The sequence below is a fragment of the Dasypus novemcinctus genome, chromosome 2, assembly GCF_030445035.2.
Source record: "Dasypus novemcinctus isolate mDasNov1 chromosome 2, mDasNov1.1.hap2, whole genome shotgun sequence".
NCBI classification, from domain to species: Eukaryota; Metazoa; Chordata; class Mammalia; order Cingulata; family Dasypodidae; genus Dasypus; species Dasypus novemcinctus.
This window is the reverse complement of record NC_080674.1, coordinates 159,171,901-159,316,079: the sequence shown is the minus strand read 5'-3', so window position 1 is coordinate 159,316,079 and position 144,179 is coordinate 159,171,901. Positions and strand designations below refer to the sequence as shown.

The 144,179-nt window shown below is 45.3% G+C and overlaps 1 protein-coding gene, 1 long non-coding RNA gene and 1 other non-coding gene across 5 annotated transcripts; 2 read left to right on the top strand and 1 right to left on the bottom strand.

The window, feature by feature from the left end:
• Window positions 1–80,228: 80,228 nt before the first annotated feature.
• On the bottom strand, window positions 80,229–138,240 carry ARHGEF37 (Rho guanine nucleotide exchange factor 37). Of its 3 annotated transcripts, XM_058280890.2 has the most exons (13): window positions 138,107–138,240; window positions 126,294–126,490; window positions 125,172–125,295; window positions 114,773–114,920; window positions 104,802–105,001; window positions 103,143–103,273; window positions 102,347–102,451; window positions 100,464–100,574; window positions 99,468–99,797; window positions 92,350–92,478; window positions 88,290–88,485; window positions 86,648–86,820; window positions 80,229–83,195 (listed from the first exon to the last, which is right to left on the bottom strand). In XM_058280890.2, exons 2-13 carry the CDS (start codon window positions 126,477–126,479, stop codon window positions 82,986–82,988), a joined length of 2,043 nt encoding a protein of 680 aa, XP_058136873.1. In that variant the 5' UTR covers window positions 126,480–126,490; window positions 138,107–138,240; the 3' UTR covers window positions 80,229–82,985. The 3 variants fall into 3 exon arrangements, with proteins under 3 accessions (XP_058136873.1, XP_071066772.1, XP_058136879.1); XM_071210671.1 differs by lacking the exon at window positions 138,107–138,240 and having other exon boundaries at window positions 126,294–126,580; XM_058280896.2 differs by lacking the exons at window positions 80,229–83,195; window positions 86,648–86,820; window positions 88,290–88,485 and adding an exon at window positions 91,606–91,907.
• On the top strand, window positions 82,486–89,086 carry LOC105744812 (uncharacterized). Its single transcript, XR_009181699.2, has 4 exons — window positions 82,486–82,619; window positions 83,931–84,050; window positions 85,448–85,643; window positions 87,736–89,086. It is a non-coding gene; the product is annotated as an uncharacterized lncRNA (long non-coding RNA).
• LOC131275791 (U6 spliceosomal RNA) lies at window positions 115,982–116,085 on the top strand. The gene has a single exon (XR_009183247.1). It is a non-coding gene; the product is annotated as a U6 spliceosomal RNA (small nuclear RNA).
• Window positions 138,241–144,179: the final 5,939 nt, after the last annotated feature.

Genomic DNA, 144,179 nt, shown 5'->3' with positions numbered 1-144,179 from the left:
TGGCCTGCATAGAGTGATGGCCCGAGGGAAATGGTGTCCCATGCAGGAGGGCTAGCCCACACAGGAGTGCTGGCCTGTGAGGCAAGCTGGCTTGAGCAGAGAGCTGGAGCAGTAAGATGATGCAACAAAAAGAGATGCAGAAGAGACAATAAGAGATAGCAGACCAGGGAGCTGAGGTGGCGCAAGAGATAGAGCACATCTTTCCTACTCCAGAAGGTCCCAGGATCGGTTCCTGGTGCCGCCCAAAGAGAAGCAGACACAGAAGAATGCACAGTGAATGGACACAGGGAGCAGACAATGGGTAGGGGGAGGGGAATAAATAATAAACAAAATTTTTTTAAAAAAAGACATAACAAATATGTATGCACCTAACAACAGAGTTCCAAAATATGTGGAGCAAATATTGACAGATTCGAAGGGAGCAATAGATGATTCTATATTAAGGGTAGGAGATTTCAACACATGACTTTCAATAATGAATAGAACATCTAGACAGAAGATCAATAAGAAAATAGAAGAATTGAACAATACTCTAAATCATCTAGGTCAAACAGACATATATAAAACACTTCACCCAATAGCAACAAAATACACATTCTTCTCTAGTGCACATGAATCATTCTCCAGGATAAACTATATCTCAGGTCACAAAACAAGGCTCAATAAATTGGAAAACCTTGAAATCATACGTATCTTCTCTGAACACAATGGAATGAAGCTAGAAATCAGTAACAGAAAGAGAAATGAAAATTCACAAATAAGTGGAAATTAAACAATGTGCTCTTAAACAACTAATGGGCCAAAGAAAAAATCACAAGAGAAATTAGAAAATATCTTGAGGCGAATGAAAATGAAAAGACAACATACCAAAACTCTTGGGATGAGCAAAGGCAATGTTGAGGTGAAAATTTATAGCTCTAAATGCTTAATTAAAAATAAAAAGTTCTCAAATCAGAAACTTCTATTAGTCAAGGTTCTCTAGAGTAACAGAATTGACAGGAGATATCTGTAAACACTATGAGATTTTTATAAAAAACTGTCTCATGTGATGGTAAGGATAAGAAGGTCCAAATTCCATATGGCAGCTGTGAACTCTGATGACAGTTTTCAATGAATTCCTCAGGATTATCTGGCTGGCTGAAGTAGAGATGGAAAGTCTCCTGCTTCCTGAAATCATCACTTTTCCTTTTTTAAAAAAATAAAATTCTATTGAAGTATATCATTCATACATAAACATACATAAACAATAAGTGTACAGTAAACTTTGTGAACTTACAAAACAAACATGCACATCATCATACAGGGCTCCCATACATCACCCCACCACCAACATCTTACATTGCTATGAAACTATCTCTCTCCTTTATAGCCTTCCACTGATTGGTGAGACTTTTCTCATTGTTGAAAGCAATCTCCTCATTTGATTGTAGATGTATTCAGCCATACCTGCAATTAACTTACTGATCATTTAAATCGAGAAAATATCCTCACGGTAAAAATTAGGCAAATGCTGGCTTGACCAAACACCTGGGCACCATGAACTGGCCAAGCTGGCACATGAACTTAACCATCACAGCCCACCCCTTGTCAACTTAGCAGCCATACACATCTCCTTAACCACACTTAATCTCTAAATAAAAACAATAACTGTCATATTTTCACCTAACAATTCTCAAATGTCCTTCATACAACCAGAAATGCACTAACTCTCCCCAGAATAGGGTGCAAATCCTTGGGTAATATTTACTCTTAAACTTGATATCCTATAACTTAAGTACTATAATATGGAGTTAATACAACTTATATCATTTGATCAATGGATAAAGTAGAGGAAAAACATATTTTCTTAATGTACATATATTAATACAAACATTCTCATAACAAAACAAGGAAGAAATATTCATAGACATTACAGTCCTCTGTTCTGTAACTGGTCATGTGGTCATAGCTCATATTTATAACTACCTTCTTCCACTACCCATTCCATGTTCCCTTTACCCTCAGTAAGCTTCTCAGCTGTCATGGTTCTTTGCTTGGTGGAATGACCCAAACCTTCATTCCTGAAGTTTCTGAGCCATTGGTAGCCCTGCCTGGATTGGGTTGTTGCTGTATTCCATTAATTTTAATCAAAGGGAATGGTAGTCCTAAGTGACACGATAGAAGATCTCTTCTTTACCTCCACTGTGTGCTATTTCGCCTTGATAGTCAGGATCTATCATGCAGACAAGTGCAATAATTCCCTTCTTTGTCTATTGATTCAGAGGCATGAGGAGCCCAAAGTGGTCAAGTGGCCCTTTTAAGTTCCAGTTCAAAGGAATCACTGTTGCCCCTCCTGGTGGAAGCACTCCTCTGTTTGGAAGCAAGACAAGTTGACCATCAGAGCTTAAGGTTGCAAGGGCAGGAAGCAAAAATTTTCTAGTGGATCACTAGGGATAATTGTGAGTGGTGCCACTCCCTCCCCTTGATTCCTGTACCCATGAATCCTGGGAGAAATAATATCATCAGCAAGAAAGGTATTACCAAGTAGTTGGTGCTGTAATTGAAACTTCAAAAGAGCATCCTACTGTTCTATCAATGCAGCTGCTCCAGGATGATGGGGAACATGGTAAGATTAGTGAATTCCATGTCATGTGCCCATTCCTGTACTTCACTTGCTGTGAAGTAGGTTCCTTGATCATGCAATGCTGCATGGAATAATCATGACAGTGGATAAGGCATTTTGCCAGGTAGTTTTGGCAGAAGCATTGTGTGCAGAAAAGGAAAACCCATATCCTGAATATGCATCTATTCAACTTAGAACAAAACACTGCACCTTCCATGATAGAATTGGTTCTATCTAATCAACCAGCCACCAAGGTAGCAGGCTGAACACCTCAGGGAATGTTGCCATATCAAGGAATGAGTGTTGGTCTCTGCTGTTGGCAGACTGGGTACTCAACAGTGGCTGAAGCCAGTTGATATTGGTGAGGGGAAGTCCTTGTTGCCAAGCCCATACATAACCTCTATTCCTACCACCATGGCCACTTTGTTCATGAGCCCTTTGGGCAATGTCAGGAATGGCTGGGGAAAGAGGCCAACTGGTATCCACAGAACAGGTCATCTTATCTACTTGAATATTAAAATGTTCCTCTGCTGATGTCAGCATCTTGTGAGCATTCACATGGAACACAAATATCTTCATGTTTTTTCACCAGTTTTCCAATCATGTTCCTTCTAATTCCTTGTCCTTCCAACCAACTCATTGGCAACAGCCCATGAATCAGTATACAAATGCACCTTTGGCCATTTCTCCTTCCATGCAAATAACAAATAGGTGAACTCCTCAAAGTTCAGCCCATTGGGAGGATTTCCCCTCACCACTCTGCTTCAGGGATGCCCCAGAAATTTGCTGCAGTGCTGCAGCTGTCCACTTTCAGGTGGTACCTGCATTTTGTGAAGAACCAACTGTAAATCAGGCCCAAGTTTTCTCTTCCTCAGTCAAATGATTGTAAGAAACTCCCCAAGAGACCACAGCTGTGCGCTGGGAAAGAGAATTAATGTGACAAGTTTGGGGGCCAAGGGCACTTGGGCTACTTCCTCATGTAACTTACCTGTGCCTTCGGGACCTGCTCACATATACCACTTTCACTTTATGATGGAGTACTCCTGTGCACGCCCAGCTTTATTGCTTGGCAGGTCAGACAACACCCAGTTTATGATAGGCAACTCAGGTCTCATGGTAACTTGGTGGCCCATGGTTAAGCATTTGGTCTCTACTAAGGCCCAGTATCAGGCCAAAAGCTGTTTCCCAAAAGGAGAGTAGTTACCTACAGAAGTTGGCAGGGCTTTGCTCCAAAATCCTAAGGGTCTCTTCTGTGAATCTCCTATAGGGACCTGCCAAAGGCTCCAGACGGCATCTCTATTTGCCACTGACACTTCCAGCACCATTGGATCTGCTGGGTCATATGGCCCAAGTAGGACAGCAGTTTGCACATCAGCCTGGACTTGTTGCAGAGCCTCCTCTTATTCTGGTCCCCACTCAAAACTGGCAGTTTTTCATGTCACTGGATAAATGAATGAAAGTAACACACCAAATGAGGACTATATTGTCTCCAACGTCCAAAGAGGCCAACTAGGCTTGTAGTTGGTTGTAGGAGAAGGCAGCTGCAACAGCGTATCCTTCACCTTGGAAGGGATATCTCAGTGTGCCCTACCCCACCAGTCACTTAGGAATTTCACTGAGGTGGAAGGTCCCTGTATTTTTTTTTTAGGAGGTACCAGAGATTGAACCCAGGACCTTGTACATGGGAAGCAGGCACTCAACTACTGAGCCACATATGCTCCCCAATGAGAATTGGTATTTTCATTTGTTTGTTTTTAGGAAGTACTGGGGACTGAGTATGTGCTCAACCACTTTAGCTACATCCACTCCCCAGTCCCTGAATTTTTGCTGGATTTATCTCCCACCCTCTGACTTGAAAATTCTTTACTGGTAAGCCCAGGGTAGTTATATTTCTTGTTCACTGGCTCCAATCAATATGATAGCATCAATATAATGAACCAGTGTGTCATCGTGTGGGAGGGAGAGACAGTCAAGCTTCCTGTGGACCACATTACAGCACAGGGCTAGTGAGTTGATATACTCCTGGGGTAGGACACTAATGTTGTATTGCCAGATTTGCCATCTGAAAGAAAACTGTTTCTGGTGTTCTCTACGAACAGAAATTGAGAAAAAACATTTGCTAGATCAATAGCTGCATACCAGGTACTAGGGTATATATATTTTTGCTCAAGGATCCCACATCAGGAACAGCAACTGCACTTAGAGTCACCACCTCGTTAAGTTTACAATAATCCACTGTCATCCTCCAAGATCCATCTGTTTTCTGCACAAGCCTAATGGGAGAGTTGAATGGGGATGTGGTGGGAATCACCACCTCTGCATCCTTCGAGCCCTTAATGGTGGCCTTAGTCCCTGCTATTCCTCGAGGAAGCTAGTGTTGCTTTAGATTTACTATTCTGGTAGTTGGAGCATTTCTAGTTTCTTCCATTTGGCCTTCACTCCACAAGTCAGGGAACCAATATGGGGTTCCACCAGTTACTGAGTATGTCTATCCTAATTACGTATTCTGGAATTGAGGAAATAACCAAAGAATTGGTCCAGGGACCCACCGGACCTACTATGAGACAGACTTGAGCTAAAACTCTATTAATCGCCTGACCTCCATAAACCTCTATTCTGATACTGAGATTTTGTTTCTGCAGGAATAAATGTCACTTCTAAGCCAGTGTCTAATAATCCCCTGAATATCTGATCATTTCCCTTTCCCCAGTGCACTGTTACCCTGGTAAAAAGCCATATGTCTCTTTGGGAAAGGCTAGGTGGAAGTATAAATATAAGTATAAATATACTTAATAAATATAAGTATAAATATAAGTATAAATATTTAGCAGTGTAGCAAGGCCCTTCCCCAAGGGGACCCAGGTTTCCTTTCATTCAAGGAGCTCTGTGTCTGTAAACTGTCTCAAATCTGAGAATTGATTAAGGGGCTATGACTCTGTTTTTGTAATTCAAGTTAGATTTTTGTTCACTTGACCTAGAACTCTTATGCTTATACAGATCAAGTAAGAATTTAGTAGACTGCCCATCTATTTTACTTCAAAGTATACTGCGATCTATTTAATTCTTACTAGGCAATGCCATGGGTCCTTGTGAACCAGACTATTTTGCTGCTTGGAGTCTGCTGATGATTATGGTAGCCACGCCCACCTGTCTTCAGCAATTAAGTGCTGCCACATGGCTTCTACCAACCGGGGATCCCATCATTTCCGTTTTAAGGATCCAAGGTCAGTAACAGTAGTTCCCACAGTATTATCTCACCTAGAGAGAAGAGTGACCACAGAGTCTTCTAAGATAATGGAGTTAGTCTCACAAATTTATTACTGACAGTCCGGGTGAAAGGTGTGTTCTCTAGACATTCCTGGGGTAGGTGGGCAGGTTTTACAAGATAAATCCACTTTCACATTCCAATCTCTCTAAGCCTTTTGGGTCCCTTCATCAACATTACACCAGGAAAATCCTGACATTTAGACCTCAGGCACATGGATCATTCTCCAGGATAGACTATATCTTAAATCACAAAACTTGTATTAAAAGTCTCAAAATATTAAAAAAGTTTGAAATCATACCATGTATCTTTTCTGACCACAATGGAATGAAACTAGAAATCAATAACAAAGAGTCAAAATTAAACAACATACTCTCAAACAACCAATGGGTCAAAGAAGAAATCATAAGGGAAATTAGGAAATATCTTGAAGTAAATGAGAATCAAAACACAGAATATAAAAAGAAATCCTGGGAAGTGGATGTGGCTCAAGCCACTGAGCTCCCACCTGCCACATGGGAGGTCCTGGGTTCAGTTCCCTGTGCCTCCTACAGAAGATAAGCAAGACAGCAAGCTGGGGCGGTGAGCTGATTCATCAAGATGAGGCAACAAGGAGACACAAAGAGGAAACATAATGAGAGATACAACAAAGCAGGGAGTGGAGGTGGCTCAAGTCATTGAGTGCCTCTCTCCCACATGGGAGATACCACGTTAGGTTCCCAGTTCCTCCTAAAGAGAAAACGAGCAGACACAGCATACATTGAATGGACACAGAGAGCAGAAAGCAAGTGAAAACAATGGGGGTGGGGGGATAAATAAAATCTTAAAAAAAAGAAAGAAACCTACAACTCAAAAATAAAAAGGATACCAAAACTTGTGGGATGCAGGAAAGGCAGTACTGAGATGGAAATTTATAACTCTAAATGCTTTCATTAAAAAGAAGAACTCATATCAGAGGACTTATGACAAACCTAGAGGATTTAGAAAAAGAACAGACTATATCCAAAGCAAACAGAAAGAAGGAAATAACGAGGATAGAAGAACTCAAATCAGAAAACTTACATCAAATCTAGAGGATTTGGAAGAAGAACGGATTAAAATCCAAAGCAAGCAGAAGGAAGGAAATAACAAGGATTAGAGTGGACTGACAAAGGAAAAAAAAGAGCGCGAACACAAATAATTAAATCAGAAATGAATGGGGAGACATTACTACCAACCCCACTGAAATAAAAAGAACTATAGGAGGATACCATGAACAACTATATGCCCAGAAATTGAATAAATAGGATGAAATGAAATTCCTAGAAACACACAAATTCTCTACACAGACTGAAGAAGAAATAGAGGATCTAAACAAATCAATAACTAGTAAAGAGATTGAATCAATCATCAAAAACCTCCCCAAAAAGAAGAGCCCAGAACCAGATAGCTTCACAGGTGAATTTTGCCAAGCATTCCAAGAATTAACACTATCCTGCTCAAATGTCTCCAAAATATTGAAAAGGAGGGAACATTCCCTAACTCATTCTATGAGGCCAACATCACCCTCACACCAAAGCCAGATAAAGATAAAAAACAACAACAAGAATAACAACAAAACTACAGACCCATATCCATTAAAATATAGAAACAAAAATCCTCAGCAAAATATTAGCAGACCAAATCCAACAATATATCAAAAGAATTATACATTATGATCAAGAGAGATTTATCCTAGGTATGCAGGGGTGGTTTGTCATAAATACATATATATATGTAATACACCACATTAACAGAATAAAGGGGGAAAAGTATATGATCATCTCAAATGATGCAAAAAGTCATTTGACAAAATCTAGCTCCACTTCTTAATAAAAATACTTGGAAACTAGAAATAGGATGAAACTTTCCCAATATGATAAAGGGCATCTATGAAAACCCACAACTAACACCATACCCAATGGTGAAAGTCTGGCTGCTTTCCCTCTATAATCAGGAACAGAGCAAGAAAGCCTGCTGTCACCATTGTTATTCAACATTGTGCTAGAAGTTCTAGCTAGAGCAATTAGGCAAGAAAATCCTGAAAAATCCACAACAAAGCTACTGGAACTAATAAATGAATTCAGGAAAGTGGTGGGGTAAAAGATCTGTGTGCAAAAATGATTTGTATTTCTATATACTTGTAATGAGCAATCTGAAGAAGAAGTAAAGAAAAGAAATCCATTTATAATAGCAACTAAAAGAATGAAATATCTAGAAATAAATCTAACCTAGGAACAAAACTTGTTCAAAGAAAACTACAAGAGATTGCTAAAAGAAATTGAAGAAAACCTAAATAAATGGAAAGACATTCTATGTTCATGGATTGGAAGCCTGAGTTTTGTTAAGATGTCAATTTATCCAAAGCAATTCACAGATTCAGTACAGTCCCAGTCATAATTCCAACAACCTTCTTTACAGAAATGAAAAAGCCAATCTTCAAATTTATGTGGAAGGGAAAGGGACACTGAATAGTCAAAGCCATTTTGGAAAAGAACAAAGTTGGAGGACTTCCACTGCCCAACCTTAAAAGTTATTACAAAGCCACAGTAATCAAAACAGCATGGTACTAGCACAAGGACAGACTTATCTTAATTTAATGGAATTGAATGAGAATTCAGAAATCATCCCTCATGTTTATGGCCAAACTGATTTTTTTTTTTTTTTTTTTTTTTTTTTTTTTGCGGTACCGGGGGCTGGAGATTGAACCCAAGACCTCATATATATGTATACGGCACTCAACCATTGAGCCACATCAGCCCCCCTGAGTTGGCTTTTTTGTTTGTCTTGCTTGTTGTTTGTTTTGTGTTTGTTTGTTTGTTTGTTGTTTAGGAGGCACTGGGAGCCAAACCTGGGACCTCCCATGTGGGAAGCAGGTGCTCAACTACTTAAGCCACATCTACTCCCTGATTTTTAACAAGCGTACTGAATCCACTCAACTGGGAAAAAATAGTCTCTTCAACAAATGGTGCAGGAAAACTGGATGTCCATATGCAAAAAATAAACATGGACCCCTACCTCACACCATATATAAAATCAACTCCACATGGATTAAAGACCTAAATATAAGAACCAGAGCTCCTAGAAGAAAATATAGAGAAGCATCTTCAGGACCTACAGTTAGACAATGTTTTCTTAGAACTTACACCCAAAATATAAGCCACACAAAAAAAAAAATTAGAGAAATGGGGTGTCATCAAAATTAAAATCTTTTGTGCAGCAGAGGACTTTTCCATGAAAGTAAAAAGACAACAAATTCAATGGGAGAAAATATTTGGAATATATGCTGGCCCATGCAGGAGTGCTGGCCCATTCAGGAGTGCTGGCCCATGCGGAGTGCTGGCCCACATGGAGTGCTGGTGCAGAAAGATGATGCAACAAAAAGAAGACACAGAGGAGAGACAATAAGAGACACAACAAACCAGGGAGCTGAGGTGGTGCAAGAGATTGAGTGTCTCTCTCCCACTCCGGAAGGTCCCAGGATGGTTTCCTGGTGCCGCCTAAAGAGGAAACAAGCAGACACAGAAGAACACACAGCAAAGGGACACAGAAAGCAGACAAGGGGGGAATAAATAAATCTTAAAAAACAAACAAACACAGGACTGTACAACACAAACATTGAACCCTATTGTAAATGATGAACTATAGCTAATAGTAAAATTACAAAAATGTTCTTTCATGAATTGCAACAAATGAACCATGCCAAAGCAAGGTATTAATAATAAGGTGATAAATGGGAGCTCTATTTCATGCATGCTTTTCCTGTAAACTTACAACTTCCCTAATTTAAAAAATGTATTTAAAAAAATCCCTGGCCTGGGCATAACATGAGGAGTGGGGTCTTTCCACAGGGAAATTAAGTGCCTTTCCCAGACGGAGAGATAAGGAGTGCTAGGAAGGTAGAGACAACAGCTGTCCACTCCAAAGTGATGCAGAGGTGTTTCAGATGTGAGCCCATCCTGAGCCTATCCTCCAAGCAATTCAGACTAGAGGCAGCAAAAGAGCCTGTGGTCTGGCTCCTTCCTTTTACAGTTAAGATACCACTGAGACCTAGTGAGAGACAGGGCCTCATTTACAGGCACCTAGTAAGCAGTGGTACCAGGCCCAGGCCAAGACTCCCTGACTCTAGGCCTGGCTATTTTACTTCAGCCTTTTCAGTGTGGTGATTAGGGGGTGGGGAAGACAGGTGAGTTGAGACCCTAGACTCAAGAAGTTAAATAACAGTACACATAAGAAAGGCAAATTTATAGTTGCAAATGCCTATACTAAAAAAATAAAGATCTCAAAGCAATAACTTAAACTTCCATCTTAAAACACTGGAAAAAGTAGAGCAAAATAAACCTCAAGCAAGCAGAAGAAAGGAAATAATAACGATTTGGACAGAAATTAATGAAATAGAAAAACAATAGAAAAGTTAGCAAAACCAAAAGTTGATTCTTTGAAGAGATCAACAAAATTAACAAGCCTTTAGTCAGATTGATCAAGGAAAAGAGAGAGAAGACCCAAATTATTAAACTCAGGAATGAAAGAAGGGACATTACTACCAATCTTACAGAAATAAAAAGGATTTAAAGGGAAAGCTATGAGCAACAGCATGCCAATGAATTTGATCATTGAAATGAAATGGAAAAATTCCTAGAAAGATACAAACTATTGAAATGGACTCAAGAAGAAATAGAATATCTCAGTAGACTATAACAAGAGACTGAATTGGTAATTAAAACACTACCCACAGAGAAAATCCTATGCCCAGATAACTTCACTGGTGAATTCTACTAAATATTTAAAGAAGAATGAATGCTAATCCTTCACAAACTCTTCCAAAAACAGAAGACAGTACTCTGGTAGCAAAACCAGGCAGACATCACAAGAAGAAAAAAAAATTACAGACCAGTATCTCTTATGAATGTAGATGCAATAGCAGTACACATGAGGACTTAAGCACAGAATTAAATATCATAATAGAAAGAGATGTATAAAGCTCTGTCTCTAGCTCCCCGAAGATTCCTATCATCAAAAGCAATAAAAATTAATGGAGATACATCAAATTAAATTTAAGCATAGAGGTATAGTGGGACTATTTTGGGAAAATATGACAAATGGCTCATATCTTTCCTCCTCAGAGAAGCTTTTCTGACTACCTGATATCAACTACATTTCTGAAATTATCATGCTTGTTACTTGTAAGATGTGTGCTTGCAAAGGTCGGTTATCATGCCTGGTTCCCAAAGTATCCCCAGAGCCGAGGGCAGGTAGGGTGAACACATAATTTATTGTCTTAACTGGGGTGCTTTTGCCTTGGACAAATGCTAAACTGGCCAGGACTCCAGACAGCAGGTGTAAACTGGGACAGCAAACAAAGCCACATGGTCACACTTCAGAAAGAGGGCTAAACTCTGGCAACTCTACGCCATGTCTTTTTTCCTCCATCCCAAGTTCTGTAAAAAGTCAAGGTCAGTAAATTACTTTCACCACGTGCTCCTACCTCACAGGGAACACGATCCTGCTTGGCTCAGGAGCAGCTGAACATCATGACTCTTTGCTGACTTGATTTTTGCCCAGAAGTCCTGAGGACGTTCTCCATAGCAGGAGCCAAGATTTCCTCCATCGAAGTTAGTGCAACAACGGAATGAACAAAATTGAAGCTGGATCTCTTTTGTGGAGAAAAAAGGGGGAGAGAGAGAAAAAAAAGAAAAGACGAGCATTATATCTAAGAAGAAGCCCATGAGATCACTTTGCTATGAAGATGCTGACTTCTCTCTGCAGAGAGCCCAAGAACGAGCCCACACTTTGACATGGTCACCCTGGTTTTGAAGTGTACAAGTCAACAGCATTGATTACATTTACCTGTTGTGCTACCATCACCACCATCTATTACCAAATTTTTTTCATCATCCAAAACAAACTTTTTACCCATTAAGCACTAACTCTCCACTTTTCCAACCCCTGGTAGCCTCCAATTGACTTTCTGTCTCTATGAATTTGCCTTTTATATCTATTTTATATAAGTGGAATTATAAAATATTTTTCCTTTTGGGTCTGACCTATTTCATTTATCATAAAATGTGTTCAAGTTTAATCCATGTTGTGGCATGTATCAAAATTTCATTTCTTTTTATGGCTGAATAATATTCCATTGTATGTATATACCATATTTCGTTTACCCATTCATCTATTTATTGATGAACACTTGGATTGTTTCTACCTTTTGGCTATTAGGAATAATGCTACTAAGAACACTGACATCCAAGTGTCTGTTGAGTCCCTGACTTTAATTCTTTTATGGCACATACCCAGGAGTGGGATTGCTGGGTTGTGTGGTAATCCTACATTTAACTTTTTGAGGAACCATCAAACTCTTTCCACAGCAGCTGCACCATTTTACACTCCCACCAGGATTACATAGGAATCCGTGTGTCTCCAGATCCACACTAACACTTGTCATTTTCCATTTCTTTAATATTGCCATCCTAGTGGGTTTGAAATGATATCTCATTGTGGTTTTGATTTGCATTTTCCTCATAGCTAATAATGTTTAGCATCTTTTCAGGTTTTTTATTGGCCATTTGTATATCTTCTTTGGAGAAATGTCTATTTAACTCTTTTGCCTATTTTTTAATTGGGATATTTATCTTTTTATTGAGTTGTAGGAGTTCTTTTTATATTTTGGATATTAAATGCTTTTCAGCTATATGATTTACAACTATTTTCTCCCTTTGCACTTATTTTTTTCACAATGGATCTTTTTTTTTCTTTATTTTTTTAATGTTACATTCAAAAAATATGAGCTCCCCATAGACACTCCACCCTCCTCACCCCACTCCTCCCCCCGTAACAACAACCTCCTCCATCATCATGGGACATTCACTGTGCTTGGTGAATACATCTCTGAGAACTTCTTCATCACATGGTCAATGGTCCACATTATAGTTCACTCTTTCCCCCAGTCCACCCAGTGGGCCATGGGAGGTCATACAATGTCTGGAAACTGTCCCTGCAGCACCACCCAGGACAACTCCAAGTCCTGAAAATGCCTGCACATCTCATCTCTTCCTCCCACTCCCTACCCCCAGCAGCCACCATGGCCACTTTCTCCACACCAATGCCACATTTTCCTTGATTACTAATCACAATAGTTTATGAATAGAATATCAGTAAGTCCACTCTAATCCATACTCTATTCCTCCATCCTGTGGACCCTGGAATGGTTGTGTCCACTCCACATCTATATCAAAAGGGGGCTTAGATTCCATATGGATGCTGGATGCAATCCTCCTGCTTTCAGTTATAGGCACTCTTGGCTCCCTGGTGTGGTGGTTGACCTTCTTCACCTCCATGTTAGCCAAGTGGGGTAAGTCCAATAAACCAGAGTGTAGGAGCTGAAGTCTGTTGAGGCTCAGGGCCTGGCTATCACATGGTCAGTCCAGAGATTCAGGTCCCCTGGGTATACATTAAACCCCAGCACCAACTACAGTTCTGGTAAAAGTAACAGGAGAGGCTTGTGAACAAAGATCACATCTGAGTCCAGCTCAGAAAAACAAACTCCGAAGTAGGGCCAACTGACATGGCACTGAACTCCATCTGCCATAACCAAGAACTTGTGGGTCTCTGTATCCCTCAGAAGAACCAATACCTGGGGTTGTATCTACTTTATCTGTCTCTGGGACTCTGCTCAGATGTGCATAAGGGCAACCCCTCTGATAACCTCCCGGCTCTTTTTGGAGACTTGTAGCCATATAAACTCATTTGTCCTTTCCATTTCCCCCTTTTATTCAGGTCAAAAAGCATTTTTAACTCCTGATATTATATGTAGATTGAGATATTCTGCTGGTCCGAGTTGACTCTTTTATTCAAGGTCATTTTCTAGTTACATCATCAGCTTGTACTTGCTAGTAATCCCTCAGTGCCAGGGAGGCTCATCCCCAAGAGTCATATCCCATGCTGGGGGGAAGGCAATGCATTTACATGCTGAGTTTGACTTCGGGACTGGCCACATTTGAGCAACACAGAGGCTCTCAGGAGGTAACTCTTAGGCACCCTGCAGCTCTAGGCCTTGTTCTTATTTCAGGTGCACAGGCTTACAAGCATAATCATTAGTATCAAGGGCTCATTGTTGGACCTTCATTCTTTTTTGGTCTTTGCCATTGCACTTGGGGTTTGCACTTTTTTGATAAAGTTTGTTGATATACAAATGTTTTTAATATTGATGAAGTCCAATTTTATTGTTTTCTTTCATTGCTTGGGCTTTTAATGTCATATCTAAGAATCCTTTGCCATGTATGAGGTCCTGATGATTTTCCTCTATGTTTTCTTCTAAGAGTTTCATGGTTTTGTTTCTTTTATCTATGGTATTGATCCATTTTTTTGTAATTTTTATATATGGTGTGAGGAAAGGGTCCAGTTTCATTCTTTTGCATGCGGATATTCAGTTCTCCCAGCCCTGTTTATTGAAGAGACCATTTTTTCCCCCACTTAGTGGCCTTGGCACCCTTTGTCAAAGATCAGCTGGTCATAGATGTGAGGGTTTATTTCTGGGCTCTCAGCTCTATTCCATTGTTCTTCTTTTTCAATATTGTTTTGGCTATTCAGAGCCCCTTGAAATTCCATATGATTTGATAAAATTGACTTTTCCATTTCTGTAAAATAGACTGCTGAAACTGTGGTCAGGATTCCTTTGAAACTGTAACTCATTTTGGGTAGTATTGCCATATTAACAAATGTAAGTCTTTCAATTCATGAACAAGGATGTCTTAACATTTTTTAAAAGTTTTTCTTAATTTTTTTAAAAGATTTTTTTCATTTCTCTCCCCTTCCCCCCCTACCCAGTTGTCTGCTCTCTGTGTCCATTCGCTGTGTGCTCTTCTGTGACCGCTTCTATCCTTATCAGCACAGGAATCTGTGTTTCTTTTTGTTGTGTCATCTTGTTGTGTCAGCTCTCCATGTGTGCGGCGCCATTCTTGGGCAGGCTGCACTTTCTTTCACACTGGGCAGCTCTCCTTTCAGGGCACACTTCTTGCACGTGGGGGTCCCCTATGCAGAGGGCACCCCTGCATGGCCTGGCACTCCTTGCATGCATCAGCACTGTGCATGGGTCAGCTCCACATGGGTCAAGGAGTCCCGGGATTTGAACCACAGACCTCCCATGTGGTAGGCAGATGCCCTATCCATTGGGCCAAGTCCGCTTCCCTTTCCTTAATTTTTTTCAACAATGTTTTGTAGTCTTCAATTTACACGTCTTTAACATTCTTGGTTAAATGTATTCCTAGATACTTTATTCTTTTAGACACTGTAGTAGTTTGATATGGTTATGAATTCCAAAAATATATATTGGATTATGTTTGTAATCTGGTCTGTGCCTGGGCATGATTAAGTTATGATTAGGGCTTTCATTGGGCCAAGTCTTTAGGGTTGAGTCCTTTAGTAGGTGGAGACTCACAGATAATAGGCATGGCAAAGGACAGAGTTGAGGGTTTCTGATTTTGGAGTTTTGATATTGGAATTTGATGCTGAAGTTTTAAGCTGGAGCCCCAAGAAGTCAGCATGCAGAGGAAAGAGAAGCTAGCCCTGGGAAGAGAGGAACTGAGCCAGGAGAAGAACACAGAGGAATAGAGATGGCTCCTTAGACACAGCAGAAACCCCAGGGAGAGACAGAGCCATTCACCTGACAGTCTACAGCTGACCTTGTAGAGAGAGGCAAAGTCTAGAAAACCTCATAATCTACAGCTGACCTTGTGAAGAAAACATTTTTGCTGAGCCCAAAGGAACCTAGGAAGCCTGAACCCTAGCAGACATCAGCAGCCACCTTGCTCCAACATGTGGAAATAGACTTTGGTGAGGGAAGGAACTTATGCTTTATGGCCTGGTATCTGTAAGCTCCTATCCCAAATAAATACCGTTTATAAAAACTAACCAATTTCTGGTATTTTGCATCAGCACCCCTTTGGCTGACTAATACAGACACTATTGTAAACAGAATTGTTTTCTTGACTTCCTTTTTGTATTGTTTCTTGGTGTATGGAAACACACTGATTTTTGCATGTTGATTTTGTACCCTGCAATGTTGCTAAATTTATTAGCTAAATCACTAAGTTTATTAGCTCAGGGTTGAAAGAAAATCAGCTCAGAAGTTGTTGTAATATTCCTATAGGCATCCCAGGCTGAGGCGGGAGGATAGGCAGGAAAGGATGGGAGAGAGAGAGATGTTTAAGAAGCAAAACCCACCTCGCTTCTAGTCTGGCTCTACAGTTGGCCTGTGCGAACTGAAATTCAGTTCTTGATGTCATGCAGTGATGAGACAGCTGATCTTGAAGGCCTTTTCAGTTCCAGTACTGTACATTTATTCATGGGTATGATTCTTGGGCTGTCCCCTCATTGTGTCCCTCTCACCCAGAGGATTGTTTTCTGTGGATGTGAGTTATAGATTATAACTGATCCAATCTGCAAGAGGCCACACAGCCCATCCTACTGACATGAGTCTCTGCCCAGAGCATCCCAAGAGCCATGTTACTGACTTGAAGTACAAAAGAAAACCTGGTGAGCGTCTTTTGAAATGGGAGAAGTAATATACTTGTGGCCCCCGATACAGTTCTGGACAATGGTTGTTCTCTGAATTCTGGCAGAAGGGAATGAGTGGAAAAAGGAACTGCTTGGTCTTACAGGTCTTCCAGATGCTCTGGGTCTGAGGCTCTCAAAACACTACTGGTGAGATATTTCCTTCCACTCAAGTAGAAAGGCCACTGGATTGGCAGTGAATCAATGGTCTTGGCTTAACCTTGACCAAGTCACTTGATCTCTAGTTCAGTTTCTTTCTTTTTTTTTTTTGGAAAGAGACATTTTTGAGATTTATTTGAGCATATATGTACAGGTTTCTTTCATTAACTACATTGACTACTTCCCTATTTGTATGAAAACACCATGTCGTTTTGATCACCATTGTTTTATAATATACCTTGACATCATGTAGTGCTAGTCTCTAAATTTGTTCTTTTTAAAGTCTGGTAGGTAATCTAGATCAGTTGCATTGACATATAAACGTTAAAATCAGGTTATAAATTTATGCAATTTTTTAGGGAGTGGATATAGCTCAAGTGGTTGAGCACCTGCTTCCCATGTACAAGGTCCCAGGTTCAATGCCTGGTACCTCCTAAAAACAAAACAAAACAAATTTATGTAATTTTTTTTTCTGTTTTTCCTTTTCATTTATTTTTTTTTTACACTTTTTAAATTAAAGTTAATAGATCACAAAGAACTTTACATTAAAAATCATAAAAAAACATAAAAAACATAAGAGGTTCCCATATACCCCACTCCCCACCCCCCCACCCCATCATTTTTGTAAATGGTATTTAGTTCAGTTTCTTTACCACCCAATCAAACACAGTAAGAAGGACAATTCAAGCTCATTCAACATTTCACCCTATTTTCAATTTCACAAGCAATGCATGTTCATTAAAGAAGAGCACAAAGTATGAATAATCAAAAAGGGAAAAAAATTCCTTCATCCCACCACCCAGTCATGAACAGATGTTTTTCTATTTTAACTACAATAGGATTGCATTGGCGATCCCCTTCTGTAACCAATTATTTTCTTTAACAATGTATTGTGAGCATCTTTCCACGTCATTAAATTTTCTTCTACGTTATGTTACCCAGATGTGATTGCTTACCTATGGGTAAGCAGGCCAGGCTCTACATTTCATCTTATCCTCCAAAAATACACATGCAGTTGAAAAGGCATGGCCAGGCACAGTCTACCTTACTGAAGACTTTGTGGGCCATGGAGGAGAGAGTTTCATTGTTCAGCACCCAGGAAACAGTCTCAAATGTCCCCCTTAATAGCTCTGTGCTCTCTGAAATCTAACTTTCCTACTCTCCCACCTAGTCTCTTAAAAGCCACCACTGGCTTTTCTAGTCTACTTGTTTATCCCAAGCAGAAAAACAACAGCTAGGTAGGTAGCCAAAGAAGCCATTTGGTCAAGGATGCCTCTTAGAAATCAATCTTCCTTTATTTTTAAAATGAATCATAGAGAAATATTTAATCATCACAATTTTCATGTCTCTTACTACATTTATTCATTCTTTCTTCCAATAAATACTGAACATCTAATATATGCCAGGCAGTGCTTTGGGTGCTAAGGGGATTCATCAATCAACCAGAGGAAAAGATCTCCATTCTCAAGGGACCTATGGCATCTCACTGTAAGATGTTCCATAATTTGTTTAAATAGTCTCCTCTTTTTGGATATCTATGTTGTTTCCGGTCCTCCAGTTCTCCATTGTAAACAACTCTGAGGTGAACATCTTTGTTGCTTAGGCTTGTATTTCACAATTTTCAAAGCTCTTTCCCTTGACAGATCTTGCTTTTCTCATGATGATGTTACAAGATTTTAGTAGAAAGGATGGTAAGGACCAAGAAAAACCAAGCAATTTCCCCATTGTCACAGAGTTGGTTATTTGATGGCAGATGAAAGAAACCTTTTCAGGAGGAAAACATGAGTCCATAGAGTCTGGAGCCAGATTACCTTTGAGTTCCTTCCCCATGAACACTAGTATTGGGGAAATAGATGTGGCTCAACTGATAGAGCGTCCGCCTACCATGTAGGAGGTCCAGGGTTCAATATCTACGGCCTCCTGACCTGTGTGGTGAGCTCACCCACACGCAGTGCTGCCACGCGCAAGGAGTGCCATGCCATGCAAGGGTGCCTCCCGCGTAGGGGTGGCCCCCGCACAAGGAGTGAACGCTGCAAGGAGAGTCACCTCGCACGAATAAAGTGCAGCCTGCCCAGGAGTGGCACTGCACACTCGAAGAGCTGATGCAGCAAGATGACACAACAAAAAGAAACACAGATTCCTGGTACCACCTGACAAGAAAGCAAGCGGACACAGAAGAACACACAGCGAATGGACACAGAGAGCAGACAATGGAGGGGAAGAAGAAGGGGAGAGAAATAAATAAAAATAAATCTTAAAACAAAACAAAACACTAGTATTGGCTTTACAGACCATGCACCATAAAATCTCATAACATCATCATAAGAAAAGTATGATCCATTAAGGGAAAGATGTTTGAAAATTGTGAAAATTTAGAAAGTACTTTGAGATCAGTGAAAATGAAGACACAATGCGCCAAAATGTATGGGATGCAGCAAAAGCAATTCGAAGGAAATTTATAGCTATAAACACACATACAGTAAAAAATAGAAGAAAGAGTAGGAAAAACAACAACAACAAACAAGACACAGAATGGGAGAAAATACTTGGAAACCATATATCAAAAAGGTATTAAAATGCAAAAAATATATAAAGAACTCCCATGACTTATTATCAAAAAGACAAAAGGCCCAATTAAAAAAATAGACCAAAGACTTGAATAGATATTTCTCCAAAGAAGATATACAAAATGACAAAAGGCCAATAAACACATGATAAAATGTTAAACTATCCCAAGCCATCCGGGAAATGCAAATCAAAAAACCACAAAGAGATACCATTTCACACTCACTAGAATGATGACTATTTAAAAAACAGAAAATAACAAGTGTTAGAGAGGAGGTAGAGAAATAGGAAACTTGTTCATTGTTGGTGGGAATATGAAATAGAAAAGCCCTGTGGAAAACAGTTTAACAATTTCTCAGGAAATTAAGTATAGAATTACCACGATATGGCAATTCCACTTCTAGGTTTATACCGCAAAGAATTGAAAGCAAAAACTCAACCAGATATTTGAGCACTGATGTTCATACTGGCATTATTCACAATTACCAAAAAGTGGAAGTAACCCAAGTGCCTATCAACAAATGAATGGATAAACAAATGTGGTATATACATGCAATGGAATATTATTTGGTCTTAAAAAGGAATAAAGTTCTAATACATACTCCAACATGGGTGAACCTTGAAGACACATGTGAGTGCAATGAGCCAGACACAAAAGGATAATTGCTGTAAGATCTCACTTATATGAAAGAAGCAGAAGATGCAAATTCAGAAAGTCAGAAATTAGAATACAGGTTACCAGGGGCTGGGTCGGGTTGGGGAATGGGAAGTTAAAGTTTAATTGGTATAGAGTTTCTAATTAGGGTGATGGAAATTCTTGGCAATGGATGATGATGATGGAGGAACAACACTGTGAATGTAATTAACACCACAAGATTGTATATTTGAAGGTGGATAAATGCAAAATTTTAAGTTGTATGTAAGTTACCGGGGGGAGGGGGAGGAGGGGCGGACCCACAGAGCTGTACAATGCAAACCGTGAACCCTAATGTAAAATATAGGCTATAGTTAATAGTATAATTATAATAACAATGTTATATCAATTGTAACAAAGGTATAACACTAATGCAAAACGTTAATAATAGGAAAAATGAGTGTGTGGGGGAGGTATTTGGGAACTCTGCTTTCCGCATGATTTTTCTGTAAACCTATAACTGCTCTATTTTTTTTTTAATGCTCAACTGAAAAGGGAAAAAAGACCCCCAACTCAATAACCTAAACTTGTTTCAGACACTGAAAAAAGAAGAGTAAAGTAAAACTAAAGTAAGGAGAAGGGAAATTATGATTAATAAAACAGAGAATAGAAAAACCAATCGAAAAAAATCAACAAAACCAAAAGTTGGTTCTTTGAAAAGATCATTAAAATTAACAAACCTTTAACTAGATTGACCAAGAAAAATGAGTGAAGACTCAAATTTCTAAAATAAAGAATGAGTAGAGCAGGTGGAGCTCAGTGGTTGAGCACATGCTTCGCATGTAGGAGGTCCCGAGTTCAATCTTCTGGTACCTCCTAAAAAACAAGAAAGGAAGGAAGGAAGAGAAGGAGGGAGGGAGGGAGGGAGGAAGGAAGGAAGAAGGGATATTACTACTGATCTTACAGAAATAAAAAGGACTAAAAGGGAATAGATGAACAACCATATACCATCAGATTTGATAACTTAGAAAAATGACTAGAAAGAAGTCACAACTATCAAAATTGACTCAAGAAGAAATAGATACAGGGGAATTATATATGTACATTTATATTTTATTAAACACCTGTCTGCACTCTCAGTATTGCACTAATGTGGAATTTGGAAAACTATATTGCTGATACTGTGTACCCATACATCATTCCTGATTAGATTGTTTTAAAGACAATCTCAAAAAAAAAAAAAAAAATAAAGACAATCTCAAGGAGCTAAGATTTTAAAATAATTTGATTGGTTGAAAATATACCATAGGCTTGAAGGAATTCCTGTCATGTATAAAGTTGCTCAGAGTTGTCTTTATTCTCTTCTTTTTTTATTTATTTATTTATCCTCCCCCCCCCCCCCCCCCCCCGTTGTTTTGTCCTCGCTGTCTGCTTTCTGTGTCCATTCTCTGTGCATTCTTCTGTGTCTGCTTGTCTTCTCTTTAGGAGACACCGGAAACTGATCCTGGGATCTTCCAGAGTGAGAGAGAGGCACTCAATCTCTCGTGCCACCTCAGCTCCCTGGTCTACTGCGTCTCTTATTGTCTCTCCTCTGTTCTCTTTTGTTGTGTCATCTTGCTGCACCAACACTCTGCATGGGTCAGCTCTGTACTCGGGCCAGCACTCTGCACATGCCATCTTGCCTTCACCAGGAGTCCCCAGGAATCAAGCCCTGGACCTCCTATATGGTAGATGGGAGCCCAGATGCTTGATCCACATCCGCATCCCTTTATTCTCTTCTTGGTCAAGGTTAACAATTGCTAAATGATTGAAAATTCACTTAAATACATTTACAAAGCCATTTTACATGTATTAAATAAGGGCTACAACAATTTATTTTACATATACTAGCACTTTTTTTCTCAGTGTTAGGTACTTAGTGTTAGAGGGTCAAAATAATCTTACTGCTTAGCGTCTCTTAAACCATACCTGCAAGTATAGCAGGATTATTACTTTTACAGTACTTTAATACCTATATAAACTATGCAGAAAATTTTAATGAAGTGTAATATATTTTATAAGCTAGTAAGATTGAATGGGTAAAAGTTTCTATTATAGCATGCATTAGTATACTTGCAAATGTGGAAACATTTTGGTAATCTTTCTAGCTAAAGATGTGACTATTTAATGTACCTTCTCTGCTTCTACTCTGTAGTCTGATGGGAATTCAGTAATGACATTTTGTCATGTCAAACTGTGAACATAAATTTGTACTGTACAGTCCTCATAAACTATATACAATATATGTATTACATACTTGTTAATAAAACCACTGTACTATGAAGAAGAAGAAGAAGAAGGAATAGAACTTCTGAATAGACCTAAAACAAGAAAAGGGATTGAATTAGTAATCCAAAACTACCCCACACAGAAAAATGCAGGCCCAGATCCTTCACTGGTGAATTCTATCAAATATTTAAAGAAGAATTTATACCAACTTTTCACAAACTCTTCCAAAAAATAGAAGAGAAGGGAACAATTCCCAAACCATTCTATAAGGCCAGCATTACTCTGATATCAAAACCAGACAAAGGCATGACAAGAAAACCAGAGATGAATATCTTTCATGAATATAGATGCAAATAATCCTCAGTGAAATAGTAGCAAATGGAATCCAGCAACACATAATAATAATTACATACCATCACCAAATGGGATTTATCCCAAGAATGTAAAATTGATTTAATATCTGAAAGTCAACTAATATAATACACCATATCAATAGAATAAAGGACAAAAACTCCACAATCATCTCAATAGATACAGAAAAAGCAGTTGACAAAATGCAATACCACTTCATGATAAAAAATACTCAACAAACTAGGCATAGAGGGCTATGTTCTCACTCTGACAAAGGCATCTGCACAAAACCCACAACTAAATCATACTTAGTGGTGGTAGATCGAATGCTTTCCCCCAAGATCAGGAACAAGACAAGGATGTCTGCATATTGGAAAGTATGACATGAAACTATCTCAATTTAATTCACTTTTTCTATCAGTATGTGTCTGGCACAGTGAGCAGGAATCAATTCATTTATTTAGCCACACTTAACAAATTGCCTTAAGAGACCTAAAGTCCTGTGCTGTGCTCTGGCCACACCGAGATGAGCCAGACGTGGAGCCTTCCCTAAAGGGGCTTCCAGCCTCTTTGAGGAGATGAGGCTGACAAACGCGTGTGAAATGAGGTGGCAAGTGCCCAGTGCCACGTGAAGCACAGTGAGGAGAGTCTTAGGGAGCTCGAGCAAAGGGGGACAGGGGTCACTTCTAGCTGACGTTGGGTCACGGAGCCTCCTGGAGATGGAGCTTTGAAGGTGCTCTTTACCAAGTGAGCAGAACAGCAAGAGTGAGCCTTCCCGGTCAGGAAGGCCCACGGCACCTTCAGACACCAGGAGCTGCTGCAAGTGGCTACCGAGCGTGGTGAGTGAGGGGAGAACTGGGAGACGGGTCTGGACAGGCGGACTGAGGTTTAAAGTCCCACCCTCAAAAGCTGGGGCTTCAGTTTGAAATGTAGAAGCCTCTGAAGGAGGTGTTGGGTTTTTTCAAATTTTTATTATGGTGACCTATATACAACTCAAAGTGTCCCACTTGAACCACTTTCAAGTGTCTAATTCAGTGGTATTAATTACATTCACAATGTTGTGCTGGGCGCCACCAACCATTACCAAAACTTTTTCATCACCAAACAGAAACTCTGTGCTCATTGAGTAAGCCTGACCCCTGATTACCAGTAATCCACTTTTGTCTCTAAGAATTTGCTTGTTCTAGATATTTCACCTAAGTGAGATCCCTGAAGGTTTTTGAATATATTCTCCTGATCTGAGCAGTTATCATTTAGATATGTTGCTCCACCAGAACTGTGTTTCCTTCATAAACTTTCTAGATGATAACAATCCTCTGGAGACTCTGGACAGCTGGCTAAAATGCAGATCCCCAGGCCCAGGTACAGGATATTTTGCTTCAGTCCTGGGACGTGTCTGTGGTGGGTGGGGAAGGGTTGGGAGAAAGAGGACAAATGTGGCTTCCATCAGTGGCCCACAAGGCAGGTCCTCCCCTTCCTGTGTGTCAAATCCCACATACTTATGGTATGTTAGAGGTGGGAGTGGTAGATCAACGAAGTACAGGGATGCTTAGCATGGTGTGACATATGGGGAGATCAATAGCGAAATGTCCCCTATCCCTGGCGACCCCTGCCCCAAAGAGCCCAGCCCAACACTCACGGGACTGGTGAGAGGCAGCCTGGCCAACTGGCATGAACTTTGGCCTAGTGTTATCACTTTTCCTGAGAAACTCAAAGGTAGCCAAGCAATTCAATGGTCTTTTATGGCCAGGAGGACAAAAGTCAGCTCCAGCCATTAGCCATCAATTGACATACCTTGGGCGAGATCCTTGCCCTGGTTTTACAGATAGTGAAACTGAGGTCTCAGGTTTATTCCAACAGGTTCTCCCATGATACCAAGATGTCTTATCAGACTCCCAGACAGGCTGGTTCAAAGTAGGAAGCCTTCTAAACCCACACTCGCTAAAGTTGTGTGTGCCAGGGGAGGGGAGGTCAGATTTACATTTAAAACAATGCTGCTTCCTCTCCCGGCATCCATAAATTTTAAAAGGTCTAGACCCTTTGGCCCAGCAATTCCAATTCCATGAATCTCTCCTAAGGAATTAATCTTCAATATGGACAAGGCTCTCGACACAGAGGCGTTCAACATAACATTACTCATGCTAGCTGAAAAGCAAAATCAGCCAAGTCTATGTTAGCAATAGACGAATTGACAACATTTATTGCATCAGCCTGTTGGCAAAGCATTTTACCTGCATTATTTCAGTGAATCCTTGCAGGAACCCTGGAAGGTAGATACTGTGAGTATACCCACTTTGCATATAAGGAAACTGGGGCACAGAGACGATAAATTACAAGCCTGGGGTTATATACCTAATAGCACAGCAGAGCCAGGACTTAGAGCAACATGAAAAAAAAATGCTTTAGTGATACGGTTTTTTAAAAAAAGGAATCAAAATTCATATACAGAATGATGACAACTCAGCAAAGCAACAACAACAATAAAAACTACTCAGAGATTAATTTTTAAAGACCTCAAATAAGTACCATAAAATATCACAGAAGTCCCCTTTAGGTACTGGGCATGTGGGTGTTTGGTAAATTTGAGGGAGAAGGGATTCATTTGAACTTTTTTCTACACTTTCCACAATTATATATATAAAATATTTATACATATATATATAAAAGATTTATTTTATTTATTTATGCCCTCCCTCACCCCATTGTTTGCAGTCACTGTCTGCTCTCTGTGTCCATTTGCTATGTGTTCTCTGGGTCTGCTCATCTTCTCTTCAGGAGGCACTGAGAACTGAACCCGGTATCTCCCATGTGGGAGAGAGGCGCTCAATTGCTTGAGCCACCTCAGCTCCCTGCTTTCTTGTGTCTCTCATTGTCTTTCTTCTTTATGTCTCTTTTGTTGCAGTATCTTATTGTATCAGCTCACTGCACCAGCTCACCTTCTCCAGGAGGCACTAGGAATCGAACCTGGGACCTCCCATGTGGTAGGCAGAAGCCCAATCACTTAAGCCACATCCGCTTTCCAACAATGTTATATATATGTATTTTTTAAAGATTTATTTATTCCCTTCCCCCCCCCTCCCCTTGCTGCCTGCACTCACTGTCCACTCTCTGTGTTCATTCGCTATGCATCTTCTATATCTGCTTGTCTTCTCTTCTCAGAACTGATCCCAGGAACTTCTGATGTGGGAGAGAGGCACTCAATCACTTGAGCCACCTTAGCTCCCTGGTTTGTTGTGTCTGTCATTGTCTTTCTCTCTGTGTTTCTTTTTTGTTGCATCATCTTGTGGTGCTACCTCTCTGCACAGGTCAGCTTGCTGTTCAGGCCAGCTGCTTTCACAGGAGGTCCTGGGAACCAAACCCAGAGCCCTTCATATGGTAGATGGGAGCCCAATCACTTGAGCCATGCCTGCTTCCTCAATTATGTATTTTTATAATTCAGGAGAGAAAATGAACTTTTTTTTGTTCTCAAATATTAGGTTGGTGCAAAAGTAACTGTGGTTTTGCATTGTTGAAATTTGCCACTTGATATTGGAATACATTCTTAAATAAATGTGCTTATGTTATACAGCACTTTAATGTGTATTTCTTGCTTTATGGTTTTTTTGCTAACGACTTACTACTTGCTGTTTATTTTGTATTTATTTTAGACTACGGAAATGATGTGAGACAAAAAGCAAATTCAAGCGATTTTTTTATTTGAGTTCAAAATGGGTCGAAAAATGGCAGAGACAACTCACAACATTAATAATGCATTTGGCCAGGAACTGCTAACGAACGTACAGTGCAATGGTGGTACAAGAAGTTTTGCAAAGGACACAAGAGCCTTGAAGATGAGGGGCTAGTGGCCAGCCATCGGAATTTGACAATGACAAATTTAGAGCAAATATTGAAGCTGATCCTCTTAAAACCACACAAGAAGCTGCCAAAGAACTCAACATCAACCATCTATGGGCATTTGGCATTTGAAGCAAATTGGAAAGGTGAAAAAGCTCAATACATGGGTTCCTCATGAGCTGACTGAAAATTTTAAAAATCGTCCTTTTGAAGTGTTGTCTTCTCTTATTCTACGCAACAACAATCGGATTTCTCCGATTGCAATGAAATCGTTTCTCGATCAGATTGTGACGTGCAAAGAAAAGTGAATTTTATACAACTGGTGATGACCAACTCAGTGGTTGGACCAAGAAGAAGCTCTAAAGCACTTCTCAAAGCCAAACTTGCACCAAAAAAAGGTCGTGGTCACTGTATGGTGGTCTGCTGCCAGTCTGATCCACTGCAGTTTTCTGAATTCCGGTGAAACCACTATATCTGAGAAGCATGCTCAGCGAATTGATGAGATGAGCCGAAAACTGCAATGCTGGCACTGTTCAACAGAAAGGGCCTGATTCTTCCCCACTACAACACCTGACTGCATGTCGTACAACCAACACTTCAAAAGTTGAACAAATTGGGCTAGGAAATTTTGCCTCATCTGTCATATTCGCCTGACCTCTCACCAACTGGCTACCACTTCTTCAAGCACCTCAACAACTTTTTGCATGGAAAACACTTCACAACCAGCAGGATACAGAAAATGCTTCCCAAGAGTTGTCAAATCCTGAAGCACGGATTTTTATGCTACAGGAATAAACAAACTTTTTCTCTTTGGCAAAAATGTGTTGATTGTAGTGGTTCCAATTTTGATTAATAAAGACATGTTTGAGCCTAGTTATAATTATTTAAAATTCACAGTCTGAAACCACAATTCCTTTAGCACCAACTTAATAGAAGTCTAGACCTGATAATGCAAAAGGATGGCTCTCAAATGCATGAATTTTGGGCAATGGAGGAGTTATCTGGTGCAGTAAAGATGATGCTAGAATGGTCCCCAGCTGACCTGGGACATTTCTGACTGGATCTTTGCTCACCTCATAAGTGTGCAGGAAACAAGGAAGCAGAGAAGCAAAGATGAGGAAAGGCTCCGGAAAACAAGCCCCAGGAGAAAAGTTTCAAAACCCTTGGTTCTGGATCATGGAGACAGCCCAGAGACCTTGTCCAAGAATATGTCTGAGACAAGGAGACTGGAAGAGTCTTTGTCTTTTTCTTGTCTATGCAGAATGGGGATTGGCAATCAAAAAAGGCAAGGTTGCTCCATGGCGGCCACACTGGGGGTAGGGCAAGGAAGGTGGGCCAGTGGCTGACCCACTCCTCGGTCTCCATCCAGCCCCTCCCCACCCACTTCCTTCTGAAAACTAGACAATGTTTTGCTCAACCTAATATAAATTATGAATAGAAAATTATTTTGAAAATCTTATTTTTATTTGCCTAAAAAAGCTCTGAGCTTTTGAACAAACATAGCTTCAAAACAGGCCCTATACCCTATCCAAGGAGGAAGGTAGAAGGATCCTGTGCCTTTGTTCTTCCCTAGTTCTCCACCAGGAAGTGCTGAGGGTGAAGGAGAATTAAGATGGACACTGGGGCGAATGGCATGGCATGTTGGGCAGCTAACTGTGGGAAGATGGAGACCAGACATTTCAGGGACTATTAGATACTGGCTCAGAAGTGACATTAATTCCAGGAAATGCAAAACATCACTGTGGTCCACCAGTCAGAGAAGAGGCTTATGGAGGTCAGGTGATTGACGGAGTTTTAGCTCAGGTCCACTTCACAGTAGGTTCAGTGTGTCTCTGGACCCATTCTGTGGTTATTTCCCGAGTCCCAGAATGCATAATTGGCATAGACATACTCAGTAACTGGCAGAATCCCCACATTGGATCCCTGACTTGTGGCATGAGTAGAAAAGGGCAGGTGGAAGTCATTAGAACTGCCCCTAACTAACAAAATAGTAAATCCCAGTTCCTGGAGGGATTGCAGAGATTAGTGCCACCATCAGGGATCTGAAGGAAGCAGGGGTGGTGATTTCTACCACATCCCCATTCATCTCTCCTGTTTGGCCTGAGCAGAAAACAGATCTTGGAGGATGACAGTAGATTATTGTAAACTTAACCAAGTGGTCACTCCAAGTGCTGCTGTTGTTCCAGATGCAGTATTCCTGCTTGAGTAAAAAATATATCCCCTAGTACCTGGTTGCAGCTGTTGATCTGGCAAATGTTTTTTCTCAATTTCCGTTAGTAAAGACCACCAAAAACAATTTTCTTTCAGCTGGCAAGGCCGGAAATATACCATTACTGACCTGCCTCAGGAGTATGTCAACTCTCCAGCCCTATGTCATCATATTGTCCTCAAGGACCTTGATTGTCTCTCCCTCCCACAAAACATCACCCTGGTTCATTATATTGATGATATCATATTGATTGGACCCAGCGAACAAGAAGTGGAAGCTATTATAGACTTATTAGTAAGGATATTATGTGTCAGAGGGTGGGAGGTAAATCCAACAAAAGTACAGGGGACTTCCACCTCAACGAAGTTTTCAGGTATCCAGTGGTGTGAGGCAATTTCAAGATATTCCTTTTAAAGTAAAAGATAAACTGTTGCATCTTTGCTCTCCTACAACCAAAAGAAGGGGCGCAGTGCCTAGCTGGTATCTTTGGATTTTGGAGACAACATAGTCCTCATTTGGGTGTGTCTTAGTTTGCCAAAGGGATATCAATGCAAAGTACCAGAAATGGGTTGTCTTTTATAATGGGGATTTTATTTCGGGTAAAAGATTACAGTTCCAAGGCCATGAAATGTCCAAATCAAAGCACACCAGGCACAGGGCATGTCTCTTTACAGGCCTCACCTTTCCATCTCAGCTGCTCTGCTTTCTTTCCAAGTTCACCTGTGAGCTCTCAAACATACGGCTCATGTCTTCAGCCATGAGCTGCTCTGTGGACCCAGCCTCTTGGGGGTTTCATGCTTTAGCTTTAGCTACTAGGGATCCTCGAGTCCTGTCTCACATGGCAGGATCAAAAATGGCAATTTCCTTTCTCTGTATTTCTCTCTCTGTATCTCTGTTTATATAAAGCTCCAGTAAGAGGGCAGAGACTAAACTTGAGTCATTACCTCATTGATGTAGTCCAATCAAAAGGACCCCACACCCACAGGAATGGATTAGTTCAGGAACATAATTTTTTGGGGGATTCACCAAATTCAAACTGTCTAGGGTATATTACTCTGGCCCATTTATCCAATGACCTGAAAACCTCCTAGTTCTGGGTGGGGACTAGAACAAGAAGAGGCTCCGCAACAGGTCCAGGCTGCTGTGCAAGTTGCTTTGCTACTTGGGCCATATGATCCAGTAGATGCAACAGTGCTGGAAGTGTCAGTGGCAAATAGAGATGCCGTCTGGAGCCTCTAGCAGGTCCCTATAAGAGAATCACAGCACAGACCCTTAGGATTTTGGAGCAAAGCCCTGCCATCCTCTGTGGATAACTACTCTCATTTTGTGAAACAGCTTTTGGCCTGCTACTGGGCCTTAGTAGAGACCAAACGCTTAACCATGGGTGACCACGTTACCGTGAGACCTGAGTTGCCCATCATAAACTCGGTGTTGTCTGACCCACCAAGCAATAAAGCTGGGCATGCACAGCAGTACTCCATCATAAAGTGAAAGTGGTATATGTGAGACAGGTTTCAAGTGGGTCCTGAAGGCACAAGTTACATGAGGAAGTGGCTCAAATGCCTTTGGCCCCCAAAACTGCCACGTTACCTTCTCTTACCCAGCCCACAGCTATGGCCTTTTGGGGAGTTCCTTATGATGAGTTGGCTGAGATAGAAAAAGTTAGGCCTGGTTTACAGATGGTTCTGCATGATATACAGGTACCACCTGAAAGTGGACAGCTGCAGCACAATACAACCCCTTTCTGAGGCATCCCTGAAGGACAGTGGTGAGGGGAAATCCTCCCAGTGGGCAGAATTTTGAGCAATCCACTTGTTTGTCCATTTTGTTTGGAAGGAGAAATGGCCAGGGGGGCATTTGTATACTGATTCATGGGCTGTCACCAATGGTTTGGCTGGATGTTCAGGGCCTTGGAAGGAACACTGGTGACAAAGAGGTCTTGAGAACAGGTGTGTGGCTAGACATTTCTGAGTGGGCAAAAAACATGAGGATATATGTGTCCCATGTGAAAGTTCACCAGATTCTGACATCAGCAGAGGAGGTTTTTTTTTTAAGTATCAGGAATTGAACCCAGGACCTCATACATTGGAAGCAGGTGCTCAACCACTTGAGCTACATCTGCTCCCCAGAGGAATATTTTAATAATCAGGTAGATAAGATGACCCGATCTGTGGCTAATGCCCAGCCTCTTTCCCCAGCCACTCCTATCACTGTCCAATGGGCTCATGAACAAAGTGGCCATGGTAGGGATGGAGGTTATGCTTGGGCTCAGCAACATGGACTTTCACTCACCAAGGTCAACCTGACTACAGCCATTGTCGAGTGCCCAATCTGCCAGCAGCAGAGACCAACACTCAGTCCCTGATGTGGCACCATTCCCTGGGGTGATCAGCCTGCTACCTGGTAACAGGTTGATTACATTGGACACTTCCACCATGGAAGGAGCAGTGATTTGTTCTAACTGGCATAGACACCTACTCTGGATATGGGTTTGCCTTCCCTGCACACGATATTTCTGCCAAAGCTACCATCCTAGGACTTACAGATTACCTTCTCTACAGTCCTTGTCTTCCATGCAGCACTGTTTCTGACCAAGTAACCCACTTTACAGCAAATGAAGTAAGGGAATGGGTACATACTCATAGAATTCACTGGTCTTATCATGTTCCCCATCATCCTGAAGCAATTGGATTGATAGACCAGTAGAATGGCTTTTTGAAGTCTCAATTACAGCACTAACTAGGTGACAATAACTTGCAGGCTGGTGCAATGTTCCCCAGGAAGCTGTACATACTCTAAATCAGCACCTAGTTTATAGTGCTTTCTCCCATGGCCAGGATCATGGGTCCTGGAATCAAAGGGTAGAAATGGGAGTGGTACCACTCACTATTATCCCTAATGATGCACTAGAAAGTGTTTTGCTTCCTGTTCTTCCAACCTTCAGCTCTGCTTATCTTCATGTCTTGGTTCCAAATGGGGGAGAGTTTCCACCAGGAGACACAATAGTAATTCCATTAACTGAAAGTTAAGACAGGCACTGGGCCACTTTGGGCTCCTCATGCCTCTGAATCAACAGGCAAAGAAGGGAATTACTGCACTCATTGGGGTGATTGATCCTGACTACCAAAGGGAAATAAGAATGCATCTACACTGTGGAGGTAAAGAAGAGTTTGCCTGAAATACAGGGAATAACTTAGGGTGTCACCTCAGACTACCATGCCTGTGATTAAATTCAATGGAAAACTGCAACAACATAGTCCCGGCAAGAATGGCCCAGAAACTTCAGGAATGAAGGTTTGGGTCATCCCACCAAGCAAAGAACCACAGACAGCTGAGGTGCTTGCTGAGGGTAAAGGGAATATGTAAAGGGTAGTAGAGGAAGGTAGTTATAAATATGAGCTATACTTATGTGACTGATTATAGAAATAAGACTAATGTCTATGAATATTTCTTCCTTGTTTTGTAATGAGTATGTTTGTGTATGCAAATATCTTTGTTTTTATCCATATCTCTTTTTTGTCTCTATTTATTTTTTTAATGTTATGATCAAAAAATATGAGGTCCCCATATACCCCCCACCCCCCTCACCCCACTCCTCCCATAACAACAACCTCCTCCATCATCATGGGACATTCACTGCACTTGGTGAATACATCTCTGAGCACTGCTGCATCACATGGTCAATGGTCCACATTATAATTTACACTCTTCCCCAGTCCACCCGTGGGCCATGGGAGGACATACGATGTCCAGTAACTGTCCCTGCAGCACCACCCAGGACAGCTCCAAGTCCTGAAAATGCCCCCACATCACGTCTCTTCTTCCCACTCCCTACCCTCAGCAGCTACCATTGCCACTTTCTCCAAATCAATGCTACATTTTCTTCGATTACTAATCACAATAGAATGAATAGAATATCATGAATAGAATATCAGTAAGTCCACTCTAATCTATATTTTATTCCTCCATTCTGTGGACCCTGAAATGGTTGTGTCCACTCCACATCTATATCAAGAGGGGGCATAGATTCCACATGGATGATGGATACAATTCTCCTGCTTTCTGTTGTAGGTACTCCTGGCTCCCTGGTGTGGTGGTTGACCTTCTTCACCTCCATGTTAGCTGAGTCATCCATATCTTAACCCCTCATAATGTGACATAAATTGTATTAACTCCTGTCACAGTATTTACGCTATAGGATATCAAGTTTAATAGTAAATATTACCCAAGGATTTGCATCCTATTCTGGAAAGAGTTAGTCTTTTTATGGTTGTACACAGGACAGTTGAGTGTAGTTAGGTGAAAATATTGCTGTTATTGTTTTTATTTAGAGATTAAGTATGGTTTAAGGAGCTGTGTCTGGCTGCCAAGTTGACAAGGGGTAGACTGTGATGGTTAAGTTTATGTGCCAACTTGGCCAGTTTACAGTGCCCAGGTGTTTCATCAAGCTAGCACTGGCCTGAATGTTACAGCAATAATATTTTTTGTGGACTTAAATCATCAGTAAGTTGATTGCATTATGGCTGATATGATCTACAATCAAATGAGGAGATTGCCTTCAACAGTGAGAGAAGTCTCATCCAATCAGTGGAAGGCTGTAAAAGGAGAAGTGATGATTTCAGCAATAAGAAGAGAGAATTTCCTTCTCTACTTCAGCGAGCCAACTTATCCTGAGGAATTCATTGAAAATTTTCACTGGGGTTCAGTTTACAGACTGCTCTATGGAATTTGGACTTGTCCATCCCCACAGTCACATGAGACAATTTTTTTATTTATTTCTCTCCCCTTCCCCCCCCCCCCCGCCCCGCCCAGTTGTCTGCTCTCTGTGTCCATATGCTGTGTATTCTTCTGTGTCTGCTTCTATTCTTGTCTGTGGCCCGGGAATCTGTGTCTCTTTTTGTTGCGTCATCTTGCTACATCAGCTCTCCATGTGTGTGGCACCACTCCTGGGCAAGCTGGACTTGCTTTCGCAGTGGGCAGCTCTCCTTACAGGTACACTCCATGCACATGGGGCTCCCCTCATGGGGGACATGCCTGTGTGGCACAGCACTCCTTGCCTGCATCAGCACTGCACATGGGCCAGCTCCACACGGGTCAAGGAGGTCCTAGGTTTGAACCACGGACCTCCTATGTAGTAGGCAAACACTTTATCCGTTGAGCCAAGTCTGCTTCCCTGAGACAATTTTTATATAAAAATCTCATAATATTTACAGATATCACCTGTCAGTTCTGTTACTCTAGAGAACTCTAAGTAATACAGGTCTCTAGTTTGAGATCTTTTTCTTTTTAATATAAGCATTTAGAGCTATAAATTTCCACTTCAGCACTGCCTTTGCTCATCACATGAGTTTTTGGGATGTTGTCTTTTCATTTTCATTAGCTTCAAGATAGTTCCCAATTTCCTTTGTGATTTCTTCCTTGGCCCATTGGTTGTTTAAGAGTACATTGTTTAATTTCCACTTATTTGTGAATTTTCATTTCTCCCTCTGCTACTCCTTTCTAGTTTTATTCCATTGTGTTCAGAGAAGATATATGGTATGATTTCAAGATTTTTCAGTTTATTGAGACTTTTTTATGACCCAAGATATGAGTTATCCCAGATCATGATCTACGTACACTAGAGAAGAATGTATATTCTGCTGCTGTTGGGTGAAGTGTTCTATATATGTCTGTTTGGTATAGCTGATATAGAGTATCTTTCAATTCTTCAATTTTCTTATCTTCTTTCTAGATGTTCTATACATTATTGAAAATGGTGTATTGAAATCTACTACCATTAATGTAAAACCATCTATTGCTCCCTTCAAATCTGTAAATTTTTGATCCATATTTATGGACTCTACTATGAGGTGCATATATGTTTATAATTAGATCTTCTTGTTGAATTGATCTCTTTATCAGTACTAATGACTCTCTTTTTCCCTCTTAACAGTTTTTTACTTTAAGTCTTTTTTATCTAATATTAATACAGTTACACAGCTCTCCTTTGGTTACTACTTGCATGGTATATTGTTTTTCATACTTTCACTTTTAGCCTTCTTATATCTTTGAACTGGAGGTGGATCTCTTGTGTACAGTATATAATTGGGTCATGTTTTTTTCTATCCATTCTGCTTTTTGATTGGTGAGTTTAATCCATTTACATTTAAAGTAACCCCTGATAATATAATACTTTTTTTAAGCCACTTTGCTATTTAGTCTTTGTAAGTCTTATACCTTTTGTGACCCTTAATTCTTCTATTAATGCCTACTTCCATATTTATTTGCTTTTTGTATTGTACCATTTTAAGTCCTTTCTCATTTCTTTCTGAATATATTTTGCAAATTTATTCTTAGTGGTTACTTTGGCATTAAAATTTAATGTCTGGGGGAGAAAATGTGTCTCAAGCAGTTGAACACCTGCCTCCCACATAGGAGGTCCCAGGTTTAGTTCCTGGTGCCACTAAAGAAAACAAATGGGGGTGTGGGGTGTGGGGAATGTGCGACCCTCTTATATTTTTTAATGTAACATTTTTTGTGATCTATGTACCTTATAAAAAAGAGAATTTAATAAAAAAGAAAAGAAAAAAGAAAGAAAATAGACAATGAGCGAAAACAACAAGCAGATAATGAGCAAAAAATTCTAAAAAAACATTGATTTGTCCACTTAAAATGTGTGAGTTATAAGGTTTGTGAACTATATGTCAATAAAATCATTTTTTAAAAAAAGAATTAGTACTAAAATAGTACTATAAATAATCTCATTAATATTTGTTTTTATTTTAATGTCTGAAGTGGTTTGGAGTTGTATGTACCCCAGAAAAACATATTCTTAAACTTAACCTATTCCTATGGGTGTGAGCCCATTATAAGTAGGACTTTTGATGAGGTTATTCAGTCAAGGTGTGGCCCACCTCAATCGGGATGGATCTTAATCATATTGTTGGAGTCTTTTATCAGTGGAATGAAATTCAGATAGATAGAGAGAGCCATAGGAAGTGAGAAACTAAAATTCAGTGGAACCCAGAAGAAAAATTGAGTGGCCAGGACATGCCATAATGTGCATTGCCATGTGACAGAGGAACCCAGGACAGGGATTTCTAGCAGGCAGGTTTAGAATGCCATAGTTCTGGGGAAGAAAGCATCACCTTAATGATACCTCGACTTGGACTTTTTCCTGTCCTCAAAACCATGAACCATTAAATTCCCATTATTTAAGCCTTCCCTTTGCATGGTATTTGCTTGAGTAGCAAAGAAAACTAAACCAACATCCTTAATATATAACAATTGTACTTGATTTGTCACCAACATATCTTCAATAGTATACATCTACACTCTTCCTCTACCTTCCACCCCCCCACCGCCTTTTTGTACTCATTATAAATCATATCTTTGCACATATGTCCAAAACCACTAATTTCCATTACTTTTTATGCATTTGCATTTTAGCACCTGTAAGAAGTAAGAAAAGGAGTTTCATAACACACAACGCAATACAATGGTATTGGCATTCCTAATTACCCATATTATTACCTTACCAAACATCTTTATTTCTTTATTTCTGTCTGTCTGGTGTCCTTCCCTTTCACTCTGAAGAGCTCCCTTTAGCTTTGATTTTAAGGCAGTTCTAGTGGTAAGAAACTCCCTCAACTTTTGTTTGTCTGTGAATATCTTAGTCTTTCCCTCATTTTTGAAAGAAAGTCTTACTGGATAAAATATTCTTGGCTGGCCATGGTTTTCTTTCAGCACTTTAAATATTTCATACCACTGCCTTCTTGCATCCATGGTTTCTGATGAGAAGTTGGCACTTGGTCTTATTGGGATTCCCTTGTACATAATTCATTGCTTTTCTATTGAAGCTTTCAGAAGTCTCTCCTTGTCCTTGGCATTCAACAATTTGATTACTATATTGTATGATCTCACTGATTTGAAACAATTAGAATAAGCAAACTCACAGAGTCGGAATCTCAAATATAGGTTACCAGAGGACAGGATGGCGATAGGGAATGGGAAGCTAAGGCTTAAAATGTATGGGGTTCCTATTTGAAATGTTGGAAATGTTTTAGTAATGGATGGTGGATAAATCCCCAGAAGGGGAATTATTAGGTAAAAGAAAAGGCATACTTTTAAGGCATTTGATGCATGTTGCCAAATTGTCCTCCCAAATACCAGACCAACACCCACTCTGAAGGGCAGTGGATGAGGTGCCTGCTCCCCAGTGTCACCTCCAGAGGGAAAGTCCAGGGGCCCTGACATGCCCTTTCACTGGACAGGAACCTTGAATGACACAGCAAAGTCCCAGGGAACAGAGACTTCCTCTATTTAGGCTTGGAAGGGCTCTCAGCAAACCTCGGTTGTGGTTTTTATTGTAAAGGCAAATTGTCTTCTTTGAGTGTATGTTTCTCCCTCTGTGTAAGGTGCATGTGGCTAGGAGCTATCTGACTTGCTCTCTGTATGTGCCCACTGCCTTGTAAAGTACCTAGAACAGGGAAGTTCTCAGAAAATGTTAGCCCTCATTAGGGTGGGGGACAAAACAGATTTCCACAAACTAAAACTCCACGAGGTAGGAACAGCATCTGTCATTCTTCTCATGTCTCCAGAGCTAGAACATCACCGGCACCTAGGAACTGTTCAGTAAGTATTTGTTGAATGAATAAATTAAAGTGCCCTCTCTAGAGTATCAGTGATGGTAGCAGATCTGAAGACTCCGAATTCAGTGCTCTATCTGCCTGTTGCCCCCTCTTACTCCTATTTATTCTAATGTTTGCACTGGATTTCTGTCTTTATGGTCCCTTAGTTTCTGTGCTTCAACAAAACAGTCACATTTGTCTGCCAAACAGACTAGCATAGATCACCTGTCAGCAGCTCTGAAGTCTCATCTCACACCCTCCAATGAGTTTCCAGTGGCAAGCAGCAGGAAGTGATTTTCCCCATGCGTGCCCAGCACTGGCCCATCTGTGCCCACTTTGCTGGGCTGCTGTTCTCTGGGCTGAAGTCAGCATGAAAGCTATTTTTGACCAAGTGGCTACCTAATCTTACATAACCCTTAGTGATTTAGGCCAAGGTCATTCAGCTTAGTGCATGAAAGACACTTCAGAGAACAGCAATCCCCTCGCCAGAGCTCTCTGGCAACCCTGATCTCTGGCCTGCACGCTAGAGCCCGGCTCGGAATCTTCTGAGCACAGCTCTCTCCTGCAGCAGACTTTCTGAGAATTCTCCAAATACCTTGTTCCAGGAGGTACCAGGCTCTCACGTGAAATGAAGAGCCCAGGAAGCAGGGCTTTGGACCCCACACATACTCACACTCAGACACACACAACCAGGTCTGCTTCCTCCCTCGATGTGGATGTGCACAAACTAAAGAGGCTCGCGAGGGCCCATGGCCTGCCTATGTGAGAAGTGATAAACACACATTTTAATCTTGATTCTGTTTTCTTGAAAATGGAATGGTATTCAAGGCCCTCAGGAATGGAATCCCAGGTGCCTTCCTAGCTCATCTACAAGCCAAGAGACTGACATGTACCAGATGCTCACTAAAAGCTTTGTGAATGAAATTCCTTGCCTGTTCCTTCACACCCCCCCCATCCCTGTGACACTCGAGGTCCTGCTGGTGAAGCCTCTGCACTTTGCGTGCTGCTCCTCCCCCTGCAATCCCCATCCCTGCGCTGCCTACCTTCATCACCCAGTTCGCAGGCCAGGGCCTCAGGACCCCTCTCCAGATCCCACTAAAGGATTGTGTCGCCTTTGGCCTGTGTTCTCCTGGCACGGAGCTCACACTTCTGCTCTGAGCGTCTTTGAGCATCACTGCTTAGGCGCTCATCTGTCTCTTCTTCCAGACTGGGAGCGCCTTGAGGGCAGGGTCGGTCCTGGCCACCACTGCATCACCAGCACATATGGCTACCCAAGCACTTACTGGGTCCCCTGGAAATGCCTGTTTTTGGATGGATGGATGACTGGGGTCATGAAGGTGGTCCACAGTTCAGAGAAGCACTTGTACTTCAAATCCCACATGGGCTGACAGAAGAAAGGAGACATGAACGACAACCTCTTGAGTGGACGTTCCTCACATTCATGCTGTCTATATAGCTTATCTTCTTAAAAAAAGAAGGGAAAAAAAACAATTTCACTAAGAATTTTTGTTCATGCAGAAAAAACAATAGCACAGCTGCAAGAAAACCACTTTCAACATTTTGGTTTATCTTTCCAAACTTTGATTGTCCCACGCCCCATCTATGCTCTCCCCCCGCTCAAGCACACACACACACACACACACATTTTTACAAAAATAGGCCTTGCCGTGCTTGCTGTTTTGTTACCCAGTTCACTTTCCAATGGTAGAGGATGGCTGAGAATACAGGCCCGGTTCCCTATCCTAGGAACTGTGCTTCCCCTTCTCCGTTCAATTCAGGGGGCTCCCTATGTTAGGTCAAAGAGACCCTCTCCCCTGGGCGTAGCTGATTGTTCCAGAGGCAGACTTTACCCAAGCTAGGCCAATCATGGTGCAGGGCTTCCCTGCCCGCAGGTGATGGGCTCAGACAGCAAATAGGTCCAAATATCCACTGCTTGGGATTTCTGGATTTGGGCAAGAGACAACTTCAGGTAGACTCTTTGCTGTGTGCCAAGCCTGTTTCCTATTTCTGGTCTACAGTGTTAGGGTGAGCCTGGCATGCCAGGAGAGGACAACAGAGCAGAGGGCGAGGGTGCCTCGAACTGTTTCAGCCCCATGTTCCAGTCATTCTTAGAGTCTGGCCTCACTGTTGTCCCTCCCCAAATTTGATTGTCAACTCTCCTTTGAATTTCATGGCCCAATGAATCCTGCTTTGTGCTTCTTACATTTTGACATGGATTTCTGTCTCTTGCCGCTGAACAACTCATAACACATAATTCCATGTCAATAATACTCATGCACATCATTTTTAATGGTGACAGGTATCATCTGAATTTCTACGTTTAACCAATCCCCTGCTGTTGGATACCTATATCATTTCCATTTTTTTCCACTGTTAATAAGCACTGATATAGTAAGCATCCTCAGAAATTCATCTTTGCTTTCATGCATTATTTTATCAGAATTCCTAGAGGTAAAATTGCTCAGGCAAAGTAGATACACATTTTAAGGCTGCCGTGACACAGCTTTTGACTGTCACGATCCCTGAAATACCTACAGTCACAGGAAGCCTCTATGAGGTTACAGTATTTCAGAGTTGGCCTCAGTGAGTCTGACCCTCGCTGGTCCTTTGGAAGGGTCCAGGTTTCGGCACTAACTTGGCTATACACAATGCGCAGGGATTCTGTTGGAAAAGGAGGTGTGGGGTCAGTCGTGGTCATGAAGATGTTCAGGGGATCTCGTAAACACAAAGACAAGTCTGTGTGCACAGTGGACACTGGTCCCTCTGGGCCTGAGGGTGTGGACAGAGGAATGCCCAGCTTCAGGGCCATCGAGAACAAAGGAAGGTCATGGCTGTGCAGGACAGGTCTGGCACCTGATGCCCGGGAAGAGGGCACAGTCCTCAGTCTGAGAGGTCAAGGGACCAATCAGTCAGCCCTCCTGAGCTGACTCCTGCGCGCAGTGTGAGCATGCAGTGGAGGACAAGGCAGACACCACCCCTGCCACCCAGAGCTCCCCGCCAAAGGCAGCCCCTGAACGAGTCCTACCGCAGAGAAGAGGACAGCGGCGCCAGGGGCCGTGCTGGGTGCCTCAGGTGGACAGGTCAGGGACTCATCCTGTTCAGGAAGTGGGGAAGCCTTTCTGGAAAATACGGTTTAAGCTGAAACTTGTTGGATGTGTAGTCATAAGCTCAAAGGAGAGTGAACAAGTATCCCAGACAGAGGAAACAGCTAGCAAAAAGGCGTGGAAATAAGAGAGAATGGGAACATTCAACAGACAGAAAGAAAGTCCTGGAAAGCAGATGTGGCTCCACTGATAGAGTGTCCACCTACCATATAAGAGGTCCAGGGTTCAAACCCAGGGCCTCCTGGCCCATGTTGTGAGCTGGCCCATGTGCAGTGCTGATGTACGCAAAGAGTGCCCTGCCACGCTGGGGTGTCCCCCGTGCAGGGGAGCCCCATGCACAAGGAGTGCGCCCCATGAGAGCTGCCCATGTGAAGAAAGCACAGCCTGCTCAGGAGTGGCCACACACACACGGAAAGCTGACGCAGCAATAGGATGCCACAAAAGAGGGACACAGATTCCTATAATGCCTGACAAGAATGCAGTGTACACAGAAGATCACAGAGTGAATGGACACAAGAAAACAGACAACGGGGGAGGGGGAGGAGGAAAGAGAAATAAATAAAAATAAATCTTTAAAAAAAAAAAGTCCTGCATAGCTTGAACATAAAGAGCCCAGTAAAAAGAGTAAAAAGACTCTGCAGAGATGATAACGCTTTCTCATGGCTCAGCCTAGCGGCCCACATTGAGGACTCTCTCCTGAAAGCAATGGGGAGCCTTGGAGGGTTGTATCAGGGGAGTGGTATGATCCAGGCTCTTCAGAAGACAGGCGGGGTCAGTGATTGCACCAGGAGATAACAGGGCCATCTCTCCAGCACTGTGACCTGTCCCAAGGCTGTCTGAATGCTTCTCCGCCTATGACATTAAGTCTCAGCCTCTCAGGAAAGCCCCCTTACAGGGTTGGTCCAGCCCCCAGGGTCTCACCATGGCTGATGCCTTCTGTAGGTTAGCCCAGGCTCCTATCCCAGGGCCTGCCCTCTTTCAATAGTTAAGTAGAGTGTGTTCAAGTAAAGCGCACACATGAATGTACCTCTGATTTTTACAAAAAGAAGATACCCTACTCCACCCCACCCCCACCTTGCCTCCTATACAGACAAGTCTCTTTGTCATGAAATTAAATGGAACAAGATAATGGAACTGAAATTGCTTTGTAAAAGGAAAAAGGGCTAGAACACAGCTTTCTAGCTTTTTTCCTCCTCCTAAGCAGCAGAAGTCCCTTTTCAAATAAAATCTCCACCGAGACCTGTATTTCCATCTGCTCCCATGTTGTTGACATTTGGAAACATCTCAAATTTAACATGTCTAAAACTGAGAGCTTAGGTCTGCCATCCTCTTCAAATCTGTCCTCCTCACCATCTCGGTCTTTGTGCTGACCCTTCCTCCCACCAGGTGCTCATTCTGGAAACCCCCACCCACCCCCGCCACACCTGCCACTACTCACTCCACCATACCAGCCTCGTGGGCTCTTCTCGGTACAGGTCTCAAATGTCTCCATTGCCGCCACCATCCCTCCTCACACCACCATTACTCAGCCAGATCTGCTGGAGCCCCTACCTCACCTCCCCCAGACCAGGACTGCCCCCTTTCCAGTTCAACTCGCACATCCTGGCCAGAGTGGAATATACACGCCTGTGTAATCCCACAGGTCTATCACACGGCCCCCTCCTAATCCCCCGCCTCTCCACCACGGACACCACTTCTAACTCCAGAGATTGGTGTTGCCTGTTTCTGAACTTTATAGATGTGGATTAATGCAATGTGTACTCCTTTATGCCTGGCTCAATTCACTTATCGTTGTTTGTGGTATTCATCCCTATTGTATACAGTTTTCATTTGCTCATTTTCGTTGCTGTATAGAGTTCCATTGTGTGAACAATACTACAATTTATTTATCAAGTCAACTGCTGAGAGGCATTTGGGGTATTTATGGTTTGGAGCTATTACAAAGAGTGCAGCTGTCAATATTTTTGTCTTTTGGTTCACCTAAGAATGAATTTCTGTTGGGTATATCGACCTGAGCAGCATTGCTTCATCATAAGGTATGCATATGTTCACAGGGTGATAATTTAAAGCACAATCAGATGGCAGAATTCCCTTGCTTAAACCCTCCATGGCTTCCCAATGCATTTAGAATAAAGTCCAGAGTTTTAACTTCCGCCTACAAAGGCCTGGCATGTGCTAGAATTACTGACCTCTCCCTCCGCATCTTGAACTCTGTCCTCACACAGTCTGCCTTCATGCCATATGATCTTCTTCCCATTCTCGGAGCCTGCCAAGATCTTTCTCTCCCAAGAAGCCCACCCATTTGCTATGCCACAGCTTCCAATGGGCCAGCGCTTGCTCACCCTCTGTCTCAGGTCAAATAGCCTTTACTCAGAAAGTCTCTCCTGATCCCCCAAATCTGAAAGAGCAATCCCTGCTATTGTCTCACTGCACAGTGCAGAACTGCGTGGAACCACAGTTTCAAATTGTTTGTGAAATTGTTAACGACTACCTCCCCTAGTGGCTGTATGCAGCTAGAAGGCTGGGACTGTCGTGTCCGCGATACCCCAGCATCTAGCCCTGGTCAGGAGACTAGTAGGTGCTCAATAAATATCAATGTGGTACAGAGAATGTATGGGAGAAGCACCCAGGGCTTTAAGTCACATCCTGACTCCATCGCACGTGACCCTTGTGCTGGTAGGAGAGTTAGCTAAACTCTCTGGGCCTCAGCTCCCCACCCTCTCCGGCAGGTAGGCAGGTGTAAGGACTGAGTGAGAACACGTGGTGTTGCTGAGTAAGTGGTAGCTCTCCAGGTATTAACTCAGTGAAGCCTCACCACAATCCCAGGAGGCAGGCACCGTTCCAAATCCCCCTCTTATAGATGAAGAAAGTAAGAAATTAAGACCTAGGGAGCGAGAATTCTGGCTCCAGCTCCTAGACCGTCCTCTGCTATGGTATTAGGGAGAGCAGGTAGAGGATCAGGGAAAGCAGAGGGAGGGGCGTGGTGACTTCCTCATCACCAAGGGCCCCACCACCCACCCCGAACGCCCTGCACCCACTCATCCCCACGAAAGCCTAAGGTTGGGAACACACTATGAAAACCACTGGGTTATGCAAACATCCGTGACTATTAATAGCTATAAAGGGGAAAAATAGATCTGATTACATGAAAGTTGTAAACTTCTATATAACAAAAGGTACCACAAATGAGGTCAAAGATAAATGAGGGTGTGGGAGAAAACATTTAGACTTCATGTACTTACTATCCCTGGTGTCAGTGTGTTCCTGCCAGGTACCAAAAAACATGAACAACCCAGTGAAAACAGGGGCAAAGGAGGCAGACAGTTTACAGAAGAGGAAATGAAAATGGGCAACAAACATATGTATAATTAGGGAAATCAAAATCAAAGAATGAGCTCCTTTATGTTTCCTAATATGGGCAAAAATGAAAAATATTGGTAACTTTCCTGACTGATAAAGGCCAGAGAAAAACAACACTGTCATACGTGATGGTGGGCTGTAAAAAAATTTCAGCCTTGGGGAGCAGGTGTAGCTCAGTGGTCTCAGCACCTGCTTTCCATGTATGAGGTCCCAAGGACAATCCCTGGTACCTCCTAAAAAAAAAATTCAACCTTTTAGGAAAAATTTCCCAAACTTTTCTAAAATATCATGATAAAAAATTGACAATTTTCAGAAACAAAAAAAAGAATATATAATTATATATACATGTATATATAGACATATATACACAAAAATATTCATTGCCACGGTGTTTGTAGCAGCTCAAAACCAAGGAACACCCGGATGTCTATCAATGTAGTTCATATTATGTAGCTATTAAAACAAATGAGGTAAATCTATGTGTGCCAACTTATGTTATCTCCAAGACATATGAAGTGAAAAAAAGATGTTCAAGAATAATGTCTATGACTTGATCTCATTTTACAGAAAAGCAAAAAAATAACATAATAACCAAACCAAAATCGTCCTGAACACATATAAGTTATCTGTTTAAGCAAAGAAAAAAAGTAGGGAAACCAAATTTCTAACTACCTTGTATCAAAGGGATTGGATTGGAGGGTAGGAGGAGAAGTTGTTACTTTTACATCAGGTACATCTTTGGTACAAGTTTGAATTGTTGTAATGAGCATTACTGTATTTTTAAAATATTAATTAATTAACTCTGCTCATTAGTAATGATTTAATAAATATTGCCCATCCTTCCTACTTTTGTAAAACCTTCTCTTACCTTGCTACAGTTCCTTCAAAGAAGCTACAAGTTGGAGAGAAGGTGTTAATTGTCTTCACAACTTCCTCCGATTAATAACCTCTTGGCCTGCTCAGCTGCCCAGTCTTCCTAGGGGAAGAAACTTTATGCCATTGTTATTTCAAAAAGAAATGTAGGGAACAGATGTGCCTCAAGCGGTTGAGCATTCAGGCTTCCCACACGAGGTCCCAGGTTCCATCACTACCCCAGTACCTTAAAAATAAATAAATAAATAAGTAAATAATAAAATAAAATAAAATAATATATATATATATATTCTGAGTATTCAATACATGCCCATGGCAGAAAATCTAAAGTGAACAGAAGCACCTATAGTGAAAAGTGAAAAGGGAGGTCGTTCTCTCCCCAGTAACCCAGGCACCTGCTTCTGCCCTTCTGCCCCTGGGAAGCAAGCAGTACACCAGTGTCTTGTGCATCCTTCCAGAGATATTCTATGCATATATTGGAATATATCATATATTTTTTAAACAGAAATGCTGTACATAATGTGTATACACACCAACAAATATGTTCATATGGAAGATGCCTTTTGATTCCTTCCAGACAGGACCTGCTCAGATCCAGGTCTGCAGCAACTTCCAGCTTGAGAAGCCAACTTTCCCCAACTCGGGCAGCTTCAGCCAGCCAGCCAGCCCGTGCCAGGCACTGAGCCGGGAGCTGGAGAGACAGGTGAAATGATAAGGTCCTTGCTCTCACTGAACTACCATCTGGGAGGGAAAGAAACAAATTTTGCTGAAGTAAGCAAATCAATAGAAGAAAACAAACTAATTTCACATAATGGAAAGTGCCATGGAGAGACTCTTTCTCAGATGAAAGAGTTGGGAGGGGTAAGTAGTTGAGAAGGGGAGGGGAAGGAAAAGGTCTATTTTAGATAGGGTAGCCAGAGAAGATCTCCCTGAGGAGGTGACATTTAAGCTAAGAACTGAATGACAAGAGGAGCAAATGTTCCCAGCTATTAGCTCAGGAATGAGGGTTGCTTTCCATGGGCAGCATTTCAACCTGGTCTAGTAGTGAAGGGGTGTGTTCTGAAGACCTGGAGACACAAGTTTGAATCCTGGCTCTACCACTGAAAGCTGGGTGAGCCTTGGGAAAGTTTTCAAAGCTCCCTGTACCTCAGTTTCCTTATCTGTAATATGAGGTTACAGATTAAACAGTAGCAACCTCATAGGATTGTAGGAATATTAAATGGGTTAAGCCTAGGCTGGCACAAAGAAAGTGATCAGTAAATGATAATGTTAGGCAAAGAGTTCCTTAGATATGACACCAAAAACATGATGTATAAAAGAAAATAATTAATGAAAATTTTCTTCATCAAAATTAGAAATGCTTGCTTTGTGAAAGACACTGTTAAGTGAGTGAAAAGACAAGTTACAGTCTGGGAGAAAATATTTGCAAATCGCATATCTGTCAAAAGACTTTTATCTAAAATATAAAAAGAACTCCCCAAACTCAACAGTAAGAAAACAAACAACCTAATTGTAAAAACGGGTAAAAGACTTAAGGAGACACTTTACCAAATGGGCGGAAATAAAGCACATGAATAGATGTTCAACAGCATCAGCCATGAGGGAAACACAAAACAAAACCATGATGAGATGCCATGCTCCTGGTGGGAATGCAGAGCGGTCCCTCTGGAAAACTGGCGGTTTCTTACAAACTGAACATATACTTAGACTATGACTCAGCAAACCCATTCCTAGGTAACCCTAGAGAAATGAAAACGGATGTTCACACAGAACAGCGTCCACAGATGTTTAAAGCAGCTCTGTTCATAATCGCCAAAAACCGGAAGCAACCCAGATGGCCTTCACTGGGCAAATGGATGAACCGGTGCAGCCACACTCCTGGAATACTACTCAGCAATAAATGGTGAAAGTTACTGATGCACGCAACAACCAGATGAACGGAAGAAACCAGTCTTGAAAAATAACTCTAAGTCTCTACTTAGGTGATCTTCTTCAAAGGCAAAGTCATAGTGAGAGAGCAGATAGTGGTGGCCAGGGGTTAGGGTTGGGTGAAAGTGTGACTACAAAGGGGCAGCTTGAGGGAGTTTTGGGGCTAATGGAACTGTTCTGTACCCTGATAGTAGCGGTGGTTCCACAAATCTACACGTGTGTTAAAATTCATAGCTCTCCCCACAAAGTTAATTTTATTACATTAATTTTAAAAATAAGAAAAATAAAATGCAACTGATGGTGTTGTCATTGTAACTCACCCGCTCAACCTCCGCCCTTCCAGCCTCCGTTTTCTGCATTTTCTACAATAGGAAGCTTCTTAAAGAGGAGGCACTTCCACCCGCTCAACGTTTAAAGGAAGACATCCCTGAAACTTGGTTTTGTTACTCTGCATCTAGTAATGTGTGTGATACATTTTTGTTGGAAAAGAAAATGAAAGGCGAGGAGAGGAAAGGGGCGGGGGGGAGGAAAGGAAGGGAGGAGAGAAGAGGAGGGAGGGAGGGAGGAAGGAAGGAAGGAAAGAAAGAATCACAGAAATGTGTGATATAAGAAGCAAAAGCCCTCAGGAATCCCATCCTCTAGAGCTAACCCCTGGGAGAGGTTTCCACTAGAAACATTTCAAAGCAATAGTCTATGGTTGTTTCCTCCCCAGGGGGATTTACTTTGATTGATTGTTTAGGGGAACCAGGAGGGCCCTGGAGAGAATGGCCTTGGAAGGTGATCTAGTCATAGGTCCTGGGTCCCTTCCTGTCCCTCTCTGCCACCCCCACCCCTGCCACCCACCGGCAGCCCTGTCCAAGGCAGTCTCTCCCCCACGTCCTCCCTCGCCCTGAGCCCAGCTACCACTTCCCCCTCAGCCAGGCCCCGTGGCAATGGCTGCTAGGGTCATTCAGCCAACATTCCACCAGTCGTTCATTCATTTTCTCCTTTTTTCCTCATTTTAAAATATTAATACTTGCTGAGCACCTAGTATGTGCCAGTCCCTGCACGAAGTCACAGGAAGACCTTGGTGAAGAAGATACCATTCCTGCCCTCCGGGATCTTACATTCCAGGCAGAGAGACAGACACCCACAACCACACTAAGGGTGTAAACGGAAGTGCCTGTGAGGTGGCCAGGCAAGCTCCCCTGGGGAGGAGGCCTGAAGGACCAGTGGAGTCGGCCAGGTTCAGAGCAGAGGGAAGGGTATCTAAGCAGAGGGAAGCACAGGTGCGAAGGCTCCTAGAGGGCAGGGTGGCTGAGTGTACTGTGGGGACACCAGGAGCAGACACAGCAGCCAATGCCAAATGGCAGCTCTCCAAGGGGAGCCTTCGGGGGAATTTTGCCTCTGACCTGTAGCCTCCTTATCTCCTTGGTAGGAGTCCTTCTTCTGAAACAGAAGACTCCCTGGGGGGCTCAGGGCATGGGATCTGAAGCCAGACTGATATAAAACCCACGCGAACTGGGCTCGATCACTCACGACTTAATCTATGCCTCATTTTTCCCATCTGTAAAATGGGTTTAAAACTATAAAAGGGCCTTTTAGGGTTGTTGCAAGGATTAAACAGGACAATCCAGGTAGTCGCATAAAGGCATGCTCTCCACGTGCCCAGTGAGTGGTGCTGTGCTGGTTACATTATTAGAAACCCCAGGGCCTCTGACCCTGGAGATTCAGTCTCTGCATGGTCAAATATGGAACTAACGCAGAGCTAGGTAGGGTCTCCCAGTCCCTGGATTCCTGTAGACAAGAGGCAAGGCAACGACTCAGTGGAAATGATACTCCTTGAATCAATCGAGCATGTTTTAGGAGTGGATTCGTGTTTGTCAGGGACACAGGCAGGAGAGTGCAGGACAGCTAAGTCCCAAGAAGTTTCCTTAGATGACAGACATCAACCCCCGGTCCTCCCACCCCCACCCCCACCGCCTCTCCCTCCAAAGGCTGGAGTCCCGTCCAGAGGATTCCAACCATGCTGTCAGTAACGAGAGCCCACTAAGGCCTCTCAGGGCTGAAGAGTCACGGGTTCTGCTTTCCCCAGAAGCACCTTTGCTCCAGTGGGAGAATGCCTTTGGACTGATAAAGGCTTGCCGTGTCCAGTTATGGATAGGAATATTGCAAGGGGGTGAAGCTATTTTTTGCTGCATGCTCTATCTCCCCAGCAGGCACAGTGACTCTGCTCGGCATCCAAATAGCCCCAGCCATAGAAGGTCATGGAGCTGAGGCTCGAAGGCCTGGCTTTCCAAGAGGCGGGCTGGGGGTGGGGGATTATTTGCATCACCAGTTGGGATCCTAGAACCTTGAGCTGTCATCCCATCTATCCCCATTCCCAGTCACAACCCACTGTCTACAGGACTCCTGTTGAACCAATTCTCCCGGGGCCTAGAGTCTGGTGGCAACCATTTATTTTTAGCCTATGATTCCCCTAGAATGCGAGTGGGCCCTGGTGGGGGAGAGAAAGGGAAGAGGGAGGGGGAAGAGGGACTTCAGGGCCCAGGGAGGACAGAGCCCAGCCCCGGCCCTTAGCTCAGCCTTGTGGCCAGCTTCCTGCAGGGACAGGGCCAAGGCCTCTCCCTTCATGGCCCACCCCTGCTCAGGACCAGGCTGGGCTCATGTCTCCTGTTCCCTTTTCTTCTTCCCTGAAGGCCCTAGGAACCCGCAGGCTGCCGTTCCTCTTTCTAGCCACCCCCGGGCTCTCGGTCCTTTGGGGTCCTTGGACTCAACCACAGTGGGGGAGGAACAGACTCCTTGACGCCCCTTTCCTCCTGCCTCTGAAGGGGTGTCCCCAGGCCCATCGCCTTGTGCCTGCCACACAGTAGGAGCTTTAATGAATGAGGACAGGCTGAAGGATGGGTTCACTGCTTCTGCCTATAGGCAAAAGGCCAGGAATAATGGGAGAACCAATAAGGGAAATTATAAAGGTTTAGAAACTCTTAAAAAACCCTAAGTCATTGTTTCTGGTCACTAGTTCCTGCCTGTTTTCTGAGAAGTTCTCTGGAGCACACCCCCCGCCCCCAGCCTCCTCTTTGCCTGTGTGAACCCAAGGGAAAACAAATCTACCCCCTTGCCCTCTTCAATTCTATCTTCAGCCTTCCTCTGCCTTTCCCTCCAGGATGCTCAGGCTCTACAACACAACCTGCGTGAGAGTCTGGCAAAAAGGACATGGTCAGGCCAAGCTGGCTCAAACGCCTGACTCTTACCCATGGCAAGACATCCTGCCCTCTTCAGACACTTGCAAAGCTCTCTTTCAGGGTTGTTGCGAGGACTAGCAAGGGTGCGTGTAAAATGACTGGCACAGAGTAGGTTCTTAATCAGTGGTAGTGGTGGTTTTAGTGTCCTTAAATAAATGGTACAGAAAACTAGGCCTTCTTTTTAACATCTTCTTTCGTGCTGTTTACCAATACCTGACCATTCTTCACATTTGTAGAGCACTTGAATATTTTAGAAAGCACTTTTACATCTGATCCCCACACAATGCTTTGAGAAGGGCCAAGTCATTATTACCTGATTATTTCCATTTTACAAATAAAGAAACTACTGCTTCAGAAAAATAAAGATGTTTTCAAAATCACAAGACAGCAGAGCAGGTGTAGCTCAGTGGTTGAGCTCCTGCTTTGCACATTCAAGGTCCCAGGTTCAATCCCTGCTACCTCCAAAAAGGGGGAAAAAAAATCACAGGACATCCTTCTTGCCATCTTGTGTGTCCTCAGTGCCTAACGCAGGCTTAGCACTCAGTAGATGCTCAAAACAAAGCAAAACTCTTTTGAAGGAACAGCCTATCTGATGTTATCCTATCTGCCACTTACCCTTTCCTCATCTGTAAGCTGGGGCCTAATGCTGTAGGATACACACAGGAAATAAACATTCTAGGACTCAGCTCCATAACAGCCAGGGGCCTTTTTAACAGGCGGGAGGGAGTGAGGCATTTATATCTCAGACCCTCTTCCCTTCTCCCTAGATGAGAGGCCAGCTTGTACTTTGAGGAGGACAATCATAAGCGAGCAGCTCTAACAAGGAAAAAGATTTTGTGTGACCTATGTATCTTTAAAAAAAAAAAAGATAATAAGATTTAAAAAATAATTTTTAGAAAAGGAGAAAGACCCTCCTCATCCCTTGAAGATCCCTAGAGGGGATCTTTATTGTCCTCACATCCTGGAGACTTTGGTTTCCCCTCGTTTATCCAGCTGGAAGTTAAGTTTAAGAGGGAGGAGAGGGGCCTGTGTGTAGTCGTGGGAAGGAAATCCCAGAGGAAGTAGGAATGCTTTCATGACTGAGGTGGCTGAGGAAGGCATACCAATGCTCCTAAAAAACCATTTTGGAATTCAAAGTCAGAGAAATTTTAAGCTCTTTAAACTGTCATTTTAAAAGATTAGAAATTACAACTTTCCTCTAATATTGACACCATAGGGGAAAGGTTCTGCTGCATTTAGAATAGATAGAGGTAGGGAAAATTAAAATACGTGCAATCCTTTTTTAGGTCAAAAATCATTTTTATTAATTTAGGGACATAAAAATGTATTATGTATAAGTTGGCTTTCTCCATAAATTATCACAATCAGTATATTACATTTCAAAGTATAATCCCACAGACAATAATTATATGTTGTGGTTTAATTATAATTTATTGGTTTTTTTAAAAAATGGAGCTACATCTACTAAATTGCAGGGAATCTCTTCAGTTTGCCTATTGATGAGAAGCATGCTTGACTTGAACAAAGCCTTTAATATTTTCATGGCTTAGGATTTATAAGCAAAGACAACATACCTTTAGGAAGGTTGCTAAGACTGTACAGGAAGAGAAGTCCCCAACCCATTGATGACGACACTACTGTTGGAAGCAATCCCATCATTTCAGTGTTTCATTTGCTAGTAACCATAGGTCACATTTTTTTTCCTTCAGAATAATGGACAATGCCTTTATATTCTTGAAATTGGGCTCACTATACCACAGAAAGGGAAAATGGAAGAAATGCTAATTAAAGCTGACCTTGGTTGAGCACCTACTTTGTGCTAGGCACTGCTCTAAAGCTTTACACATATTGACTCATTTAATCCTTACAACTCCCCATCTAACAGATGAGAAAACCAAGGTCCAAGAAGCAAAGTGCCTTGCTTAAGGTCCCACGACTACCAAGTAGCAGAGTCAGGATTTGAAGCCAGGTTGAAAGCAAAGCAGTGGATAGCTTGGTGTGAAAATTAGGCTGCGGCCCGTTCTCCTCATTCAGTCAAGTTACCTCCTCAGAGTGAATTGGGGCAAACGGCCCTTCTGCAGCCTCACCATCGTCCGCAGCCACCCGGAGCCCATCTTGTTCCCAGGTCCCACCACGACAGGAATGCTTTCGTGACTGAGGAGGCTGAGGAGAGCACACTAACGCTCCTAAAATATCATCTTAGATTTTGAACCCAGAGCAATTTTAAGCTCGTTAAACATTCATTTTAAAAGCGTTCTTCCTTTAATCCCTCTTTTACATTATGAGGCCACAGGGGAAAGAAAAAGCCAATTTCCAGTCCCTTCCACCACCACCACTCTCGTTTAGTCCTGCTCTAACTAATCTGCCTGGAGGGAGCCTCGTGAGGAAGCAGAAAAGTAAGACCCCGCTTCTGACCCCCGCCATGCATTCATTCACGCCGCGGATATTTCCTGCGGGCTAGGCTCTGCAAGGGGAGCTGCGCAGGCCCGCGAGGCTCTGTCCTCGCGCGGCTCCCCCTTTCGGGCGAAGACCAACAGTAGCAAGCGAGCAAAGGGCTGGAATAAATCACGGTGAGGGTGACAGCGGGCCCGAAGGAGACCCCCCGCTTCACACAGTCGGGCAGTGTCTGGGGAGTGGGCAGTTGCACACGCACCACCAAGACCGAAAGCTGGTAAGAGGAAGCCCTCGAGGAAGGGGTCCCCGAGGTCCGTCTTGCGACAACGGCGGGGGTGGCTTCCCCTTGCCGACGGCCGCGAGACCGCCCTGCCTCGGTGCCCCGGGACGGCACCGAGCTGACCCTGGCCGGAGCTCCGCGCTCCAAGCTCGCCTATGCTTTCCGCGACCCCCCTTCGGGAGAGCAAAGTCTCGGTGGCAGTGATTGGACAACTTATCGTAAATATTTTATGTTTTGGGGAGATTTGCTTTTCAGGCTTGATTTCTTTGAGGAACCAAAATAAAAGGCCTGGGAATAAAGTGGACACTCGCCTCACCTCACCCCTCGACCTCCCACCCGCACCCATCCGTGAAGGCCAGAGGACGAGGAGGGCGGTGGCGCCTGAGGACGAGGAGGGCGGTGGCGCCCGCTCCCGGCAGACGGCAGGCAAGAGCCGCCCGCACGGGCCTCGCCTGGGCACCCGGAGCCCGCGCCGCATGCCCGCACCCTCCACGCCGCCCCGGGCGCTCAGCGAGCGGGAGGAGGAGGAGCGGGATGGACGGCCTCGTCCCCGTTGTCCAGAGCAGAGCAGCACAGCGCCGAGGCAGGCTCCACACACGGTCCCGGCTCCAAATTCAGGGCTCTTGATGCTCTCACAGCGTTTCCCGACCTTCTGTCATCCAAGAGCTCCCCTCGATTTTCCCCATATCCCCATACCACTGTACCATTTTTATTTAATATGTTTTAAGCAGCGCCCCCCCTTTTTTTCCTTAAATGTCTTTGTTTAAAAGCAAAACTTTACGTCACTGCTGTAACTGGAAATCTGGTTTCACTACACCATAAATGGAAGGAGGCCATAAAAATGTAAGTTATCAGACCCCAGCTAGACCCTGTCGCCTGCTGAAGGCTCTGAACCTGGGCCTGCACTCTTTTTGAACAAAAGGGAGATGCAAGCGCCAGAGAAGTGTGACAGACAGTCTAGCACCCACTGAGGCTTCTCCTTGAGGGACTGAAGGAGATTGAGAAAGGGGTAGACTTCCTCCCTGAGTAAAAGTTACGTCACGCTTGTCTTGGACACCACCCACCTTGACTTGGCTCGCCCTCAGGAGAGCCTGTGGTGCCGGACGTTCACTGAGGGAACTGGTTCTCCCTCGGCAACACTCAGGTTCTGCCCAGATGGCCCCGACCACCGCCTCACCGCCACCCAACCTGCCTCTGCCGTCCCCACTCGGGGACCTCAGGCTCCATCCCTGCCCTCCCCTCTCCTGGTTCAAGGTCTCTCTAACCCAAATGCCTGCTCCGCCAGGGAGCGAAGCTCTCCTATATCGCTGCCACCCCCCTCAGTGCTCCTTGCTTCTTGTCCCCCCAAACCACCCCCCCCCCTTTAATTTATCCTTCACACCCAGCCCAGGCGCCTGCCTTCTAAAGCCCAGATCTGATCACGTCGCTTCACCACTCAAAGCCCCCCAGCAGCTCCCATTGCCCTCAGGACCACCCCTCATGGGGCCTACCAGGCCCTGCCTGATCTGCCCAGCCTCATCCCTCAGCCCTTCCGGCCTCCACCTCCCGCTCCCGCATCCCGCCATGTTGGACTTCCTACTTTCCTTACTACGCTCTCTCTTGACTTGGGAATTTCATAAACAACGTTCCCTCTACTTGAAGCATGGCTTCGCCCCGTCACCCGCACATTCTTGCTGTCTCGGCTTCGATGTCACCTTTCCTGGCAGACTTTTCTGATCTCCCCACTCTCACCCCCCAGTGTGATGACCCCGTGTTTCTTCCTTTTTTTATATACTGTGTTGTGATTGGCCGTGTCCATTTGCCACTCGAGCTCAATGCCTGGCACAGGACCAGAACTGCGTGGGGTCACATAAATGCTCGTGGATTGAGTGAGGGGTTATTAGTTCCCCACGCATGCCAATGCCCACTCCCACTCCTGCCTTTCTCTTACTCACTAAATTCTACCTCTCCCCGCCCTCATGTTCCAGGTCAGCTCTCACCTCTCCATGAAGCCATCCTCATCATGCCAGCCCACTCGGAATTCTTCTTCCCTTGAGCCCCTAAAGCACCTATGTTTGTAGTATCAATGAATAAATAAATAAATGGTACATCAAGAAAATAATGCCATTTAAAATGCACACTCACTGTAACCACTTCTGCTTTGTAAGGGGGAAGGCATAATTCATATCAGTGGAAAAATAAATCTCTATTTCCTTCTTTGGAGAGGCCAGTGGGAGAAGAAAAGACAACAGGCTAAAATTACAATGCCTTTTTCAGTTTTTCTTTGCAGTAAAAGGTGAGGTCCTAAGAAGAAGGACTCTTCCAAAAAATTTTTCTTTGAATGCACAGTAGTTGCACATGGTACAAAGTAAGACGGCCTTTCCTTAGCACACCATATTAATGAATCTTTGATTGTGCAAGGAGATAGGTATAAATAGGGTAGAAAATCCATTGCTCTCAATGACAGTGAGGGAAACTGCATATCTGGGGGAGTCCCAGGGGTGGGCCACAAAGTAGACTCACAAGGGCAAGGAGCCCACGTGTACAAATGCAGGACAGGGGTCTGCGGAGAGGTGGCCAGGGAGATCTTGGGGCTGGGCAGCCCATGGACCTCCACGCCCAGGGCTGGCGGGTCTTGCAGACACCGCTGCTTGCCCGACTGACCACATTACGCCATCGGTAAAGGCAGCTGCACTGAATCTCTGGAGGGAGGGTTTGGGGGCAAACAAGGAAAGAGGCTGCAGATGCCCTGGAACTGAAACACCCTCAGGGAGAGCAGGAACAGAGGCTCTGGGGACTTTGGGAGGACTGAGGCCCCTGGAAACCTGCAGCAACCTTGGGAGGGCATCAGACTTCCTGAGAGGGATAGGGCTCGAGCCAACTTTATTTCAATCTCAAAGGGCATAGGCCCTCAGCTAACACTGGAGGTACAAGGAGCTTTCTCTCTCTGTTTATTAACACTAAGCATTCCTTACTAGACCTGGGGCACTCTGAGGCCAGGGACTGCGTCTCGCTTCTTCTTGTTCCATGCCCCTGCATCATGGGGAGCTCTGCACCGAAACAGTGTTTGTAGCAATCCATAGACCCTTTTTGAGAGGATTGTGACTGATTCATACTACTCCACATATACGCGCAACGCACACACACTCGCATGCTCTCTCACACACCCCCTACTTGCCTCCTGGAGCAGCCAAGGCAAGGGCGAAGGGCACTGGCTGTGCTGCCAGGAGCTCTGGGTCCTAGCCTGGTCCCTTCTACCAATGCGCCGCTCAGAACGACCTTGGGGCAAAGAACTCAACTAACTCAGCTTCTCTTTCCCCCTACGCCCTTCAATCAACCACTCAAGGAGCCACAAAGCAATCTTTATGGGTGGTGTACCGGCGGGATTATAGGAAGTACAAATAAGGCCGTTTCTAAATGATTCCTCAATTGTTCAGATATGAAGGCTGTAATGGGCAGAGACTGGCATTGGCTGAGGTGCTGGGCCAAGCAAGATTGTCAGAGGCCTTTGTAACTGCCTACTGAGGCTGCACTGGTTTGGAACCGACTCCAAGTCAAATATATGTACAAAGAGAAGGCCCAACCACCCGCCTTATGGGCCAGGCCTGGCAGTCAAGCTGCCTCCATCGCAGAGATAAGGAAGCAAAGACACTGAGAGGTTAACCCAGCCGTGTGACCCTCAGCAGCGTAGTCAAGAATTAACCCCATTAGGCCAATACCTGGTTCCTGACTTCTTTAAGTTTCCAAGTGACTGAATTTCTGCCAAAAACGGATTTCGTTACCTTCCAGGGAGAACAAAGTTCTCCAAATGATATCCCATTGTAATAAAAGTGTGGAACTGCTGGGGTTTATGGACTTGCTAGCCATCACCCAGGTACCCTAAATTCTTGATGTTGTTCAGTTTAAATGTTTGGCTTTAATTATATGTGAGTGAGCCAGTATATTCATGGCATGTACTGATTTTTCATTTTGCTCAGCTCAAATCTAAATCACAGGGGAGCAGATATAGCTCAAGTGGTTGGGCACCTGCTTCCCCTGTACTTCTTAAAAACAAAATAAACAAATGAAAAAACCAACTTGGGGGAGCCAGTGTAGCTCAGCTGTTGAGTGCTGGTTTTCTACCTGTAAGGTCCCAGGTTCAATCTCTGGTCCTGGGACCTCAAAAAAAAACATATTTTTTTAAAATCACAGCACTGGGTGGCTGGCATGACAGAAATGGTAAAGTCCAGTAAGTGAGCCTAGCCTGCTGCATGGCAGTTGCATTTCAACTTTGCTTTTCTGTTGTTCTCTGTCACATAACCTGGAACTCTCAGGAGATAATTTTTTAACAACACTGGTTTTCTGTAAAATATGGTTCCTTGAAAAATTGAAAAATAAGCCAACTGCTTGTGTTAGTGATGGAAGGGAAGAGCAAGAGAAGTGTCTGTATTGGCTCTTAAGTCAGAAAACAGATGCTTTGGGTAAACTGAAGAGTAGAAGATCAAACTCACTGAGGACTCAGATCCTAAAGTGACAAAGTCCACCCAATTCTCTAAACAGTAATAAGAAAAAGACATTTATAAAACCATTTCAAGCAAACAAACAGCAACTACAATAACACTAATAAAATACAATTCTTCAGTAAGCAAGATAAGAACTCTAGAGAAGTTGCAAAAGCATTTGACGTGTACCCTGAAGATGGAAGACAGAAGCCCTGAATGGAAATGAGATTCTGGAGTCAGGCAATTCCCTGAGCAAACATTTCCACATTTACAAATTTAGAGCTCTCAAAGGTCCCCAGCTGGCAAAGCACTCCAGCTGCAAAGTTGGAGAAGAATGGAGGTCCACTGGGAAGACTCATCTCACCCCATCCACCTGCTCATCCTTCAATTTACCCCTGTTCCCAGCCCACCTCCATTGGGATGCCATGATGGTGCATCATCTAGTGGTCAAAAGTATTACTGCAGCTAACTGCACCAGACTGTGTTTTGGTTTCATTAAACCAGGGGCTCTTAACCAGGGATGATTTCAGGGGGTTCATGAGCTTGAATTGAAAATTCAAAAACAGAGGGGTGGATGTGGCTGAAGCAGTTGAGCTCCCACTTCCCAGATGGGAGGTCCCAGGTTTGGTTTCTGGTGCCTTCTGAAAATACAAAAACAAGCAAAACAAACGAGAAAAGCGACTGACAAAAGCTGACGTGGCTCAGTGTTTGAGCACCAGCTTCCCACATACGAGGCCCCAGGTTCAATCCCCAGGAGCAGTACCTAAAAAAAAAAAACAAAAAAAAAACAGGGAAACGGACTTTGGCCCAGTGGTTAGGGCGTCCGTCTACCATATGGGAGGTCCGCGGTTCAAACCCCGGGCCTCCTCGACCCGTGTGGAGCTGGCCATGCGCAGTGCTGATGCACGCAAGGAGTGCCCTGCCACACAAGGGTGTCCCCCGCGTAGGGGAGCCCCACGCGCAAGGAGTGCGCCCGTGAGGAAAGCCGCCCAGCGTGAAAAGAAAGAGCAGCCTGCCCAGGAGTGGCGCCGCCCACACTTCCCGTGCCGCTGACGACAACAGAAGCGGACAAAGAAAGAAGACGCAGCAAAGAGACACCAAGAACAGACAACCAGGGGAGGGGGGGAAATTAAATAAATAAATAAATCTTTAAAAAAAAACAAACAACAACAACAAAAAAACAAAACACGAAAAACCAAAACCAAAACATTGTTCTTGTGGGGACATGTTGGTGTTTGTGCAGGTGTGACATATTTACGAAATAATACACAGTATAGTGTGGCCTTTACATGATTTTTACTTAGATGTCGCATGTTCTGAGTGCAGTGAATAAAAAAGGTTGGTGAGGATGGTGGAGATGGTTTTATGATGCCGTGGGAAAACTCAGATTTCGAAATGTTTGCCGAAAATTACCATTTGAACAGATGTTGGACCGTGTTAGCTTATTGGGTATCGAAACTATGGGAAAGTTGTAAAATATAATTTTGAATAATCCTAAAATTTAATTTAAGGATACGCTGATGTTTAGTGTCATACATTCTGAGGACAGGTCTGTGGTTTTCACCTGATTGGCCAAGAAACCCATGGAACAGAAAAGGTTAAGAATCCCTGCATTAAACCTTCATCCTTTCCCTTACTCACTCAGTGGGTTGTTCCTGTGTGCCTGGTGCCTGCAGCGTAATACAGAACGAGATAGACGTGGTCCTTCCCTCGACAGCCTCGTGGTCGAAGGGATGAATCAGTACAATATGAGTGGGAGGATCAAGACACATAACAAGCGCTAAGAAAGCAATGAGGAGGGGGCATCTAAGGCACATTTCCTAGAGGAAGTGCCACCAATGCTGGGGCCTGAGTGACAAATGGCAGACCCTTAAGCAAAGGAAGGGATGGGGAAAGCATGCTTAAAACCAGGCATCAAGAGGGCACAACCAGCTAGTGCTGGGCCTTTAAGTTTTGTGAGGAACTTTGAACTTCCCCTTTGGACAATGAGATCCATTTCTTTTCAGGCAAAAATGAAGAAAGTCTATGGAATTTGAGTCTCTCCGACCCTGGTTTACACTTCTTACCTCATAGAGCCCGTATCCTCACAACACACCCTCTAAAGACTAGGACAATGATATTTTTTAATGTTTTGTTTTCTTGGCAGGCATGAGTTGCCCATCCCTTATGCTGCTTGTCTCCCTTTTCCTTCTATCAGCGAAGTTGTTTGGCGGGCATTGCGCTCACTCCTACACTAATCACCCTGGAATTGGTTTGAGAACTCCAAACTACTTTCTTGAGCCAGAGTCCTCGATAGGGGGACAGTGGCTACTCTTAAGGTGAGGCCCTGAGGCCCCTGTGTACCAGCATCTTCTGGGGCATTTGTTAATGATACAGTTTCCCAGACTCCCCTCCAAGCCCACTCGGTCCTCTTCTCAGAGGCATGGGGCCTCGGAATGGGCGCCGGCACACCTGGTGACCCAGGTCAGGTTAGAGTCACTGCTGCGAGGTCAGTTTCCTCCCCTGGTCCAGGCTCATCCCTGCCTTGTCCTGTATGGGATTTGGCTGTTTGACCTCAGGCCAGTTATTTCATCTTCCCAAGCCTCTGCTTCCTCTTCGTAAAAATTGAGATAGTAATCATAAAACCTATCCCATAGGGCTATAGAAAGGATTAGATGAGATTCTGCATGTAAAGCAATTGACGGAGTCTGGAGGAAGGGCTCAATGGACATCAAAGAACACACACCATCATGTCGAGGACCACATTTCAGTCATAAATGAGCATGGGGGTTAACCACGGCAAATCTGGATAACTCAGAGACTGGAATCTAAGATTAAACTCCCAGAGGAGTAGAGATAGGGGCTGAAGGGAGAAGAGGTCTCAGCATGTTGGGCAGGTTTACCCAGAGGGAAGTCCAGGAAAGGGTAACAGAGGGTCCTGTGTGCACAGCCAAGGAGGTGGAAATGAAATCTCCATGAAATGTTCTGAGAATCTGATAGAAAGCTTGGTTCTGACAACTCTGTGTAGCAGTCATGACTCTTGCCTCCACAAACCAGCCTAAGCAAAAGAGGAAATATTTGGTTCATTTAATTGAAAAGGTCACGGTAGATAGGGACTTCACAGTCATACCTGAATCCTGTTTAAACAATGTCATCAGAAGTTAATCTGCAACTCAAGGCTCCATTTTCTGTGTTAGCTTTGTTCTCAGGTACGTTTGCTCTTTGTAGTGGCAAAAAAGTCAACCAGCAGCTCTAAGTGGAGCTCCACACAGAGCAATCTCAGCAGAGAGAAAGAGCATATCTTTCCTGCAACTCCAGCAAAAATCCTGAGGCTGATTTTCATTGGCTTGGCTTGGGTCACATGCCCATCTCTGAACCAATCACCGTGACAAGGGGAATGAGATATTTTGATTGGCCAGGCCCGCATCGTGTGTTCAAACCTGGATTCAGGGATGGTGAAACATTTTACCTCCCTCTCTCCCCAGCCAGCCCCTTTCCTCGAAGTGAACTTAGTTATCCATCTGGTGCCTAAATGGTTGAAATACTTTCCTACATACGTGTACAACCTAATATATAAAAATATATAGCTTTTGTTAGCATTTTTTAATATGTCCAAAAGGGTGCAGGTTGAAAACTCTCCACGTTACCCCTGTTCCCCAGCCGCTCAATTCCCCTCCCACAGCAGCCAGCCAGGGACACCCATTTCTAGTGTTTCCTTCCTAGGAGGTTAGGCCAGGAGTTAGCACACCTGTTCCATAAAGAACCAGATCGTAAATGCTTTAGACCTGTGGGCATACTGTCTCTGCTGTAACTAACCAACTCTGCAGTGCAAAAGCAGCTACTGAGGATACATAAGTGACTGAGTGTGGCTGTGTGCCGACAAAACTTTATTTATGGACATTGAGATCTGAATTTCATATTATTTTCGTGTGTCATGAACTATTCTTGTTTTGATTGTTTTCATTTGTTTTAAAATCTAAGCACCATTCTTAGCTAGTTGGCTGTACCAAAACAGGCTGAAGGCTGGATTTGGCCTGTGGGCTGCAGTTTGCCAACCCCAGGTCTATGCATACAAAAAACAAGTATGTGTGAACATTCTTTCCCCCTCTTTTCCACATGAGAGGGAGCAGTCTATGCGCACTGCTTCATATTGTATTTTCTCACTTTACCAAATGTCAGCCCATGTACAGTTTCCTTATTATTTGTGCCTGAGGCATAGTTTTATATTTTATTCCATAGTAAAGCATTTTACCATATTTTATTTAACCACTTAGTTACTGATAGTATTCAGATTGTTTCCAACCTTTTGCTTTTTTTTTTAAGATTTATTTTATTTCCTTCTCTCCCCTTCCTCCCTCCCCCCCCTCCATTGTCTTCTCTGTGTCCATTCACTGTATGTTCTTCTGCATCTGCCTGCATTATCAGGCAGTGCTGGGAAACTGCGTCTCTTTTTTCTTGCGTCATCTTGCTGCATCAGCTATCCTTGTGTGTGGTGCCACTCCTGGACAGGCTGCGCTTTTTTTCACATGGGGCGGCTCTCCTTGGCAGGGTGTACACCTTGCACTTGGGGCATCCCTACACGGGGGTACCCCTGTGCGGGGGCACCCCTGTGTATCATGGCACTCCTTGTGCGCAGCAGCACTGTGTGTGGGCCAGCTCACCACATGGGTCAGGAGGCCCTGGGGATTGAACCCTGGACCCTCCATATGGTAGATGGACGCTCTATCAGTTGAACCATGTCTGCTTCCCCAACCTTTTGCTATTAATATTATGAACAATGTTTCATTGAAGATCCTTGTGCACATTTGTGTATGCCTGTGTGTTTGTGTGCATTTAATCCAAAGTATTGCTCTGCGATTTGAATTTTTCATTTATATATCTTGGAATTTTTTCCCCATCATTACATGTGGACCTTCTTTACCCTTGTTAAATACTGTGTAGACAGCTAGAACTTGAGTATAGCCCAGTTTAGCCATTCCCCATTGATGGCTTTCTAGTCTGTTTCCAACTTTTTACTAGTACAAACAACATGCCGACTTACATTCTTGTGTGTATCTCCTTGTTCACAGAGCAAACATTTCTTGAAGACAGAATCTTAGAAATGAAGTTTTGCTGGATTAAAGGATATGCACATTTTAAAATTTTGGAGCTAGTACAAATTTCCCTCTGCTCGTTTCACTACATCCATGCCAGCTCTGGATATTAGCCCTCTCCTTTGTGCCAAAAAGCATCTCATTTTAATTTGCATTTCTCCAATCAATGTGAGGTTGAGTATGGGTCCCTAGCCTGACCTTAGTTCTGCTCTTGTTTGGCATTAGGATACTACCCCTTCATCTCAATGTCTTCCATGGTGCCAAGCACAGAACTGAGTGCATTGCAGGTACTGATAAATGTTGATGGAATCAGGGCACTGTGATTCTTGCAGTCCTCTATGATGAAAATAAGTCCTGAGGCCCTATAAAATTTTGCAGGGTCTTCTTAGTCCTTCAAGATTTCATTGTACATGCTAGAGCTTCTGTCTGAGCTACACTGCCATCTAAGCCTTGGGGAAAAATCAGGAATCCTCAGTCTAGGGAGCCATTGTTTAGTAGCCAGTTGAATGACAAGAACATCTGGTCAGGCTGGAACCCAGGAATGTTTCAAAACAGGTACTAGGGTCCCGCAAGCAGGTTCTTCTGCTGGAAACTTCCTGATGCCATCAGCCGGATGAACAGAGCACGACCTTAGGGGTCCATTAAAGCCACCCCACTGTAGACCTGGGGAGCCCGAGGCCCAGCCTGGGAGTGACTTGCTCTAGGTCACACAGCCAATTAGGGGCAAGGCTGAGTTTGGCCCAGTTTCTGAGTACAGGGCAATGCTCTTTCTTGAAAACGTGTGGAATCAAATAATTTTCCTCCAAGTTCCTCTATCCCTTACTAGAGACCATGATCTTTCCCAGAAGGCACCATAGAACAGGGATTAAGGGCTCTGGGTTTTTTGTGTGTGTGTGTGTTTTGTTTTGTTTTTTTTTTTTGGTGTGTTTTTTTTTCTCTATTTTTTTTTATGTTATATTCAAAAATTATAAGAGGTCCCCATATACTCCCCACCCCCCTCACCCCACTCTTCCCCACATTAACAACCTCTCTCATCATCATGGCACATTCATTGCATTTGGTGAATACATTTTGGAGCACTGCTGCACCACATGGATAGTGGTTTACATTGTAGTTTACACTTTCCCCCAGTCCACCCAGTGGGCCATGGCAGGACATACATTGTCCAGCATCTGTCCCTGCAATACCACCGAGGACAACTCCAAGTCCTGAAAATGCTCCCACATCATATCTCTTCTTCCCTCTCCCTACCTTCAGCAGCTACTGTGGCCACTTTCTCCACATCAATGCTACAATTTCTTCCATTACTAATCACAATAGTTCCATAGTAGAATATCAGTAAGTCCACTCTAATCCATACTCTATTCCTCTGTTCTGTGGACCCTGGGATAGTTTGTGTTCCTGAGTATGATGGAGTTGGCTCAGATGTGACCTTTATACATGCCTCTTCTGTCACTTTTACTGACCTGTGGTTGGTGCTGGGGTTGGTGTATACTCAGGACACCTGACTCTCTGGACTGTCCATGTGACAGCCAGGCCCTGAGCCTCAGCAGACTTGCAACTCCTACCCTCTGGTTTATTGGACTTACCCCAGCCAGCTAACAGGGAGGTAAAGAATGTCAACCACCATACCAGGGAGTCAAGAGTGCCTACAACTGCAAGCAGGAGAATTGCATCCATCATCCATGTGGAATCTAAGCCCCCTCTCGATGTAAAGGGCTCTGGTTTTAAAGCCCTACAGTCCTGGATTCAAATCCCATCTCTGCCACTGATGTCTAGTTACTTAACTCTTTGTTCCTCCATGTTGTCATCTTTAATATTTAATATCCTTATCTTCCAGGATAATCTCAATATTTAATATTACCTACCTTCCAGGGCTATGTCAGGTTTAAACGAACTAAAACCATTGCCTGATATATAGCAAGCACTTGATAAATCATGGCTACTATTTCTTTTCCCTTCTAGCTCTTCTCTTGGGTGAATCAGTCACAAGAATGTAAAGATTAATTTATCACAGGATAGGAAATTCCATGTTCCAACTCCTTTTGCAGTTGGGTGAATTACATGTCCCTGGTTTTGTCATGTGCTTCATCATGGCTCAAGTTACTGCCTCCCAAGTCATTCCTTTAACAAGTCACCACTCAGCAAAGGGACTGTTCACACCCTCACTTATCTCCACTACATAAATTAGAAGAAACTGAGAACAGGAGTTCTTTTGAACTTGATGGTTTTCTCAAGCTTGGCTGACCATTTTAATTACTTGAGGAACATTTTAAAAGCCCTGATGACTGGGTACCATCTCCCTCCCTTCTCCTGATAAAATTGGTTGGGAGTGGGGCCAGGGTGCCTAAAGCTCTCCCAGGTGATTCTCACTGAAGTCAGGAGCAAGAACCACTACTTATATCAGTGGTTTTGAAACTTCCTCAGAATCACCGGGAGGGCTGGGCACCTCCCACTCAGTAGGTCTGAGGTAAGGTCTGAGAATTTGCATTATCCAAAAGACTCCCAGGTAATATCATGTTGTTTGTCTGGGGTACACACTTTGTTAAGGACTGATGAAGATGAATCTGAGTGGACCTCTGAGTGGTTTTTTTTCTTTCCCAGCATCCTTCCCCCCCTCTGGTAGCAGCTCCTGACTTGCCTTGAAGAGCAACCCCTCCTCGGCTCTCAGGGCATGAGGCGTAAATGATACTCAGCCTACCGTCCAGCGTCAATGGTGGGAACATGACCCAGGTCTGGTCAAACAACAATCCATACCCAAGATACAGTGATTGATTGGTTCAGGGAAGGCCATGTCACTAAACACAGTCCAATGAGAGTTAGCCCTGAGACTTTTGCTAGAACCTTGGGAAGAGGACCTAAGCTGTCAAGATGTAAGAGAGAGTACTGTGACTCATTTTGCCTTTGCATGGGAAGAACCTGCCTGAGGAGGAAGCAGGCAAAGTAAAGCAGATGAAGAGGCTGAGACAGACAAGACCTGAGGTCATCCCTTTAATCGCTGGGACCTAGCCAACCAGAATCTAGCCCTAAATTTTTCATTTACACAAGTCAATAAATTCCTTTTTTGCTTAAGCCAGTTGGAAGAGGACTTTTGACATGTGCAGGCCCAAAACTGCTATCTAAATGAGGCCTCTAAAGTCCCTTTCCACAATTCTCTCCTGGTTGCTGCTTTCAGCAAGCCCAGTGATGTTCAAAAAGCCTCCAGAATCACCAAGAGAACTCTTAGAAATCATGCAGTCCCATCCCACTCCTTGTTCATGTAGGGAGACCAGAGGCAAAAAGGGGAGAGGATTTGCCTGAGTCATGCATATAGCAAAGTCAGCTGGGATATCAGCCCTCAGCTCTGTTAATAAATACACCAAACCAGTGGGGTGATAACAGCCCAGCAGTGCAGTGCCAAATGCTAACCTAGTCTCCTTCTCAAGGGCACACCACTGCAAGGAGAGGGGCTCACTACTTCAGCATGAGACCTTTATATTGCCCTTTCCACAATGACTCTGTTTTTTCTCATTGAACCTAAGTACACATGCACACATACAAGCGTTGTTATTTTTTATCAAAAATGGAATTTACTGAGATGGCCAAAAATCTTTTTTCAGGTACACAGATGAGCAAAATAAAGGAAATAATTTTACTATCCTGAGCTAACTCTGCCAACATTTTGGGAGCATGTTCTTGTTTGTTTGTTCTAATGAAGGTTTATATGAGGCAAGGTGAGGATTTTCACCTGGAGGGACCTAAACTCTCCTCCTGGGGGACAAATTGGGGCAAGTTTTGGAAGGGAGAGTGCGAGAGAGATCTTCCATTCATGGGGATCATATTAGGCAGGATTCTTGGCGTAAGATTCAGAAGCTGAAGAGAAGGGGATTTTTGGAAGACCAGTGAGAGCTTACACAATTGGTGAAAGCCTGGAAGGGCCAGCTTGGGTCAGCAGGAACTTAAGAATTTCTTAAGAGCCAAGAAGCAGGAAGCAAGGAAACAGCATTGCCTTTAACAGGAACATAGATCAGAATGCTACCACTGCCCCCCTCCACAACCGCTATCGCCACAAGTGAATGACCTTTCCCTTGTCCTTGCCAGAGTCTAAGCCCTGGGAAAGAACAGTTTAGGTCATGTGTTCTTCCACCGACTCCCCCAGAGGTGAGTAGAGGAAGGACCTGACTTCAACTGGAGGAGGCCAACAGTGGGAGACAGGATCCAAGGGTTACCCTGGCTCTAAGTAGACAGTGGGGGAGAGGCAATTTCCCATGATGAAACAGGGGTGCTTTCAGGAGGGGCAGTGGATTCTGTACAGCCCCCAGAACCAGAGTTATTCACTATTGCAGCCTGAGTGAGAAAAAGCCTGGGAGACTGATACTTCAAGGAATAGTTTATAGCTGAGCTTGGAAACTGGTTCCAGCCTACCCACTCTAGTACAGTTGGAATGCCTGGGTAAATAAAGCAATTGTGTGTGTGTGTTATAAATAAAGGAGTCCAGGGCTATGGAGTGACCATAGCTGTGTAAGAGATGTCTTTTTCCTTTCCCAAGTCTCCCTGAGAATCCACTGCAGAACCAGCCAAATGGAAAGTGCCTTGACCAGAGGTAGGGATTGCACCTGGGGCTGGGCTCACAGGTATTGGTGACAGTTGTTCCAGGCTCCTAGAGATGCAGTAATAGAGGACTCTCTAGGCAACCAGGCTACCTGTTTTCAACAGCGCCATCATGTGGCAGTCCCAGCAACCGCAGCATACCTAATGTCAGGTTCCCTAGGTTTTCCTCCTCCAGGAAGGTGGGAAATGGTTGCTGAAAGCTTGGCTCAAATCTTGCAGCTCAGCAACCCCAGTGGAACACTAACTGGGGTTAGTGTTCATCCCAAATCAAGTCCTGAGGCCAGAGGCATTGGATACAGTGGTCGATTAGGCCTAAGTCACATGCCCCAGGGTGCAGGGGAGTTGGGGGCACCATGAGGGTCAGGGCTGCCTACCCCCATGGCTTGAGAGCAGGGAAGTGAGAGCCATATAGTCTATTGTCTATAGCTGCTTTTTAGCAGAGTTGACTAGCTGTGACAGAGACGCCTAAAATACTTATCTGGCCCTTTACAGAAAAAAAATGCGCTGACCCCTGGCACAGGTTTCAGAGAATAAACTACCTTGGGTTCAAGTCCCTATTCCATCACTTCCTAATTTTGTGACTTTGGGAAGTCTACTTCATCAATATGTGTTTCTGTTTCTTCTTCTGTAACATGGAGGTAACACATGTTATCATGGGTTGTTTTGATGACTAAATGGGTTAATATTCATAAAGCACCAGGACCAGTGTCTGCATACAGTAAATATTATATATATAAATAAAGGAGATCACATATATGGATTTGATTTGGCCACCGAAACAAAATTGGAAGGAATGGTGACTTCATTCTTGGCATCATTTTTTTTGTTAGACATGCAAATGAAGACCTCAAATGTAAGATGGTAGAATATGCCCAGGGCATGCAGGTAGAGGGAAAGTAGGCTGTGGAATGAGAGAATCAGGTCCTAAAGGCCCTGCCAGGAGCAAGTGCATTGACTATACCAGATGGCAACCCAGAGGGGTGGACCGCAGTGTGGCCAGCTAAATGAAAAGCATAATGCACTGCCACACAAGTGAATAATATCTCAGGCTGCTTTAATAAGTAAGTTCCATAAAAAGAGAGAGGCGATGTCTATTTAGCCCATGTGCCATTCTGGGCAATTTATGGCAGATATGGACACACTTTATGATAGCCTCAGATCTTCTTGTAGGTTGCACTGGGTGTCTTCCCACCCTCATCATCCCTGGTCCTCAGGAGCAGCTGTTAAATGCCGCAGCTCCTATCTTTGAAACATTCTCAGTGATGCAGAATTTGCCTGACTCTCTGCTAGCCAGAGTGTGCCTGGGGCATGAGTCCCCCTCTGCTGGTCAAGAATTCCACATTATCAGCAGCTACGAAAATATTAACCTGATCCCTGGGGGCAAAGTTTAGCCTGTTTGGCAACTCCTGGGATGACCGATCTAAGGAGACCCTTCTCTAGTGGTTCCAGACTGGGTGGCCCATGGCAGAACCCTCAAGGCCCCAGCCTAATTTCCCAACCTTATCTCCCATTACTTCTCTTTACACATACATATCTCAGCCAAAGGATAGCATAGTTCAGCTTTTTCAAAAATGCATGCTATATTAGTTGCCTTTTGGTTGCAACGGGCAGAATGCCAATGCAGACTCAACTAAGAAAAGGATGTTCATTGGCTCACATGACAGAAACTACAGGGTTGTGTGGCAGCAAGCCCAGTTGGATCCTGCAGCTGAGGATCTCTGTCTCTGCCTCTTGGCTGTATGTTAGCTTCATCCTCCATCAGCTTATCCCCAGGAAGGTGGGAAATGGTGGCTGAAATCTCAGCTCAAATCTCGTAGCTCAGCAACCCCATGGAAACAGAACTTCTCTCTCCTACAGGTTTGAGCCCATGGCTCAGGACTTATTGAAAAGACTGGGGTTAGTGTTCATCCCAAATCAAGTCCTGAGGCCAGAAGCATTGAATACAGTGGTTTGACTAGGCCTAAGTCACATGCCCCTGGGTGCAGGGGAGGCAACCCTGTAAGAGTTGGGCCACCAGGAGGGTCAGTGCTGCCTACCCCCCATGGCTTGAGAGCAGGAGAGGTGAGTCCCTAAAGGACCACGTGGGTTCTGTAACTAGAAGCAGGACAGATGGGTGATGGGCAGTAACAGTACATGCCCACCGTCACATACGGTGTCTCAATCCTCACAGCAACCCAGTGAAACTGGTATTAGCCCAATGCAGGGCAAGGGAAATAGAACCAGGAAGAGAGCCTCTGACTATTCTGAGAGCAAGTCCTGGGTGTCTTCAGGACATCTTACTGGCCATGAGAGCAGACAGGAAGAGAGGATGAAGGAAACAAGAATAGGATTTTGAACTTTGCCAACTGATCTTGCAAGAACCACCAAGAGTAGAAAGGGAGATGACTCTGGAGGTGGGCCCAGAAGCATGGAGGGGGGGCCCAGGAGTTGTGCAGAAGATATTACCCAACAACCTCTGTCCCCTTCCTTTGTTTGGGAAGAGCCCTGCTCTGTTCAGGGTGTTCTCAGCCTCAGGGGTGAATTGTGATTGGCCCAAGTCCATCTGATGCTCCCATCCCCTTGCCAACGGTTGGACTAGGTGTGGACATGTGATACAATTCTGACCAACTATATGCTGGGGGCTTTGGGGAAAGGGTTTCTTCGCTGATGAAAGGAAACGCCCAAGAAACAGACCATCCTCCTCTGCTGGAAATGGACATGTCTGGAACTGCAGCAAACATTGTGCAACCAAGAAAGAGCCAGCCTGAGGATGAGTTGACACCCTGAGGAAGGCAGAGCAGAGAAATGGAAAGAAACTGAGCCCTTGATTATGGCCTTGAGCCACTAAATGAACCAACCCTGGAGCCACCTACTTCAGCGTTATAGTGAATCCCCTTATTGTTTTGGCCAATTACATTGGCGCCTTCTCTTACTTGCAGCCAAAAGCACACTAACCGACTCAAATGGGCCTCACTTATTGAGGAAGTCTCTGAGGAGACAGGGCATTTTCAATGCTAGTTAAAAGTTAGGGGGGAAGTGTGGAGTGGTAGGAAAAGGATGAACCTCAGAGCCTAATAGTCCTAGATCCATCACTTACTAGCTGTGCACCCTTGAACACATTCATTTACCTCTCTAGCCTCAGTTTTTTCATCTGTAAAAAGGGAAGAGTAACTTGTATTTCATCAGGTTTTTTGAGGACTGAGACCATGCACAGGGTATTTGACATGTATCTTAGTTTGCCAAAGGGTGACAGAACAAAATACCAGAAATGTGTTGGCTTCTATAAAGGAGATTTATTTGGGGTAAAAGCTCAGAGTTCCAGGACTGTGAAATGTCTAAGTCAAGGCATCAGCAGAGATGCTTTCTCAGGGTTCTGCCACACGGTGAAGCTAGATGGCCGCCATCTCTACCAAGGTGTCTGCCTTCCCCTCCAGAATCTACCATCTCTTGGGCTCAGCTGTGGGCAACCAGGCACAGTGCTGGTCTCTTCCCAGCCTCCCTCTTAGTCCCGGCTGCTCCACTGTCTACCTGAGATCGGCTGTGAGCTCAGGCAAATGGCAGGGCTCTGTCTCCTGAGCCTTAACTGCTCCGTGGGCCCAGCCCCTTGGGGGTCTCTTTCCCAGCCTCTGGCTCTAAGGGTTCCAGACTCCAGCACCTCTCTCAGCCTTGGGGCTTTCTGTTTTCCTGCAGTCCTCTCCCTCCCAGGCAGGATCAAGACAGTGGCTCCCTTTTCCTCTGTGTGTCTGTTTACATCAGACCCAGCAAGAGGGCGGAGACTCACCCTGAGTCTCACCTCACCGATGCGGTCCAGTCAAAAGGGTCTCACACTCACAGGAATGGATTAGCTCAAAAGCATAAATTTCTTTTTTGGGGATTCATGAAGAACTCCAAACTGTCACAAAATACAATAATATTGGCTGATTATAGAAATATTACTTTTATCTTTACTGGACCAGGAGCTCAGTGATGTCCAAACATCAACTAATAAAATTGTGACATCAGACTCTCCTTAGAAGCTTTTTGAAAAATTCAGTTTCCTGGACTCCATCACTGAAGACCAAAACTCAATAGGTCTAGGAAGCAGACTTGGCCCAGTGGTTAGGGCGTCCGTCTACCACATGGGAGGTCCACAGTTCAAACCCCGGGCCTCCTTGACCCATGTGCAGCTGGCCCATGCGCAGTGCTGATGCGTGCAAGGAGTACCCTGCCACGCAGGGGTGTCCCCGCGTAGGGGAGCCCCACGCGCAAGGAGTGCGCCCCGTAAGGAGAGCCACCCAGCGCGAAAGAAAGTGCAGCCTGCCCAGGAGTGGCACCGCACACACGGAGAGCTGACACAACAAGATGACGCAACAAAAAGAAACACAGATTCCCATGCCGCTGACAACAACAGAAGCGGACAAAGAAGAAGCAGCAAATAGACACAGAGAACAGACAACAGGGAGGGGGTGGGAGAGGAAAAAAAAACTCAATAGGTCTGAGATGGTGTCTGTATACTAGTCAGAACTCTCTCAGTGCAAATAGCATAAACCCAATTTAAACTGGCTACAACAAAAAATGTATTATTGGTTCTTGTAGATGAAGAACCTGGGGGATAAGCTTCAGGCACGGCTAGATCCAGTTGCTTACACCATGTCACCAGGTATGTCTGTCTGTCTCTGTCTCTCTCACACACACCTTATTCTGGCTTGCCTCTCTGTTGGCTCCATTCTTAGCCAGCAGCTCCAGGCTGATAGCCCACCAGTCTAGGGTCTCCAAGAAAAAGATACATCTCTTTCTCTATAGCTCTGACTGAAGTCCTGGAGCTGCCTTTCCAGCCCAGCTTTTGCTTCTGGAATGACTGCTCGGCCTGACTGCTCAGGCATGGGGAACAGGCTCACCCCTGGAGTTTCAGGGGACTGAGAGGGGTCACCACCCAAACCATGTAGGTTGTGGGGGGAACAGGGATGACTCTCTAAAGGAACATAGGGTCTATCCCTGGGGGGAGAGGAAACGGGTGAGGAGGAGGCAGAAACACTCCAGGGCTCAGAATCTGTTTCTTATCAAGTCACCTGGTAGGTCCTGACTTACAGGCAGATTTGGGTCCAACTGCTAGGTAAATCTCCTACTTGGGAACTTACAGGAGCCATGGAATCCCTTTCTTCCTAGGAAATCTTAAAATAGAAGCAAATAAACAAAACAGTCCCAAAAATGACCCCGTCCTGACGGAAGGAGGGGTTTCGGGGCCTGCCTGGGGTACCCCGGGGGCTCCTCTGAGCGCTCCTTATAAACGACTGATTTCATTGCTCTCTGAGGCCCTTTGGGTTCTGGTTGCCCATCTCTGCATTTGGTGTGACAGGGGGTAGAGGGGCTCAAAGAGCTTGCTGAATGCCGTCCCCACCTCCAGCCCCTGCCCCTACCCTAGAAGCCAGAGCCAGATGCATAAACGGGGACAGAGCGCCGGTGGCTGGCTTAGACATGCCAGGCTGGATGCTTCTGGCTTTGAAAGCCCATCCTGGCCCGAGGCCAAATGGCTTCGTGAGCTCTGCAGAGCTGCTGGGCTCAAGGCTGCGTGGGCGTTGATGACCCGCCTGTCTGCCAGTGACGGAGGGGACGCGGCGGCGCTGCATCAATTGTAGCAGAGGGAGATGCTATGGGGACACACTGGCTGGGGAGATGTGGTGGAGGATGAAGTCAATTTCACACTTTATTAGTCAGTTCGGGGCCAACTGAGGCCATCCTGAAACTGGGCTGAGGCCCCAGTGCTCCCTCCTCCCTTCACCAGCAAGAAAGGCCTCTCTCCGCTGAAACTCTTATTGAAGGAGCAGTATTTTTTCTACTCAAAACCCCACGGTATTCAAACAAGGAGTTAGTATCCCTTTTATTCTGCAAAAGAATGCTACAGACTAAGAGGCCTTCTGGGAAAACAAAGTCAGAGGTAAGCAAACTGAAAGGGCCCTTGAACTATGTTGTTCATTCATTCATTCATTCGTTCATTCATCCTTCATTCTTTCAGCAGGTATATATTGGGAGCCTACTATGTGCCAGCAAACTGAGCTTGGTGCTAAATGTAAAATAATAATAATAATTAATAAATACATGTAATGTCCTCACGGAAACCTCATTCATTCATTTGTTCATTCATTCAACAACTTTTTGCTAGGGCTACAGTGTGAACAAGACCGACATAGTTCCTGCCCTCATGAAGCCGATGCAGTGGGAGACCCTCAAGTGAAAAGGCAAATTCAGCAGAGGGTAGGAAGGACCTGAGTAGAGCTACACACAGAAAGAGCACCTGAACCAAGCAAGGAAGCCTTCCCAGATGAAGTGAGATTGAAAAATAACTGCTGGGGTGGGGAGTAGCGTGTGGATGGGTGTTCCACCCGGATGGAAGAGCACGTGCAAGGGAGGCCAGAGGGAGCGGTGGACAAGATTCGGAACATTCAGTTCAAGGGGGTGGGGAACAGGTGCCAGATCCTAAGGCATGGTCATGGACCATGGGAGGAGTAGTGCAGTTAGTTCTATGTTCCTGAAAGCTGGCCCCAGTGGTGCCATGTGAAGAACAGAACAGCCCCAATCATTCCCAGACTTGAGACAGTTTACAGAACCAGAATCCCCTGAGTAGAGAGAAGGCTGAGTCCCCCTTGCAGAAGGACATTGCTACACTGCTGGAAATTTATACTGTTACTCTTCCTCCCAGCCCTCCCCCAAGGGACCTATGGCCTTTGACTGTTGTTGTTTTATTTAGAGATTACATGTGGCTTAAGGAGGTGTGTACAAGTGCTAAGCTAACAAGGGGTGGACTGTGATGGGTAAGCTCCTATATCAATTTGACCCAGTTGTGTTATCTAGCTACTTGGTCAAGCAAGCACTGGTCTGATGGCTACTGTTTTGTGGATTTAAATCATCTGTTAAGTTTATTGCATCTGTGGCTAATTACAACTACAATCAACAAAGGTGATTGCCTTCAGCAGAGTCTCATCCAATCCGTTGTAGGCCTGATGATTGCAGCAGTCATAAGGAAGAATTTCCATGTCTACTCCAGCCGGCCAGCTTCTCCTCTGGGGAACCATCGAAAACCTTCATCAGAAGTTGATGAAGCTTGCAACTGGCCCTACAGAATTCGGACTTGCCAATCCCCATGGTTGTGTGAGCCAATTCCTATTAAAAAATCTCGTAATATTTATGTGTGTGTGTGTGTATATATACGCACACACATATACTTATGTTTATATGTGCACACAAAAAAAGTATGTATGTATTTTTTTAAAGATTTGTTTTATTTATTTCTCCCCCTCCCCACTGTTGTTTATGCTTGATGTCTGTTCTCTGTGTCTGTTCATTGGGTGCTCATCATCTTTGTTTTTTGGAGGCACCAGAAACCAAAACCTGGACCTCCCATGCAGAAGGGAGGCACCCAATGGCTTGAGCCACCTCTACTCCCAGTACATATGTATCTTGCCTGTTCTGATTCCCTAGAGAACCTTAACTAGTACAGATAATAAACAGATAAATAAGAAAATAAGAGGGAGTGATAAATTCTATAATGAAAATAAGACAGGTTGATGACCTAGCAAGCCTCTGGGAGTGGGTGAAGGCTACCTGGATTGCGTGGTCGGGGAAAGCATTGCTGAGCAGCTGACATTATGCTGAGACCTGCATGGTTAAGCAGCAGCCATCAGCAGCTGGGGGAGAAGCATCCCAGGGAAGGTTACCGCCAATGCAAAGGTCTTTAGAGTAAGCAACAAACAGAAAGAAGGCAAGAAAGCAGGTGTGGCTGCAGCATCCTGATCGAGAGGGGGCGTGGTGCAGGGTGAGTGGAGGGACTCGGGACCCAGACCACACAGGGCTGTCGGAGTAAGGAGTTTGGATTCTGTTCAGTTTTAAGCAGAGGAGTGAAATTCTATTTCCTTTTTCAAAGAATCACTTTGACTGCTCTATGGAGAGTGGACAAGGGGTGAAGGATAAGCGTGGGAACAGAGACCAGTCAGGAGGCTACTGTGGTGGTCCAGGCAAGAGAGGATAGTGGTTTTGTAGATTAGGTTGACAGGCCTTGCTGAAGGATTGAATGCAAAGAGCTGGGAGGAAGAGAGGAATCAGGGATGAGTCCCAGGGTTGGGGCATGAATAATTGAGCTGTCGGTGCCACTAAGGAGAAGACTGAGAGAGGAGTGCTTTGGGGTTGCATTAGGGGTGGAGGAAGGAGAAAATCAAGAGTTTTGCCTGATCTTAACATGAGCAAATGGAAATCCAGCACTTAGCTTGGGGTCTAGCAGAAAGAAGGATCTTCACCCTATGAAACCCAGATCTCTGTTCCCTGATCATCCCTCACCTGATGATGACCTCCTTCTACCCCTGGGGCCCTTCCTGCTGCTGACGGCTGTCCTGGATGAGGGCCCAGAGCCCAGGACAGGGAACAGTGTCTCTTTAGAAGCAAGACCAGGCCTGTCTAGGAGGCAGGAGTGGGAGAAGGGTGGAGCTCCTAAAAAGGAGGACCCAGCTCTTTCCTCCAAGATTCACCTTCTTCCCCTTAGGGTTCTCTGTGCTCAGGAGGCACCTCCCATCCCCTTTCCACCCTGTGGTATTCAGGGACCACTTAGCCAAGCTGAGCTTCCAAAAGAAGTTTAATGACAACCGAGGAGCCAGCGCAAGCCAACAGCCATGGAGACTCCAACCAGCACAAGTCTAAACGAGTTTCCAAAGTCCGTGGGTCTGATTCTGCAATCGACACTCTGGCTGCAGACTCCTCACCTGGCTTCCTTGCCCCTGAGCTCCCTGCCTCTTTCCAGCCACCATTAAGATTCTTGACATCATCATGCCTTTCTAACAGCCATTCTGACCCAGAACCAAGAGGGCAAAATCTCTCATTTCTTGACCACTCGTCTGAGCCTGCCGGGAGCAGTGTGTTGAGAAAGACCAAGATGCCTTTTTAGGCTCTGAATTCAAGAGTACTATGATGGGTTATCAAAGCCCTGCACGCGGAAAAGCGATGCAGGTTGGGTGTTCGCTGACTCTGTACCTTCCAGGGGAGCTTAAGAAGTATGAAAGATTATTGGGGAGAGATGATATAATTCAAATTCAAGGTTCAACTTTATTACCAAATAACATATTACGTGCATATTGCAATACATTTAGGAAAACAAAAAGCATATGATCTTCACAGTACAAACTACAGAAAGAAAGAAAGAAAATCTAGACAAAGTGTTTCAGGCCAGTGGCTGTGGTTCTCAGGGTCGGAGTGGGGGACACATGAGCTTCTACGTGGAGAATCATACCTTGGAATCGTGGACCTGGGAGGTGGGGACAGCGAGAGTGGGGGAGGGGGGAGATGAAGACAATGGATATTGAGATTCCTCCCATTGTCAAAGGGGGTGAGTACATGAGCAATTCCTTTGTGTGTGCGTTTGTGTAAGTCGTTGTGTTTGTATTTTTATTTTATGGTTTTTTTATGGGGATAAAACATTGAAATAAAGCATTTTTTAGAAATTTGAAAAAAAAAAGTGGGAGATAGGTATACTCACAAAACTCCCACCAGAGCAGCCAGGCTATCTGCAGCTGCACTGTCAGCAGATTGTGAAAGCGTCCTGAGACTGAAGTAATTCAAGATGGCTGACTCTAGTCACCAGAGAGGATTCGGGGACACAGTTCATGTTCACCAGGGAACAACGTTTAGCCTCTTAAGACATAGGCTTGCTTTCAGTTTTGAAAGAGTTCATGCACTGAGGGGGTATTTTTCAGAGAATTCCAGGTGGCGAAGGGTCAGGAACACAGGCATGAGAGGAAAGGCTGAAGGCACAGGGACGATTAACCCAGAGAAGGGAAAACTCTGCCATGGGATTGCTGCTAAGTCTGGCAGGAGTACTGGGGGAAGAGGGAGCAAAATTGGCTTGTGATCAAGAAGCCATCATCTCTTAAGCACTTATACAGGGAAGCGGACTTGGCCCAGTGTTTAGGGTGTCCGTCTACCACATGGGGGGTCCGCGGTTCAAATCCCGGGCCTCCTTGACCCATATGGAGCTGGCCCATGTGCAGTACTGATGCGCTCAAGGAGTGCCCTGCCACGCAGGGGCGTCCCCCGCGTAGGGGAGCCCCATGCGCAAGGAGTGCACCCCGTAAGGAGAGCCGCCCAGCGAGAAAGAAAGTGCAGCCTGACCAGGAGTGGCACCGCACACACGGAGAGCTGACTCAGCAAGTTGACATAACAAAAAGAAACACAGATTCCTGTGCTGCTGACAACAGAAGCGGACAAAGAACACACAGCAAATAGACACAGAGAACAGACAACTGGCAGGGGGAGGGGGGGTGGGATAAGGGGAGAGAAATTTTAAAAAAAAGCACTTATACATATCAGATATGGTGCCAAATGCCTCTACACTTTATCCCATTTAGACATCCCAACAACCCTTTGAGGTAGGGCTATTTCCTGGTTTACCCACAAAGAGGAAAGTGAGGTTTCAGAGAGATTAAGTAATTTGTTTAACAAGGTCAAACAGCTTGTTAAGTGTGGAGCTGGGCTTTGAACTCAGGTGTTCCGCGTGTGAAGTGTGGGGCCTGCCAGACCCCCCCATCTTCATCCCCCAGACCTCACTCAGGCCCAACCCCCCTTGGTCCCTAGGACCAATCCCTTCCCCAAGGGGAGGGTTTTAAGCAGCTTTAGGCCAGTACCCGGGGCTCTGTATGAAGCTCCTTGGGCTGCCAGCTGGGTCCCGCCCTGTGCTCAGTTCTCAGTCCCACCTCCTGCCATGTTCTCCAGCTCCTTAATGGGCTGGATACCAGAGTCCCCAGAGTCTTGTCCTTGAACTTCAACCCAAAGACTAGGACCTTGCTGGCCACTGTCTGACCTGGCTTTGATCTCTGTCCTTTCTGGATGCTAGCAAAGCCTGTACCCAAGTGCATCATGGGACCCTGCCTGCCTGCTGGATAACCGCTGAGTCCCCTCACATGCCCAGGGAGGGTGCCCCGGAATCACCATGCCCTCCCAGTCGCACCGCTCCTTCCCCTGGCTCCACTCTCTTCTAGCTGGATCTGTGTTCTCCAGCCCTGGGCCCACCCCAGGGGACAGGTCTGCGCCCAACACCAACTGCCACACCAGCGTGTCCTGTGAGATGCCTGCAGAACGAGGTCCATAATGGCTGGCTGTGTTGAGATTTATATTTTGCTTTGTTTTTGTTTTTTTAGCATGCAGCGTTTGAGAGCTTTCTATGTGTGAAGCACTGGGTTAAGCAAGTAAAGTGGATTCCCTCCTAATCCTGAAACATTCCTGTGAGTACTGGATTGGAGCTGTGGTTACTGCTATTCATGCACTGATCTATTCCCAGGCCAGAGGCCCTGCTGATGTCCCTAAAATCCCTAGGACCCCAAAATCAGGACCACCAACATCTAACCTGGCCAGAAGTCCCACCCCTGCTTCCTCCCAGAGTGTCTGGGGCCACTGGAGCCCATTCTGATGTGGCAACAATTGTTGGAGCCAAAAAGCTGCAACTCCTTGACTGAGTATGTACCTGAAGGTTCAACATAGTCCCCACTACCCCCTAATGTCTTTCACCTGGCCCTTCCTCTCATTTGCACTACTGGCCCACCCTGGGCATTTCAGGTTGACCCCAAAGGCACCTCCCACCCTCTCCCTCAGCTTATTGCTAGCACCCTGCTGCCACCTGGTGGTCACAGTTCACATGTCTCAGAATTGTTCCTCAAAGTGATGAGAGGCAACTCATGGTCATTGTCTCATCTTTCTTCTCACCCACCCTATGAGAACAGGAATTGTTGTATCCATTTCGCAGATGAGAAAACAGAAAAGGCAAGTCCAGAAACTACAGATAAGAAAACAGAATTAGGGAGCAGATGTAGCTCAAGTGGTTGAGCGCCTGCTTCACATGTATGAAGTCCTGGGTTCAATCCCTGGTACTTCCTAAAAGCGAAAACAAAACAAACAAGCAAACAAATGAAAAAAACAACTCAGGGGAGCTGGTAGAGCCCTCCAGCTTCCTATATATGAGGTCATGGGGTCAATCCCTGGTCCCGGTACCTCAAGTAAATAAATAAATAAATAGATAAGTAAATAATTAAAAAACGGAACTGAAAACTAAACCCCTCTGAACTGTACACTTTAAAAGAGTGGATGTTATGATACATGAATTATATCTCAATAAAAACTGAAAAACTAAAAACAGATGAGTGAGATTCGATGAATGGATTGTTTAGAATCCAAGCTCCTTGTAATGTTGCTAAGTGTGGAATCCAGGCCCTTCCTGACCCCTGGCCAAGGGCATCTCTGTCTTGCCAGAATAGACCCTAAAATGACTTCCCTGCCAGGAGTTAGGTCCTGGTAGAGGGAGTCCAGGGTTGCTTGGGATAAGCTAGAACTCTACAGTGGGTACTATTTGGGCTGAGTCTGGAGGGCAGGATAAGCTGGCATCCTCATCAAACTTCTTTGCCTAATGAGTCCATGATAAGTGAATCTTCTATTGCTATGGTCAAGTAGGCCTTGTACTAAGGTTTTCTGAGGCCAGGTGCTAGGTACTTTTCATTCCACTATGCTGCCTCCCCAGGCTTGAGAAAACTTCTCTCTTGCCTCTGCTTTCCCCAAACTAACTCATCCTACAAGGCCCCACACCAGCCCCACCTCTTCCAGGAAGCTTTTCTTGACCACCTCAGCCCTCCCAAATCTCTCCATTGTCTGAGTACCTGGTCCCTAGCATCCCTAGGGGGCCAGACTAGGGGTCTGCTGTCTTGTTGCTTATCCGTCTTGTCTCCCCAACTAGCCTAGAGATTCCTTAAAGGCAGGGGATGTGTCCCCATCTCCACTGGGAGATAGATGTTTGAACGTCTTTCATGCGAGGTCCCATGACAGATCCTTAGGGAGATTCTGGGATGAATCAGAGCTCCCTGTCCTCATGAAGTGAGCAGTGGCCTCTGGACACGTCAGGCATGCAGCCAGAGCCTAGAGATCTTCCGAAAATACATCCCTAGTCAGGTCACTTCTCGGTTTCAAACGCTTTAGAGGAAAGTGGATGTGACTCAAGCAATTGAGCTCCTACCTACCACATGGGAGGTCACACAAGACAGAGAGCTGATGTGATGGGCAGGCACGGCAAGCTGATGCAACAGGGTGAGGCAACAAGGAGACACGAAGGGAAAGACAATGAGAGACACAGTAAAGCAGGGAGCTGAGGTGGCTCAAGGGATTGAGCACCTCTCCCTCACATGGGAGGTTCCAGGTTCAGTTCCCAGTGCCTCCTAAAAAAAAAAAAAAGACGAGCAGACACAGAGAGCAGACAGTGAGCACAAACAACAAGGGGAGGGGGAATAAATAAATACATAAATAAATAAAACTAAATCTTTAAAAAAAGCAAACCCTTTAGAGGCTCTCCAATGCCTTCACATTACACCTCCCATTCTAACTTAGCTCTCACTACAACCATCTTATTCCCGCCACATACCCAATGCTCCAGCTGCACAGCATTTCATTTCCCCAACATGCCACACAAACTCTCATCTCTGGTCCTTTGCATCACCCTCGCTGCCACCTTCACCTAACCGCAGCCATCCACTGGGCTTCAGCTTGGATATCACTTCGCCCTTCACCCCCAAGTCTAGGTCAGGAGCTGGCCCATCCCCTGGGCTCCCGTGGTACCTGTTATTGCCCTATCCTCACACTTCTACACTTCACACTGCAGGTAATTGACTGTTTATATGCCTGTTGTCCTCACTGGACTGTGGTGCTAGGAGAACTGGGCCCCCATCTGTCTGATTTCTTGCTCTACCCTAGCAGCTAAGGTCAGGCCCTGGAGGCACTAGGGTACATAGTAGACACTTATTAAATGAACACAGGAATGGACAGGGTGCCATTTATATACATATACAAGGGTCCATTGCAAAAACAGCACACCTAGACATCTGACTGCCACACAAATTCCACAGACATTTTCATCTTTGATGTCCTTTATTCCCAGCAATTCACATCAGTTACTCACTGAGCTAGTGCTCATTGTATTAACCAAGAATTCATTCATCTTTCTTCACTATTGTAATAGGGTCTTCAAGTTCCAAACTGGGTTGGGGCCCAAAAGGGTTAACAAGGTCTCACTCCATCACAGGGAGAAAGGGGCACTCTTGTGAATCAGTCTTCAACTTCCCAGACTCCTGCTCAGTTCAGAGGCAAATAATACCTTAGCAGGTTTAGTACATGACAGCCCAACAGCAAAATAAATAAGACACAGTGCAGTGGTTCCAGGCATTCGGGGGGCAAAGGCACATTACACAGAGTTCCCTGGAGAAGATTCAGGCCATTCTCCATCGTCTCAATATGCATTTTCTCACCCCTCAGTGACTTTTAATCTCATCCCCTAGTCTACGAGAAACTATAACCCACATGCTACTGAATACATTTTTATTTGCCCTTCCTGAGATAGACTTGGTTCTGAGTATATTTTAGTTCTTTCCCTTATGCCTACAAGAACATTCAATTTGTGTTCAGCTCCCTTTTAATGGCACTTAAATATACATTCTGGGACCTGACAGAATGGGCTATCCTGTTTCAAACTGCCTCTAAAGCTGTCGGCTCAGCAGAAGCCTTTCGAAGCATCTAGTGCAAAGCTCAAGTGGGGCCAAGGCTAGCTCACAACACAGCCCTCTCTGAGCCCAGGTCCGTCTCAGGCATCCACGGCTGCATCTCCAGAGCAGAGGTTCTCAAGCCTGACCACACACAAGAAGCCCCTTCATGGGCCCAGGCCACACACACTCCCAACCCATGACCTCAGAATCTCTGTGGAGGGACCCTGCTTCAGTGCGGCTTAAGGCTCCCCAGGCGACTGCAGGCAGCAGCCACGCTGAGGAGCACTGAGCCGGAGCCGGAGCCCATCGCTGCTGGCAGCCAGCAGGCACTCAGTAAGCATTTGTGGAACCCACAGACGGATGGCCTATTTTATTTCCTGCTGCCCTATGCTTCCTATTTTTATAAGAAATCTGAGCAGACAGAGGAAGCACAATGAACTCGGATTTGGAGCTGGGAAAGGGATTGTGGCGCCTGAGTTTCTCTTGTCTTGTATGCAAAACATTCATGCTTTAACAAGTCCCAAGCAGGTAAGTTACAAACTGACACAGACATGTACATGATTTTTAAAAGCCCTTCAAAAACCAGAGCTAATGGCTTTAGGCACTACAGTTAAACCAACACAGAAATGTTCTTGGAAATAAGTTCGAACTGCCACCTGTTTTTACACACACTCTAACTTGGGTTGGTTTCAGTTTCAAATTAATTTGTATGAAAGCCCACGCCAGATCACCTTTCCTCCCTTCTGCGAATGTTGCATCGGCTCTTAGCCCAAAGCAACAACAACTTAGAGGTAATGATCCAACAGCAACTGCTCCCAAATTGCTCCAACGGGCTGGACTTCCGTGAACCGAATATCTGTTGAGGGGCGTCAATTTCCAGGTTCTGGAGAGGGATGGCAAACAGGTTTGATTTTGTTACCGAGTCCAAGAGACCGGCGACCTAGAACACAGTACTTATTTTTCCATCTTTTCTTTGTCGTTGTTTAGTATTGAGAAGGATCCTGAGGGAGAACCTGGGTTGACAGGGAAGGGCCCCGTGTTGACGAGTACCGTCTGCCCTGGCCGTGGGAGCAGGGAGGGGCAGCTTGTGCGCCTCCATCTGCCAGCCCGGGCCAGGAGGTGGCTGGCACTGGCGCAATCTCCCTCCTACCAACGGTAATTTACATTTTGTACTCACTTCACAGTTTACAAGGAGTCTTACGTTCTTAGCCTCAAGTCTTTCTCACAACTCAGCGAGATGGACTTCATGGATGGGAAACTGAGGTTGTGTCATGTCTAAGGTCCCACAGCCAAGTGTTATCACATCCTCCGCTGCTCCAGGCCCTCAGCGGCTTCCTGAAGCCACTGGGGATTTCCCCCTGGCTCCCCTTCTACCCAGAAACAGGAAACCTACCTAAGACATGACCTAACCTCCCCCACCCAGAAGGCTTTTGATCATCTACTTCACAGAGCTTCCTCCATGATTTGCATGCTGCTTTGTCTCCTCTTCCAGAGAAAGCAGCTAAGTACAACTACCACAAAGAGCTGCAGGCACCCCGCCCAACCTCAAAACCCCCTCTTCCCAGGAACTGCCTCTGCACTGGCCCACATGCATTCCAGAACTGTGACTTGATCGCACCGCGCCCAGTGCCCAGAACCTTCTGGGAACCCAGCCACCACCGTACCAGCAAACCCAGAGCTCCCTTCTTGAGAGGGCACCCACCGGTTCACTGCCCAGAAAGCTCAGCTCCCAGCGTGGAGAAATAAAAGATGACCACTCAGGTATGATGTCTCCTGATAGGAAACTTAGGAGGTGAACTGTTAGGCTAGGCACTCTCGACTTCCGCAGTCCCCTCGCTGAGACCACCCAGGAGGCAGGGAGCTTTCACCTGGGTGACCTCTCCCCCGGCAGGTGCCGGGGGCAGGCGGGGGTGGTAAGGGAAGGTTGCTGTGTGCCGTGAGCACGTCCTGGCCGGTCGGCTGGGACCCGGGTGGGAACCGCTTCTTTATGTGCCTGCTGGGTGCTCTTCCTCCAGCTCCGACCTCACCTTCCCGTCCACACCCGTCTCCTCTGTCCCTTTGCCCTCCCAGGGTCACGGCCCACCAGCCTTCCCCATGCCGGTGGCAACGTGAGCTCTGAGAGGGCCCCTAAGAGGGCAGGCTCCAGCCCCACGGAGCAGGGCTCGGCGTCCTGGCCAGGAAGCTGGAAGGCACGTATCCCCTCTGTCCATTCACTTCCACGAGGCTCCACTCCGGGTTCCCCTTCTTGTCCTGCGCCTCCAGGACGGTGGCCGGCTGGCCTGCCTGCAGACTGACCTCATGGCTGCTTCTGGCCACAAAGGGGTACACCGCCACCACCTAGAACAGCGGGAGGAAACAGAGCCGGTGGGGGTGGGAAGCAGGACACCCAACCCACAGGGCTGCGCCTCCACCTCCCCACCCGCCTCGCCCCTCTGCTGGCCACTCGTCACCTCCCAGCACAGCGTTTGTACTAATAAGGAGAACAAACCCTGTTACTGCTGCGGCTGGTACTTACTAGGTGGCAGGCACTGCTCTGACCCTTGACCTGGTTTGGGTTCTCACAACAATTCTATCATTTGATTTGCCCCCCTTTTCAGATAAGGAAACAGACTTATCTGGCATTCAAAATCACACGGCAGAGCTGGAATTTGAGGCCTGTCTGACGGCCGTGGGTGCTCTCCATCCTGCTGCCATCTCACCGAGCAGAGAACCCAGCACCCTTTCCCTCCCTGCCGCCCCAGATCTAAGGGTTTCATCTGCTCAGGCCAGTTTCCCAGCTTAAAGCAGAGACAGGAGGTTGGGCAACTTGGTTACTTCTTAGGAAAAGACATTGAACTGAAGGAAAATTTGGACAGGAGGGCATTTGTTAGGCTAATATGTAACCTCCCTGGGCCTCGGTTTCATCATCTGCAAAATGGGAGTAATGACCCCCACCCCTGCATGTAACAGTGGGACCTTAGCGCATGGCTGCATGCCTAGATAGGGCTTCAGGCCGTGCCTGGAACATGGTAAGATGGTAAGAGCTCACTAAGTGCAGGCTGCTATTTTCACCATTACTGTTATTATTATTAGCCAAGCCTCAGGAATTATAAAGAGCAAGGAAGGGGTCATCCCACGTGAGTCCCACGGAGCAGTCCCAAGGACAAGGAGGAAGCAGCTGAGGTGTTTGGGCAGATGGACGGCTGAGCCAAGGTAAGAGCTGAAGGCAGAGGCCTTGACCTGAGTTTCTGTCATGATACAGGACCCCTTCTCTGAAAAATGTAAAAGGTGGGCAGAGGAGGAAGGCCCGGTTCTCCCCTTGGCTTTGCGTTTCCCTGGCACCCTGGCTGATGGCAGAGGTAGGGCTGGGCAGCGTGTACTTCTGCCACACAACACCCAGAGACAGAGGACGGCCTGGCTCTCCCTTCCCATCCGAGGCCCTGGCTGGGGTTCCCAGAGACACCACCCACATTGGCTAGAGCTGGGTGGTGGGCAACCTTATTTCCCTCTAAGAGGGAAGGGCTGGGGTTGAGTTGGGCAGCTAAGCCATCTAGTGAGATCCTTGTGCAGCCATCAGCTCTATATAGTTCTAGAACATTTCATCACCCCTGATAACCATTAGCAGTCAATTCCCATCTCCCGTTCCCCTCTACCAGCAACCACTAATCTACTTTATGTCTCTTTAGATTTGCCGATTCTGGACATTTCATATAAATGGAATCATGTACTATGTTTGTGCCTGGCTTCTTTCACTGAACATATTGTGTTCAAGGTTGTGACAGTTTTAAGGATGCAGATTATGTCCTTAGAGCTAATCCATTCCTGTGGGTGTGAACCTATTGTAGATGGGAACTTTTGATTTGGTCACTTCAGTTAGAGGGCCTTTTGATTAGATTACTTCAGTAAGGCATGACCCAAGATGGGTCTTAATCCTTACCAAAGTCTTCTATAAACAGGATGAATACAGAGAGAGACACAGGAGCTCAGAGAGGAACCCTGTTTTAGTTTGCCAAAGGGCTGCCGATGCAAATGACCAGAAATGGGTTGGCTTTTATAAAGGGTATTTATTTGGGGTAAAAGCTTACAGTGCCAAGGCTGTGAAAACCGAGGCACCATCAGAAACGCCTTCTCATCAAAGTCAACTGCCATGTGGTGAGATGGTCACCAATCTCTTCCGAGGTCTCTGCCTTTCTGCAGCTGTAGGCAAACCTGACATATGGCTTGTCTCTTCCTGGGCCTTCTCTCTGTCTGGGCCTCAGTTCCCTGAGCCTCTTGGGGGCTTCCTTCTTTGCAGCTCAGCTGTGGGCAAAACCTCTCTCATGGCAGGATCAAATACAGCAGCTTCCTCTTCCTGTGTCTGTGTTAGCTTCTTTCTGTGTTTCCGTTTATATTAGACTCAGCAAGGGGGCAGGGACGCAACCTGAGTCATGCGTCACTGACACAATCCGACCAAAAGCCCTAAATCAATCTTATCAAGTATTCTAATGAAAGGACCTCAACTGAATTTAATGCAATCAAAGGGTGTCACACCCAGAGGAATAGATTCATTTACGAACATCTTTTTCTTTTTGGGGTTCATAAAATAATCTTAACCTGTCACAAACCCATAGAAGCTGAGAGAGAAAGCCATCGATGCAGCAGCCTGAAGCTGAAAGCAACAGAGCCCAGGGGAGAAGGCAGAGGCCAGCAGACTCCACCACGTGCCTTCCCACATGACAGAGGAGCCCAGGATTGCCAGCAGCCAGTCTTGGGGGCGAGAGCACTGCCTGATGCCTTGATTCAGACATTTTCCTCAGACTCTGAACTGTAAGCTTGCAACTTAATAAATCCCCACTGTAAAAAGCCAGCCCATTTCTGGTACATTGCCTTCACCAGTAAATTAAAACAAAGGTTCAGCCATGTTGTAGCTTCACTCCTTTCTATGGCTGAAAAATATTCCATTGTATGCATGAGTTGACAGATATTTGATTGTTTTTATTTTTTGGCTATTAGGTATAATGCTGATAGGAAGATTCGCATACACGTTTCCCATCATCTTTTAAAGACAGACTGACATCCTCACCAAAGCCACGAGACCCTGCTGGCCGGGCCCCCGCCCAGCTTCCCAGCTGCTTCTTGCTCCCCGCTGCCCCTCCTCTTCCCCGGCCACACCGGCTTCATTCGGTTCCTCACACGGCCCTTGTCCTTGCCTGCCACCGGGCCTTTGCATGTGCTGTGAACTCTCTGGAAACCTCTTCCTATCCTCACCCCAGCACATCCCCCTCCTCAAATTAATTTCTACCCATCTTTCATATCTGAGAAAACACATCATCGTTTTCAGAAAAACCTTTCCTGAACCTCTCCCAGATCTACGGCTGTAGCATTTATCACAGCTGCAGGTTTACAATTATTCATGTGATTATTTTGTTAGTCACTGTTTTCCCTACCCCAGAATATAAATTTGAGGAAGATAAAAACCATGATTTACTTTTACTCATTCTTTTGTCTCTCACCTAGTACACTGCCTGGCAAACAGTAAATGAATAAATACATAAATGAGGCGATGAAGGAATGAATCCTACTTGCTCTGCTGGCAGGCAGGGAATTAGTTATCAGTTGTTGATGGGGTGGGGGGGCACATTGGAATCTGTCCCAGGATTCCTATCTCCTGGTCCCACCCTGGCCAGGTCCTTGTGTGGTCACTGATCACCCCCCAGCCTCCCCAGGTGGCAGTGCCTCTGGACAGGAGTTACACCTCGACAGCAGAGGCAACTCAAAGCTGCTGTCCAGGTGGCCAGGGGGAGGCAAGCCCCACCCCCTCCCACACTCACCTGGGTCACAGCTGGGACAGAGGGTGCTGGGACAGAGGGAACTGGGACCGGGGCGGGCTCTGGCGTTGGCTGTTGGAAATCCTTGTGTGGCCCCGCCTGCCTTCCGAGCTCTCCTTCACCAGGCACGAGCTGGTACGGCTGCAGTTTCCCAGCCGACACGTACCCCCGATGTCCTAGGGGATGTGCAGAAGGTTATTCGCCACCCCTTTAGGAACAGGGAAATCATGGGTACAAATATCTCCAATACAGCTGCTGAGCACTAAGGAGACCTGGGAAAGTCATCCTGGAACACACACACACACACAGTTTCTAGCCTTTGCTTGCATGCCCCCAGGGACAGGAGGCTCATTCCCTACTGAGGCAGCCTGCTTCATTTGAACAGCTCTGACAGAGTTAAAGGTGTTCCTTTCTTAGGTGAAAACTGCTTCCCTGGTGCTGGCCCCGCTACCCCACTCCTTCTCGTGGCCACCCAGAACAAGGCTGCTGCTTCTCCCCAGGACGGCCTTCCCCAGGGGGCAGAAATTGCTTTCTCTTCTCCAGGCACCCCTAGTTCCTTCGAATGTAGCAACTGCACTCGTGCTGCTCTGGTTGCCATCGTTACGAATGGCTCTCCCTTCCCCAGAGCTCGCCAGGATGGGCATTTAATTATCTCTTCACATCAGCTCTGTTATCGCCCTTTTACCTTCGAGCCAAGAGGGGAGAGGGGCTCATAACTTCCCCGAGATCCTGCAGCTGGTCAAGTGTGGGAGCTGGGATTCACACCCAGGCCCCGTGGCCCCGGGAGCCTTGCCTTCACTCCCCATTCTGCTGTTTCCCCACCTCAAGTCATGGCAGTACCCGTGCATGGTGTCTGCCTGGTGTGCTGTTTTCTTAATTTTTTAAGGGACTCACTTTTAAAAACTTAGTCTTGACTCCTATGAATAAATATGTCTTAGAGAAATAAAACCATGGGTTTTATGAATCAGTTATATTTTTTCTAATACACATTAAGATATCCAAGTAACAATTATAATAAAAACTGTCTGTAGGAGGGAAATCTGTCCATGGATCCCCTAACAAAAATCCTGTGTAACACATGTCCCACTTAGGAAAATGCTCTGCTGGGCCCCACAGCATCTCGTCCTGGACTCACGGTGCCCCTCTGCATCCAGCTTTGTGTCACTGAGGCGCCTGGACCTGAGCAGCACACCCCAAGGGACGGCCAGTGCAGCGGGGCCGGAAAATCACCTCCCTCCTCCTGGACCTTGAACTCCAGTTACTGCAGCTGGGATCCAAGCAGCCCTTCTCGGTGCATATCTCCAGCTTGCAAGGTGATGCTGAAGTGCTCTCCATATATGTCCTTCTACCCCAGTAGTCTATGAGGTCCCCAAAGCCAGGTCCTTATCTTGCACAGCACCCGACACACAGTAAGTGCTTGATAACGGATGCTGCAGTGAAAGACTGAGTTCCTCCTTTTGGCATTTCATGCACTACTGAGTCATGCTATGTCCTACACTGTGCCCCCAACTCTGCATCTGTCACGTGTGCTCCTCCCCTTCCTGGATTGCACAGCTAGACTTCGGCCCATGAGAGTGCCCATGTCCCTCCATCCCTCCACTGGTCTCTACCGGGACAGGAAGGGCCCACCAGGTCCCACACATACCTCCGGTGTCCACCAGCCAGCGGCCACTGTTGCCTTTGGTGTCCTTGTTTTGAAGGAGGGCCACGATTTGACCCCGTGGCAGTGTCAGATCGAGCGTCCCAGACCCGCTGATGCTGCTTGTCACCTGGTACAGCTTTCCAGGGCCATACCTGCTCAGAAGGGACTGCACCTGGTGCTCAGCTCCTGGAAGGAGTGGCTGGGAAAAGGAAGGACAGACACAGACACAGGTGCTCAAGTGAACGTGCCAAAGCCGGCACCAACATTTGCCCATGTGCCTGGGCCTGGGCCTGCCTCTGCTGCTGAGAGCTGGAGACCCTGCACAAGGGCTGGTCCTGACTGGGGCCACAGTGCCCTCGCTAGTCGATGGCTGGATCAGGTGGGAGATGCATGCTCTTGGTATCCAAAGGCACCTCAGAAGAAACCTCGAACTTGACCTCTAAAATCACTTCTGGGATTCTCCAAATTTCTAATCCAAAATTTGTTACAGACCTCCCAGAATTGAGCCCTTGAAGCTCCCCATAATATCCAGCCAAGTTATCCCACAGGAAGTTACCTCCTCCAGGTCTTTTGACTTCACTTGAGGGGGAGCCTTGTGCGGGCATCTGATCAACCTGGCATCTCTGGCACAAGCAGAGGACCGCCCATGGGAGGCCCGCCCACACGTGCTAATGAAGGAATGCCCATTTTTATTCCATTCACTTTTAATCTGTACATATCTGAGTACTGCTCATTTACAAGGCTTCATGAAGGGTGTAATAAAAACACAGGAGAGCATTTTGCTCTGATGGAAACTGTCATATCACTGGAGAGAGAGATTCAGTGGCATTTTCAGCTCATCCAAAAATCTCCAGGCATTTTCCTTGCTTTTCCATTCACTGCTTCCAGGAAGAACATCAATAAGAAGAGACCCAGGGTGATTGTCTCCTTGTTGTAAAAACAAGAAGAAACTAAAAATGTTCACTATATATTTACAATATATGGCCTATTTGCATTTCCACCCCCTCCTCCCTGGTTATCTCCAGGTGGGTGGGGGGTGGGGAGGTAGGCAGAAGCACCTTCAGGGACACTGGGGCACAGACTCTGCCATTAACCCGGCCGAGTCATGATCCGGAACCTGGAGAGCCTGATGCTTCTAGACAGGCTCTTAAACAGACGGTTGGAGTAGGTTTTTCCAAGAGGGTGGTGGTAGCCCGAGTATAAAACGCTGGAGTGTAGGAAACATTTGCTTGCTTTCTCTAGTCTGGCAGGCCCCTGCCTGTTTCGCGAATAGCAGCGCCCCCTGGAGGGACGGCAGGGGAAGGCACATGAAGACATCACCACTGCCCGGCCCTGAGCCACCACCTCACTTGACGTGGGTTCTGTACCCTTAGTCCAATCTTTCAGGAATTTGTAGGCAGTGTGGTGGGGAGGCAGGGGAGTGTGTGTCTCTTCCCACCAATCTGCAATCTACCATCATCTACACACTGAGATGATGGATGTTTTCACTTGTTTCTTCTTTTTGTTTTTGTGTTTTCTAATCTTTCTACACTAGCATGGATTGTTTGTTGTTGTTTTTTTATTTCTCTTCCCTTACCCGCCCCCCCCCCAGTTGTCTGCTCTGTGTCCACTTGTGTCAGCGGTACCCAGAATCTATGTTTCTTTTTGTTGTGTCATCTTGCTGCATCAACTCTCCATGTGGGTGGCGCCATTCTTGGGCAGGCTGCACTTTCTTTCGCACTGGGCGGCTCTCCTTACAGGGCACACTCCTTGCGCGTGGGGCTCCCCTACGCAGGAACACCCCTGCGTGGCAGGGCACTCCTTGCGTGCATCAGCACTGAACGTGGGCCAGCTCCATACGGGTCAAGGCCTGGGGTTTGAACCGCAGACCTCCCATGTGGTAGGCGGACGTTCTATCCATTGGGCCAAATCCTCTTCCCTATGGATTGCTTTTGAAATAAGAAAAATGGTATCCGAATTTGTTCTCAGTAGAAAGAGAGAGGTTTCCATACTGTCTGTAGGCTGCTCTGTTCATTCTCTGCACCCTTCCTCTTTCCCCAGTTGCAGGGCCCATGACACAGCCAGTGCTGAGGTCTCTGCTCGGGCAGTAACAAGTGTGGGACAGGAGGTGGGACAGCTGTGGTCCAAAGAAGAATCAGCCACCCCGCCTGGAACTGACAGTCTTCCTGGTGGTCTCTGACGCTCCCTGCCCTCCAACCACGTGCAAAGGCCTCTTGCTCTGCCCAGCTCCCTGGGCTCCTGTGTCTCTAAGGTCCCCGGCCCTGGTGGGGAACCCTGGGGCTCCCTCCTGCCCCCTCACTTCACACATGAATCACATCTCTCATATGACCGAATACACAGCTTCAGTTTTCACAAATCTATGTGTTGTGTTTTGTTTTGTTTTTATTTCTCTCCCCTTCCCCCCCCCCACCCCAGTTGTCTGTTCTCTGTGTCTATTTGCTGCGTCTTCTTTGTCCCCTTCTGTTGTTGTCAGCAGCAGGGGAATCCGTGTTTCTTTTTTTTGTTGCGTCATCTTGTTGTGTCAGCTCTCCATGTGTGCAGCGCCATTCCTGGGCAGGCTGCACTTTCTTTTGCACTGGGCAGCTCTCTTTAAGGGTCACACTCCTTGCGCATGGGGCTCCCCTACGCGGGGGACACCCCTGCATGGCATGGCACTCCTTGCACACATCAGCACTGCACATGGGCCAGCTCCACACGGGTCAAGGAGGCCCAGGGTTTGAACTGCGGACTTCCCACGTGGTAGACGGACGCCCTAACCACTGGGCCAAGTCTGCCGCCTCAGATCCACGTTTTGTCAACACTGTGGGAGACCCTTCCCCTTACAGCTACTTCATACTTCACCGAGGTGCACCCTTCAGGTGGGCTGGAATATTTTAGAAAAATATTTTTACAAAGGCATTTTGCCAGTAAGGCTTCTTTAACCCTCATGCAGCTGAAATACTGTCCTTTGCAATCAAAAAGTACCATAGAAAAGAGAAAATTTAAATGATTTTTTTATTCATATGCTGCTATGTTAGGCAGGTTCAGTTAGAAGGAAAGAGGATAAATTTTGCTGAAAATTTTGAGGAAGTTCCAGGTTACTGGATGTTAACATCACCTACCTACAATATCAAATTTCACCTGATAGAGTAAAATGTTTGGCTTTTCTTATTCCTGACCCAAGAGTTTGTTCTCCTCTTGTCCATGCACAGCATGTGTATATGTGGGTGTGCGTCTCACCCCTACCCCACGGCTCACAGAGAGAATGGAGAAAGGCAAGGAGAAAAGAAAGCATTTCCATGGTGTATTAGTCAGCCAAAGGGGTGCCAGTGCAAAGTACCGGAACTCTGTTGGCTTTTATAAAGGGTATTTATGTAGTATAGAAGCTTACAGTCACAGCTTAAAGAGTCCAACTCAAGGTACTATAAGAGGTACTTCCTCACCAAAGTCCATTGCCACATGTTGAAGCAAGACAGCAGGCGATGTGTGCAAGGGTTCAGCCTTCATCTTCCCTCTTAAGGCTCTGTGGTCCCAGCTTCTTCCAATCGCAGCTGTCGGCTGGCACAGGGCTTGTCTTTCTTCCTGTAGCTCATTTCCTTCCAGGCTTAGCACCTTTGCTCTCTTCACAAGGTCAGCTGTAAACTGTCAGGTGAAAGGCTTAACTCTCTTCCCAGGGCTGCAGGATCCTCTTGCATGTCTGTGGAGCTTTCTCTCTTTTATCGTGTATCTGCTTCTGTGTTCTTGAATGAGTGTCCCTTTATATAGCCCACCAAGGGAATGGGGACTGTCACAGTCTACTGACATGGCTGAATCAAGCCCTAATCTTAACATAATTTAATCAAAGACATCTCAGCTGAATCTAACATAACCAAAGGGGATCACACCCAGAGGAACAGACCAATTTACAAACATAATCTAAAATATTCTTTTGGAATTAATAAATAATATCAAATTGCTACACATGGGTAAAAGGAAACATTGGGAAAAGAAAGGAGAAAGGAAAGCAGGGGTTGAGCCTTACCCCACTGACAGGTAAAGGGCTGGACAGTCTTTTTTGGGGGGCGGGGAGGTGGGGGTCACTTACTTGTATGGTGGAAGGTGGCAGCACTTTCTCGAAGTTCTCGCGGAAGGACCGAAGCTGGTCGCTGGTCTGCGCAAGCATGTCTTCCACGAGCTTCCTGAAGGCCGGCTCAGAGAGGAGGTGGTGGGGCAGCTGGGTGGGGCACAGACACTGTCAGCAGAGTTCTCCCCGGGAGACCGGGCGGGGGACCCCGGCAGCCCACCTTCTAGCACAGGTGTGTTAGGATGGCTCTTTTTGTCGTGGTCAGCTATCGTCTTTTTCTGCCTACTGGCCCCCTCTCCTTTAAGAACGTGCCCTTCCACAGGGGCCAGCAGCACTGCCCCTCTCGGCCCTGCTGGTGCTGTAGCCACAGGACTGGCAGCCCTGGGGAAGGTCCAAGGATGGACAATGGACCCACGCAAGGCCAATCGGCAGCCTCCCGTCAGATTTAGTATATGAAGGGTCACTCTTCCGTTGGATTATGAGCTGTAAAGGTAAATGGTCTGAACGGTCAGTACCCATCTCTCCCACCAGGGGAAAAAAAAAGCCAGACTGAGAATAAAGATATCCCAGAGAGGGGAAGAGCCCTGGCAATGTGCTCTGTACTGAACATATCCATACCTGAGGCTTGATCTACCTCCCAATCTCCCAGTTACACAAAATCAATAAATTCTCCTTTCTGCTAGCTGGTTTGGTTTGGGTTTACGTTACTTGCAACCCCAAGACTTCTGACTACCATTCTGTCCTGAGACCCCGGCTCTGTTAAGAATCTCCTGCATTCTCATCAGACAGCCACAGTGGGGGTGAGACCCCACGGCTAGCAGGGACGTGGCCTTTCTGCTTGTCACCCAACTCATCTCATCGCTCTTGGTTCTGACTTTGAACCTTTCTACCCCCAGAAAGGCTGAGGTTTCTACCATGTAGGCCCTTCCTAAACTGTGCAGGGCCTGGTACAGGTGAAGGGACCATGGGACACAGATAAGACAGGCTGGTGTCAGTGATGGACAGGCCCTAACGTTCCACCTAACAGGATTAATCAGGAAATGGACATTCAAATGCCCTCACTTTCTTTTACCAAGTTGACCTCCCCTGTACTGGCATCCCCAAACACTCCCCAACCTTGCACGTCTCAGCCTAAGTGAAGGAGGGCTGGAGGCCCAAGAGAGAAAACTAGAGGGCTGGAGGAGAGTCAAAAGATCATCTGATCAGCTTCGCCCATCGGCCTTGAGGAAAGATAAATGTTTCTTTGGCAGGATGGTTCAGGCCTGGTTCAATGCAACAAGAGGGTGTGAGGCAAACTACTAAAGGCCCGAAGACGAAAAGCCCACACAGTGAGGAGAAAACCTTCACCCATCACTGTGGAAGGCAAGCTCCGTAAGCGCTAAGCAGAAGCACATCCTGAGGGCAGCACACACGAGAATGGGGAGGTGGAGTCTCCCCCCCAGGGGAGAGGGAATTCTGAGGGCTTCATGGAAGGATGCTTTCATCCATCACCTATTTGGGGACTCCAGTTAAGTGTCAGACACTGCCAGGCCCTGGTGGAGAGGGACGTTCCAGGTAGAGGAGGCTCTGCAAAGGGAGAAGCTCTCATCAGGGGTGTGCTGGAGCAGAGGGGCGACGGCACAGAGGGCCGAGGGAGGAAAGGCAGCAGGGGGAGGGCTGCAGAGTTGAGAGGTGGGTTTTTTTCTTCCTTTTTTTAAAGATACATAGATCACCAAAAATGTTACATTAAAAAATATAAGGAAAGCAGGCTTGGCCCAGTGGATAGAGCATCTGCCTACCACATGGGAGGTCCGTGGTTCAAACCCCGGGCCTCCTTGACCCGTGTGGAGCTGGCCCATGTGCAGTGCTGATGCACACAAGGAGTGCCACACCACGCAGGGGTGTCCCCCATGTAGGGGAGCCCCATGCAAGGAGTGCACCCCATAAGGAGAGCCACCCAGCGTGAAAGAAAGTGCAGCCTGCCCAAGAATGGCGCCGCACACACGGAGAGCTGACACAACAAGATGACGCAACAAAAAGAAACACAGATTCCTGGTGCTGCTGATGAGGATAGAAGCAGTCACAGAAGAGCAAACAGTGAATGGACACAGAGAGCAGACAACTGGGGGGAGGAGGGAAAGGGAGAGAAATAAAAAATAATAATAATTAATAAATAAATCTTAAAAAAAAAAAAAAACCAAGGAGGGAGAGAAAAAAAATATGTATATATATAAGAGGGAAACCAGCAAGATGATGGTGGAATAAGGAGCTCCTCGAGTCAGCTCCTGCTACAGGGCAGTTAGCAAACACCCAGAGCTCTCTGGAGCTAGCAAAGCACCTGTTTGGGGGCTCCAGGAGACCAGAAGAGCATCCTGCAATGTCTTTGAAGGAGTAGAAGGAGGAGACTGCCCGTCTGCAGAGAAGACTCCTAAGTAGAGCGCTCCATGCCCCGGAGGCCGGTACCCATCCTCCACTGGAGGCACAAGAGACCTCCAGAGCTATTCCGCGGCTGGAATTGAAAGCTCCACTTCCCCAAAACGGGGGAGGAAGAGACAGTTGAGCACCAGTTTCAGCTACTGATGAGTAAATTCAGTGGGCTACAGTATGATCCTGAGAACAGCTAAGGTTTGAGCCTATCCAGGTCAGAAAGAGGCCGGGAGCCGCCATCTTGACTTCATGCCTGGCACAAGGGGAAGCAGGGCAGATTGAAAATCCCAGTGCTGGTGGGGACCGGCTTCTTCCCATCCCGATCATATTGCAGCTCTAGCCTAGGCCCCAGTGCCACCTCCAGCAGGGAGGAAGCTGCGGGGACCTGTGCCAGCCTCTCCGGGAAATTACTTGCCAAGACGTGGAGGCTGGTGATTGTCCTACCTGGTGGCACAAGCCGCCCCAGGAGCTGCTCTGTGACGGGTATTGGAAGCTCCATTTTCCAGAAACAGGGAAGGAGGAGACAGCAGGCTTTCCAGAAACAGGGAAGGAGGAGATTGGTAGACTTGACTGGCTAAGAGGTAACACTGGCAACAGCTGGGATGAGAACCAGCCCAAGTCAAAAAGAGGCCAGTAGCTGCCATTTTGACCCCATCCCCTGCCTGAGGGGAAACTGGGCTGACTGAAACTCTCAGTGTCGGCAGGAACCAGTTTCTTTCATGCAGATCAGCCTGCAGCCCTAGCCTAGGCTTCAGCCCCACCTCTGGTGGGGAGGAGGCTGAGGAGCCCTGCACCAGCCTATACAGGTAACTGCAGGGAACTTTGGCTGGCATAGACTGAAAATCAAAAGTCTACCAGGGCAACTGCGGTCATCTTAGCACCCGTACTGCATAGATTGCTGCCCACACCTGCAGCTCCATCCCTGCCCCAGGTAGGGGAGAAAGGGATGTGAAGCTCCATCAGTCTCTCTGGGCAACTACAGTCTAGGCCTGCACTTGGGTTATTCCACATTACTGTGACTCTGTCCCTACCCTAGCAAAGGAGAAAGTTAGAAGGAACTTCATTGGTCCCTGGTGCAATGAGGGCAGCTTGAGCCTCCACAGCTTACAGCACCAACTACATGCTTGGCTCCTACTGCATATCCAGCAAGGGAAAAACGTTAGGAAGCCATAAACTAGAGAGAAAAACTGCACCCAGAAAAAATACTCGAGTAAGCCGGATGTGAAGACACCAACAAAAAAATGACAATTCACACCAAGAAACAGTAAGCTATAGCCCAGTTAAAGGAACAAGATAAGCCTCTGGATGACATAAAGGAGTTGAGACGACTAATTATAGATGTGCAAACAAATATCCTTAATAAATTCAATGAGATGGCTAAGAATTAAGGATATTAAGAAGACATTGGATGAGCACAAAGAATTTGAAAGCATACATAGAAAAATTGCAGATCTTATGGGAATGAAAGATACAATCAATGAAATTTAAAAAAAACATTGGAATCATAAAACAGGAGATTTGAGGAGGCAGAAAGGATTGGTGAGCTTGAAGAAATGGCCTCTGAAAGTGAACACACAAAAGAAGAGATGAAGACTGGAAAAAATTGAACAAGTTCTCAGGGAAATAAATGACAGCAAAAGGCATGCAAACATATATGTCATGGGTGTCCCAGATGGAGAAGAGAAGCGAAAAGGGGCAGAAGGAATGTTTAAAGAAATAATGGTAGAAAATTTCCCAACCCTACTGAAGGACATAGATATCCCTGCCCAAGATGCACAACATACTCCCATTCGAAAAAATCCAAATAGACCAACTCCAAGACATATACTCATCAGAATGTCAAAGGCCAAAGACAAAGAGAGAATTCTGAGAGCAGCAAGAGAAAAGCAGTGCATAACATATAAGGGATATCCAATTAGATTAAATGCTGATTTCTCACCAGAAACCATGGAGGTAAGAAGACAGTGGTCTGACATATTTAAGATACTACAAGAGAAACACTTTCAGTCAAGAATCTTATATCCAGAAAGACTGTCTTTCAAAAATGAGGGTGAAATTAGAATATTCACAGATAAACAGAAACCCAGAGAATTTCTAAGCAAGAGACCAGATTTTCAGGAAATACTAAAGGATGTGCTAGAGCCTGAAAAGAAAAGACAGGAGAGAGGCCTGCAAGAGAGTCTAGAAATGAAGATTATATCAATAAAAGTAATTAAAAGTATCAAAAGAGTGGTGAAAATAAAATATGACAGGTAACACTCAAATGGTCAGGAATAAACAACCAATGATATAAAGCACTTGTATTCAGAAAACTGCAACTCGATATTAAAACAAATCAAAAAAGCCCTAAATAACTGGAAGAACATTCCATGCTCATGGATTAGAAGACTAAATATCATTAAGATGTCAATTCTACTCAAATTGATATATAGATTTAATGCAATCCCAATAAAATTCTACCAGCATTAAAGAAAAAATTGAAAACATGATCATCAAATTTATTTGGAAGGGTAAGGAGTCCTAATAGCCAGAAACATCATAAAAATGAAAAACAAACTCTCATCTCCAGACTTTAAATCATAACACCTACCTATAGTGGTAAAAACAACATAGTACTGGCCTAAAGACAGACACAATAGACTAATGGAACCAAATTAATGGTTCAGAAACAGACCCTCACAAGTATGGTCAAGTGATTTTTGACTAGCCTGTCAAACTCACACAGCTCTGGCAGAACAATCCATTCAACAAATGGTGCTGAAAGAATTGGACATTCATAGCTGAAAGAAGGAAAGAGGACCCCTATCTCACACATTATCCAAAAACTAACTCAAAATGGATCAAAAAACTAAAAATAAAAGCAAGAACCATAAAACTTCTAGATGAAACTATTGGAAAATATCTTCAAGACCTGGTGGTAGGTGGTGGATTCTTAAAGGAGATAAGAGAAGGACTGAGTCAACTACTGATATTTAATGTATGTAGAAGTTTTAATTAGCTTTACTGTAAAAGTGTGGAAATGTATAGAGTAGATGGTAACACACTGTGAGTAACAGCTAGTTTATAAATGGGGATGTGACTGAAAATGGTAGTCTAGTTATGTAAATGCCAATTGACAGAATGCTAGAGAATAATCTAGGTACTGGATAGCACAGTAAACCAAGAGGTGGGTGAGAATTGTGGTTGATGGTACAGATGCAAGAGTGCCCTTTGTTAGCTAGAACAAAGTATATCACTACTGCAAGGTGTTGGGAATGTGGAGAAGCATGGGAAAAATATAGCTGGAGTGACCTATGGAGTAATATAATATTCTTGCATCTATGCAAAAGATGTACTGTGTTGATACTGAGGCAGTATGGGAAATGTGAGCCAAATGTACACTATGGACATGACAATAATCAGATGATATTATTTTATCTGTAGAAATGACACACCACATTGTGGTGTGTTGATGGAGGGGTGTTGTTTGGGAATTCTGCACATGTGCATGATTGTTTTATAAGTTTACAACTTCTGTCATAAAAAAATATATTTAAAAATAATAATAGAGTGGGTTGGGGGAAAAACACACCAAATGTAAGAGAAGAACTATGATTAGTAGTAAGATTTTGACAGTGTTCTTTCATAGTTTGTAACAAATGTCTCATGACAATGCAAGGTGTTGGTGGAGGGTTGATGTGTGGGACCCCTGTATGATGTTTTGCATGTTTGCTTTGTAAGTTCACAACTTTTATTATACACTTAATTGTGTATGTATGTTCATATATATATGATATAAAGATAATAATAGGATTGATTAGGGGGAAAATACTTTGTTTAGTAGTAATACTTTGACAATGCTCTTTAATCATTAATTAAAAAGGTTTAAAAACCATGCAAGTTATTGGTGGTAGGGTGAGATGTTAAATACGTTTGTTTGATGTTACATATGTTTGTTTTGTAAGTTCACAACTATTATACATTTATTGTTTATGTATGTTTATGTATGAGTTATATATTTCAATAAATGAAAAAAATATATATGAGGTTCCCATATAGCCCACCCCCCACTCCTCCCACATCAACTTCTTTCATTAATGTGGTACATTCACTGCATTTCATGAGTATATTTTAGAGCATTGCTACACAGCATGGATTATAGCTTATGTGCAAAGAATTGGACAGAGAATGCTGACATGGTGAAAGCGAAAACAGTTAAGAGACAATGAGAAACACAAGAGACACGGCATGGTGTGAGGAGTATTTACATTGCTCCTCAGGTTGGACCCACAGATCTTTCCGCTCTGATGGTAGCATCATAGAGAAAGAGATCTGGAAGTAGTTGGGTGTTCTTTCCTAGTCTTCAAAATCAAAGTGTGGGCTTAGAAGTTTGTCAAAATCTCTGCAATCTATTTATAGCTGCAACCAACATCTCCTCTTAGAAGCATAGGCTCTTTGACCATTGTGGGTCAAGAGCCCAGACTCTGAAGTTGAACTGCCAGGCTTCAAACCTCACTACTGGCTGTGTGGCCTCGTGCAAGCTACTTGACCTCACTGTTCCCTTGGCGTCCAAATTTTTGAAGGGAGAGAGAGCCAGAAAGTCCCCACTGCCTGTTCCTAATCACCGGCATGCCTGTTTGGAAGGTCCAGCCTCCACCCAGCCTCTGCAAAGAGCTGGCTGCAAAGAGCTGGCTGCAGGAGCTGCAAGGCCTTGCCTGCCTGTTCTCCAGAGGCACCCCAGGCCCACGGCTTACCTGGGTCAAGCTGCCCTCTGCCTGCTGCAGCACTTGCTCTGCAAGATCTCTTTGGAGTACCACAAACGTGCGCAGGATCTGGCCCAGCCACCGCATGGCCAGCTGGTTAAATTGCGGGAGCTCAGCCACCAGCAGGGAGTTGAGTGCCTGGTACGTGTGCCGGGCCTCCTCCTCCTCGTAGGTCACGCTGCCCACCTCTAACAGCTTCTCTTCCACCCGCTCAAAGTCCAGTAGTTTGTCCAGACGCTTCTTGATCAGGTTCTGAGGACCGGCCAGGGTTTTGACCAGGCTGCAGAGCGGCCGCCACACCAGGCCTTCCAGTCGTTGCTTCTGTGGGGAGGAGAGCTGGGGAGTCAGGAAGGAGGTGGCAGGGGGTGCGGATGGGGAAAATAGGCTTTGGAGGAGGCAGGTCTGGGTTCCAGTCCCACCCCTGCTAACTAGGTGCGCCCTTTGGCCTGTATTTAACCTCTCAAGGTTTCAGTCTCCCCATCGGAATAATGGAGACAATGCACGTAAGGAGCTCAGCGGAACACCTGGGACAGAGTGGGCAGCTGGTGTATGTCACTTCCTAGTATCACTATTGTGCAAAGACCTCGAGAAAGGCTTTGCATAGAATGGTGTCGGGATCACCGTGTCTGGGGCTCAGATGCCAGCTGGCCATTGACCATCTGTCTGACCCGGGAGGACACCCTCTCTGAGCCTCGGGCCCTCATCTGTAGAATGGGGCTATAATGGCATCCACCGAAAGCCTAGTCGTGCGGATGCACGGAGCTAACGATGGAAAGGGCTTAGCATAGTGCTGGCAGAGGGTGAGGCTCCAGAGACGTTAGCTGGGGTTACTTTTGTCAGTAAAAGGCACTGGTCATCGTCTCTGCCCTGCCACCACCCAGAGCAGGGATGGATGTGACAACCATGGAAAGTGCCTGGCTTCTAAACATTATTCTCTTAGGCTTTGCCACCTGTCTAACAAAGGAAGAAAGGAGACGTTCCACTTACCAACTCCAGGAAGGCCCCGAGCTGAAGGTCTCTGGCCAGGTGGCAGTACTGTGCCACAGGCCCCTCAGAGATGCCCAGACTGGACTCGTGTGGCCTGAAGCAGAGGGAAGCCTGGCCCCAGGGCCAAGGAGAGATACCCAATCACAGCCCGCCATTGCCATCTGAATCCCTCTATATCAGACCCAAGAGAGGCTGTCCAGTCGTTCTGCTCATCTCCAGTGACAGAGGAGCCCATGGTCTATTCTCTCCTTGGACAACTTAGATGATTAGAAAGCTCTTCCTTAGACTAAGCCAAAACCTTTCTCCCTATTCCACTGTTTCCTAAATTTCACACGTTTGGATACCACCTTTGTGATTTTTGTCATTATCTCTATTCCATGTGTTCTATTAACATTTTTCTTTAAATCAACTAACTTTTCCGATTTAAATCAATAATAAAAACTTGATAAAATCATGAAAAACTTTATGATGTTACCATCAAGAGAAAACCAGTAATAGTTGCCATAAATAAAGTTATAAAAATAATTGTTCTAAAAACAAAACCAATGTTATTAACTTCTGGCTGGATAGCATTGCCTCCTGAAGGCTCCCAGCCTGAGACTTTTTCTTGACTCAGGCAATTAGAGGAGGGCATCCCCTTCTCACTATGTGACTCCATGTTGCTTGACTCTGTACCTGTCCAGGTGGGTAAGTCCTGCATCTAAGGAAACATAGCCCTAATGCATCCTACCCTGCAAAGCCAGTCTTCTCTCTTCCTGGCTTATCTCTCTCAAGGCCAAATACCTCCAGGTCTCTCCTTCTTTTTCGTGCCATGGCCCTGGTGCCTCCCCTTCCTGCTCACTGAGCCACGACAGCATCCTTTGCTGTTAAGATCCTTGCACTGGGGGTGCCCAGGTGGGAGCAGGACCAAGCGGGGGCTCTGACCCGTCCAGGGCAGAGTGGAGCTGCGCCCTCCTTCCTTTCACCCACCTCCATCAGAGCCAGCCCAGATCTCATTATCCGAAGATCCCACTACCATCTCCAACCCAGCCTGTTCACGCAAGTGGGTGTGGTGGAAGAACGAACCAGGCAGAGGGGGCAGAGTCCACGGAAGGAGTCAGTGCCAGTCAATGACAAGAATGAAAGAGAGATTTGGGCACCAGGAGGTGCTGGCTGGGCTTGAAGTTGGCAGCCCTATGGGCTGAACGCAGTTTGTAGAGAGATTTTCAGGGGTCTGCATGGCACTTAAATGTTTATTTAATTAGTGGCTCACATTTACAAATCAAGAGATGCCATCCAAAAGTATGAGTTCCTAGGTTTTTGTTTTGTTTTTCCTTCAAATCAGAACAGTAGGCCCACATTCTCACACAGTAAACAACATGTCAGAGCCAAGTATTAGCTGCCTCTTTAGATTTTATTCATTTGTTCATTCATTCATTCATTCATTCATTCATTCAAATTTCAAATATTATTACATATTTAACTCTACCGAAAACGTCTCGTAAACAGCCTGTTAGACCTTAGGCTCCTATTGCCCTGTATACCTGTACATTTCCCTCAATAATATTACCTGCCTGGCCCTCCAGCCCCGAGTTTGTGACCCCCTGCTCTTGGTGCTAGTCTGGCAGGGTCCCTCGGAAGGCTCTGACCCCAGGGAGTTTTCACATTGCCCAGAGAACGTGCCCCTGAAAGCTCAAGGAACTCAGAAGCCGCCCCCGGTCTAATGGCCTCTTGGTCAAGGAGTGTTGCCGGGGGCCCCTCTTCTGGCCTTTGGCCTGAGACTGGATGACCTCATCCACTTGTTCCTGCAGCTGGTGCCGTCGCCAGCTTGTCCCATAGGCCCCACACGCCTCCTACCCGGGGAGCGCACCCAGACCCACCATTGCTAAGTGCAGGACCCTCACCTCCAGATGGTCCAGGTAAGCCGCCACGTTGTTCTTCAGCTCAGTTGCACACAGCGACACCCAGTGGAACCTCTCTTCCAAGTCATCAAACTCTTTGTCTTCTGTCTGAAAGGAACGTTCATGAATGTGGGGACGAGAAGATCCACAAGGGGGCAGTGTACACCCAGCACAGGCATCCGAATCTTTCCCGGGACAAAGTTTCCACAGACCCGCCCATCACAGCCACTCTTCCAGCCCGAAAGCTGAGCGCATGGGTAAGAGGCAGGACAGCACGGCGAATCCGCATTCAGACCATGGAGTCAGATACTCAAGCAGAGGAGTTCTGGCTCATTCACTTCCTAGCTGTGTGGTACTGAGCAAGCGTTTTACACACTCTAAGCCTCTGTTTGTTCCTCTGCAAAATGGGGATAATAAGAACAACACTTCACTGTGAGGATAAGTAAGCACTCAATCAATCTGAGCTGCTACTAGTAGCTACTGGAGGCTGGTTCCTTGCCCAGACCCAGAGACCAGCTCTCCGACCTGTAGGAAGAGGCCCCAGAGAGAGAGAGTAGCATGAGACCCAGTGGAGAGAGACCCACGCCAGTATTCAGAACCAGGTTGGATCCCAGCTCGGCCTCTTCCTGACGTGCAGTGCTGGAAAGTCACCTCAGTCCCTCAGCTTCGGTCTCCTCATCTCTCAGAGGAGTCTGATGGCACCCGCCCCCCAGTGCCCCACTGCCCCTCCCCGCCGCTGCCCAGGGACGCGGCCCTTGGGAGCAGCTGCGGCATGACTCCCACGCCCAGCCTCGCTCACCCTGGGCACCAGCCCCGCCTCCTGCTTTAGCAGCTGGCCCAGCCGGGTGGTCTTCTTGGAGAGGGTGTGCGTGTTGAGGCGCGCCAGGCGCTCCCGGAGGCTCAGCTGCTCCACCTTGGTGTACTTGGAGGCTGCACCAACAGAGGAGGGGGAAAGCTGGGTGACCAAGGCGGGCCCAGGAGAGCAGGCGTCCCTCACAGGATCGGGTCCAGTGAGAACGGCAGATCATATGAGGGCCACGGGGCCAGGGTCCTCCGCCCGAGGTCTGAGTTCTGGCTCAAGGTGAAGCCCTTTTCGTTAGCCTGACTTTGGCACGCAGCCACTTCTTGGGGCCTCAGGTTGCTCACCTGTAAAACGAGGCTGGCCACCTCACAGGATTGCTGACGTACTTTCTAAAGCAGAAGGACCCACGTGAGAGAAGACTCACCTGAGATCCCTTGGCCAGTTTCAGCCAGCCTAGATTGGGGACCTCAGTTTCCAACTCCCGGCTGAGTGTTCTTTCTACTGATCTCTCACCTCTTGACCTGGATGGAGAAGGAAGGGGGAGACCCAAAAATGCCAGAAGCAGCGTGGGGTAGCGGTGAAGCGTTTAAAACCTGGCGCTGGGACCCGGAACAGAGGCCGTAAGCTCTCATTTTACCCACTGTGCAATGGGGCGAGAGTACCACCCTCAGAAGACTCAACAAGATAATGAGTGAAAAGACATAGCATTACGGACGTTAGCTAAATTATCATTACATTGTCTTAGTCATGCAAATGAGTTTCTCTATACTTAGGACATTGCTTCATATTCCGAGCCTTTCTGTTTTAACACCTCGGAGGCAGAATTTTCCTCAAGACATACAAGGGTCTTTGCCTCCCAGCAGTCACTTCATTTCTCCTCCAAGGCGTAGCAGCCCTGTGATTGGAGGGCAATGATCTCACTTAAGCTCAAGGGGTGTGCACTGTCTGGTATAAGCCAATCTGCATAACCACACCCCCCTGGCCACAGCACTGTTAAGGATGAGTCATACAACACAGATCTAAGCCAATCAACGCATGGCCCTCCCCTATCCACGGTGGTTGATTCAGGGTGAGCACAGGACCCAAGTGGGTCCTAGCCAAGTGAAGCTCAGATTTAATTGTTTTTTTAATGGTCTAGTTTTTTTTTTTTTACTGTACTAATATATGCATAACAAAAATAATCATTTTAACCATTTTTAGGTGTACAATTCAGTGGTGTTAGTTACATTCAGTGTGTAAACATCACCGCCATTTCCAGAACTTTTTCATTATTCCAAACGAAAACACCATACCCATTAAGCAATAACTTCCTCAGATTTCACTTTGATGGTTAAGGGAAGAAAAGCCCTGTCTTACCCTGGAGGGTATGCAGTGCAGATGGGAGTACTGGGAAAAGCAATAGCCAGAGCATTTTACTACTTCGAGAGAAGCTAGCCTGAAGATGAAGCTGATACACAACAAAGAGCGGAGTCAAGGGAATTACAGGGAAATGGAACCCCCACCCTGATCAAACCCTAACTGAAACCCACCTTACCACTAGACTTGTAGTTACATGAGCCACTACATTCCCGTTATTAGTGAAGCCAGTCTGAGATAAGTGTTCTGTAACGGGACGCACTCTTACTGACATAGTCCCTAAATTCCCCAGGTCCTTACCCACTTCTTTGCGCCTCTTGTACTCATTGATGTTGGCGTTCACGTCCTGGAGGGCAGAGGTAGCCCTCTGAAGGACAGAGTAGGCACTGGCATCAGGGAGCGTGTTCTCCAGGATTTTCTGCAGCAGCAGTGGGTACTTGGTAATCCTCTGCAGAGGTATTACCAGTAAAAAACTGAGGCCCGAGGGTCCAGCTTGCGGCCTGAGGGAGAAGGCTGGCATTAGGTCGGTAGAGCCCACCCCTTGGGGCATCAGGGGGCTTGGGCTCTCCTCCCAGCTCTGCCATTTCACTTGCTGCATGATCTCAGGCAAGTCACCCTCCCTCTGGGGTCCTCGGCTTCCTCTTCCATAACTTGAGAGGGCTAGCTACATGTTGACAGCCACTGCCTAGTCTGAGTTTGTCCCCTTTCTGGGTCTTGAGTCCTCTCACAGACAAAATTCAATGGTCAGACGTCTGTCCTCAGCGTACACACCCTCTCAACAGCTCACCACTCCCTTTGTGAAATACTTGCTTCTTTTGGTCTCCGAGATGCCCTCTGTCCTACCTTCCCTCACACTCCACAGGCCACTCTCTTGGCCTCCTCCGCTGATGTCGGCATGTCCTGGGGCTCCTCTCTCTCCATGTACTCTCCTGGGAGCCTCATCCAGTCCCGTGGCTTTAAATATATCTTCGACTTTCACCCAGAGCTCCAGGCGCAGAGTCAACTGCACACTTGACATCTCTACTTGGATAGATCCCAAACCCAACTCTCTATGTTGGGCACCCATGTATTTCATTTAAGGGGTGGCTCTGATGATTTTTTTAAAACCGTTTTTAAAATGTCAGGAACTTAAGTTTTGGAGATGCATTTAAAGTATCCAGGGACAAAAAAGTAATAATATCTGTAAGTTACTTCAAATAGTTCTGCAAAAAAAATAGATGAAGTAGGAGAGTGGTTGCAGCTCAGTGGTTGTACACCTGCTTCCCATGTTATGAGGTCCCAGGTTTAATCCCTGGTACCTCCTTAAAAAAAACAAATGTAGTAAATATAGCAAAATGTTAATACTTGCTAATTTTAGCTGGTAGGTACATGAGAGTTCACTATGTCATTCTATTTTTCTGTAAGTCTGAATTTTTTCATACAAAAAAAGTACATTTTTTAAAAAGCAAGCAAGCACTGGGACTAATGGGGTTGAGGTCCCTTCTAGGTATGCCATTTGATGCACTGATGACTATTTCTAGTCCCTTTCTTGAAGATACTTGGACTTTGCAGAAAGAATCCCCCAAGTCAATGGCATCAGAGAAAGGCTCCAGCAGTCTTTCCCCTCCTCTGGCCAGTCTTCCGAGTAGACCACAGGGTTTCTGAATGACAAAATGTCCATGTATGCCTCCTACAAGAAGACTCACCAGTGCTGCCCAGGATCATTCTCTGGCCCCTCTCCCTTAGCCTCTTGCTCTTCTTCCTAAGGAAAAATCTCCAGACCAAATGTCCAGGAGAGATCAGCTATGAGGCCAGGAATAGGAAGGGAAGATGGGCGCCCCCTAGGAGCTACAAGGGATGGAAGGAGCGAGGAGCACTGGGATGACTTGGTAGGACATGCCTGCACCGACTGTCTGCCTTCTCCAAGCCTTTCTTGGAGCTTGGCTGACTGTGAGCAGGGGATGTGGAAATAGCAGCTAGATATTTGCAAAACTCAGTCCTCTGGGCTTAGCTTCCATGAGCAAGGGACAACAGCCCATGGGGACTACTGTCATCCCACAAATCAGAGGGCAGGGGGCCCTCAAACAGCTGATCGGATCCCTGCTCCACCATCATTAAGGAGTCATTACAGAATTCAAGTAAAAAATAAATGGAGGTATTAAAAAAATGAAAAATATAATAAAACTTTGTTTTTGACGTATCACGTCAAAAAGAATCATGGCAGCCTCTTACATTTACAGCCTTTCTAAGGTACTGAAACAGGCTAGTAAGATAGGGAATTAATAGATGGATCTGGAACCTGACAGAGAGTCCACGTGGACATCAATAACCCCCAAAGTGGCTGCTGGAGGACCCCCACCCCCGGGATTCTGCTATCCAGAACAAAGCCTTCTTCCTGGGAGCAAGGAAAAGCCCCGGATGTTCGCTAGGGACTTTATCATTGGGTTCTCACTAAGGTATTGATGGGTGGGGTAATCAACCAAAACAGCAAACAGCTAGAACCTCTTCCCCTGCCATTAGCAAAGGGGTGGAATAATTAACAGTTTAAAAGTCAGGCACAGGACTGAGGCGCAGGCTTGCCTTGCTCTCTTGCCTGCGGACCCCTCCTGTTCTCTGTATGCCGCCCTCACCATTTTTCCTCTGCCCCATGGCCATGCAAGTAAACTTGGGGATTTATAATCTATAATGGGGAATTATAGCTAGTAAAGCAGTCCTCTTTATTCCTTTTCGCCCCCTTCCTCTCTGCCTGGGACCCTGATCTGTTATTTTGTTATTTTCTCCTATTTCTCTTCCCTCCCTACCTGAACAAATTACTGGCCTAACTCACCCAGCATGCTCTTGAACTTCATTTCTGCAGCATAGCCATGAACCTAGATAAAATCCAGTAACAGTAATTTGGAGAAAACTTTGTAGTCAACCTTGCAAATAGGCAACAAAAATCAAAAGGTAATACCCAGAACTGGGTGAGTGTAGGGAAACTGCCACTTAATTTTCTCAGTGAGAGTATCAGTTGGCAAGATCTTTTTAGAGAGCAGTTTGGCAATTTTCAAAGGGCACAAACACTTTGCTCCATTCATCCCACTCTAGAAATTCACCCAAAGAAAAACCAGCTCAAGTGAGCAAGAATAAAGGTAGAAGTTATTCAGTTGTTCTATTTATGATAGTGAAAAATTGGAAACAACCCAAGTATCTATTAAAAGGAGCATGGTCAAATAAATTGAAGTCTATGAGTTGCCCTGGAAAGCAATTCTGTGCATTTAAAAGAACATGGAAGAATTATTCATAAGTGAAAAAATAAGTTTTAGAACAGCATTATAGGCTATGCCCCTTAAAAAACCTTTGGGGGAGTGGGTGTAGCTCAGTTGATTGAGTGCCTCCTTCCCATGTACAAGGTCCCAAGTACAATCCCTGGTGCCTCCTAAAAAAAAATTGGAAGGAAAATATTAACTACCAGGGGGAGGGATGAGGAAACGGGAAAACAAGGGAGGGCAGACTTTTACTTTTTTTTTCTCTTCAGTGAGTGTGCATCACTTTTATATTTAAAACAAAGAAACAAAAAGAGCTGATAAAGGAAAATTGATGGTTATTTGCCTTCTCCAAACACGACATTCTGGAATCACTGCCGCCTTGATCCGACTGAGTCTCCCTCGGGCAGCGCCTTCCGCCCTGGGCCCTGTTACCACTGGGAGGGCACCACCTAAGGCAGACACTTGACCCCTTAGCCCTCGGGTGGGAAGCACTGCCATACCCTACACCCCACACCCACACACACCCACACACACCCCAGTGCCAGCTATCCTAACTGGCTGAGAAAGAACTATTTATGGCTGGTGTGGCCAAGCTCCAGGAAGAATTGTAATGAGAGTTAAGAATTAACAAATAGTCATGATTACAAAATCATTATATAGATGCCTTTATATCGTAAAATAGCAAAAGGTTCTGAAATTGCTGACGCCAGCTAGAGGGTCTCATCCCTGCTTATGGTGACTCTAGACTTAACCTCACCCATGTGAATGGCTCCGTTTGTGACGGTGATTCCTGATTGACCTCGTTCACCGAGGAGGCTCACCCTTGTGGACACTTGCTATCCCGACGGTCACCTCTCCGTCCTCCCCTGTTTAATATCCATCTGGAAAACCCTGTGATTGATGTCTGTACTTTCCCACCCCAGAACTTTGATCTCTGATAATGATTGTAACTTTGTGACCCCCCTGGTTTGGGGTCCACCCCCACCTAGCTGAGGCGGGTTAGATTAAGGAATAAGAGACGAATCTGCGTCCTAGCAAAAAAAAAAAAACAAACAGCGTCCTAGCAAAAAAAAAAAAAAAAAAACAGCCATGAAAGCACAGGGCCATGGGACTGCACCCCGGCCAGAAAGACCTCACAAAGGGCTGCTGGAAGAATTTTGCCAGAACTCCCCAGTTGGAACAGGACTTCCTCCAGAATCAAGGAAAAGCCCTGGATATTCTCAAGGGGCCTGGCCATTGCCCACCCCAGGGAAAACTGACAGATAGGGTAACCAATCAAAATAGCCAAGAGCTGGGACTCCTCCCCCATCATTAGAAAAGGGGCAGAAATGATTCAAAAGGTAAGTGCAGAAGGTAAATCAGTGTTTTTTTTCCATTTTTTCTAGCCATGTTTTTACCATATTCTTGCCTTTTCTCCCCCTGCGTCGACCAGCATGCAAGTAAACCTGGGGACTTGTAATCAGTAATTGTAAATCAGCCCTCTTTACCTCTTTTCAGCCCTTTTCCTCTGTACCTAGGATCCATAATCTGTGATTTTCTCCCATTTCTCTTCTCTCCATTCCTTAGTAAACTACTGGTCTAACTAAACTGGCTTGCACTTAAAATTCATTTTTTCAGCTTAGCCAAGAACCTAGAAAAAATCCGGCAACATTGTTCAGCCCCTAAATGTTTATTAATGAAGGAACCTGTGTTCAGCTCCACCCCAATTACTGAATGGCAGCCCAATGTTATAAAATATTAGAATTTCTGCAGCTCCGGGAGGCAGCTGTGGGGCCATGTAAGGCAAGAGACCCCCTTTGCTTGTGCGACCAAATACACTCTCTTTGAAACCCAGTGTCTCAGAAATTAGCTTTAAAGATACATCGGGAGAAAAGAACCTGTTTTTGCTTGGTATCAGAATCCCCTGCACACAGTAATCAGCACAGGAAAGCCGGGATTTCAAATGGGAGATGGAAGGCCAGGTTGACAGGAAAAACAAGAGGCTCTCAGCCGGGATGTTTTGGAAACTTGTCACTAGGGGATGCTACAGGCACTTGGTGGGCAGGGACAGGGACACTGCACATCTGGCGAAGGAAGGCCTGCACTATGGAGAATTGTTTCACGTCCCACATGTCCCTCTGAGCCTTCAGAGACTGATGAATGCCTCGAAATAGGCTGCAATGTCAAGAACCAAGATGTTTCTTACGGCACTGACGCCATCCAGTCATAGATTATTACACGGGAATTATTTTGACATTACACTTATAAGACCCAGATCATTTGCAAAAGTATTTCCTCATTTTCTCTGCCTGTAATGTTATCCCTCCTTTTTTTATCATACACAAGAAAGTCTGATTTGTTATTTGTAGTATAAGGAAAATCCTTATACTGGTTTTGGTCTTTGACCCCATTCCTGTGGAAATAAACTCCACTTCCCTGGAATTTCCCATAAAAGGTGTCTTGTGATTCTTGGTGGGCTCCGGGCCACACCTGAGAGTTCATAAGCTGATAGACGGCCAGCCACACCTGCAGTCGCTGGGGCTGGACACACCAGAAAGACCAACCAGGTGATTCAGGGCGGGGCTCTGAGCCAGTCTACCTTCTTGACCTCTGGGAGGGGAGGAGGGCTGCAGTTTGACCTGATTCCACCAGCCACACCTACATAATGAAACTCCATTTAAACTCTGGGCACCCAAAGCTTGGGCGAGCTTCCAGGATTCCTGTCTCAGGAGGGGGGGGGTCTTACTGACTCCACCTGGAGGGGACACGGAAGCTTTGCTTTGAGATCCTTGCAGACCTCACTGTTGCATCACTTTTGGCTGCTTATTTGTGTTCTTTTACAGCAACAAACTATAGTCCTAAGTACAACACTTTCAGTGAGTTCTATGAGCCATTCTAGAGAATTCTCAAACCCAAGGGGGTGGTGGGAATCCCGACATTGTAGCCAGTGAGTGAAGGAGTACCAGGGGCCTGGACCCTCAAACTTGTGACTGGTGCCTGAAGGACAACCATTTTTTTTTAAAGATTTATTTATTTATTTCTCCCCCGCCCCACTGTCTATTCTCTGTGTCCATTTGCTGTGTGTTCTTCTGTGTCTCCTTGTCTTTCTTTTTAGGCAGTACTGGGAACCAATCCTGGGACCTTCTGGAGTGGGAGAGAGGCACTCCATCTCTTGGCACCATCTCAACTCCCTGGTCTGCTGTGTCTCTTATTGTCTCTCCTCTGTGTCTCTCTTTGTTGAGTCATCTTGCTACCCCAGCTCTCCACTCAGGCCAGCTTGCCACACGGGCCAGCACTCCCCTTATGGGCCACCACTCCACAAGGGCCAACTCTTTGCTTAGGCCAGCTCGCCATGCAGGCCAGCTTGCCTTCACCAGGAGGCTCCGGAAATCAAACCCTGGACCTTCCATATGGTAAATGGGAGCCCAATCACTTAAGCCACATTGCTTTCCGAATCACACTCTTGTAGAGGATTGCCCTTAACCTGCAGAGTCTGGCCTAATTTGAGGGAGTTAAAGTCTAAATTGAGTCAAGTTGAGTCACTGCAGTATTTGCAAGTGGTGTGGAAACAGTTGGAAGCACTATTAAACTTGATAGAAGTCTCTGAAACTTTTTATTATCATAACTAGTTGTTGTTCTAAGGATCACCCATTCTCCACTCTAATTTTTCTGTACTTCTTGTACAGAGTGTCTTCTGACTTTTTTTCCCTTAAATCCAAACTTATTCATTATAAGTAGGCACAAACATCTGACTGCTTCATTACATCTTTTAGTGCAATTGTGCTCGAGCATACTGAAATGCATATTATTTTATTATAAAGTTATTTTCCTTTTATTTCTCATATATTATAGTTATATATTTAGTAGATTAAATATATTTCAGGATATATCTCAGAATAATGCATATATTTAATCTTTGTTATTAAAAAGGGGAGGGCACTGGGACTGATAAGAGTTGAGAATCACAGTGTAGCCTCAGAGAAATGTACTGCTTGCCCAGCCAAGATAACTACAATAGCTGGGATTTACTTAGTATCACTTACGTGCAATGAGTCTGTGCACCCACAAGGTGCCATAATTCCTTTACACATAGGAAACTGGGTTCTGAGATGTGAAATGGCTCTCCCGAGGTGAAAGGGGCAGAGCCATTTCCACTGCCAAGGATTCAGCTCCAGAGACCACGAGAAAAGCCCAAGCTAGCCTGGCTGGAAAAGAACAGACGACAAAGCACACGGCCAGCAGCCTCTTGCCAACCAGGACCCACACAGTGTTTCTAAAGTCCAAACTGGAGACCGACTTTTAAAATTTGGGAGATGTCACATAAAAGTTTCTGGATTCTCTAGAAAAATCCAAGGATCTGGTCACAGTTGACTCACATTCCTACATGGCAACTGAGGGGGCTGGTTTGACAGAAATGGCTGCAATCGTTCCCCTCCCTGTCTCCACAACTCTTTCAAAGTTACTTTAAAGCTCCTCCCACCAAGAGTCTATTTCTCCACCCTTGAGTCAGGGCTGGTGTTAGGACTTGATTTCCAGTTCTGAGTCAAGCTTCTCTCTCTTGTACAACCCTGTGAACAAGCCTGGGCTTACCTCCTGGAAGAAAAGAGAACATGTGGCCAGAGCTGAGTCAGCTCACATGTCCCTGACACCTGAGAGAGCCCAGCCAAGATCAGCAAACCTGATCTGCAATTGATCACAAACAAGACCAGAAGAATCACCGCACTGAGTCCAGATAAACTGCTAACATGCTGAAGTATAAGCTAAATAAATGCTTGTTTAAGCCACTGTATTTTGGAGGGTAGTTTGTGTGTTATGCAGCAGAAGTCATTTGTTATAACTGTCAGCTGAGGCTGAACTACAGTTGTACTCTGAACACAAGATCTATGCCTTCCAGTTTGCCACAGTCTCCTCCAGTCCCTATTGTCCAATGTTTGGTGCTTTACCTCTCTCATTTCTGTTACCTGCCTGGCTCCTAGAGAGGGATTTAGTGGCCCTTGCAAAAACCTAAGTTTGTAAGGTCCTTGAAGGGATGAATTGAAAAGAGAGAAATGGGTATAGTTTCATTGGAGGTAGAGAGGGACCCTGGGCTAGGATCTTGGTACTTGAAAAGGAGGCTTCAGGGAAAAGGAAAGGGAGTAGAGGATGAGGAAGAGATAAGAATACAAATGAGGGAAGTGGACTTGGCCCAGTGGTTAGAGCATCTGTCTACCACATGGGAGGTCCGCGGTTCAAACCCCAGGCCCCCTTAACCCATGTGTGGCTGGTCCGCACGCAGTGCTGATGCGCGAAGGAGTGCAATGCCACTCTGGGGTGTCCCCCACATAGGGAAGCCCCACGTGCAAGGAGTGCGCCCAGGAAGGAGAGCTGCCCAGCGCGAAAGAAAGTGCAACCTGCCCAGGAATGGCACCGCACACACAGAGAGCTGACACAACGGGATAACGCAACAAAAAGAAACACAGATTCCCTGCCGCTGACAACAATAGAAGCAGACAAAGAAGAACACAGAAGAACACTCAGCAAATAAACACAGAGAACCGACAACTGGGGGGGAAGGGGAGAGAAATAAATAAATCTTAAAAAAAAAAAAAATACAAATGACTCTTAAATACATGGAAAAAAAATGACCAAATTCAATCATATTAAGAAAAAATGCAAAATAAAGCTATACTGAAACACATTGGCAAATAACCTAAAGTTTAGTATCACAGTGAACCAGGGGGGAAACCAGTACTCACACATTGCTGGAGGGAATGCATACTAGTGCAACCTCTACAGCAGAGAATTTCACAATGTTTATCAAAATTACCAGTACATATTTCCTTTGACATAGTGATTTCACTTCTAGAAAATTATCTTACAGATAAATTTGCAACTGAGTGAAATGATATACGTTCATGAATAATCACTGTAATACTGTATTGAATAACAAAACAATAGAAACAAACCAAATGTTCATCAATGCACACTGGTTAAATAAACTGTGGAATACAAGACAGATGTTAAAAGAATCATGTGGGAATGTAGGCATTGAAATGAAACGACCTTCAAGATATACTGTAAATGATAAGGAAAAAAAACGAGAGGCAAACTTTCATTTAAAAGGCAAGAAAATAAAAGTATATATTTGTGGAGTGGGTGTAGCTCAGTGGCTGAGCACCTGCTTCACATGTGAGGTCCCAGGTTCAATCCCTGGTACCTCCTAAAAAAAAAAAAAGAGTGTATATTCATATTTGCTTGCATATGCATAGAAGAACACGAAAAAGACATAAATCCAAAAGTGTTACTTTACCTTTGGGGTAGGGGTAGTAATTGGGTGAATATAGGGACAGGGTTGAAAAGAAGATGTTTTACTATATAAATTTTGATACTTTAACATTTTTCAACCATGTGACTATTATTCACTCAAAAATTTAAATTAAAAAAAATTGTTTTCTACATCTGCCTCCCTTGAGTTTCCATCCACTGGTACCAGTTCTGGGCTAAAAGGTCACCTGGGGCAGGTCTGATTCTCTTCCATGCTGCAGGACTTCAGTCATCTGGAGAGAGGCTCTACTCCCCAGGTGATACACAGCTGCTTCTCTCCTCTGTTCTTGAAACATGTGGTTCCCACCACCTACTGCCCTTCCCTGTGGTAGTCATGATTGTGATTCACCATATGTTTCTGCTGTTCTGCCTTCTGGACATGTGGTATAGTACTCTCTGGCCTCCTGGTGTTTGGATGAAGCCATGTGATTAGTTCTGGCCAATGAACTATGATAAGCGAGGGATAGCATTTCTAGACTGGCAATATTCCACAAAGTGGCTGCATGGGTCCCAGAGAAAGCATGATGCAGAGCAGAGTTCCAAGCCTACACATAATGAGCATGGAGCATAAGAAAGATCTGAACCTTTGTTGGTTTAAGCCACTGAGATTTTGGAGTTGTCTCTGCAGCAGAACCTCATCTATCCTTACTGATAAAGATACTGATACTGAAACAACCCTAAAGCAGTGTGAGAAGAACCAAATAGCGGTGAGACTCCGGGTCAGTGGGAGAGGGGCAAGCACTCACTGGTCATTTTACTCACACCACTGCCTCAATGATGCCCTGGATCTCCCGCTGCAGTTCTGGCTCCTTCCGGTACATCTCCACCAGCAACAGGGCCTGGTCATAGCTGGCACAATAGACCTTATAGACTTGCTCCAACTCCTCTTGGAATTCTAGGAATAAGTTACCTGGTAGAGAAAAAAACATCGAGGAGTTATCGAGGCTGAAGAGGATCCCTTTTTCCCTAGAGACAGTAAGTTCTGTGGTTAAGCACTCAGCTCAGGGGTCAGACTGCTGGGCTTATGCTTTTGGAGTCTGAGTTTTTTGCATCTAAGTTTCATAAAGTTCCTGTAACTACGATGACAGCAATAATATTGATAATGCTCACATTTCTACAGTGCTTAACAGTTTACAAACACACTCATGACTGTTAGCCCATTTTATCTTTACCATTCCTGTATGTAGCAAGTATAGCTATGAATCCCCAGGTGACAAGGACATGTTGCAGCAAAGTACAGGTGATGGAGAGAGTGGGCTTTGGAGTCAGAAAGAGCAGGGCCATAGAGATCTCCAACGGACCCTTTCCCAATTGGGTAACCTGGAGCAAGCTTTTGACTCCTCTAACTCTCTATTTTCTCATCCATAGGATAAGAATAATAATAGTACTCAGGTCCAAGTATATATGTGAGATTAAATGAAAAACAAAGATCAGAGATCAATGAAAATAAAAGCTGGTTTTTTGAGATCAATAAAATCAATAAACCTCCAGCCAGATAGAAAAGGAAGATACAAATGATCAATGTCAGAAATGAAAAAAGGTGACATCATTACAGATGCTACAGATATTAAAAGGATAACTTTGGGAAAGTGTACAGGGCTCAACCACTTGGGCTCCCGTCTACCATATGGGAGGCCCTGGGTTCGCTTCCCAGGGCCTCCTTGTGAAAGGCAAGCTGATCCGCACTTGCGGAGAGCGGATGGTCCACGCCCATGGAGAGCTGACGGACTGTGCCCGCAGAGAGCTGGTGCAGCAAGAGGACACAACAAAAGGGAGACAAGCAGACAGAAGAACATGCAGAGAATGGACACAGAGAGCAGAGAGCAAGCAAGTGGCAAGGGGGGGGATAAATAAATAAAATAAATCTTAAAAAAAAAAGTATAGTGAAGTGAGGTGTGAGGCTTTGTCTGATGGAGAGTTTTGAGTAGGAGTTACATGATCTGAGTTCTGTCTTAAAAGAATCATTCTGGGACTCACTTCAGGAGCATATACACTAAAATTGGAACAATATACCAAAGATTAGTGTGATCCTGCACAGGCATGGCTTGCAAATTCATGAAGTGTTCCATATTTTTAAACCAGAAACTAATGAGATTCGTTGCCTAGAGGGGGTTTATGGGAATGGGGTGGAGAGTGTGAAGGGAAGGGGTGAGCAGGGATGAGGCAAGGGCAGTGCTTCACTGAAGATACCTATTGCAGTTTGATATTGTTTATGAATTCCAAAAATAGATATTGGACTATGTTTGTAAACTGGTCTGTTTCTCTGGGCATTTAAATTGTATTAGGTTTAGAGGTTTTACTTGCTTATATTAAGATTGGGGTTTTGATTCAGCCATGTCAGTTAGTAGGACATTGAGTCTCCACCCCCTTGGTGGGTGGGGGCTCACAAAGAAAAGGACACAGCAGAGGAGAGAGTCTGAGTTTTGATGCTGGGGCCCCAGGAAGTCAATACACAGAGAAGAACACAGGAAAGAGAAGGTTTCATTAGACATGGCAGAGACTCCGGGAAGAGAATGAACCTGATAGGCTAGGCTACAGCTGACCTTGTGAAGAGTACAGAGCAGCTGAGCCTCGAAAGAAGCCCTGGGAGAGAGACGAGCCTTATGCTAACCTAGAGCTGAGAAAGGAAGGAGCTGGGACCACAGAGCCTTAGGAGGAAGAGGAAGGCCGAACCCTCACAGGCAACCATCTTGGGCCAACATGGGCAACAAACTTTGGTGAGGGAACTAACTTGCACTTTATGGCCTGGTAATTATAAGCTTCTACCCCAAATAAATACCCTTCATAAAAGCCAACAGATTTTTCGTATTTTGCATCGGCATCCCTTTGGCTAATACAATACCTTCTGGATAGCTCTGACTCTTGGGCCCATACCCCCAAATAAATACACCATTAAAATCAATCATGGGGAGCAGATGTGGCTCAAATGATTGAGCACCCACCTCCCACATGGGAGGTCCTGGTTTTGGCTCCCACTGCTTCCTGAAAAAAACAATAACAAACAACAAGCAAAACCAACAAAACCAACTCAGGGAAGCCAATGTGGCTCAGTGGTTGAGTGCCAGCTTCCCACATCTGAGGTCCCGGGTTCAATCCGCCTATACCTTAAAAAACAACAACAATGATTTAGAGGGGGGAACCCTACAGGGAGTCTAAACAATAATGAATGAACCTAACTATCAGAGATTGTGACAGTTTGAAGCTTTTTGTGTATCCCAGAAAAGATTGTGTGTTCTTCAGGCTAATCCACTCCTGTGGTGTGGGGCCCTGTGGTGTGGACTGCTTCAGAGAGGAGGCAGGCCTTGGTCCTCTTGCAGGAGTCCTTCATAAACAGAGGACTGAAAGCAGAGACACACAGAGAAAAAGCTGCAGAGATGGGAAGAAGGAACCTAGGGGCTCAGAGAGGAACCCAGGAGAAAGGAAGCCTCAGACAGCAGCCAGAAGCTGAAATAAGACCTGGAGGAAAAGTGATGCCTCCATGTGCTTTGCCACCTGAGAGAGGAGTCCAGGATTCCCAGCAGCCGACCTTCAGCAAGACAGCATCTCTGATGATGCCTTGGACATGTTCACAGCCTCAGAGTTGTGCACTTTTAAACTAAGAAATTCCCATTATAAAAGCCAAGCCATTTCTGCTATATTGCTTCCAGCAGATGAAAAACATACACTGAAGGGGGTAGGGAAGTAACAAACAAACAACACAGAATTGAACATGCTGCTCTTGCACCTGGACAGCGAAATGTTGGCGGCGCCCATGGGTCAGTGTGCAGCTGGCATCACGCACTTGCCCTACGTGCAGGCAGGCATGTCTTGGGCCTCACTGTTGCACCTCTTCCTGGCCATGGAGTCCAACTGCCCCTATGTGGTCTACATGCCCCTACGTGCCCATGGATACCTTCTGCCTGGAGCCCAAGGACAGCAGGGGTGCTTTTGCCATGGGTGGGAGGTGATGGCAGGGCCAGCTGCAGCCTGACTTTTTGCAGGTGGTCAGTGGCTGCGTGGTACCCCCACGCGGCTGGAGCCTCAGCAGCCACCACTCCCGGAAGAGGCTGACTCTGTGGGCCTGGCGGTGCCTTAGTTTCCCGGGAAGGGGAGTCAGGCCCTTCCCTCCTTCCTGTCCACAGCTCAGGGTGTGGGGTGGGGAGGGCGTGCTCTCTGGAGGAGGGTGGAGGCCGTGCTTTGAGGATCAGACTTTGCCCACCAGAGGCCAGAAGGCAGCCCTGGGCCAAGAGCCCGGCAGCCCGTGGAAGCCCCTCCTTGTTCTGGAGCCCATACCATGTTTGAAATCCAAATAAAATGACATGCCCAGCCAAAAAAATATATAGAATTGTACACAAATATTGTATTCTACTTAGTATATTTGTTTGTCACAGGGGTACAGATTGGTAATTCTAAAATTACTTTGTATATAGCAAGATTGAATAAATAAGTAAATATATTATGGATAATGAGAGCCAAGTTTCAATCTGTCAGAAAAAGAAGTTACAAATAAGAAAAGGGAGAAGGCAGGGGGAGCGGATGTGACTCAAGTGTTTGGGCACCCACCTCCCACATGGGAGGTCCTGGGTTCATTCCCATGCCTCCTAAAGAAGAGGACAGAGACAATGAGCAGACAGATGAGGGAGCCATTTGGGGTGGGGGGAAGAAAAGGGAGATGGCAAGAATGAACCCTGCTGTGTTGGATTGGAAATGAAGACATCACGATTAATTCATGTTTTTAAATATATATACAGATGGATAGATAAAAAATAACTGTAGCTGTGTGGATATGCATGTATTAGAATACATACATGTACTTCCTCAGTCTATCAGCTCAGGGAGCCCAAAAACAGTAATACCCCAGTAGCAATGAGCACACCTCATGCCTAATACATGGTTCCTAGTTACCCATCTTGAAAAATCAGGAACCAGGGCTTCTTGGGAAAATGTCTGATTCCAAGGATGGGGCAGGGAAAACACAAGATGAGCCTAGAACATCTTGTGATGCCAGAAGGTAAGGACATTCCCCAAAATTGATGGGGGTATATTAAAAGTCAACTTAAAGGAGCTCCATATGGCAAAAACTGGTACAATTTGAGCAGGAAAATAGTATATAGAGTTATTTATAATTTATTACAAATCACAGAATTAAATAAATATTCATGAGTAGAAATAATAATTAAATAAAGAAATGAATTGGGGAGAAGGGACAGCTCTTCCTTATAGAAGAATTCCAACCACTGAGCAGATGTAGCTCAGAGGTTGAATACCTGTTTCCCAGGTACAAGGTCCCTGATTCAATCCTCGGTATGTCCTAAAAAAAAAAGAAAAATAAAATAAAAAGAAATAAAGAAAAATAAAAATACATGTAGAAGAAATAAGGGAACTAGAAAAACACTATTAGAACACCAGTAATAAATGTTGTATGGGGGGATGGATGTAAATGAAGTGGTTGAGCGCCTGCTTGCCATTTGCAAGGTTCTGGGTTTGATCCCCAATACCTCCTTAAAAAACAAACAAACAAAAAAACAAACAAGCAAGTGAAAGAACCACCTCTCATTGGGGAGCAGATGTAGCCCAGTGGTTGAGCGCCTGCTTTCTACATACAAAGTCCAGAGTTCAATCTCCTGTATCTCCAATCAATAAATAAAATATTTTAAAATTCTGTAGGCAAGAATCATTGATGGATGCTAAAATTAGCAAGCATAATTTACATAATTAAGTTTTTCTCCACAAGACATTTGTTAATTACAAAAGGAAAAATAGTAACTTTACAGTGGAAAACCTAGCAGATCTCACCTTAGCTATGCAAAGTTCATATTATTGTAGTAAGACATATCAGTATTATGTGTGCCCTAATATAGATATCAAAATTAGGGGAAGCTGGGCGAAGGGTATACAGAAACTTTCTATATTATTTTTGCAGCTTTTCTGCAAGTCTAACGTTATTTCAAAATAAAGAGGTGTCTTGTTTTTTTCCCAAGATCACTACTAGATTGAGACTAAACTAGAGGTGGGCAAAAGTAGAAACAAGTACAGCTGTCAGAAGGCTATTACAATACCCAGGCAAGAGGTTTTGGTGGTCTGTGGGGAGGAAACAGCCGGGATGAAGAGAGCCATGCTCATCGCCCCAGGCAGGTGGGGTCCATGGACACAGGAAGCCCAGCTGACCCCACTGCCCGTGAAAGGGACCGGACGCCTTAGGACACATGAGACAGCGCCCAGACGAGTGTGGTCCAGGCCGCAACAAAGACCCTGCGACGGTTAGGCTAAGGCATCGACTTGGCCAGGTAATGAGACCCAGCCCTTTGATGAAGCCAGCACTGGGCTAATTGTATTACGAGGGCATTTCATGAACGTTAATCATCAGTGAGTTGATTGCATAGATGGCTGGTTACATCTACAATCAACTGAGGAGACTGCCATCAGCAATGAGTCATCCAATCGTTGAAGGCCTTAAAAGGAGATGTGCTTTCAACATTCAGAAAAGTCATTCCCATCCCTACTTCAGATAGACAGCATCTACTGGAACTCCAAGAATACCTTCGTTGGAGTCCCTGGCTTGCAGCCTGCCCTGCAAAATTTGGACTTGTGCATCCCCCAAGGGGATTTATAAAATCTCATCTATTTACAGCTACTCCTGTCGGTTGTTCCCCTAGAGAACCCTGACTGCTACAGACCCGCATGTGAGATTACCACCCCAGGGCCTCACCCCTTCCCCAGCGCAGTCCAGCCAGTCCTCAGAAGGAAGTCTTGATAAGGAGCCCCCACAAGAAGGGACAACGTGACCAGGACAGATAGCCCCAAAACTGCAGCTAGGGAAAATCTGGGGCAATCAGCCAATGGGCTTTCCCCAGGAGATGGCGTGGGCTTGGCCATGAAACCAAGGGAGGTTCCACATTTCAAGATCGGTCTGCCCTCGGGAATTAGACTGGCACCAAAGAAACAGGATCATAACAAGTCTGGCCAGGGGCCGGGGTGTTTCAGTCACTGAAGGGTAGAGGAAGGCAAAATCCCGGAGAGCAGCGTTGTCCAAAGAGATAGAAGTACCTGGAGCGCCAAAGTGAGGGCTGATTATGCCCCTCTTGTACACTACACTCACAGGTTAGTCAATAAGTCACACCTAGCATTAAAAGGACACTCTACCTCTAGCTGGGATTAGTTAGACAGGTGAGGGAAAGAAAGGCAGCATGATCAAGAGCAAGGGCTCTACTGTCCAAAAGAGCTGGGTTGACATCCTAACTCTGCCTGGTGAAGCTGTGCGGCCTTGGTAAAGTTATTGAACCTCTCTGAGCTCCAGGTCTATCTTTAGTAAAATGGGGGCAATAATTATAATTAATAAGTAACAAATAGCAATCGCTCCCACAAGGGCCACTCCATGTTAAGCACTCTGCGTCATGACTGGCACAGATGGGTATTGCTGAGCTCATTGCAATGAGGCAGAAACTGAGGCTTGGAGCTGTGAAGGAGCTTGGGGGTGGCAGAGCCTTACCTGTCAGTCTCCAAAGCCCCTGCTCTAAACTACTAGGCCTGCACTGCCCAAACACATGTGGCTCTTGAGCACTAGAAACATGGTCAGTCACAGCTAAGCGGTGCTCTAAGTGTCAAAGACACACTGGATTGCAGACTTCATACCAGAAAAAAGTAAAACACTTCACTAGTAGTTTTCACATTGATTACATGTTGAAACATTATGTTGGACATATATTGAGCTACATAAAATCTTCTCTTAGAATTACTTTCACCTGCCTCCTTAATTTGTTTAATGTGAGGACTCAAAACTTTTTAATCTGGGGAAGTGGACTTGGCCCAGTGGTGAGGGCGTCCGTCTACCACATGGGAGGTCCCCGGTTCAAGCCCCGGGCCTCCTTGACCCGTGTGGAGCTGGCCCATGCGCAGTGCTGATGCGCGCAAGGAGTGCCGCCCCACACAGGGGTGTCCCCCGCGTAGGGGAGCCCCATGCGCAAGGAGTGCACCCATGAGGAAAGCCGCCCAGCGCGAAGGAGGGAGCATGCTGCCTGCCGAGGAATGGCGCCGCCCACACTTCCTGTGCCGCTGACGACAACAGAAGCGGACAAAGAAACAAGACGCAGCAAAAAGACACAGAAAACAGACAACCGGGGGAGGGGAGGGGAATTAAATAAATAAAAAATAAATCTTTAAAAAAAAACAAAACAAAAAAAACACTTTAATCTGTAGTTTGCGTTATATTTTTGTTGGACTGCACTGTACTAAACCATGGTGTCTTCTGGCGATAGGAACCAGTCCAGGAACTCCTGGGAATGTCCAAGTTGTACTCAGAATTGTTCACAGGGACAGGGGACCCTGACTCATTTGGGAAAAAAAGTCAGTCTTGTCTGAGGGCCAAAAAAAAGTTGCATACTGTAGCCACCAGATGGATAAAAAGGCCTTCATTGCCTGGCAAAGCCTGGGGGCTGGGAGGGCGGGAGGGGACTGGAGAGCAAGCGGCTGAGTCAGAGCAGCCGTGACCAGGCACGCAGCTCCCAGAAGAGAGGGCACGCGGTTGTCTGTGCCTCTCTGGCTAACCACAAGGAGCAGAGAATGAGGAGGTTATTCTCTGTAGACTCTGTAAGGGTCAGGGAGTAGGACTGCCAGATTCAGGGGAAAAAATATATGGGTCAATTAAATTTGAAATTCAGATAAACAGTGAATACTTATCTTTTAGTATAAATATGTCCCATGCAACACTTGGGAGACATACTTATACTAAAAAATTATTTGTTGTTAATCTAAAATTTCATATATAATTGGGTATCCTGTATTTTATCTGGCAACCCTACCAGGGAAGCAATGAAAGCAGCAAGTGCAGATGTCACCAGATGTATTAGGAAGCATAGTAGCATCTTGACTCTTTGTAGGTCAGGCGGGAAGGCAGAAAATGACAGCAAAGATGCTTAACAAGAAGCCATGGGAACCTCCGGCCCATGGCAATGGGAAAGCTGACCTCAGAGCCTCCTAATCTTAGAAGGCTTCCAGCCTGCAGCTATTATTAATTTCCATGCTAGTAAGAGGTAATTATTAACAGAAATAAGGATAAAATGATAAAGGGTAAAAACATCCACGCGTTTCTTTTTTTGTTGTTATTTTGTGTGTTTGTGGGTTTTTTTTAGGAGGTACCAGGGTTTGATGGCGGGACCTCCTCACGTCAAGCAGGCTCTCAACCACTGAGCTCCACCCACTCCACCACACAGGTACTTTTTAACCCTGATCAAATAGGCACACTGCAACCCTCACACTTGTCATAATCTTCTTTATTGTACTGGCACAATCAGTGACTTGTACATTCAGTGGTGGCATGTGAGCAAGTTTTATCAGCCCGCAAAACTTTCAGCTATTGAATAAGGTTTAAAAATATGTAAGAATGGATTTAAACTTGCTGAATGTAAAGAATGAACAGCAAGTCACAGGAGCTTATTGTTAGCTTAGGTACCAGCACTGTACGTGCTGTGCATATTGATTTTATTAAAATAAAGTTCAACTGCAAGGAAAAACCTTATGCTTAAAGCAAAGCAATTTAATTGTGTCTTCATCTATCTTCACATTGCTATTTTAATAAAGAACTATATTTTCAAAGGAAAAACAAATATACTATACCAGACTTTAATCTCACTCTCTACTGCACAAAACAATTCAGTGTAGCAGCCCAGAGCATTGGCTCTGGAGTCCAACTGCCTGGATTCAAATCCCAACTCTGCCTCTGCCTCTAGCTGAGTGGCTCTTAGCAGACTACTTCCTCTCTCTCTGCCTCATTTAGCTCATTTGCTCTCCCTGCCATGTAGTCCTGAGGATTAGCGGAGTTAACGTATATAAATCAGAACAGTGCCTGGCACTCAGTAAACCCTCAGAAGTAGGGGTGGGCTCATGTGTGTGTATTTTCAATCCTGGTCATCATCATTTATGGCTAGGGAAGGGTAAAGGATCGGTGGTGTAAAGGATGAGGGACATGGGTTACCCTGACTGCTTCCCCCTCTTTGCCACTTTAGGAAACCTGGGACCCATTCATCCTCACCTCCTGACTCCCCCAGAAATTTTGAGAGTGGCTCCAGACAGCAAATGGGAAGTGACCAAAGGAGAAAGGTAGGAGGGTCACACCCCTGCCTCCTCCTTGATGCCCCACCCTCCCTCTGGGCATCCCACCCACGCCAGAAGCAGGAGAGTCCCTGCTCCTCCTACATGGGTCACATAAAGCCCCCACCTGGTCCTCTGTGTCCCCTCTCAGCACCCCTCCCAAAGAGATCTTTTAAAAACATGTATCAGATCATGTCACTCCTCTGCTCAAAACCATCCAACGGCTTCTCATCACACTTAGAATAAACCCAAACTCCTCACTATGCTCGTTCGGGCCCAGCCGGGGCTGATCCTGGACTGCCTCTTCCATCTCATCCCCAGACACGCCCCCCTCACTAATTCCCCTGGGGCCACACCAGCCTCCTTTCCTCCCTTCAAACAGGCCATCCCTGCCCCAGGGCCTTAGCACAGCTATTCCCCCTATGCCGCCACCTCCTCCTCCAGAACTTCTCATAGCTGGCTCCTTCCTGAGGTTCAGGTCTCAACTGAGGAGGCCTTCCCTCATACCTAGAAGTTATGACAGCTGTGTTTTCTTTTCTTCACATTACAAATAACTCCCTAAAATTCTCTTTCTCATCTGTTTATTTTCCTTCTCTCTCACTGTCACCAGGACAGAGGCTTGGCCTTTCTTGTGGATGCAGTGACTCCAGCACACAGAACAGTGACTGGCACATGGCAGATGTTCAATAAATACTTTTTTTTTTTCCATTTTTAAAAAGTAGAGCAGTGGTAGGTTCGCTCTTTGTATTGTGCAGTTACATAGTTTTTGGTTATTTTTCAATAAATAAATCTGAAAATGTTATTTATTGAATAGAGACCCTGACTAAAGACTCAGCTGTGCCATTAACTACTTAGACAACCAGGCGCTTGTCCCCACTGTCTCTGGGTCTTGGTTTCTGTCTGTAAAGTGATGGGGTTGGACTAGATATTATCTGAGAGCCCTGCTGGCTCTGAAATGCCGCTTCAGGGATTCTAAAAAGAGACTCCCATTATGCTGCCTTTCTCTGGAACTCCGGAGACAGTTCAGCAGTGACCACATGCTAAGGACAATTCCATGGGAATCTCAGGTTTTCGACTCCCTAGGTGTTTTGCTCACCAATTTGGTGCACTTGTTCCTCTTTCCTGGAGTCTGTGTCCTGCAGAGCATGAAGAAATCTGCTGTTCACCTTGATGATAGCATCGATGTTTGAGAACAGGACATCCAGATCTTCCTGAGGCAGCTGAAGGAACAAAGAAGCCACAGGAGGTCACTGGGGGGTGGCAGAGTAACTTTATTGGCAGACTTTGAAGAGCAGCCTAGAATATTCACACTACCCGTCCCTATCCCTCTTGGGAAATTGACTATCCTGATGGAATGTTTGCAAGTGATTTTAATTTTTAAAAAAATTAATTAGGTATATTCATTACTCTAAAGAAGAGAGGAAGTGATGGACTACTCAGCATGGAAGGAATACCAAATTGGGGTTTTATCTCAAGTCTGCTGCCAACTAGCATTTTCCTTCTCTCTGTGTCCCATCTGTCAAACGAAAGTAGGAAGTTGGACTCGTTCCAGCTCGGACATCCTCGACACCTGAGATGCAGTCTAGGCCCCAGAGGGGCTAGAGGACTGCTACAGAAAATGCAGTACATCCACAGCCACGCCAGGGCAGGATGCCCTGGTGCTGGTCAAGTGGGAAAAGGTGGCGGTCGAGCAATATCTAGAGGATGCTCTTATTCTTTTAAGATAAACATCAGTATATATGTTTGTTTAATGCTAGGGAGAAAAACCCTCATTTCTGGAGGGGTAACAAGAGAGGACTTCCACCTTGCACATTATCTACCTTAGGATTTCAATAATTCAAAAAAAACACTAATTGAAAGTCCATTATTTATGTGTCAGGACCTGGTAAACATTGAACTAAACAGAGTCCTTGCTCCGGGGGGCTTACATGCTAGGGGATATGTGTAATTTTATATACAGAGCCTGTATTATTTCTGAAATCAGGAAAAAAAAATGTTTAAAATGAATACAAAAAGAGATTTCCATCACAGTGACAACTTACCCATGGCACCAACCCCCAAGCGAGATCATTAGAATGTGGGTCAGTTTAAGGAGTCCGTTCTAAACTTGACAAAAGGCTTTCTTATCCATGGTCTCACTTCACCTTCCCCCCATCAAGCCTGTCCTGGAGGATGAGGTCTCAGAAGGCGGCGCCCAGACGTGGCCCCGCCCAGGTACCTGCTGGAGGCGGCTCCTGATGTCGGAGGCACAGAGCTGCAGCGTGTGCACGTAGGAGCCCTCGGTGTCCACGAGCTCCCTGACGGCCAGCCGCTGGCGGAGCAGCAATCTGTCCTCAGAGACCTGCCCTTCCCCTCCTGGACTCCCCGTCCTCGGGGGTGGTTCATCAGTCCCACTATCGGCCATGACAGCAGGTTCTGGGAAAGCCCAAAACACCCCAGCTCACTTTCAGAGGAGTCTATTGAGGCACGCTTTTTCTAACCCAAAGACAACTAATCATCAAACGACCTGAAAACATCTTTAGCTGCATACAAAGTCAAGATGAACTGTTTATTGGCATTTGTGGGCAGGATCTGAAGAGCCATAAAACGTAGAAAATGACTCAGATAATTGCTGACGTTTTAAATTCACTTCCCAGGATTCAATGTGTCTGCCTGGCTGTCCCCAGCTCTTGACCCATATTTCTTTATTCAGTTCTTCTGGGTTTCTCGCACTCTGTCCCAGCGGTTCCCCTCTCTCCACCTCCACTGCCACCACTCAGTCCTTGCCATATGACCTATTATCAGGCTATTTCAACAGCCTCCTCGCCCATTGTTCTACATTCCAACCCCTCTCCCATACATCCCGGACATAATTCCAGTCTAAACTTCCTGGAACAAAGCTTGTGGTCACGTTATTCCCTGCTCTGAGACCCCAATACCGCCCTGCTGCTCTGTGGTCCAGCTCCAACCTCGTTTTGCTCTTCACAGACATTGTACTCCAGCAAGAGCTGTGTGCTTTTCTCCCTACACACAAGGTCACGTCCTGCCTCTGCCCTCGCACCAGTGTTCCCCTCCCCAATCCCCATCCTTTCAACATCAGCTTCTCCAAGGCCTTTCCTGCCCCTCCCAGCCAGATGTGCTTTTCTTTCCTGAGACTCACAACCCTTTTATTTCTAAATCAGAGGTTCTTAACCTTTTTTGTTCCATGAACCCCTTTGCCAGTCAGGTGAAAACCACAGACCCCTTACTAAGTCCACACTATACTGTGTATTATTTAATAACTATATCACACCTGTACCAACTCATCGCCACAAGAATAATATTTTTTGAATTTCAATTCAAGCTCACAGACCCCTTGTTAAGAACCCCTAGTCTAAACTTTAAAGCTATAAAGGGCAAGACTGTCTGGCTTCCCCCAATGGTAATAAACTGCAAAACGACAGTGCAATTTCACGACCAGGATACTGACGTTGATACGGCTGAGACAAAACACTTCCGTGACCCCAGGGTCCTCAATGTCCCCCTTTATAATCACACCCTCTGACGCCCAGCCTCCAGGCCCTCATTATGCCTTGGCAACCAGAAATCTGTTTTCCACTTCTATAATCTTGTCATTTCAAGAGTGTTATATAAATGGAATCAGACAGTATGTAGCCTTTCGGAATTGACTTTTTATTCACTCAACATAACTTCCTGCAGATTCATTCAAGCTGTTGCATGTATCAATTGTTTGTTCCTTTTTTATTACTGAGTATCTGAGATGGTTTGTTTCCAAAAAAATCTGAAGTAATGCTGGTAAACACATTTAAAACTAAACAAAGCTGGGTGGTAAGTATGGGATATTTGTTATATTGTTCTTTATTCTTCTCTGGATGGTTGGAAATAGTTCATAAAATTTAAAGTGGCAGGCATCATATTCAACCTTGTAATAGAGCTTATTTATGTCTGTGCCTCATCTTCCCAGCTAGATGCAAAGTTCTAGGAGGAAGCTGAGCACCTATTCATCTGGTACCCTCCTTTGTGCCTCACAATATGATAATTAATGGGCATTTGCTAAATAAGTGGCTCTTGTGGATGTATTAGTAACAGCTAGCTGAAGTTTCTGTCCTGGGCCATCAGCATTGACCTCTGGGTCAGATAACTTGTAAACAGAGTGTTTGGAAAGGGTAACGTTGTCCAGAATGATCTGGAATGATCTGTCCCAGATGCTACGCATACTCATCATTGCTGATTTGTCTCTGGCCCAAACTGCTGACATTTGCTACCCTGCTCATGCCATCTCCAGAAAAGACCCAGCAGAATTTCAGAGAGCTATTCAGAATTGTTGCCAAATAAACTAAAGCATAAGTAGGAGGACTGCCAGATATTTAAAATGGCATTAATAAGCACATAAATACATCTTAGGTTAGTTAATTACAATCTAGACCTCCTGGCAAAAGCGCTCCGTAGCAATGTTTTGTTAGCCTTTAGTTTATAGCCTGTCATTGAAAGAAACATACTTCTACTTCTTTAAAAATATTATATATTACTGGGCAATAAAAAGGAATGAAGTACTGACACAAGCTACAGTACTTCATGGATGAACCTTGAAAACATTATGCTAAGGGAAAGAAGCCAGTCACATAGGGCAACAGATATATGAGTCTATCCATATGAAATATTCAGAATAGGCAAATCTATAGACATGGAAAGCAGATTAGGGTTGCCAGGTGCTGGGAGTAAAAGAGAACTGGAGGAGGGGGAATGGCTAAAGGGTAAGGGGCTTATGTTTGAGGCGATGAAAAAGTTCCAAAATTAATTGGGGTGATATTGTACAACTCTGTGAATATACTAAAAACCACTGAATTGTATATTTTAAATGGGTGAATTATACAGCATGTGAATTATATGTCTATAATCCTGTTACCACAAAGTATTATACAATACCAAATGCTGGTGCATATTTGGAGAAACTGGATCTTTCATACATTACAGGTGGGGATGTAAAATGAGCCACGCTGGAAAACATTTCGGCAGTTTCTTTAAAAACTAAACGTAACACTTACCTTATCACTGGGCAATTGCACCCCTGGGCATCTATCCCAGAGAAACAAAGCTTATGTCCATGAAAAAAAAAAAACAACAACACAACTATACATGCATATTTATAGCAGCTTTATTTATGAGTTAACTGATATATCCATACTGTGCGATGCTCGGAAATAAAAAGGAACGAACTCTTGATACAAGGCAACAACTTGGATAGCTCTTGAGCAAATCATTTTGAGTGAAAAAGCCAATCTCAAAAGATTACATACCATATGATCCCATTTATATAACACTCTCCAAATGACAAAACTAGAGAGTTGGAGAACAGGTTGGCGGTTGCCGGGAGTTAGGGCTTTTGTTGGGCTGGGGGTCTTACTCTAAAAGGGGCAGCACAAGGGAGATTTCTGTGGTGATGGAACAGTTCTGAATCTTGCCTGGGGTGGTGGTTACCCAAATCTACACATGTGATCGAACGGCATAGAACAATCACACTTTATCCCAGTGTCAATTTCCTGGTTTTGATACTGCACTATATTTAAATAAGATGTAACCATAGGAGGAACCTGGGTGAAGGGAGCACAGGGGCTCTCTGTACTATCCTTGCAACAAAATAAAATGTTATAAACAAACAAGCAAAAAATTATTATATGGTTTAAGTTATCCATATAACTTTGCAACATTCTCAGGTCAGAGGCAGGTTAGAAGCCTGGGAGAACAGGCTCTTTGTTCCATCTCCTGGCCTGGCCTCATAAGGAGGCTTGTCTCAGAAAACACACTTAGGAAAACCTGGCTTTCTTGAAGGTGAGTCAGGGGCCTGACCGGAACCGGAAAAACAGTCCAGTCCATGCTCAGTCCTGTGATCTCTTTGATGCTGTATGACAGGCAATTAAGAACTAAAACCAGTCCAGCACATACTAGGTGCTAAATGCAATATCCACATTCTTCCACAGCTGTTGCTTCTAACTCTAGAATAGGATAAAACTGGGTACATTCTATATACTTCTTCTGTGTCCACACTGGCATAGAGGAATTTGGTATTTATGTATTCAGTCAACAAATATTTGGCGCAGCTACTACGCACCAAACATTTTGCTGGATTCCAGGGATATAAATTTAATGGGGAAAAAAATGGCTCTACAAAAAGGACAGGGCATTTACAATATCTGTATTTACTCCAAGTTTCATTTCGCTACAAGCAGAAAAACTAAAATGTTACGGACATTCTGACTATTTCATCCCTGTTAAGACAGAAGTAACAAGAGGAAATAACACTCTGGATCTAATTCTGACAAATCAGAAGAACTGAATGGAGAAATGGAAGAAAATCCCTGGGGAAGATGAAATTGTCACCTGAAGGTTCTTTCAGAGAGCAAAACATACTTGCAGGTAAGGTTGAGTATCCCTCAGCCACCCACCCCAGACTTTAGAGGGGACTAATTTAAACATTTAAAGAAGGCAGGGAGGAAGGAAAACCCCTGGTCTGCGACTCCAGGAATGAGGGGTCGTGGAAGGCTGTCAGAGGTGACGTTCAGGCAAGGTGACAGCAGAAGACTCTGTTCAAGAAGAAACACCTTGTGACAGTGTGAAGTTCTTTTACGAATCCCAAAAAGAGAGGGATTATATATTTGAACTAATCCATTCCTGTGGGTGTGAGGCCTTTTGACTGGACTACATCAGTGAAGCATGAGCCAGCTTGGGTCTCTGCCCTCTTGCTGGGTCTGATATAAACAGGGTGGGGGTGGGGGGAACCCGCCATCTTGATCCTGCCCTGGGAGGGAGACGACTGCAGGAAAACAGAGAAGCCCCAAGGCTGAGAGCGGTGCTGGAGTCTGGAACCCTTAGAACCGGAGGCTGGGAAAGAGACCCCCGAGGGGCTGGGCCCACGGAGCAGTTAAGGCTGAGGAGACAGAGCCCTGCCATTTGCCTGAGAGCTCACAGCCGATCTCAGGTAGACTGCGGAGCAGCCGGGACTGAGAGGGAGGCTGGGAAGAGACCAGTGCTGTGCCTGGTTGCCCACAGCTAAGCTCTGGGAGCTGGGGTCTGAGAGACAGTGAGCCTGGAGGGGAAGGCAGAGACCTCAGCAGAGACCTGTGGCCATCTTCGCCATGTGGCAGGACCTCTGAGAAAGCCTCTCTGTTGATGCCTTGATTTGGACATTTCACTGCCTTGGAATTGTAAGCTTTTACCCTAATCAAATTCCCATTATGAAAGCCAACCCATATCTGGTATTTTGCATTGGCAAAATATAGGTGTATCTTAGTCTGCCACAGAACCAATAGAAATAAGATTGGTCACAGAAGGACCCTGGCTGACGAACCCGGGGTATAAAGATACACGCAAGAGTCAGAAGGGAGGGTCTTGAACAAAGAATTTCCAGAATTCTAAGACCCAGGAAGAGCTGGGATGGACAAAATTATATGAATAACCTCTCAGCCTCCACCCCACCCCCCACCCCCCACTATGCCTGCCAAGTCTATTTTAGGAGTTGTGTTCAGAGAAAGTAAGAGACAGGTCCACTCTTTGATGGTTCTGCTTTCCTCTTCCTGGCTACAGGAGGTACTATGAAGCTTAAGTGCCCAGGCCATGGAGCCAGAAAAACCTGACTTCAAATTCTGGTTCTGCAACAGCTAGCTGACTTTTCTAGGATAATTAAATAACTTTTCTAACAGGATTGTTACAAGAGTTAATGAAACAATCCATATATAATATTTAACATAGTATCTGGCACATGGTAAATGCTCGATAGTTGTTTTGTTACCATTATTTTTTTTTTTTTTTTTAAAGATTTATTTATTTATTTAATTTCCCTCCCTCCCCTGGTTGTCTGTTCTTGGTGTCTATTTGCTGCGTCTTGTTTCTTTGTCCGCTTCTGTTGTCGTCAGCGGCACGGGAAGTGTGGGCGGCGCCATTCCTGGGCAGGCTGCTCTTTCTTTTCACGCTGGGCGGCTTTCCTCACGGGCGCACTCCTTGCGCGTGGGGCTCCCCCACGCGGGGGACACCCTTGCGTGGCACGGCACTCCTTGCGCACATCAGCGCTGCACATGGCCAGCTCCACACGGGTCAAGGAGGCCCAGGGTTTGACCCGCGGACCTCCCATATGGTAGACGGATGCCCTAACCACTGGGCCAAAGTCCGTTTCCCTGTTACCATTATTGGTAGACAAGAACGACTAGCATTACCACTGGCCAGGTGGGTGAAGAAATTGCCTCATGACACTTGGTGGCTCTAGATGCACCCAAGCTTATTTAAGCAGTAGTGAGAACGGCTAGCAATAATGATAAATAAAAGAGCTGTGCACCAGAGCCTGCTGAGAATGTAGCTAACACCTAAGATATGGGACTGAGAGATGGAGAGAGAGACCAAACCCTGATGAACATTAGTTGATCCAGCCACGATGGAGACCCATTCCCTTTGGATTTTTCATTTATATGAGGCAATAAATTTTCACTTCCCCCATTGGCCTAAGCCACTCTGTGTTGGGTTTCTGCCACTTGGTTAAAAGAGATGGCCTCAGCCCTTGGAAAGGGAAACAGGAATCACTTGGAGTCAGCGTAGATTAACAAAAAATCAGGTCATGCCAGACTGTCCTCATTCCCTTGCTGAAAATCAACTAGATCCGTAATCAGAAGAATGCTACTGCCTTAAGTGTATCTGGACCAGCAAGGTGTGGGCATGGCATTCTTGCACAGAACAAGATGGAGCGATGGAGGCTCAGGACGGGGGGATGGCAGTAGGAGAGTAATATGGACAAACAACTGACTTCAAAGAGTATTATTCTTAAAAAAGAAAAGAAAGGTAGAAAAATGAACAACAACAAAAAAAGTATTAACCAGGATGCAGATGTGGCTCAAGCAGTTGAGCGCCTGCTTTCCACATGGGAGGTCCTGGGTTCCGTCTCTGGTGCCTCCTAAAAACAAAAAACCAAACAACAAGCAGACAAATGAAAAAATCAAACTCAGGAGAGCCGATGTGGCTCAGTGATTGAGCACCGGTTTCTCACAACTGATGCCCATGGTTCGATCTCTAGCCCTGGTATAAAAAAAAAAGTGTTGCTCAGTGGCAATCTCTGGACTCTGGCTTATTTTATTAATGATAGCCATTAATTCTTTCAGTGCTTTCCATCACTAAGATCACCGTGTCTAAGTCATCATCCCGCCTTTCTCCTGGACTACTGCAACAATCTCCTTCCTAACGCTACACACAGCAGTCAGAGTGGAATGGTCTTTTCAGAGTACAAAAGTAATCACTTTACTTCCATGCTTGCAACCCAGAGAAATCATCTGTGACTCCCATCCCATCTTTCAAAGAATCACTCCTCCTGATAATTATTTTGGTTCTTCTATTTGTTTTATTGTTTACTGGTTCAGTCAACAGAGTATACGCTTCTTGAGGCCAGGGCAGTCTATTGTAGTATCAGTGTAGTATCTAATGTCTAATTTGGATCTGGTACATAGTGGATGCTCAACTAATTGAATTATGAATAAATGATGTAGATGAACACTGATAGAATAATGATCAAATTGCCAGTAACATTGTTATAAGTGGAGGGAGACTAATATGATATACAACTTGAGTTCTTCTCGGAAGTCACCAAAAAGTATGAGCTATTCCCCCACAACCTCAGTTTCAAATCAAAATGAAACCAAGTCTCATCAAATTCTGCAACACACAGTCATTTCTTAAACTCCTTAACAAACAGTTCAGGCAGTTCCGTAAGCTTGGTGAATTCCCAGCTCTCTATCCTTATAGGGGCTGAAACCACAGTTGGCATGAAAGCCCCACTCGTGGCAGGCGCGACAGTATTCCCACAGCAGCACCCTGTACCCTTACGGACAGCATCAGGCAACTGTCTGCTCACACAGGACATTCAAACATTTAAGGAACAAGCCATTCCTGAGGGTGCAGGGTGCAGGCCTGGCTAGATTCTTACATTCCATTCATGGAAGGATCGAGATCATCTCTGAACTATTTTTGCCAATCTACATATCTTGAAAATCACTAATTTCATTAATGAGTACCTGTTTCTCATATCCATTGTTCTGAAAAATAATCCTCTAATTTTTACCAATAAAAACCCACTTATGACATTCATCGTGCTAATGATCAAAGTTTCTAGTGTGGATCGTAAAAGAAGGTAAAAGAAGCTTCTGGAGCAGTGGCCTCTGGAGCAGACCTTTCTGATGACCTGCGGGCTGCTAAGTTGTCAGTGTGCCCCTGGGTATAAGTTCTGGATAAGAGCAACTCCCTGCTTAAGCCAATATACACTTTCATATACATTAATACCACACTGTCTATGCTGAACTGTTTTTAAATAAATTATAGAAAGCATAACAATAGCAGTGAGATTGAATGGCAATGTCAAGTTTCATGATGCTTGATGGAAAGAAGTCTAACATGGTAAAATTTAACAAAGTTCTATGCTCAAAGATGACGACACTATGGAAAAAGCATTAATTTTTATTCCAAGTTTTCCCCTTAACTAACTGTGTGTACTTGAGCAAGTCACTTGACCTTGATGGGCCTCACTTTCATCACCTTGAAAATGGCCACATGATGGATAAGGAAACTTCTATCTCTGGCATTCTCTAAAGTCATGATTCAGATGAGTTAGCACTGAGATTTGGCTGCCAAAATTATTACAGCAATCTTAGGGAACATCATATCCTTTTTTTTGGTGAGGGGGAAGACGCATCATGTGTGTGCCTTTTAAAAAATAGCTTTACTGAGGTTTAACCAATATACAAAAAAAAACTGCACATATTTAAAGTGTTTAATCTGAAAAGTTTTGACTTATGCATTTTCCTGTGAAACCATCACCACGATCAAGACATAAACATATCACCCCAAAAGTGTCCTTGTACCCTTCTATAATCCTGCCCTCTTCTTCTCCCTACCACCACTCCATCTCCAGGTACTCAATGATCTGATTTCTGTCACTGTAAATAACTTCATTTTCCTGGATTTTATATAAATGGAATTATACAGTATGTACTCTTTTTATCTGGTTTCTTTCATTCAGCAAAATTATTTTGAGATCCATCCATGTTGTTCCACGTATTAATAGTTCATTCCTTTTTATTGTTGAGTAGTATTCCATTGATTTATCCACTCACTGGATAAATAACTGGTTGTTTGCAATTTGGAGCTATTATAAACAAAGCTATTATGTACATTCATGTGCTAGTCTTTGTAAGAACATGTACTTTTATTTCTCTTGGGTATATGCCTAGGAGTGGAATGGCTGGATCATTTGGTAGGTGAATATTCAACTTTTCAAGAAACTGCCAAACCATTTTTTTCAAATGGTTGACCCATTTAACATTCCCACCATCAGTGAATAAAGAATTCTAGTTCCTCCACATCCTCATCAACATTTGATACGGTTGGTCTTTTTATTTTCAGCCATTCCAATAGGAAAGAAGTGGTATATTGTGGTTTCAATTTGCCTTTCTCTAATGATTAATGTTCTTGAGCATCTTTTCATGTGGTTATCTGCCATCCATATATCTTCTTTGAACATGATTTTTTTAAAAACTCACTAAAATTACAAAAAAGGCACCTGCTCATTAGATGACAGGACAAAACAAATATACAGAAAAGTATAAAGAAAGAGTTCATAGTCACTCACCACTGATTTCACATATATACTCCCCGACATACCACAGGTAACTAGAGTTTATGGTGCATGAGAATCACCAGGAGGAGGGAGGCATATAAATTCTTGGCCCTGCTCCTGAAGATTCAGTAAGTCAGGGATGAGGCATTTTAACAAGCCCCTAGGTGGTTCTAAGGCAAGTAGTCTGTACATGATTGCCTGAGAAACTGTGCTTTGAATCTCGTCCTACTGTGGAAGGGCTGAAGGAATGAAGGCAGTGGTGCTGGAGGGAAAAGCACATGGCAGGGTTCCCAGGCTGCCTTTAAAGACACGGAGCAGATTTTGCTCTATGTTGTCCTATGGAGCACCTAAAGTTTGGAATTTTATGGTCAAATTGGAAAAAAAAAACTTTCTTACATGGCTACTGCAAAACAAAATCAGGCCACAGAGCCAGGAAGGAAAGAAGTTTGCCCAATGTCACCATGCTTGCCCAGAAAGGATGTCTCTGGGTTGAGAAATGACCAACTGGGAAAGAGGTAGAGTAAGGCAAGACATCCCAGACACACACTCACACATACACATACCCGTTCACCTCGAGGCAGAAACCCCTTTAAAAATACAAGAAGAATGTAATCCACCAGACAGGCAGAGTATGCCTTAACCCAAATTAAATAGCAGCTGTTTGCCCTAAGCCGTATTTCCCTGGGTCTATTTACTGGGCCTAAAAAGGTAGAGGAAGGAACACAGCACTTTTTAAGAGTTCTTTTTATAGATAAATGGGCCTAGGCCTTGTCCTGACATTGTCAGATCCATAGATGAAGAGTTCTTAAGCCTGTGAATAAACAAACAATAGGTTTTGAACCACAAATGTCATTTTGCTTCAGTTACAGCACCAAAGACAACCTCTCCTTAGTTAAATAAAAAGCCATTTATTTGATCTGGAGCAGAATCAACCAAGGCTCTGTTTACCCCAGGGATGTGCTTATCCAAGGGGATGTGAGCCAAATGCTAGCAACTCCCAGATCCGGCAGAAACTCAGCTGGGCTCCACTGCTGAGCAGAACTGGGGGTTGCCCACGTCTCGGTTTTTTGCCCCTTCTTTCCTATGTAAACTACACAGGTGCTGGCCACACTTTAAAGAGGCAAGTGAGGCCCAATCCGTCCTTCTTAGAATGTTAGGTCGCCTGGGAGTTCCCACTTTCAGCATTTGACCTTGGGTCAAGAATCGAGTGTCCTACATGACTGCAGCCTGTTCAGTTGACTATCACATAGCTGTGGTTTGTAAGTCGGAAGTGTAGACTTTATATTTACATGTCTAGAGTTTTTTGGTTTTTGGTTTAGGATTTTGTAATTTTTTTGTTTTTACTATGTTTAGATGCAGTCCAATTTCTTCCAGATCATCACCCTTTCCTAACTGGCCCAGTGTTGGTTCACTGGATTATGTATCTACTGTGTGCCTGGCACTGGGCTTTATTATGTATATCTGTATTTAATTCTGACAGCAACCTGAAGAATGAAGCAGACACTCTTATCTCCATTTTACCAATAAAAACTGGGCCTAGGACAGATTAAACAACTTGCCCAAGTTTGTCCAGATAGCAAGGGTAGTGTCAGGAAGCGTCTGGACTCACAGCAGGTGCTCCTGCGCCAGCTGCCTGCCTTTAAAGGGCCCAGCCTGAGAGCCGGCATTCAGTCCTTCCTCCCACGAAGAATTCTTCATGTCAGATCTGAACCGTATGCAAGGTTATGCCTGAACGATTCTGTGGGTAGTGAACCCAGATTTCTAGGGAGGCAGTCACCCAAAAAAAGGTTAAGACGCCAGTGCCTCGGAGCCAGGCTGTCAGCGTCCATTCCCCAGGAAGTTCGGGGCACTCACACGCAGGCGCACAGCAGGGGAAGCTGGACATTCTGGCTTCTAGCCTTGGCCTTGGCACTAATTTTGTGAGGGCCCTTGGCCGAGTCACCGCACATACAGACCGCAGATTTCTGCTCCCTTTTACCCTGGCCTTGAATTCATAATTATATTTTCTTTGGCAAGAATTCTTTTCCATTGTTTGAATTTTTCCATTGTTTCAATGTATGTGCTCTTATTTAAAAAAAAAAAAAAAAAAAACACTTCACATCCTATATGGAAGCAGGCAGGATAAACAAGCAGATACAAAGGAAAATAATTTTTTCTAGGCCAGCTAACCTCCCCGCGCCTGCTCCCCACCTGTAAAACGACACGGCTGGGTCACATGGGCCAGGTTACTTGCATTCCCGTAAAGCTCAGGACACAAAGCCAGCCCTCCAGCAAGCGGGGACCCGGGAATTCCGCTCCTGCGCTCTCCACATCCACTCTTTCTCTCCCCCACCTCCCTTTTCGGATCTGACCCGCAGCTGTTTCTCGCACCCTCCCCAGCTCCACCCGATCGCCCGGGGCTGACTCACCGCGCGCGCCAGGTGCCCGGGCTCACGCACCGAGCCCGCCGGCCGCAGCTCCGCTCCCGGGGCCGGCGCTGGCCGAGGCCTCCGCGCGGCTCGCGGCTGTGCCCGGCGCGGCTGTGCCCACGCGCCGCGTGCCTGCGCCCGGATGGGGCGCGCGGGGTGCGGGGGGCGGGGTGCGGGGGGGGCCCTCCCGCCTTTGTTAATTGTGTTTCTGGAGCCAGGTTGTTTTCCACTTGCTGCCTGGCAGTCAGCCCCAGCCGGAGAGGCCACATGCCGCGCCCTGGCCGGCGGCTAGAGCGGAGCCTGCGGGCGGTTTTAGCGCCGCACCCCGCGACCCACCCACTCGCCGCTCCGCTCGGCCGTGTTCTCCACCCCCTCGTGGCTTCTTATTAAGCCGCCCGCCCCAGCCGGGGCTCCCCACTCTGAAAACAGGCGCCGGTACTCAGGCTCCCCAGTGGGCATGGTGACCCCTGAATCACTGGGAATTCCTGCTCCTGCCCAATCACCGAAATTCAGGGCAGGGCTTCGATTTAATTCTGGGTGTGGCCTGCCCGACCCCCACGGTTCTTGCCCCAGCTCTTCTTCGGAGCTCCCTGTGCCACTTTTGACAAGTCTGCCAGTGTCCGCCTCGGCTCCCGTCTGCTAGGACGTGAGGGCGTTCACCCGCTCTCTCCTGCGCGAGGCGCGGCTGTGGCACCGGCGCCGCAGGCAACACGGAGACGAGTCCCCGGCCCGCGCGGGACATAGCGGCACGATTGCAAGTGCGATAACTGCTGTGAAAACCGTGGAAAGTTTCATATCGGAGCAACCAAACCTTGCTCGTGGGGTCAGGAAAGGACTAGATTACCTCTAAATCCCACTGGTTCTAACATTCTTTTTTTTTAAGATGTATTTATTCTCATTTTAGGGGCTTGTTATTTATTAGTGGCAGCAGTAGTAAGCGTAGTATTGCTTGCATGCGCAGGAACTTGTCCTGTCCGGGTTACGTCATTCACAGCTTCTTCAGGACAGGTATGATTATGAGGAGTATCCTCATTTTAGAGCGAGAGGCTGAGACTAGAGAGAGGAATAACTCCTCATGGTCCAAGCTCCACGGGACAAAACCAGAATTGAAGTTCAGACGCAGCCTCTGGGTGCTCAACCGCTGCTCTAGATCCATAAAACATGTGAAACTTGAATAGTGTTGCCTCTTGGATGTGACAGATGACAACTGGGGGGTGGGAAGGGTGGCCTTTTGACGAGAAAAGGAGGGATAGCCGAGAGCTTTTCTTAAAGAGCTCTCCTGTGGATTGCACTTAACTGTGTGGCTGCAGAGGTCACTGGATGGATGGACTGGGGGAAGCCACAGGGAGACAAATTGCAAGTCGATGTAAGGGCGAACTTTTCCAAAACTTGGAGGATTTCAAAAATGGCATTGGTTACCTGGGGAGAGGGAGCATCCTGTCAAGCAAAAGAGAGCATTCAGAGAGGCTCTACTGGGGATGCTTCAAAGAAGAGTTATGCAAAATCAAAGAACAGATTAGATCATCTCTAAAATTTCCTCAATTCTAAGATTTTGTCTACTCTACCTCACCGATAGGGAAATTACACCCTAGTATGTATAAGTGACCTGCCCAAAGTCACCCGGGAGGGGAGAGCTGACTCAAACCAAGGCGACTCCTACATCAGTGGCTGATTTATTTAAAGGGAGGGCGACCTTGTGAGTGCTCAGAACCTCCACTTATGCCCCCACGAAAGCTGTGTGGGTTTGGTTTGTCCTGTGTGTGTAGAATCAGCTGCTTTCCCTGTTTCACTTTATACTGCTAATGTTTTCAGAGTTGTATCAACACCCCTTAGGCAATTGCTGCAATCCAGGGTTCCTGAGATAGTCAGGTCCTGGTTGCCCTGGAGAAGTATTTACTTGGTGATTGAGGAAGAAGGAGATAAACTGGTCACTACTGTCACTCGAAACTGATGTTTCTTTGATTCTATTTTTAGGACTACGTATTATCTTTCATTAAATTTCCAGTGCACTGGCACTAATCCCTCCATCTCTCATCTCAGTCACAAATATTTTGATAAGCAGCAATCTAGCTGTCAACTTCAAAACAGGCATTCTTTTCTCAATCCTCTGGACAGCTACTTTGTTTTTTACTGGAACCTTCTAACAAAGGAATCCAATTTCCTTTTAGAACATTTGCAAAGAAATGGATATCACCTTGCCCCAGAGGCAATAATAACAAAGATAAAAAGGAATTCCCTTCTCTGCCTTCAACAGAGTGATCAATTTTTAAACTTAATCCTTTTTTTTTCAAATTGGTTTGAAAAACTGGTCCAAAATCTGAAAGTATACATGCCAAGATGGTAGCACAAAATTGTGAATATAATTAACAGCTCTGAATTAAATATTTGAGTGTGATTACAAGGAAAAACTTTAAGTTGTGTATATGTTACTAGAATAAAAAATTTTTTAAACCACATAAGATTGTATATCACAATGAACCCCTATTGTAAACAATGGGTTACAGTTAATAGTACAATTATAAAAATGTTTTTTCATGAATTGTAACAAATGTACCACACTAATTCACTAATTTTTTAATTTTTTTTAATTTTTAGTGAGGCTTTAGATTACATAAATGTTACATAAAAAATATAGGGGATTCCCATGTGTCCCACCCCCACCCCTCCCACAATTTCCCACATCAACATCTTTCATTAGTGTGGTACATTTGTTAAGATTTATGAACACATATTGAAGCATTGCTACTAACCATAGACTATAGTTTACACTCTGCCCCACACAATTTTATAGGCTCACAAAATGCTTAACGGCCTGTATCCGTCATTGCAATGTCATGCAGGACAATTCCAATGTCCCAAAAATGCCCCCACGTTATACCTATCTTCCCCCTACCTTCTCTCAGAACCTCTGGTGGTCCCTGCTTTTATATCAATGATAAAAGGTCTTCCATTACTAGAATAATAGTAAGTCTGTAATAGAATACGATTTGGGGATGGTGATGCCCACTCTGTTTCTAACTGAGAGGGGGCTTAGATCCCATGGGGAAGAGGGACAGAATTGTCTTGCTTGCAGTTGTAGATTCTGTGTTCCTTGGGATAGGCATTGTCCATCATCATCTCCTTGTTAGTTGTCCTGGGTGTGTCCAATGAATTGGAGAGTAGTTGCTGCAACTCTGCTGAGATTCAGGGCTCAAGTGGCACATGAGTGGACCAAAGATTTAAGTCTCTGGGACATATATTTTTAAAGTATAGTGCTATGGAGGAATAGAGTATGGATTAGAGTGGACTTACTGATATTCTATTCATGAACTATTGTGATTAGTAATCGAAGAAAATGTGGCATTGGTGTGGAGAAAGGGGCCATTGTGGCTGCTGGGGGTAGGGAGTGGGAGGAAGAGATGTGATGTTGGGGCGTTTTCAGGACTTGGAGTTGTCCTGGGTGGTGCTGTAGGGACAATTACCGGACAGTGTATGTCCTCCCATGGCCCACTGGGTGGACTGTGGGAGAGTGTGGGCTATGATGTGGACCACTGACCATGAGGTGCAGCGGTGCTCAGAGATGTATTCACCAAGTGCAATGAATGTCTCATGATGATGGAGGAGGTTGTTATGGGCGGAGGAGTGGGGTGAGGGGGTTGGGGGGTATATGGGGACCTCATATTTTTTTAATGTAACATTAAAAAAATAAATAAAGACCAAAAAAAAAGTATAGTGCTAATTATAGGTTCAAATGAAAGGGGCAGAAGAGCCATGTGTAGAGAACCTATAAATGAGTCTAACTCGGTTACACTGGGGAGTATAAATTCCAGAGTAAGGCCCACTGACAGGGTGCTGAATTTCTGAGCTGTCTGCCCTGCTCATAGTGTCTCGATGTCTCTAGAGTCCTCAGGAGCACTGCTGTTTGAGGCACTGTTTACTGTGGCAGTCACTAAGATCCTCCTGAGACGTGCACTACTAATGCACTAATTAATGCACCACTAAGAATAAGGGGTTATATAGTAACTCTGTATTTCATTCATGATTTTCCTGTAAAAAAAGTTATACATGCCAGGGTTGGGCTTATTAGTCTTTGGATTCATCTCAGTGCCTGGCATAAGACCTTGTACATAGTAGGTGCTGAATATGTTTGTTGCGTGGACAGATGGACATGTGTGAATAAACAAGTTGTGGGAAGCAGAAAAATTCACGATTTAAGGTAGAGCAGCAGACATTTGATAGCCAAGCAACACGGCTTCTTTCCCTGATATTTCTTCTTTTGCTTGGGGTGCAAGAGCCTTAAAGAGAGCCCAAACTGAACTTCCAGACCTAATGCAAATTTGACTGTGACTTTATCCAGTAGCAACAGACTTTTTGATGTTGAGCATTGCTTGAAGACCACGTACTAGGCAGAGTCCTCGGTTGTAAGCAACAAACTGATTCCAGTTAACTGAAGTAGAAAGGAATTTATTAGGAGAACTCAAAAAAAAAACAGTGGAAAAGCTGGAGAACCAAGCTAGGAATATAGGCAGGCACCAGAAGGAAGGCCAGGTGGCCAGACCCACAGAGGAAACCTTACCAGAGGAAGGATGTCACAGATAGACATTGGCAACGGCACTGGCCCTGCCGATTGGGCCACACTGCTGCCATCACTGCTACCTGATGCTAAATACAGCCACTACCAGAATAAATTCCACACATTCCCTGCTTCTCTTCCCTCCTAACTCCAAAGTCACAATCAGACAGAAAGTCTTATCAGCCAAGCCTGGATCCCAGGCAGTCAGTAATCAGGGAGAAATGGTATCTGGGCCTTTTGGCTTTCATGGGTGAGATGCAGGGCCCTGCCTCACCCAACAGGCTGTTCCCCAAACTTATAAAGGTAATTTGGAAGCTGGGAAGCTGGGAAAATGACAAATGTCCACTATGCAGTCATCTTCTAATAATGTGTAGACCAAAATTTGAAAGCATTAAACAATATAATTCATACAAAGTGCTTAGTGCAGCTTCTGAGCTCAACCCTCAAAACCAGAAAAGGTGGCTGTTATATTAGTCAGTCTCTTAAAGTTTCAGCTAATCAAAGAACTTCTTTACAGCTCTATACTTTCTTCCCATGCCTTTCCTTTCTCATTGAAATCATTTATACTTGTAGAGTCAAACAGAGGGAGTGGAGAAGTAGTTGTGTCAAATATGTACTTAGCATCATAGTTGGGGCAGTTCTATGAGCTAAGTAAATCCAGTTAATTTTTCTGATAAATTAGAAAAAAAAGAAAAGACCCACCTATCTCTTTTAGAGTCTCAGTTTGGGAATCATATCTATATTTTCATTCAACTCTGTGAAATTTGCCACTCTACTTTCTACAGTATTAAAGAAAGTGCCACTTACTGAGTGAGTGTCTGACATACCTGAAATGTTCCATAGGTTATTTCCTTTTTTTTAAGATTTATTTTATTTATTTCTCTCCACCCCCTTGTTGTTGTTTGCATTTGCTATGTCTGTTCCTTGTGTGCTTGTCTTCCTTTTAGGAGGCACAGGGAACTAAACCTGGGACCTCCTATGTGGGAGGGAGGCATCTAATTGGTTGAGCCACTGCTGCTTTCTGCATTGTTGTATCTCTCATTATGTTTTTCCTCCTTGTGTCTCTTGTTGAGTCATTCTGATGCATCAGCTTGCCACACCAGCCAGTTGCATCAGTTCACTGTCTCACTTGTCTTATCTAGGAGGCACCAGGAACTGAACCTGGGAACTCCCATGTGGTAGGCAGGAATTCAATTGCTTCAGCCACATCCATTTCCCCATAGATTATTTCTAATCCTGGTAATCACCCTATCAAATAGATATCATTCTAATTTTACAGACAAAGAAACTGACTTGGAGAGACTAAGTAACTTGTCTAGGGTTACATAGCTCATTGGTGCCTAGGGTTTGAAGCTAGCTCTACTACTATACTATACTATAGTATACTACTATACTATGTCTTTCATTGGTTCCTTTCTCCAAAGATTCCTAATACCATTTTATTTTTATTTTTATTTTTTTTAAAGATTTATTTTTATTTATTTAATTCCCCTCCCCTCCCCCGTTGTCTGTTTTCTGTGT

Bases quoted from the DNA above. Each gene is read 5' to 3' on its own strand.
- ARHGEF37 (XM_058280890.2), bottom strand. From the start codon at position 126,479: ATGGCCGATAGTGGGACTGATGAACCACCCCCGAGGACGGGGAGTCCA. The intron at 103,274-104,801 runs GTAAGGACCTGG...CTGTTGGTGCAG, and splicing joins CAAGAGGCGCAAAGAAGTGG to CCTCCAAGTACACCAAGGTG. The intron at 102,452-103,142 runs GTGAGCGAGGCT...CGTTCCTTTCAG, and splicing joins AGGCGGGGCTGGTGCCCAGG to ACAGAAGACAAAGAGTTTGA.